Genomic DNA, 107,507 nt, shown 5'->3' with positions numbered 1-107,507 from the left:
AACGTTTTTATATATATATAGATGAATGAAAATGAACAAATATCTGAAGGGCTGTCACATGGAACTGCTAGGGTTAATGAATGATAGAAATTAATGAATGATAGAATTTAGATAATTCTTGGAGTATTGAAGGGAAGATGCCAGACCATTAACAAATATTGGTGGAGCTTCTCTTCCAGGGCAGGGCCCCACCTGGGATAGAAGTCATTGAGAATGACAAAAGGTGCTGGAAACAAGTCATAAACCCATCAAACAGGCAGGAGGCTCTGCTTGTGAGGGGCAAGGTTGCCAAGGTGATGTGGGCATGATGTCACACAGAAAAAGTGTCCTTTTGAATTTAGAGGTTGGGGAAGAAGGAGGAGGACTTCACAAGCTGCTTTGAAGGCCAGAACCATCTTAGTGGACTGGCTGAAGGAAGGCTGGGAGAGAGGCACCGAGATGTCTGGGAATCCCATGCTGGGCTGCTGTGAAGGATGGGCTGCTCCTGAGATGTAAATGCTATGAGCTCTCTCCAGAGTAGACCCAGGTGTACCGGTAAATAGGTGCACAGTAAACCATAGTTCTTAAAGATACTTGTCTCTGCTGTGCCTTGATTTCCCCGCGGAAACACAACCCTAAAATCTTGCTACTGCTTGGCAGAGATTGGGGGTGGCACACAACCTTTGTAATGCTATGAGTGGCTACTGCCACAGTAGCTGTGCTTGGCTGGAAGCTCTTGTGCTCAGGTCCTGCTTGTGAGCTTCAACTTGGGGCATCTGGTTGGCCACTGTGAGAACAGGATGCTAGGATAGAAGGGTCATTGGCTCTTCTTATGTTAGAGCTAGGAACAGGGCCGTCTTAGAGGGATCGGCCGCCGTGGTGCGGCGATCCCTCGGCGCCCCCAGTGTGCCGCCTCTCCGCCCACCTCCCTCCCACGCTGGCCACCCCTCGGGAGGGGGGGTGGGCAAGCGGGGGGTGAGGGGCGTGGCGCTGGAGCGGCGCGGGGCTTTGCGCACCCTTCTAGCGCTCCAGCTTGGGCTCCGGGAGGCGAGGGCGGCCGGCTTCCAACCTGCCCGCCCGCCCGTGGGGGCGGGGGCGGGTTGGGGAGGGGGCGCCCGGTATGCCGGCGGGCTCGCGGGGGCGCCCTTGGGGGGCCCGGCGCCCTCTATGGATGAGACGGCCCTGGCTAGGAACATGTGAACACACACAACAAACTCTCTTCCCTCTGCTTCTGCAGGTTGCTGTGGGAATGATGGTTTCCTAGGAGACGATTGCCAGAAGATGGTGGCAGGTGAGGCTTGGGCAAAGCACCAAGGGACCTCTATCTGGGGCCAAGTGGTCATTTCCCTTTACTGCCAAAGGGGTCGGCAGGTGCCTCCGAGAAGGTAAGATGAGCAAGGTTTCTCTGGGCTGTGTCAGGTGGCTCAGAAACTCAATGGCCACAGATAAGGGGGTGATTTGGGAGCTGGAGGGAAGATTGGGGGGGTGGCAGCAGGAGGCCACTTTTGCTCCAGAGGGACTTAATCTCTCTGGCCCATGATGGCCCCAGGAGATTTGGTTCAGCAATAAATCCCAACCATTTCATATTTGGCCATTTGATTTTGAATCCAGTATTTACCCCAACCCCTTCATGGATCACTGCCTTGTCGCGGCGAAGGGGCTTGAATTACTCAGGGAAGCTAGGGGCAGGTCAAGATGGACAGGTCATAGTGGAGAGTTTGGACCAAACGTGATCCACCTGGAGGAGGAACTGGCAACCCACTCCAGTATCCCTGCCAAGAAAACTCCATGGACAAAGACAACAGGCATATAAAAGATATGACGCTGGAAGATGAGCCCCTCAGGTCGGAAGGCGTCCAACATGCTACTGGGGAAGAGCGGAGGACAAGTACAAGTAGATCCAGAGCTGATGAAGCGGCTGGGCCAAAGCCGAAAGGACGCTCAGTTGCTGATATGCCTGGAAGCGAAAGGAAAGTCCAATGCTGTAAAGAAAAGTATTGCATAGGAACCTGGAATGTAAGAACCATGAACCTTGGAAAGCTGGATGTGGTAAAAAATGAGATGGCAAGAATAAACATTGACATCCTAGGCATCAGTGAACTAAAATGGACAGGAATGGGCGAATTCAGTTCGGATGACTATCATATCTACTACTGTGGGCAGGAATCGCGTAAAAGAAATGGAGTGGCCCTCATAGTCAACCAAAGAGTGGCGAAAGCTGTACTGGGATGCAATTTCAAAAATGATAGAATGATCTCGATACGAATCCAAGGCAGACCTTTTAACATCACAGTAATCCAAATTTATGCACCAACTACCAGTGCTGAAGAAACTGAAATTGATCAATTCTATGAAGACTTACAACACCTTATAGAAATGACACCAAAGAAGGATGTTCTTCTCATTATAGGGGATTGGAATGCTAAAGTAGGGAGTCAAGAGATAAAAGGAACAACTGGCAAGTTTGGCCTTGGAGTTCAAAATGAAGCAGGGCAAAGGCTAATAGAGTTCTGTCAAGAGAACAAGCTGGTCATCACAAACACTCTTTTCCAACAACACAAGAGACGACTCTACACATGGACATCACCAGATGGGCAACATCGAAATCAGATTGATTATATTCTCTGCAGCCAAAGATGGAGAAGCTCTATACACTCAGCAAAAACAAGACCTGGAGCTGACTGTGGCTCAGATCATCAGCTTCTTATAGCAAAATTCCAGCTTAAACTGAAGAAAGTAGGAAAAACCACTGGGCCAGTAAGATTCAATCTAAATCAAATTCCTTATGAATACACAGTTGAAGTGAAGAACAGGTTCAAGGATTTAGATTTGGTGGATAGAGTGCCTGAAGAACTGTGGATGGAGGCTCGTAACATTATACAGGAGACAGCAACGAAAACCATCCCAATGAAAAAGAAATGCAAGAAAGCAAAGTGGCTGTCCAATGAGGCCTTACAAATAGCGGGGGAGAGAAGACAAGCAAAATGCGAGGGAGATCGTGAAAGATACAGGAAATTGAATGCAGATTTCCAAAGAATAGCAAGGAGAGACAAGAGGGCCTTTCTAAACGAGCAATGCAAAGAAATAGAGGAAAATAACAGAATGGGGAAAACCAGAGATTTGTTCAAGAAAATTGGAGATATGAAAGGAAGATTTCGTACAAAGATTACCACAATTAAGGACAAAAGTGGAAAGGACCTAACAGAAGCAGAAGACATCAAGAAGAGGTGGCAAGAATACACAGAGGAATTATACCAGAAAGATACGGAGGTGTCATACACCCCAGGTAATGTGGTTGCTGACCTTGAGCCAGACATCCTGGAGAGTGAAGTCAAATGGGCCTTAGAAAGCCTCGCTAACAACAAGGCCAGTGGAAGTGATGATATTCCAGCTGAACTATTAAAAATTTTAAAAGATGATGCTGTTAAGGTGCTACACTCAATATGCCAGCAAATTTGGAAAACTCAGCAGTGGCCAGAGGATTGGAGAAGATCAGTCTACATCCCAATCCCAAAGAAGGGCAGTGCCAAAGAATGCTCCAACTACCGCACAATCGCACTCATTTCACACGCTAGCAAGGTTATGCTTAAAATTCTACAAGGCAGGCTTAAGCAGTATGTGGACCGAGAACTCCCAGAAGTGCAAGCTGGATTTCGAAGGGGCAGAGGAACCAGAGACCAAATTGCAAACATGCGCTGGATTATGGAGAAAGCTAGAGAGTTCCAGAAAAACATCTACTTCTGCTTCATTGACTACGCAAAAGCATTTGACTGTGTCGACCACAACAAACTATGGCAAGTTCTTAAAGAAATGGGAGTGCCGGATCACCTCATTTGTCTCCTGAGAAATCTCTATGTGGGACAAGAAGCTACAGTTAGAACTGGATATGGAACAACTGATTGGTTCAAAATTGGGAAAGGAGTACGACAAGGCTGTATATTGTCTCCCTGCTTATTTAACTTATATGCAGAATTCATCATGCGAAAGGCTGGACTGGATGAATCCCAAACCGGAATTAAGATTGCTGGAAAAAATATCAACAACCTCAGATATGCTGATGATACTACCTTGATGGCAGAAAGTGAGGAGGAATTAAAGAACCTTTTAATGAGGGTGAAAGAGGAGAGCGCAAAATATGGTCTGAAGCTCAACATCAAAAAAACTAAGATCATGGCCACTGGTCCCATCACCTCCTGGCAAATAGAAGGGGAAGAAATGGAGGCAGTGAGAGATTTCACTTTCTTGGGTTCCATGATCACTGCAGATGGTGAAAGCAGTCACGAAATTAGAAGACGCCTGCTTCTTGGGAGAAAAGCAATGACAAACCTAGACAGCATCTTAAAAAGCAGAGACATCACCTTGCCGACAAAGGTCCGTATAGTTAAAGCTATGGTTTTCCCAGTAGTAATGTACGGAAGTGAGAGCTGGACCATAAAGAAGGCTGATCGCCGAAGAATTGATGCTTTTGAATTATGGTGCTGGAGGAGACTCTTGAGAGTCCCATGGACTGCAAGAAGATCAAACCTATCCATTCTCAAAGAAATCAGGCCTGAGTGCTCACTAGAAGGACAGATCCTGAAGTTGAGGCTCCAGTACTTTGGCCACCTCATGAGAAGAGAAGACTCCCTAGAAAAGACCCTGATGTTGGGAAAGATGGAGGGCACAAGGAGAAGGGGACGACAGAGGATGAGATGGTTGGACAGTGTTCTCGAAGCTACTAACATGAGTCTGGCCAAACTGCGAGAGGCAGTGAAGGATAGGCGTGCCTGGCGTGCTCTGGTCCATGGGGTCACGAAGAGTCGGACACGACTGAACGACTGAACAACAACATTTACCCCAAGATTTCAGGGCAGCTTTCAGATTTCAGGGACCCCTGGCACACCATTTTTAAACTCTTCCTAAAACTTGTTTTATTTCCTAAAATTGTGACACCCACATGCACATACATGCACCTTCTACCGTCCAAATGGCACTCAGCTTTAAGTTTTTGAAATTGCACCCATTGCAATTACCCCTAAAGACGACTTGAAAAAAGAATTAATAGCACAAGATCAATGGCACCCCAAAACCTCTTATCCAGTGAACCATATTTTGAAACCTCATTTTCTTTGGACCAAATCTCTGCTTGGGATTGCTGCCTTCAGCACCAGGATGGGCAGAATAACACCCCAGGAAACTGAGGCAAGGCCAGCCGCTTCACGAGGTACTGCAGTTAACTGGCTTTTTTTAAAATGGCAGCAGATGGAGCTCTTGCTTAAGGTAGGTAATTCACAGGTTTGGTTTACCTTTTGCTTTCCTTTAGTTGAAGTTGAACCATAACTCATGAGAACATAAGGTGAGTTTGCTGGATCAAGCCAAAGGGGCCCATCTAGTCCAGCATCCTGTTCTCACAGAAGCCAAACAGGCCCCATGGCAGTGGCAAGCCCACAAGCAAGATTTGAGCAAAAGAGCAACTCTCCCCCTGCCCCATCCATGGTTCCCAGCCACAGCTGTGGAGGGAAGAGCATAAGCCATCATAGCTAGTGAACTGGAGAAGAGAGGTCTCAAAGACAGCGTCCAGTTTATTGGTTCAGCTTTCCTGCCATGGGCCCTAGTCCTCTTTAATCCGTTCTTCTCATTGCACATGAGGGCCTGAGGCTGAGAGAGAGCCACAGCCACATGCTCCATGTCTGAAAAGGGCTGGACTTGAACTTGAGTCTCTCCAGCCCAACTCCCTCCCCACCTTCTTCCAGGGGGTCCTGGAGGTCCTTGCCACAGAGCTGCTGGGATTTTCCTGGGATTTGGGGGAGGTTTGCCAAGGCTGTGACTCATTCCTCCTCTCAACACCTCGACATTAACGTAACAGCCCCTTTGAAGCCAATGCTGCTGCTTCCTTTCTCCCTCCAGGCCCAGAGCAGGGGTGGGGAACCGTTTTGGTTCCATGGACCAGATCCTTATCAGGATCCGGCACGTGGATCCAGCACATATTTACCAGGCTTGGGGCATGTGGCCTCCTCCTCACCACCTGCTCCTTTCGCCTTCACTGGAGTGCAACATCATTTGCCTCTTTCTCCTGGGTTCGATGGCAAGGGTGGTTTGAATGGAGAGGATTTTTATACTTGATTTGTTGGGGTTGGACTAGATGACCCCTAGGAGCCCTTCCAGCTCTACAGTTCTGTGAGGGCCGTTGACCAGAGTGCAGTTCAGGTGAAGGACTGCATTCAGAGCCATACAGGCTTTGGGGCCCTTCACTGTTGCTGTTGCTGCTGCTGTTTCAGAGTCATAGCAGAACTGGAAACCCCTTCACTGCTACACACACTCTCTCAGCCCCCACACGACCTCTGCATTCTCCATGGTCCACCCCCCTCCCTGCCCCAACATAGTTTGCCATGAGAAGCCAAGTAATTAAAGTAAATTATAAGCTATTTAGTCATAAAGTGTTAGTGTTCTGATATGCTGCTGCATGGAAGAGGTGTGAGTTGCTATGTCTCCTTGCTTTCTGATTCTTATAAAGTAGTTGAGAAGTAAAGGAATATATGAAGAGATGCCAACTTATGTGACCAACATCAGTGCATACTGCACTTGTGAAACTTATATTATGGTTCCTAGCAATTTCACTGCTTGAGTTCTCAAATTGTCAAAACCTCATAGGAAAAGCCTGTGTGAATAAATTGGCCCATAAAATCTATGTGTAAGATTGGTTTAATTATCCTAACAGGAGTTATATTTTTTTTACTGTTTAATATTTTGTTTTGAGGTGGAATGTGCTGCTGTTTGTGAGACCAAAAGTATTTTTGGGGGTGGGTAGGGGCCTTCTTTAAATAAGAGTTACCTTAAAAGGCTAACAAATTTAGTATGGTGTAAGCCAGTGGTGTCCAAACTTTTTTCAAAGAGGGCCAGATTTGATGAAGTGAAGGGCTGTGAGGGCTGACCAAAGGGCTGACCAAAGTTGTTAACCTTTTCTAGGGTTGAAGTTGTTGAGGTTTTTAAAGGATTTTACCCTAGGAAATAAACTGCCACAGGGGCCGGATTAAACCAACTGGTGGGCCGAATTAGGTCCCCGAAATGGACTTTGGACATGCCTGGCTGAAATTTCAATTCAGTGGAGCTGAATAAATAAATAAATAAATCCTCCCCTCCAGTAGTTTCAAGCACTACTACAGGCTCCACATAATATCTGTACTGCATTGTTTACTGTGACAGCACCTGCACTTTGGAACTCCCTGCCTATTGCAGCAAAGCACGTGCCTTTGCTAGACTCTTTTCGGGCACCTGCTAAAAGCATTCTTCCTTAGGCAAGCATACCTAGATGCTTAGGAAGTTGAAGTAATCTTAATATTTTTAAATCAATGATTTCAGAAGGTCTAGTCCCTAAAAAAAGCTCAACAACTAAAAATGAACCGAACCCCTAAAAAACGGAGCATTCCTCATCCCTAAAAAAGGTCAACAACTTTGAGCTGATCCCCAAAAAACGGGGTAGATCACTGCCAGATTTTAATTCTGAAAGTAGATCACAGTCTCTTGGGAGTTGGCCACCTCTGGTATAAGACATGTAACTAGAATAAAAATAAAAAAAAATCAAGCAAATAATTGTAATAACTACCGTAATAAAGCACTGCTATAATTATATATAATTTTCCTAAAATTTTGGTTTCATTTGCCTTTCCGTGCTGAAATGTCACAACCTAAACGACCATGGCTTGCCCCCCCCCCAGTTTTGATCCCGGGTACGCCCCTGCCTAGGGTTGTTCTTTGCACATAGCAAACATGCTCGTGACACTGCCTCAGCCAGCTGATGCAACCAAGCAATATAGAACTGCCTGCCTAGGTTTTCTCGCAGTGCTGTAGTTCCATAATGAGTGGATTCATGGTATTGCTTGACAACCTCTCTTCCCAAAACTTCAGGCACATAAATTCACTGGTCTGGCATTATAAACCAACCCTTTTCTGGCTGCATTCTAGTTGCTCCCTCCTGTTGTGCCCAGTCTTCCTCCCCCTTTGTATAAATGGGTATCATTTCCTCTGTATTAACGACAGTTGGGAGAAGTGAGGCAATCACTAGTTTCAGTGGGTGTTTCTCAAGAGCGGCTACTCTCGTGGCCTAGTCGGCTTTGTGGTTTCCTGAGGCTGTTTTTGTTGCTTCTCTACGATGTGCCCTGCAATGCATAACAGCAATTTCTGATGGTGCCCAAACTGCTTCTAAAAGTGCTTCTAACTTTGGACCATATCTAAGAGCTTTTCCCTTTGCTCCAAAAAGTCCCTTTTCTTTCCATAATGCTCTGTGGGCATGTAGCGTCAGGAAAGCAAATTTTGAATCAGTATAAATATTTGCATGACAACCTGCCAATAACTGTAAGGCTCTGGTAAGTGCAATCAATTCTGCCAATTGAGCTGAAGATCCTACTGGCAAAGGCCGAGCTTCCACTATTTCTTCAAGGGTCACTACTGCATACCCTGCCTTCCTTTTCCCTTCCCAGACATAACTGCTTCCATCTGTGAAATATTCAACATCTGGGTCCATTAAAGGCTCATCTTTCAAATCAGGACGGCTAGAATACACTTCATCCATTATTTGGAGGCAGTCATGTTGCTCCCAGGTCTCGTCCTCAGGAAGGGGCAATAGGGTGGCTGGATTGAGTGTTTTTACCACCCACATGTGGACCTGGGGGTTTCCACACAAAAGTCCTTGGTACTCAGCCATGCGAGCATTAGATAGCCAGTTGTTGTTGTTGTTCAGTCGTTCAGTCGTGTCCGACTCTTCGTGACCCCACGGACCAGAGCACGCCAGGCACGCCTATCCTTCACTGCCTCTCGCAGTTTGGCCAAACTCATGTTAGTAGCTTCGAGAACACTGTCCAACCATCTCATCCTCTGTCGTCCCCTTCTCCTTGTGCCCTCCATCTTTCCCAACATCAGGGTCTTTTCTAGGGAGTTGTCACGGCTCCTCTTGCCTTTGATGTTGCTGTGAGTAACGGCCGGCTCAAGCGTTGAGCTTTAAAAGCTGTTTATTAGACATTGGTAATTACAGAGTGATAAATCATGACTGCACTCCTAGCTAACAGACTTCCGGACTAGAGTCCTCGCGCCTTTTCCAGCAGAGGAAGTTTCTGGTCGCCCTGAAATGACGTCTGAACTTCCGTCTCCCCCTTTGTTCCCTCCCCTGTCTGCCACTGACATCGTGCGTGCTTTCTCTTTCTTCCTGAGACGTCTGCTGATGGGGGCTGGGGGATGAGGAAGTATCTGTAGTTATTATCGGTAATTGCTCTCTATATTTACTCTCCTCCCCCTGACTGGCTGAATTCCAACTTTCTCTCTCTGCTCTTTCATCTATGCTCTCCCCCCTCACTTCCCAAGCAATGCTTGGCTCCCTGACATCCACTCCCTCCTCAAGGCCCCCTTCCTCCCCGGAGTCCCTTGACTCAAGTGGATGGTGTATGAACGGACGAACACTCTCCTCTTCCCCCTGCCCGTGCTGCACCCGGTCACTCCACGGTGGAGTGACAAACCCCAGGAAGTCCGTATCCTCATTTTCATCCGACTCAAATACCGTCTTCCACTGTTCTCTCGTAAACGGTGCGAACGAAACAACGTCTGCATCCTCCTCCTCCAACCACTCTGGATGGGGTTCCTCTGCCTCCTCCGTTCCCCTTGACCCATGGTTCCCCACCCCCTCCTCCTGAGATCCCTGCCAACATTCATACCCTGGAGGGGCCGACTTTTGTGGGTATAGCGCATGGAATTCCGCCTTGAGGTACTCCTCCTGAATGATATCATGGCGCATCCATGTGTTGTTCTCCGGGGCCTCCCCTTCCCATGCAACCAAGTACTCCACCTGCCCTTCCCTCCACCTCGAGTCAAGAATCTCAGTGACCTCATTGCCGGCCCCCACTTCCTCCACCGATGGCCCAGGTGTCACCCCCCCTTCCCTGTGATATGGGTGCCCTTCCCTGTACGGTGTTAACAGCGCTCTGTGAAACACGGGGTGAATTCTCATGTCCTCTGGCAGCTTCAGCTTGAAGGCTACAGGATTGACCTGGCCCACTACCTCGAAAGGTCCCAAGCGCCTGTGCTCTAACTTCCTGCACCTACTCCTGGTGGGCAGCCCCCTAGATGACAACCACACCCTGTCCCCCACCCTGATGACCTCCCCCTCCCTCCGATGCTGATCCGAAGCCCTCTTGTAGGCCTCCTTGGCCCTGTCCAGCGTGCTCTTGAGTTGCTCGTGCAGCTGGACCATCTCCTCTGCAAAATTCTCTGCCGCTGGCACGCTCGGGCCCCGATCCTGTCCTCTCGGGAACGCCTTCGGATGTCCTCCATAGTTCGCAAGAAAGGGTGTCATCCCTGTGGAAACATTAACTGAGTTATTATAGGCAAATTCCGCCAAGGCTAAGAACTTTGGCCAGTCCGTTTGCCTTTGGCTGACGTAACAACATAGGTACTGCTGCAGAATGGCATTGACTCTCTCCGCCTGTCCATTCGTCTGTGGGTGTCTAGCTGTCGACAAGTTGAGTTCAACTCCCAGGAGTTCCATGAGCTTGCGCCAGAACCGTGACGTGAATTGTCGCCCTCTGTCGCTCACAACCCTCGATGGTACTCCATGCAGCTTGAAAACGTGATCCACAAACAGCCTGGCCGTCTCCTCTGCTGACACCGCCCTAGGACAAGCCACGAAATGGCACATCTTGGTGAGCATGTCCACTATGATCAGCACCGCCGTCTTGCCTCTGGAAGCCGGCAGATCTGTGAGGAAGTCAATAGACACAATCTCCCATGGCCTCCCCGGAGTGGGCATGGGCTGCAACAGTCCAGCAGGGGGTCTATTGTCACTTTTGACCCGTTGACACAAGTCGCAAGCTTGCACGTAGCTTTTGACATCCTCCTGCACTCCTGGCCACCAGAAATCCCTAGTGACCAACTGCAAGGTCTTGTGCTGTCCCGGATGCCCTGCCGAAGGGCTGTCATGCAGTTGCTTGAGAACCCTTGCCCTCAAGTGGTCCCCCGGGACATATAGCGCTCCCTTGTAGAACAACAGTTCATCTTTGGCTATGAAGCCGTCTTCAACCCCATGCCTTGTTGAAGGTCTTTGAATTTATGCTGCGCAAACGCATCTTCCCTAGTGAGGCGTCGTATGAGAGACTCTTGATCCCTGGCTCCCTGGCTCCAGCGCACTGCCATTGGCCGGGTGGCACCACATGTCTCTCTTCCGGCAATCCCTCGTCCTCTAGGTACTGCGGCTTGCGAGACAAGGCATCTGCGCGTGCGTTCTTGTCACCAGGGACGTAATGAATCCTGAAATCGAAGTCGGCGAAGAATTCCGCCCATCTGAGTTGTCTCTGGTTGAACACTCTGGCTGTTCTCCAGTATTCCAGATTCTTGTGATCGGTATAGATCTGGATCTGGTGCCTGGCTCCAATAAGGAAATGCCTCCACTTCTTCAGCACCGCTACAATGGCCAACAGCTCCTTGTCCCAGATGGTGTAGTTGCATTCTGATTTACTGAGCTTTCTCGAGAAGAACGCACAGGGTCGCCAGTCTCCTTCTGCATCTTGTTGCAACAGTACTGCTCCTACCGCCCTGTCCGACGCATCTGTCTCAAGGCATATGGGCCGTGCCGTGTCCAGGTGCAGCAACTGTTCCTCAGAAGCGAATACCCGGCGTAACTGCTCAAAGGCCGCCTGAGCCTCTGTAGTCCACAGAAATTTCTTCTTAGTACTCAGCGTGTCGGTTATCGGGCTAGTGAGCTGCGCAAAATTCCTGATGAATTTGCGGTAGAAATTGCTGAAACCAATGAAGCGTTGTACATCCTTTCTGGTTTTGGGCGTCTTCCAATCTAGCACTGCCTTTACCTTCTCCCCATCCATGGCCAGGCCCTTGTCAGACACACGGTACCCCAGAAAGTCAACTTGCTTGACGTGGAATTGGCATTTCTCCAGCTTCGCATACAGGTGATGTTGCTGCAATTTCTTCAACACCTGTCTGACATGCTGCTCATGCTGCTTCTCATTGTCAGAATAAATCAATATATCATCCAAAAAACATACACAGTTCTGGTACAACAAGGGGCCCAGTACATGATGCATAAAGGCTTGAAAGGTGTGGGAGCCCGCTTGTAATCCAAATGGCATGACTCGGTATTCGTAGGTGCCCAACGGGGTAAACATGGCCGTTTTCCATTCGTCTCCTTCTCTGATCCTTATGAGGTTGTATGCCCCTCGTAAATCCAACTTCGTGAAAATCTTTCCCTTTCGCACTGCCGCCAACAAGTCATCGATTCGTGGCATCGGGAAGGCTGTAGGTTTCGTTCGTGAGTTTAAAATCCTGAAATCAACCACCAGGCGTTTCTGGGCTGTGCCTTTCTTGTCCACGAAAAACACCAGACTTCCTCCGACTGCCTGGGATTCTCTTATGAAACCCCTTTGCAGGTTCTTGTCTATGAACTCCTTCAACTCCTGCAGCTCTTGCTCCGACATGGAGTACAACTTGCCTGCTGGCAACTTCGCCCCCGGTAGGAGCTCAATCTGACAGTCATAAGGTCTATGGGGTGGTAGTCGGTCAGCCTCCTTCTCACTGAACACCTCCTTGAAGTCTTCATACTGCGGTGGAATTCCCCTGGAATCTTCCAACCGCACTGTGGCGATCCTCCCCTCCGTCTCCGGTGTTCCCACCTCCATCAGGCAATTCTCCGTACAATGTGAGGATCCGAAGGTGAGTGACCTCTGGTGCCAAGCAACGACCGGATCGTGGAGATCTAGCCAACTCATGCCCAGTATGATCGGTGCCCCTGACAGGTGTGTGACATTGTAGGCAATCACTTCCTGATGCCTCGAGACGCTCATCCTCATGGGCGGTGTCTGATGCCTCACTTGGCCACCCAGCAGCTCTCTCCCATTGATCGTGGTCACCACCAGGGGAAAGTCCAAAGGCAATAAATGGATCTGGTGAGCCTTGGCAGAGCTGTCGGACATGAAATTGGCTCAGCTGCCAGAATCTAGGAGCGCTTCTACGTCCAGGGGGTACCCATTTGGCAATTCTAGCCGTACCATAAGCACAATTCCAGGTCTGGGAGGACGTGGAACCACTGCACTCTGCTGTTTTGGGGGGTTCACTTGCGTTCCGCCTGGTTGGTCTTCCCCTCTCTTGGTTCCAACCAGACGTTGGCGTTTCCCTGTTCCTGTTCTCCCTCTCTTCCCTCCTGCACTGAAGCCGCTGCCATTCCTTGCCACACGCGTTTCTGTGAGCAATTTTTGGCTATGTGTCCTGGCTTGTCACATACAAAGCACTTGTGGGCTTCCTTCTCCCCCCTCCTCAGCAACTCCCTGCGGGGTGCTTCTTTGGGAACCCCCCTCGTGTCCAAGCGACTGATCTCCATCGGTTCTTCGGTAGTTAGGTTCTGCCTGTTGCTCTGGCCGGGCTGAGCGTTGGGAAAAGACCTCCTGTAGGTGTTGGGAGGTTGTCTGCTGGCAGCGTTGCGCCTTTCCCATGCCCTTTGTTCACATCGAAGCCCCACCTGCAAGGCGGCTTTTATGTATTGATCAGTGTCTTTTGGGCATGGCCCCCTGCTTATTTCATCCAAAACTTCGGGGTTCAATCCTTGCTGGAACATCGCTTCCGTTTGTGGGGCTAAAATTTCCCACCCCAACTTATGGCACAACAGAGTAAATTTTGCCACATAGTCTCTCACAGTCCCCTCTCCTTGTCTGAGGCTCAGGATTTCCTGCTTGGTTATCTCATTTTCAATATCACTGGTATAATGCGCAGCCATAGCATCCAGGAAGTCCTGGAGATTCCCCAGTGCGGGGTTATCACTTGCCAAAAGCGGCCTCACCCATTCTCTGGCTGGCCCCGACAGGTGGGAAATAATAACTGCCACCTTCTCAGCATCAGTCTGAAAATCCTTCCCACGTATTTTAAGGGCATAATCAATTTCTGTTCTGAACCCCATATATTCCCTGGGGTCTCCATAGAACTTACTCACTGATGCAATCTGTTGCCTCTGTGTCACGATCGCTGTTGCTCCTCCTCCACTGAGCTTCCGCGCCTCATCCAATCTTATCTCAAGATGTCGCAAATCTTCCTCCAGTTTCGCATTCCGAAGCTCAGACCGCTTATTTCTTTCCTCCAAATCCCCAATCGTGGCTGCAGATTCCTCCCGAACCTTCAAAACAGCCTCTTTCGCCTGCTGCTGCCAGCTTGCCCTTTCGGCCTCAAGCCGTTTCTCAAGCTCCGACATCCTGCAGCTTCCAAAAGCCTCACAAGCAACGCGGTAGAGTCTGGAAGTACTTTCACGGCTCCTCTTGCCTTTGATGTTGCTGTGAGTAACGGCCGGCTCAAGCGTTGAGCTTTAAAAGCTGTTTATTAGACATTGGTAATTACAGAGTGATAAATCATGACTGCCCTGGTCGCAATGCCCTTTGCTGATGGGAAATATCAAAGCCTAGATATCTCACTGTCTCTTGACAAATTTGAGCCTTTTTCCGTGACACCTTGTATCCAGCCTCCCAGAGCAGGTGTAATAGCTCTTCTGTGGCCCCTTTGCAGGTCTGATAGTCACAACAAGCTAAAATCAAGTCATCTGCAAATTGAAGCAGAACGTTCTTCCTAGGTTCTGAAGGAAACCTGGCCAAGTCCTGGGCTAAAGCAGTTGCAAAAAGCGTAGGTGCATTTTAAAAACCCTGCGGAAGCCTGGTCCAGGTTAACTGACCCCTTGTTCCTGTGTGTGGATGTTCCCATTGGAAGGCAAATATTTCCTGACTCTGAGGTGCTAGCCGACAGCAAAAGAAAGCGTCCTTTAAATCTAGTACTGTGAATGTGGTTGCTTCAGCTGGTATTAGGCCTAATATATTATAGGGATTAGGAACATTTGCATGTAGGGTCTCCACCCTGTCATTCACCTCTGAGATCTTCCACTGGACGAAAATCTTGGGAATTTGGTTTACGGACAGGGAAAAAAGAGGCGAATTCCAAACCGATTGGCACCTTATTAATAGTCCGTATTTCAACAATCTGTCCAAATGTACTTGAATACCCTCAGCTGCTTGCCTGGGTCAGGGGCGTCGCTGGGGAGGGGCGGTGGGGGCGGTACGCCCCCAGTGACAGGGTGACGAGCGGCGGGTGGGGGTGACAAGCGGCGGCCCCTCCCGCCACTCCCACGCGCCGCTGCTCCCTCCGTCACCCCGGGAGCAGCAGCGCTGCACGGACGGGGTGCTCGCTCGGCCGAGCAAGCACCCCGTCCGTGCAGCGCTGCTCCTCCCAGGGTGACCGGTGGTGCATGGGGAGTGGTGGGAGGGGCCGCCGCTTGTCACCCCACGTGCCGCCGTTCGTTCCGTCGCCCCGGGAGCAGCAGCGCCGGGAGCAGCAGCGCCCCCAGCAGCCCAGCGGCTAGCTACGCGCCTGGCCTGGGTATTGGATACTGTCGAACTGGCACTGGTTGTGCTCCTGGTTTTAATGCTACTATTATTGGAGCAATATTTTTTGCCATACCTGGAGGATTGCCTTCTGCCCAGACTCCTGGTGGGGCACGTAAAGTTTTAGGTATGGGCAGTGATTCTGGCTGATGAGAGTTCAGTTCTGATAAAGCCATCATCATCTGCCATGCCTGTTCTCTGGGTACAGTCACTGTGACAATCCAGGTTGCCTCTTGTGGCAAGCTCAGCTCTGCCCCTTTTGGTGTGAAGCTCACTTGGGCTTGTATTTTTGATAGAAAATCACGTCCCAAAAGAGGAATAGGGCATTCTGGCATATAGAGAAACTGGTGGTTTAATGTTCTTCCTCCAATCTGACATTCTTGGGGTTGTAGAAAGGGTTTAACAATTCGAGTGCCTGTTGCCCCCACTATTGAAATTGTCTGTTTACTTTTTGCCTTCAGGGGTTTGGTTAAAACTGAAAATTGCGCCCCTGTGTCCACCATAAAATTCACTAAGCGGTTCCCTACTTTTACTGAGACCATGGGCTCTTGGGAACCAAGAGGAAAAATGGGAATATTCGAGGGTTTGGGAATATTCGAGCCCGGTCCATCCTATTCATTTTGATACTCATTCTCATACTCTCCAATGGCTGCCAATCCAATTACATCTGCACGATTTCCTCTGTTCCTGACATATCTTCCTCCCAGAATCCTCCCACTTGATCCTCTTCGCCCCCTTCCTCTACCCCTCTCACAATTCTCTCTCTCGCCATTCTCTGCTTGGTATGCTTTTGGACACTCATGTTTCTAGTGGTCAATTTCTCGACAGATGGCACACTGATTTCTTCCTAGTGGCTGTCCTCTTCCTCTTTCCCGTTGAGATTCTCCCCCTGGGAATTTCCCTTCCATCACAGGCCCTTGGCTAATGGCTGCTGCCAAAAATGCTGCCTTTTTCTTCATCTCCCTTTCTCTCTCCCTTTTAGATTCAGCTATTTGATTGAAATAAACTTTAGTTGCAATAGACATCAGCTGCGACGTATTCATACCCTCAAATCCTTCCTGCTTCTGCAACTTTTTCCTAATATTGGGAGCACTATGTTCACCATCTGGCGGTTGGCCTGTGCTTCGGGGTCAAAGGGAGTGTAAACTCAATATGCCTCCATTAGGCGTTCAGGAAACTCAGCTGGTGATTCCTCTGCCTTTTGGATAACTTCTGACACCTTGGCCATGTTAGTGGGTTTTCGAGCTGCCCCCTTAATGCCCTGTAGCACTATCTTCCTGTATTCATTCAAGGCATTTCTCTGTCCTTCAGTGTTAGGGTCCCACCCAGGGTCTGTGAGAGGGTACTGTCCCTGCACCCATGCTTCCACGTCAGCATTTGGTGGCACATTTTCCCTCAAATATTTCTGGGCAGAGTCATCTATTCTCCTTCTTTCTTCAGTAGTAAAGAAGGTCATCATAAGTTGCCTGCAAACTTGCCATGTAGGCAGGTGTGTTACCATAATTGAAGCCATTAAGTCCTGCAAAGCCTGTGGTTTTTCTGAGAAAACAGGAGTGTGGGTTTTCCAGTTTAGCAGATCAGTAGTGGTGAATGGTACGTACTGCATAACAGCTGGACGTTGAGGTGCGGGTACTGGGTTACCCTGGGCATCTACCACTGCGTTAACTTGATTGTCTACTGGGGCGGCTGACTCCTGGTGTCCCTGTACTGCCCGGAGTGGCATCATTAAATTGGAATCTTCTCCTTTCCTTTCATAGGAGCGTAATAGAGAGCCAGTGTGGTGTAGTGGTTAAGAGCGGTAGACTCGTAATCTGGGGAACCGGGTTCGCGTCTCCACTCCTCCACATGCAGCTGCTGGGTGACCTTGGGCTAGTCACACTCCTCTGAAGTCTCTCAGCCCCACTCACCTCACAGAGTGTTTGTTGTGAGGGAGGAAGGGAAAGGAGAATGTTAGCCGCTTTGAGACTCCTTCGGGTAGTGAAAAGCGGGATATCAAATCCAAACTCTTCTTCTTCTTCTTCTTCTAATTTTGATCTATACTCCCCACGTTCTTCCATTCCTAACTGCTGCTTAATTGGTGTGAGGTTTTCCTTGATTTTTTGTGCTTTCCTTAAGACTCTTTTCAAAGTTTCATCGTAATCTTGTCTCTGTAGACTGGTGGTGGACCTTGCAGGGGTAGCCACTATGCTTGGTGGTGGGGTAGGGCATAGTATTGCGGGGTCTACTCCCCCTGTAGCACCCAGTGCCTCAAAATTGTCCAATTCTGTTATGAAATCTATAAGAGTCTGCTCTTTATCTCCATCCTGGGGTGGTAATTTTGTCAATAAGAAGTGTATTAACATTTTCCTGAAACAGATGTTACTAGCCTGTAATTTTCTGGATATCCTCTGGATCCAGTTTTAAAACCTGGCATTCCATTCGCAACTTTGCAGTTCTTAAGTACAGAGGCTGATCTAGGGACAAGGTACATGTTATCGTTAGATGATTATTTTCAGCTTGCGCAGCGGAATGTCCCACTGGATTGGCCCTCTGTATTTTCATTCCTTATACAAGAAGGATCTTCCTGAGACCTTTGGAGTCAGTGTTTCAAACCAACAGGAGCCCTGAGTTAAAATCCAACAGAGGTGACTGGTCTTCTTGCGCAGGAGGTCACTGGTTTTTGGCTGCAAAGGACTTTTTGTGGGGTGCAGATTTCTTAGGAATTTGCAGAAGTGGGTTGGTTGTTGGCTCACCTTCCCTTCTACTTTTTTCTTTTTAAAAGCCCTGTCATGTATACACCCCAAGGCTTTCCACATGGTCCAGAGAATGGCTGGAAACATGATGCCAAGTGAGAGCAGAGTGTGTGCCCTGCACCCCCTTCAGCCAGCCCTCAGGCACAGCGCAGGATGCTGCCCCACCAATGAGGATGAAGAAGTCAAGATTCCATTTGCCAGCCCAGCTATCTAGTCACAGGGTGCACCTCTTGCCCTCCTCCCCAGGGTCGGCGTTGCCAACAGGGCTCTTCTGTTCTTAATTAATAAGTCAGCGGGTACAGAAGCTGATCCAAGGAAACTTGGTGGTCAAAGGAAGATGCTGAGTGGCCAGAAGGCACACCAGGATTCTGGCATCCACAACCTGGCCCTAAAGCATGTTGACCAAGCAAGGTGGATGCCGCACATTCAACATGGAGGCAACTGTGTTACCTTAGTCACCGTAATTGAGGAAGATGTTAAATAATTACCATTCATTAGTAGAGTCAATCATGAAGGGAAAGACATTCCAATGCAGGTAACCAAGAGTGCATGTCAGGTGATATTTACCCTTTTAAAAATGAATCTTGGGAACCTGGACTTCATAGAAATTGCTTCTAACATCCTCCTAGCCCTTCATGCTGTCTAGACAGCATCTTAAAAAGCAGAGACATCACCTTGCCGACAAAGGTCCGTATAGTTAAAGCTATGGTTTTCCCAGTAGTAATGTATGGAAGTGAGAGCTGGACCATAAAGAAGACTGATCACTGAAGAATTGATGCTTTTGAATTATGGTGCTGGAGGAGACTCTTGAGAGTCCCATGGACTGCAAAAAGATCAAACTTGTTGTGGTTCAGTCGTTCAGTCGTGTCCGACTCTTCGTGACCCCATGGACCAGAGCACGCCAGGCACGCCTATCCTTCACTGCCTCTCGCAGTTTGGCCAAACTCATGTTAGTAGCTTCGAGAACACTGTCCAACCATCTCATCCTCTGTCGTCCCATTCTCCTTGTGCCCTCCATCTTTCCCAACATCAGGGTCTTTTCTAGGGAGTCTTCTCTTCTCATGAGGTGGCCAAAGTACTGGAGCCTCAACTTCAGGATCTGTCCTTCTAGTGAGCACTCAGGGCTGATTTCTTTGAGAATGGATAGGTTTGATCTTCTTGCAGTCCATGGGACTCTCAAGAGTCTCCTCCAGCACCATAATTCAAAAGCATCAATTTTTCGGCGACCAGCCTTCTTTATGGTCCAGCTCTCACTTCCGTACATTACTACTGGGAAAACCATAGCTTTAACAATACGGACCTTTGTCGGCAAGGTGATGTCTTTGCTTTTTAAGATGCTGTCTAGGATTGTCATTGCTTTCCTCCCAAGAAGCAGGCGTCTTCTAATTTCGTGACTGCTGTCACCATCTGCAGTGATCATGGAACCCAAGAAAGTGAAATCTCTCACTGCCTCCATTTCTTCCCCTTCTATTTGCCAGGAGGTGATGGGACCAGTGGCCATGATCTTAGTTTTTTTTATGTTGAGCTTTAGACCATATTTTGCGCTCTCCTCTTTCACCCTCATTAAAAGGTTCTTTAATTCCTCCTCACTTTCTGCCATCAAGGTAGTATCATCAGCATATCTGAGATTGTTGATATTTTTTCCGGCAATCTTAATTCCGGTTTGGGCTTCATCCAGCCCAGCCTTTCGCATGATGAATTCTGCATATAAGTTAAATAAGCAGGGAGACAATATACAGCCTTGTCGTACTCCTTTCCCAATTTTGAACCAATCAGTTGTTCCATATCCAGTTCTAACTGTAGCTTCTTGTCCCACATAGAGATTTCTCAGGAGACAAATGAGGTGATCCGGCACTCCCATTTCTTTAAGAACTTGTTCATCCTTAAATAAATCAGCCCTGAGTGCTCACTGGAAGGGCAGATCCTGAAGTTGAGACTCCAGTACTCTGGCCACCTCATGAGAAGAGAAGACTCCCTGGAAAAGACCCTGATGTTGGGAAAGATGGAGGGAACAAGGAGAAGGGGACAACAGAGAATGAGATGGTTGGACAGTGTTCTCGAAGCAACTGACATGAGTTTGGCCAAACTGCAGGAGGCAGTGAAAGATAGGGGTGCTTGGCGTGCTCTGGTCCATGGGGTCACGAAGAGTCGGACACGACTGAATGACTGAACAACAACAACACATGGAGCTGTGCCTGGGGGTCAGCAACCCACCCAGTGCCCACATTGGCAAAGAAGACTGGATTCCCAGAACCACATCCAAGCAGACCCCGCTGGCTCAGCAGAAAAGGGCCCTGGGCCAAACCCTGTTTCATAACTCCCCATTAAATACCAGGTGCAGGGGCATTCTTAGCCCCTTGGCTGCCAGGGGCGGAAAGCCAAGAGGCACCCCTGGGGGCGGGGCATTGCGGTGCGTGCGTGCGTGCGTCATGACGTCATGACGCACGTGACGCCCCGCCCCCGGGGGTGCCGGGCGGTGGATTCGGGAGTCTTTGCGGGCTGCAAAGACTCCCGAAGAAGCCGCCACCCGGCGGTAGCACCCCTTCTTGCCGCGGCTGCTCGTGCCTGCGTGAACAGCCGCTGCAAGAAGGGGTGCTGGGCGGCGGATTCGGGAGTCTTTGCGGGCTGCAAAGACTCCCGAAGAAGCCGCCGCCCAGCAGCAGCACCCCTTCTTGCCGCGGCTGCTCGTGCCTGCGTGAACAGCCGCTGCAAGAAGGGGTGCTGGGCGGCGGATTCGGGAGTCTTTGCGGGCTGCAAAGACTCCCGAAGAAGCCGCCGCCCAGCAGCAGCACCCCTTCTTGCCGCGGCTGCTCGTGCCTGCGTGAACAGCCGCTGCAAGAAGGGGTGCTGGGCGGCGGATTCGGGAGTCTTTGCGGGCTGCAAAGACTCCCGAAGAAGCCGCCCAGGCTCCCTTGGCGGAGCGCAAGTCGGGGCAGGGAGAGGGACGGGCCACCTCGCTGGCCCGCCCCTTGCCTTCATGCCGAGCTGCGCCGCTGGAAGGGGGGGCTATTTTCGGCGCTGCTGGGGCGGAGTCGCAGGGGCGGCCAACGAGGGGGAGTGACACCCCTCCTCGCTGACCGCCCCTGCGGCTCTACCCCGGCAGTGCCGAAAATAACCTAAAAAGAATTTTTTTAAAAAAAAAAAATTTAAACAAATTAAAGAAAGCCCAGTGGGCAGGGCCGCCCTGGGATGTGTCACCCCCAACAGGGGCGCTGCCCGGGGGCCCCAGCCCCCTCCACCCCCCCTGCGACGCCGCTGACCAGGTGTGAAATAAAAATGACAAGAACAGGTAGAGTGCCTGAAAATAACCTCAGCTCATATCTCATCAATCTTTTTTTGGCAGCAAGTAACTTGGGAGATGAATTCCTCATCCACAAATCAATAAAACCACCTACACACTCTTCTGGAATGGGAGATTACCTGGCAGAGAAAGGGGCTGGAAGTCTTGCTAGAAAAGGGTGAGGGTGAGAGTAGGTGCTGGGCATGATCCACTGTCCAAGTGACACTAAAAAGAATGGGAGTTGGATGGAAGGTGGATGCAGAACCCCAGACCCAAAGTTCATGGACACCTGAAGCCCACCTGGAGCTCCTGGGGAAGCAGGGGCTTGTTTGCTCTGTACACCCTCTCTGTGCTGATGCCATTCTCCTCAGAGCTGGAGTGAGGCTCGAGCATTATAGCACCTATGTGCACACTAGGGACTGGCTGTGGAGTCATCATCTTGCTTTGAGGGAGGGGTGCTTCTGAGCAGCCTGCATGGCCCCTCAGCTGTTGAACCCCACTGCCTATCAGTGATGCACAACAATATCATCTCAGAAACACAGGGAGATGAGATCTCCTGAAAGCGTTTGCAGCAAGAGGCACTTGTGCAACATCTGGGCAGATGCAATAAACACCTGCATTTATATTGCCACATTTAGGAAAACGTGCTGCTCCTGGAACCATCCCAACTCTCAGGTGAGCAGGTGAGGGCCTGCCTCTCCTCAGCCTTGGGGGCAGCATGGCAGACAGCCAAGTCCTTGGTTGTGTGTGTGTGTGTGTGTGTGTGTGTGTGTGTGTGTGTGTGACTGCGATGCAGCTTGTACTTGCAAGGGCCTATGGAAGGCTGGGGGGATATTTGCAGGCCTTTTTGCTTATGCCTTCATAACACCAAAGAGAGCAGATGCAACCACCCAGTCAACTCAGGCTTCACCAGGAATGGGGAAAAGGTGGTGGTAGCTCTAGGTTGAACAAGTCACACGACTGCTGATTTTCTAACAAAAATATGTAACATATAAGCTTCTATACCCAAGGACTGGAAAGTAGCCAATGTAACACCAATTTTTAAAAGGATGCAGGGTGGATTCTGGAAATTGCAGGCCAGTTAGCTTAATGTCTGCCCCTGGAAAACTAGTGGAAAGCATGGTTAAAGATAAGCTAACCAAGCATATAGAAGAACCATTAGCTGGCTGCAGCCACACACAGAACGTACAACATCTGGAAGATGTCACCTCATCATGGGAGTAATCCTGAGCAGCCTGTTTCTCCTTCCACCTTCAGCTCCTAATATGAAGCTTCACAAATTTGAAGCATCTTTTTGGCAAACTCTAAAATGCTGCCCACCCCAGAAGCAGAGTCTTATTGGCAACATTTCAGCTCCAGTTTGGTGCTTTGAATTCAGTCTAGAAAATGCTGAAAGGTCCCAAAGACAGTAAGCAAAACATGGCATGTAAGAAATACTTTCAGGGCCTGAATGCTGCATCACCCGGCCGATGGAGGTGTGTCAGCTATTGTGCCAGCTACAAACACCTAACATGGCATCAGGAGTGGAGTGTGTTGGCAAGGAGATCTGCTAACATACGTTTGATGCTGATGACTTTCTCAGTGCCATGCCAGGAAAGAAGAAGAGGAACATCTGCTCCCAGGCAAATGTGTTTATGACTGGGATGTGCTCCCTCCTAAATAATCTGCATCTCATTATCTGAAGCTTGGCAGAACACTGGTTTGCCTGGAGAGAACGCCCTCTTTCCCTGGAGTGTAAAACCCTTCCCTGCACTCGCCTGCCACTGCACTCCGGCTGCAGCACATGAGCTGCCTTATCACCACTGCCATCATCTCCTCCTCACGTGAGACCATAATTAGACCTTTTACCTCTGGGCAGGCTCATGCGAATTTGTAGCTCTGCGGCATTTATTCTGCAATCAAACCAGGAAGCTGAAGGAAGTCCGGGTGCAAGACCTGTTAGTCAGCCACTGGGTCTGAGCTGGATTGCCCAAAGCGCCTGCCCTTCAGGAGCTCTCTGGCGAAGCAGCTGGATCACAATGAGGCATGACTGAGTGCCTGGCTATTTAGAACACATGACAAGACACCTAGAGTGGCTGGCTAGATAGATCCCAGCTGTGCCTCACTTCCCCACCAGGTCTTCTCCTCTCAGGTGCTCTTGGGGAGGATCTCAGCTGGACACAACCAGCAGCCAGCCGGTTACCCCGGACCGTTTTGGACAAGCACCCAGATAGGTGAGTGCTTTGGGTTGGGGCTGTTCCCTTTGCCCTTGCACTGTAGTTGGGCAGAGGAAGTCTGTCCATGCCCAGGAGGGCACAGGGGGGAAAGGCTCATTCCTCCAGCTTCTTCCGAACCTCCTCCTGGGGCACCTTCTGGCTTCAGATCCCTAAGGAACTTGCTCTCATAGAATTGTGGAGTTGGAAAGGACCGCCAAGGGTCATCTAGTCCAACCCCCTGAAATGCGGGAATCACAGCTGGAGAGTTCCTGGCAAATCGCCACCCAACCTGTGTTTAAAATCCTCCCATGAAGAAGAGTCCACTGCTTCTCAAAACATGGCTCAAAACCAGAGGGGTTTGGTCATAGCTTGCAGGTGGAGGTATTGTGTAATGTGACTCCTCCTCCGTTCAGCCCTTGGCCCTTGCTGGTGCTAGTTTACTGCTAAGCAGCCCCTGCAGCAGGAGGGGGCTAAGTGGCTCTCCCTGCACTGATTCTCTGTGAAGCCCAGGGATGGGGGAGGCTGGCCGCTGGGGCTGCTGGGAGTCCCATGGTCGCATCTTGGTGGGACATCTGTCAATGGCCTTGAGCAGTGCTTTTTTCTGGGGGGACGCAGGGGGACACATACCCCTAAACATTTTGTGAATCTAAGTTTGGCCTCATTGAGGGGCAGTATTTCAATATGAGTAGGAAATTGAGAGTACCCCTAAACATTTTTTAAGAAAAAAAGCACTGGCCTTGAGACATATGTAAAAAGCAGTTTTCAAATAATTATAAACACGCACACACAGTGTTCACTCCCAAGTGTGGCCCACCTCGTGACCTGTTAATTCTGTTAATCCTCTAGCAACCACGTCCTCTTCCTTGAATACAAAAACAGTTCAGTGTACTCTTTGTATCTTTATATCTCATCTTCTCTGCTGATAAACAGACCTGATTATTATTCTCTTCCTTTTGACACACTAGGAAGACATTCTGTTGATTTATCTTGTTTGTTGCTTTACTTCAATGGTGCCTTTGCATTCTTACTTCCATGAGCAACGTTTTCTTTGGAGCCCTTAGCTGGGATTCCTGCATTGCAGGGGGTTGTACTAGGTGGCCTGTTGGGTCCCTCCCAATGATACCATTCTGTGGTCGCCATGTGCTTCCTCTCTTTCATAGAATCATAGGATTCTGAGGGTCATCTATTCAAACTCCTGCAATGGTGGCTTCCCTCAATGGGGTGTCTGGTTGGCCATTGTGGAAAACAGGATGTGCTGAACTAGGTGGGTCACCCCCTTCCTTTGATCCGATCCAGCTGCAACCAGCCTCTTCTTATGAGGAGGCTCTTAGCATGGGAGAAGGGTGGCCTGCGCTGCTCACCTGACCTCTCTCCAGCTGAGCCGCTGCTGCATCTTGGGATGGAGGGACGAGGATGGCTCAGTGCAAATGCTTCAGCAAGATTGGCTCTGCTGGCACATTTGCACCTCGCCCCTCCCCTTGTCCATTCCAGAATTCAACAGCCACTCAGCTGGCAGCTCCACCAGTGAGGTATGCCAACAAAAAAGTGCTGCTGTTTCACCACAAGTGAAAAAAGAGCGGATGTTCTGGCCTCCGCCCACCAGCACAAGCTCAGGTGTGCTTGCTCTCAAAGGCACTCAGCAGGCCTGTCTGTGCCTTGGAATTGTGGTAATTAGGATGATTAGGATAATTCTTATGACAAGGATGTTGACGTTGTTGTCCTCATAGTGTCCAAATTGCTTTGCTCACTCAAACCCACAACCTTGTCAAACGGCTCCCTGTTATTTCTGCGGCACAGCACAGAAGGGACCTGAACCCAGGTCCGCCAGCATTGCCCACTCTCTTAGGGGGGCCCTGCATGAGGCTTATATGGGGGGAGGGGGAAAGAGACACCTAGAGGGAGGTAGCGTTTCACCCTATATTAAACCCCTCCCCCGGCAACTGACCTAACTAGCCCTCAAAAACTCCTGGCAGCTGGTGCGTCAGTGGCAGAGGTGGTGAGGGCTCCTGAGGAGCAGGGTGGTCCCAGGGCAGATTTGCTGCACAGCCTCCAAGTAGTGGCCTTAGATCCAGGCTGTTGGTCCCTCTAGCTCAACACTGTCCACTTTTCTCTTATTTGCTGCGTCTCTGTGCCACCTCTTTCTCCAAGGTGGCGTGCGTGCTTCTCCCCTTCCACTGTTAATCCCCCACAACAACCCTATGAAGCAGGTTAGGCTGCGAGCAGCATTGGACTTGGGGCTCTCAAATTTCAGCGGCGTCGTTCGTGATGCCAACATTTGGCACTCCTCCACCTCTTGCCTTCCATTTTGCCCCATAGTTGTGGTGCCCCTGAGGCTCCGCACCCACTGCAGCCGAAGCGACACACACTCCCCTAAATCTGCCTCTGCTGAAAGGTAGCTGCATGGCCGAGTGGGGACTAGAACCCCAGAAAGGGAAAGGTAAGTTGTTAATAATAATAATAATAATAATAATAATAATAATATTCCACTTCAATCAGGCCTTCAGTTTAAGGACTTTTAAATGTTATACAGTGTTCTCCCACTGCGGGAGGCAGTGGAGGATAGGGGTGCCTGGCGTGCTCTGGTCCATGGGGTCACGAAGAGTCGGACACGACTGAACAACAACAACAAATGCTATACTGTTAATATGATAAATAGAATATAATTAATACAATGAAACATTAATAGGAGGGGAGGTGGGTGCAAAGGGATGTCCAGTGGAACTGAGGCAGAACGGGTAGATTGGGGGGGGGGGAGTGGCAGTGGTCCCTGGAGAGGGGAAACGTCCTCTCCTGAAAAAGACATTTAGGCTGCTTTGTTCAGAGCAGGTTGGTTATGAAGAGCAGAGGGGGTTATAGGAACTGCCCCGGTGTGGGGCAAGTGGGGGTGGCGGCAGGCCTGCTTCCCCCTCTCTGCTGAGCGCAGGCCCTTTGCACATGGGCCGGGGAGGCGGCTGACCGGAGGCTTCTTGGGGGCCGAGCCCCCTCCCTTCCCTGCCACGCTCTTCCGTTCTCTCTCCCGCCCGCGGCGACGGGAAGGAGGCAGGCGGGCCGGGCGGGCGGGCGCCTCCGCCCGGGGTGGCGCCCGCAGAGCTGAGGCAGTAAGCTTAGTGGGAGTTTCCCTGGGGGCTCCTCTTCCCCACCTGGATCGTGGGGGCGGCCACGATAATGATCCCGGGGGGCGGGCACAGGATCCCCCTTCCTTTCCCTTGGGCCGGGGTCTCTGCCAGTCCTCGTCGTGCGGTGGTGGTCGCCCGTCCTCGCGCTCTGCTGGGCTCGCCCTCAACCGTTACGAACTGCCGGGGATGCTTGAGCTGCGCGCCCTGCATTGCCCGGGGTTGGACTGGACGAGCCGGAGTGTCCCTTCCAAGCCCTAACCGGGAGAAGCAGCAGCTCGCCGGCTGCCCGAGGGAGGCTGGCTAACCATTAACTCGCCCGCCAGGTGCGAGGGCGCGACTGCCAGCCAGCCAGCGCCGCCCCCAGTCGCCGGGCGAGCAGGGAGGCCGGGCGGCGGGGCGGGTCTTGGAGGGGGCGGGCGGCTTGCCCTGGCTCCTCTGCCCAGGTTCTCCTCACCTGCCGGGGCTAGAGGCGAGGCGCGCCCAGAGGGAGGTGGCCGGCCGGCCGGCGGGGCGCGCTGACTACTCCGCTTCTAGACGCGGAGCGAGCGAGCCGCCCGAGGTGGCTGGGTGGAGAGGCGGGTGAGGCATCTGCGGAGCGGCCGCGGGAAGGAGCAGGGTGGGTGACCCTCTTTCCGGGGAGGGGGAAGCTATTCCTCACAGCTCTGGGAGGACCCGTCTGCCCGAGGTGGGTGTGAGTGTGGAGGCTGTACAGCAGCAGCTTCAGCCCAGCCCCCCCCCCCACGTGGGCACCTTCTCTCCCTGGGACGCCCCCTCTTTGCATCTGCTTAAAAGAGCATTTAGCCCCATAAACTGGAGAGCCTTCTCTGCAAGGCGCACCTGAAGAGCGACCCCAGGAACGAGATCAGGCCCTTGGGGCTTGACGTGCTCTTCACCCTTCTGGCATTTTATCTATTTTGAGATTTCCCCCTCAATGTTCGTTGTATTCCAACTGCCCAAAAAGAGCTGATGTTGAGAAGGCATTTTTCAAATGTAGGGTTGAAAAAAAAAACGGTGACTGAGCACGAACAGGAGAGCCAGTTTGGCTTGCTCACTCCAGCACATCTCCAATTCTGCGCTGCCCTGGCAGCAGAGGCAAAGAGTCCTAGTTGGACCCTCCCTCCCTCCCCCCCCCCCCAAAAAAACTACTCCATCCTCACTCTACTCCCTTTAGAGTTCAGGGAGGAGGCAGAATCTAACGGCCAGACCACATCACTGAGCCCAAGACCCACTCCCTTAACCAGAGTGGCCTCTCACTTTTTCCGCTTCTCTTCCACAGGATCCGGCCCCCCAGAGCCAAGAGGCCTGGTGACCAAGAGGCCAGCCACCCAGGATCCATTTGGGGCCCAGAACAGCCCCCCTCGGAAGGCCCAGTTGCTGCTGCAGCAGCCCTAGGATGGGTCTGCGAGAGTCGCCCTTCTCCAACCGTGTCCTGGGGGCCATGGACTCTGCGCTGCGGCACATCCTCTTCCCCAGCTATTGGCTGTTGAACCAGTTGCTGGCCTTGCAGCTGACCACCCAGGAAAAGCAAGAACACCAGCACGGGCTGCCCTACGCCCTGCAGGCGGCGGGCAAGGGGATCGTCTTGGTGCCCCTGCTGCTCCTTTCTGCCCCTTTCTCGCTGCTGGCCTTCCTGCTGTGGCTGCCCCTGCAGGCCGCCCGCCGCCCCTTTGCCTACCAACACACACCGAACCAGGCCCCGCCAGACGAGTGGGTGCTCCCTGGCCCGGCAAAGACCTTCAATGTGGTCAGTGGCAACGTCTGCTTGCTTCCCGTTGGCTTGGCCAAGTTCAGCAACCTGTCACGGACGCAGTGGCGTGCCAAGCACATTGGCCAGGCATTGGCGCAGGCAGCCTCCGGCTCCCCACTGTCTCACGAGCCAGGCCCCCGGGGGGACTTCCAGAACAGCTTCAGCCCCTCGGGCGTGAGGAAGTATGGGGCCATGGAGGCCAGCCCCCCACGGTCCGGCCAGGGCTCCCCTCAGCTCAGCGGGGATGTGATACTTGAGATGCCCCTGGAAGAGGAAGGAGCAGCTGCCGGGTCACCCTCGGAGATCACAACCCATTTCCCCCCCTATGCAGACATCGTGTGCCTGCAGGAGGTCTTTGACCAGCAGGCCTCGAGGCAGGTGCGCCATTTCCTCGCCCCCTGCTATGAGCACATCATCTATGACGTGGGCACCTTCGGGCTGGTGGGCTGCTCCTTGAAGCTCCTGAACAGCGGGCTCTTCCTGGCCAGCCGCTACCCAGTCCTGGCTGTGCAGTACCACTGCTACCCCAACGGCACTGGCGAAGACGCCTTCTCCGCCAAAGGACTGCTCTGTGTGCAGGTGAGAGGGGAGGGGAGCTCCTTGGCTTGCTTGCTTGCTTGTTTATTTACAACAACAGTTCCATACCACTATGTCATAGAAATATATCATAAACATAAAAACAATTTGAAAGCAAAAGAATTAAAAACAAACATCAGTAGACCATTGTGGGGGATGTTCTCTCAACTGCCTACATCGGCCTGGCGGAATAGAAAAAATTTCAGCAGGTATTTAAAAGTTGAAACAGAAGGTGCCTGCTCAATCTCTAGTGGCAGGGAGTTCCACAGGACTGGGCCCATGACATTAAAGGCTCGGTATCTTGTTGTCAAACAAGCCTTGCCAACTCCCCCAACGACGCTGCAGATGATCTCAGTAACCAAGATAGGATATGGGGGTTCAGACAGGACCCTAGTTGTTCAGGGATTTGTAAATTAATACAATAAGCTTGGTTTCTGGGGTTGGACTAGATGACCCCTGGGGGTTCCTTCCCACTCTACACTGAGCTAGACAGACCTACATTTGGCTTGTGATAAGGCAGCCCCCCATGTTGCTCTCTTGTGGCGTGTTTCTGTGACCGAAGGAGGGAAGCCCTCCTGCTGCCTGCCTGCCTACTTCTTCTCCCCTCCCTCCTAAAAGCAGGACTCCTGCTTCTTGTTTATGGGACCCACAGCTAATGCTGAACCCCAGCAATGTCCCCCTCAAAGTCGCTGGCACAGAAGGAAATGACATGGGAGGTGCCATTTTACTCCCGGAGGGCTGAACTGGGTGCTGAAGGGCTGCTGCTGCTGCTGCGCCTGCTGCTCTCCAGGGAGGACCGGGCAGCCTTGATGGTGCTGTTGCGTTGGCAGGAGTCTTTGCTAAGGAAGGTTGGCAGTGCTGCTCCTGTACTTCCTGTGCCAGCAGGGACGTGGCTGGGTTAGGTGCAGCCACCTCCAAAGAGAGTGTGTCACTTTGCTGCCATTTTCTGATTAGCATGGGAACCCAGAACCGGGAAGGGGGGCAAGGAAGTAAAGAGATTGCCTGGGGAGCGGCCTTCCTTCCCTCCCTCCCTCCCATGCTCCCTTGGATCCGCTGCAGGGCTTCTCTTGACCACGGTGCATTTAAAGCACATGGCTTCCCGCAGAGAATTCTGGGAACTGTGGTTTACCCCCTCGCAGAGCTTCAGTTCTCGGCACGCTTAACAGATTGCGGTTGTGAAGCCATATGCTTCAACCATACGGTGTGCATGCAGCCAAAGATTAGAGAGTCCTTGAGTGTGGGTGGAGGGTGCTTTCTCTTGCAGCTGGGCAACCACAATGAGGTCTCCTGATTTCGTGGCAATCCTCCTCCCTGCCTGGAAATGGATCTCTGTGCTCAGCAGGTGCCCTTGGGAGGCGCAGAGCCAGCACCGCTGGGGCCCAGCAGCAGATTGGGTCTCCTAGCCGAGCGCCAAGAACTGGTATCATCCCACACCCCACCTCACACCCTAAAGACCCATTCCAGAAAACAATTTCTCCACTGGTCTGAGGATTTCCTGGCCCTGCCCTCCACATCCCTCCCTGCCCAAAATCAAAACCACTCTGTTTGTCCAAGATTTGCAGTTTCTCCAGCCCTTGGCAAACATTAACTGGAAGACCAAGCTGAACCTGATCAGAGAGTTGCTCCAGTGTGCGGGTGCAAGTTTGCGGGTGTACGCTTGCAGGTGTGGAAGCTGCAAAAGAAAAAGCGGTTCTATTTCCTGACTTTGGGTATATTTGGGGTTCCCTTACAGCAGCCCAGGGTTAGCAAAAGGCGCATTTGAGTGAGGGTCCTCAGAAGCATGGGGGTGTGGACTGCCTGTGCCTTCTGCAGATTCTGCCCTCATTTAGAGGAGGCAGTTGTTCTCCAGGAGGTCTGTAAGGAGTGAGGCTGGGTGGGGGGGGGTCTCCTGAGGGCTGGAGCATGGACCAAGATGGTGTTGGGGCTGCTTGCTGGAATTTGTATTCTCCCTGGAGTGTCTTCCCTTAGATTGTTTCCCTTGGTGATGCTTGGCCTGCCATTTTTCCTATGTGTCTCAGGTGCAACTGGGAGCTTCTCAAGGGCAAAGGATTGTGGGGTACCTGAACTGCACCCACATGCATGCTCCAGAAGGTAAGTGTAGGATGGGGAGAGGGTGTCTTCTTCTCCCTCTCTCATATTACGCTATATGTAACATAACTTGAGGACGTCCAATGAAGCTGCCTGTTGGAAGACGGTTTGAGGATCTCACATTGATCCTGGTCTGACTGCACTGGCTATCCATTAGTTTCCAGGCCCAATTCAAAGTGCTGGTTTTGACCTATAAAGCCTTACAGCTCAGGACCACAATAATTCAAAGACCCAGACCTTGAGATCATCTTCTGAAGAAGTTTGGAGGGTGGCAACACAAGAACAGGGCCTTCTCTGCAGTGGTTCCCCATCTGTGGAATGCTCTTCCTAGAGAAGTTTGCCTGGTACCTTCATTATACACCTTCAGGCACCAGGCAAAAACATTCCTCTTTAACCAGGCTTTTGGTTGATTTGATTGACATCCTATACCCTTTTAAAATGTGTTGGGGGTTATTGGGTTGTTGTTTTTATTTTGATTATGTACTTTGTGGTTTTTATATTCTGGTTTTATCCTGTGAACCCCCCTGAGACCTGCGGGTGTAAATTCAATGAATAATAATAATAATAATAATAATAATAATAATAATAATAATAATATGATTCAGGATGGATAAAAGAAAGTCCTCCTTCATGCAGCGCAGAGTTCAACTATGGGACTCGCTCCCCCAGGAGGCAGGGATGGCCACCAAGATGGATGGCTTTGCAAGAGGAAGAGAAGGCAATGGATGGCTCCCAGCCAGGAAGGCTCTGCTCTGCCACCACAGTTGGAGGCAACAATACTTCTCCTTACCAGTTGCTGGAAACTGCAGGAGGGGAGAGTTGCTCTTGTGCTCGGATCCTGCTTGCTAGTTCTCCACGGGGGCACCTGGTTGCTGGTCTGGAGGGACCATAGGCCTGATCCAGCAGGATCTTAGGGTCTTCTGTGCTTGCCCCTCCCTGTCTCTCCCCTGGCCTCCTCCTCCTCCTGCCAAGTGGAAGGTAGGCTCTGCTCTCCCAACATCCCCGGCAGGAGAGGGAGGGTCAGTCAGCCCTCTCCAGGGGAGCCCTGGACTCTCCACCTCCACCATGCCCTCTGTGCCCTCTTGGGAGGAGCAGGCCCAGGTGCTGACGCCGCCTCCTACTTTCTCCCAGCTGATGCCCAGGTCCGGTATGACCAGCTGACTTTGGGTCTGCTTTGGGCCCAGCAATTCCAGGATGCAAATGTTCAGCCCGGGGACATTGTGGCCTTCGACATCTACTGTGGGGACCTCAACTTTGACAACTGCTCGACAGGTACGCTGGGAGGCCAGGTGGGGTGGCTGGAGGCGGCAGGCAAGGGGTGTGTGTCTGAGGATTCCCCCTCACCTGCCCTCCTCCCTCCCTGCTCCTTTCTCCACAGGGGATGCGCTGGAGCAGGTGCATGAGATCTTCAACGTCTACACGGATCCGTGCCGCATCGGACCCCGGAAGGACAAGCCTTGGGCTATCGGTGGGTCTCTGCCCTCTCACAGCATGCCTGCCCCACCTTGGCCTGGTGCTGCTGCCAGACCTTCCTGTCTGTGGTGCAAGGATGGATTTTTCTTTCTGTGCTCTGCTGTTGGGCAGTGGCCAGGTGCTTCTGCGGGGGGTGGGGCAGGTAGTGGGGCATCATGGCAAGTCAGGTGGGGGTGGGCTGTGCTGCTGGCCTGACTGCAGAAAGACCGCCTCTTTTCTTCCCAACTCTCCAGTTAGCCTTGTAGGGCAGCCCCCCAAGCATGAACAGGTGGGGGGAGAGTGCAAAAGTGCCACACCTTGAACTGACAGCTGTTCCCCCCCACAGGCACCCTGATGAATTACCTGAAGATCTATAGCAAGGCTGTGTCGACCCCAAAGCGCATGCAGAGGTGAGGGGCTGAACTGGGGGGGGGGGTACTTCCGTGGCAGGATTGCTGGACTTGGCAGAGCTGGGGGTGGCAGCTGCTTTCTTCCTTTGCTGGGGTGCGGGCAGTGGCAAAATTGACAGGATAAAAATTTGGGTTTTGTGGGTGGGGGGGACTTTGCACATAGTCTTTTCCATGTTGAGCTGGGCCATCTCCCAATAAGAGCAGTGGGGGTGGGGGGAACCCTCCTCTGAAGAAGAGCAAGGTGCTGGGTGGGCTTTTCTGGGGATGTTTGCAGTGGACTATCAGCAGGAGGTGCCCCAGTGCGGGACCACGCAGGAGGGGCTGCCCTGAGCCCCACTTCCCCCCACTCCTTCCTGCTGGACACAGACACGTCTTTCCGTTGCCTCACAGAACCCTGCGGCAGCCCAAGGGGCGGCAGAAGTACCTGGCCGGCCCCATCACGGAAGATGGGACCCCCGATCCCTCGGTGACCTCGAACGAGGGGCGTCGCATTGACTACATCCTTTACCGGGAACACCTCAACCCCCTGGAGCTGAAAACGGTGAGTTGGGGGGCCCCAGGCAGAGGCTGCAAGTGTGCAGTGCCCTGGGGGTGAGGCTGAAATGCTCTCTTGCTCATGAACTGAGGAGGTGGGTGCTGCAGGGGTGGGCGGAGCCTAGCATGCCACTCCTGCCCAAGGGGCTCCTGCCTCTGGACTCGCTCTCCTCTCTGCCGCCTCCCCTGCCCTCATGGTCTCTCTTTGCCCCCCACCCCCCCCTTGCTTCCAGGCTCTGGAGAAGTTCTTCTTCATCACTCACCTGGCCACCTTCTCAGACCACCTGCCAGTGGGCCTGCAACTTCGCCTGACAACACAGCCGGAAGTGTGAATTCTTCCCACGCCAAGCCAGGGAGGCAGAAGCCAGGGGTGGGGAGGCTTCTGTGAGCAGGAAGACACACACCCTCCCCAGAGCTCGGCGGCGGCAGGATCAGGCCCTGGGCCCAGTTTGAGTGGCAAGGAGGAGCCAAGCTTCTGTATGGGGCAGGGTTTCCTGGGGCAGAGGAGGCCTCAGGCCAACCTGGAGAAGTGGGAAGGGGCTCCACTGGCAGGCCGCTTTGTGGGTAAGGCACTCCCTCTGCCTGCCAATCTGAGAACGACCTTCAGGAACCCTAGTTGCTGCCCCAAGGCCAAAGGGCATGCCTGCAATGGCCACCGCCCCCACACCCTCAGCATTCGCAAGCTTTCAAGGGTTTTACCAAACTGGGGCGTAAAAACAAATGTCCTGCGTGACGTGATTGTGACTTGTCCTCTAAGGGACGCGTGGAATTGGAGGGGTGACCCTCATTTGTCGACTCAAGGTGGCCCCACCAAGTGCGAGGAATGGTGCCTGGGGGGGGGGACCACTCAGCTTGGCGGAAATAGGGGAGCATAGCTGGGAATTCCATGCTGGCCTTTGCCTGTTTCAGGGCTGAAGTCTCCCCACCCCAGATGGTTGTGTTTTCACCCAACAGTTTCTGTTTTGTGAAATGCAGAAGGATTTCTTAGCACCTCTGTGCCGAAAGTGAGTGCCTACCTGCTCACCTTCATACCTTTCAATAAACTTCTACTCGTTTCTGTGCAAGACCCGTGGCTTTGGAGTGGCATCTGACCAGAGTCCCAGCAGCTCCTAAGAATCACCTTCTTGAGATCCGTGGAGCCTGAGGCTGGGCTGCACTCACTGCCATCCCAAAGAAGTGCAGTTCCCTTTGACATTCGCTTTGAGCACTGCAGGTTTAGCTGTTTGTAAAAAAGCAGGCAGACAATTGGGTTAAGACGGCTTCTGCTGAGATTGTTCTGACTGCCGCCAAGATGGCCAGCCTGCCCTCCGTTCCTGTCTTGAGGTCTCATGGCGTGAGCAGCTGACCCAGGCAGGGCAGGAGACCCTTGGCTGGAGGATGCCCTGCGGGGGGAGGCTCCTCTGCCTTCTCTGCCATGGACACTTTAGTTGAGATTCCTGCATTGCAGGGGGGCTAGACTAGAGGACCCTGGAGTATCAGAGTTCAGCTCTACACTGCTATCATTCTTATGAGGAAGAGGTCTGTCTGCTTCTTGACAAGTCTGGCCCTTTGGTCTTGCTGAGGGAGGGAGGGGAGCGGAGCCAGCTTCAAGTTTCTGGGAGGTCCATTTTGGGCACAGGGTACCATTGAGCCCCTTGTCCCCCCACTTTCTTCCCCAAAACCACCCTCCTCCTCCTCCTCCATGCTGGGCCCTGTCCCTTCCCCTCTGCTTCTTTTCTTTCTCAAATATTTCTATCCTTTCTTCCCCCACCCCTTTTCCACTTGCTGTCTGGCCATGCCTGCCTGGCATCACCTCCACTGCCACTTTGATACTCCTCTCTGTGCCTCTGGCCCCACTCCTGATGCCAACTTGCCCAAAATCAAAATGAACCAGGATTTCTGGAGAAGGTCTATCACCTGCAGCAGAGGCATGCCTAGGAGCTGGGTGTGGTGTCCCCCCTCCAGGAGTGCAGGTGGGGGAGGAAGGGATGCAGATATCCCACTGCTGCTTGGCACCTGGGCTGCGGGCTCCTGGAAGGCAGATTGGGGAGGGGGGGTGGGGGACGCATTTTGCCCTGCTCACAGGCATCTCTCGGGAGATGTGCATGGATCGTGGGACTGAGCACATAACATTTGGGGACGTCCTCCTCAGACCTTTCAGGTTTTCCCCATGGAATCATTGCAGAGAGAAAAACTTGTCTGGGTAGGTTTTCCTTAGACTCAAACTCCTGGTGAGAAACTGTCTTGGTTGGTGGTCTGCTTCCTTTCATATAAGAGCTCCAATAACATCCTGAGGAATCATCTGCAAAAAGGATGACTGGGGGGGGGGGTTATTCTGAGCAGACAGGTACGGGATTGCAGTGTGAGCTACCTGCCAAACAGGTAGTTGCTGAATCCCAGGAGCAGGGCATCACCCACAGACGAGAGCAGGTAGGAAAGAGAGAAAAGTTGCGTAAAGCACTTGTAAGCAAAGGGGAAAGGGGATAAAAAGGATAAACAAATAGCAGCCATGATAGTGCTGATATCATTCCTGTGGCCCAGTGGTGGCCAACCATTTTCAGAACCCCCAGGTACATTTGCAAACCAAAGCAAAATGTGGGCACCCCATGCCAGGTGGGCACTGATCTAGGGCTGGTCAGAATTCTGAGTGGCTTCAGCAAGAAACCAACAGCCTGAGCCTTGCCATGGTAGAGGCAGCAGCTGCGTCCTAACTAACTCCCGGCCCAGGCAGCCCTGACAGGTGCGGCTATGAGAAGCAGTTCCCCAGAGCAGCAGAGCGGATGGTGCAGTCACAGCTGAAAAACTTCATGCACCCTTTAAGGTGCCAGGAGGACGGAAACCGTTTGCCATCAATCAGCGTTTGCAGAAGGTGACCCATCTCCTGTGGCAACAGAGGAAACGGTTTTTTTAAAACTTTCTCTGGGTTGACTCTTATTCACTTAGAACTGAGAAGCTCCTGCCCAGGGTCTTATACAGTACTACTGTTTCTGGTTATCTTATGAATACTGCAGGATTGATTATATTCCAATTATTTCATCACTAAGTAATTAAATAATAGTTCAGTCACTGAATAATTAAAACAACAAAACTAATATTATATACAGAGTGGGCCCTTCCATTGGGCAATGTTTGAATAAACTCAGATTCTCCCACACTGAAGAAACCTATTTCCATAATGAAAAAGGTTTTTTAGTTTTCAAAGTCTTGCCATTTTACAATTAAATTTTTAAAGACCACCGAGTCATTTTCATTCCACACCAGTGCTGTGCTTACACTCCTATGCACCCTTAAGTTCCCGTCAAACAGATTGGCCTTACTTCTGAGTAGGCTTGCAAAGGATTTGTTTATTAAATTGAGTTGCGATTTAATTTAATTTAATTGAGGAGGGGATCCGCAGGCATCTTGCCATGTCTGGGCTGTTGGCAGGGACCAACCAGGAGCCCCCTAGTGCCAACCCTGGATGGGAGGCTGCCCACCCAATCTCTGGCTGGGCCACCATTTCCAAGGCACAGAGAACAGGGCCACCCACTGCACTTGGCAAGATGGGGACTGGGGACTGTCAGGAGGAGGAGTATTCTTCCGGAAGCTTCCTCTTCTTCCATGCCTTTCCCGTTCTCCTCTTTATCAGCTGCTGCCCCTCTCCTCCTCCCGCACAGCCAGTCCTGCTCCAGGTTTGCAGCCAGGGAGCTGGATCTTTGGGATGGGCAGGAGGACCCTGGAGCAAGGGCCAACTCTGTGCCCCAGACACACTGATTCCCACCCAGGAGCACCTCCCTGACAAAGGTGCCATCCTTAGGGGCTAAAACTGAGCTGATCCCGGCAGAAGGACCACTGCAGTCAACCCCCAACAATGGGGCGGGGAGCCTCCATGGGAGCAGAGCCAGCCCCCACCTACCAGCCAGTCATAAGAACATCAGAAGAGCCTTGCTGGATGAGGCCGAAGGAGGGCTCATCTAGTCTGGCATCCTGTTCTCAGTGTCGCCAAGCAGGTGCCCCAAGGGGAAGCCAGCAGGCAGGATCCGAGCACAAGAGCAGCACTCTCCCCTCCATTGTTTTCCAGCAGCATCGCTGACTCCCAACTGTGGAGGGCAGGGCAGACCCGTTGTGGCTGGCAGCCATCAATAGCCCTCTTCTCCAGGAGTCCCAGCTTGGTCCTGTGACCATGGTTGCCTGGGGCCATGGGTGCCACGCTGTGAAATTTGTGGGTGACCGGCCCCTTCATGGGGAATTTTGTGGGTGCTTGGGCACCCAGGGAGTTGGCACCTATGTTCTCCATGCCTATTGGCGTGCTTCACCTTAGACCACCCAAGCAGTTCCTCTCTGGCATCTTGCAGGGCAAGTTTCTGCCTCTGGGGTGCACCCATCCCAGTTGATTTATTGTGCGTCGGAGATTTTGCAAACTTTCTTGCTGACAAAGCATCTGCAGCTCTAGATACACCTTTGCCCTGGAGGCTGATGCCACCTTCACTGCCGCTGGCTAAAGGCAGGAGTGAACCTGCCTCATTGGAGTTGATTTAGGTGTTGGCAATGCCCATGGGAGCCTCCTTGGCCTCAACCAGGGGCAGGGGCCCCATCCAGCTCAGGGAGGCCTGTGCCACCAGTTCCCACTTGGAAACTGCGGAGGGTCCAGGCAAGCCACACAATGGTTTGTCTGCCTGTTGTGGCCATCGGAATGTGACATGCGAGGCACTTCAACCCAGTGATTCCCAAACTTGGAGGGGGCCATTGCTCCCTTGCTCACCCCCAGTGCCCACGCACCCTATAAAAAGCAGTATTCAGAATAGGGGTTTGCACAGACCACTAAGGAAGATAGTAACACAATAGAATTCAAAACAGTAACAACTAATCGCACATTTATTCGAAATGAAATGAAAACTAGTTAGTTTAATCAATTCAAGAAAACTGATGAAGTTGATCCAGTGGCATCAGCTTTTCAAAGTCTGATAGGCAATCCCATTTTTTTACCACCCACTTTGGGAACCAATCATCATCATCATCATCATCATCATCATCATATTCTTAATACCACACCCATCTGGCTGGGTTTCCCCAGCCACTCTGGGTGACTTACAGCACATATAAAAACATAGTAAAACCTCAAACATGAAAAACCTCCTGATACAAGGATTCCTTCAGTTATGTAGTTCTTTATCTCCTTGATGGGAGGGTGTTCCACAGGGAGGGAGCCATTAGAGAGAAGGCCCTCTGCCTGGTTCCCTGTAACTTCACTTATTGCAGTGAGGGAACCAGCAGAAGACCCTCGGAGGTGGACCTCAGTGTCTGGGCTGAATAATGGGGGTGGAGATGCTCCTTCAAGTATACTGCTTTAAACCACTGCTTTAAACAGTATTATGAGAGAAATACCATGGACCACCTGAATGAAACTAGTGGAGCAATGGTGGTCCTGAGACCACTGCTTGGTGTTCTGGACTCCAGCAGCCTCAGCTGGAGGAAGGCTGGTCTTTGCTGACTGCTGGTAGCTCTCAGGTGCTCCCCGGTCTTGCCTGGCAATCCTGGGGGGTGACCTTTCACATGCAGAGCATCTGCCCCGCCCTGAGCGGTGGCCCTTCCCCAAAGCAAGGAAAGGATTGAGGAGCCCACAGGAGAGGCTGGAGGTGACCACCCTTGCTGAGCATTGTGAGGGTCCTCCCAGCTTCATAGACTCGCTCCAGGCAAGGCCAAGTCAGGCTCTCACTTTTGCAAAGCGGGAAATTAATTTGCCAATGTGCAACTGCTCATGAAACGGCTACACCTGAATCCAACAGTCCATGCAAATTCCTCCCCAGGCTGCAGAACCTGTTCCAATGAAGTGAGGCACGTCTTGTTCCCTTATCACCGAGTAACGAGATAGTCAAGGCCCAGTCGGCTGCAGAGGTCAGCGTGTCCAGGCAGACTTCATTCCTGTCAGGAAGCCTGGAACGCAGCCTCCTCTGCACGGCCGGGTGCACCACGGAGACTTGACGCTTGCAGGCAGGGAGAGAGCCAGGGCTTGCAGCTCAAGAGCTGCCATCAGGCGCCCCTGAAATGCAGGTCCTTTGCAGGATCCTTCCAGCTGGCAGCCACCAAGAGCCCTCTTTTCCACGGAAAGGAGAAAGACCTATTAGTCCAAATGCCTGTTGCTCTGAATCACAGGTGGGAAGAGCTCTGCCATGCTCCGAGGCTTTCCATGAGCATGTGAGAACAGGATGCTGTGCTATGATGAGTCCCCCCTGGCCTGATCCAGCTGCAGCAGACTCTTCTCACGCTCCTCCAGCAGCAGCATCCGTGATCAAGCAGAGCTCTTGGCAAGCAGCAGGACATACTATCCCACCAACGCAGAAGGAAGTCTGTTGAAGCACATTGCAGCCACCATGACAAAGCCACCTGACTGCCTCCTCGCAAACCCCATCATTACCTCCCCACACGCTGCCTGCCAGGCTCCGGAAGCAGCCTGGGGAGGCAGCCCTCGTGCTCTCCAGGCCCCATGAAATGACCCATAGAAAAATGGCAGAGCCTCTCAGCCCGCCTCTCTCTCCGGGTAGATTTTTATCTCGATCATAGAACAGGTCACCTTGCATTTCACACTATAGACAGGCAGGACGCAAATCCTGACAAGCCACCGATAAACTTCCCATCTGAGGTAATAATAATAATAATAATAATAATAATAATAATAATAATAATAATAATTTATTTATACCCCACCCATCTGGCTGGGTTTCCCCAGCCACTCTGGGCGGCTTTCAACCAAGTATTAAAAACAATACAACATCAAGCATTAAAAACTTCCCTAAACAGGGCCGCCTTCAGTTGTCTTTTAAAAGTAAAATAGTTGCTTATTGCCTTGTCATCTGATGGGAGGGCATTCCACAGGGCAGGTGCCACTACCGAGGAGGCCCTCTGCCTGGTTCCCTGTAACCTCACTTCTCACAGTGAGGGAACTGCCAGAAGGCCCTCGGCGCTGGACCTCAGTGTCCGGTCTGGACGATGGGGGTGGAGACGCTCCTTCAGGGATACTGGACCGAGGCTGTTTAAGGCTTTAAAGGTCAGCTCCAACACTTTGAATTGTGCTTGGAAACATACAGGCTCCAGTCTGGTGCTGCATTCCCAGCCATGTGTGGCTGCTTCTGGAAGATGAAGATGCAGCCCTTTCCTGTGGCTTTCTGTCAGTTGGGGTGTACATTTTAGGACACACCTTATTTTTGTGACTGTATCTTGTTCTAAACTCTTCTTAATATTGTATTTTACAGTTGTAACTGTAAATGGAAAATCCCAGGTGTGGAACTGCCCAGGCACCTGGCCCTTAGGGATAGGCCCACTGGTTTCTGCGGAGTTAAATAAAAGACGTCCAGCCACTGGAGCAAGGACAAGACAGGGTTTATTGCGCAATAGGTTACAGTCAAAACTGCACACCCAGAGCAGCGTTACAAGAACTTTTAAAAACTCCAATCATATCCCAGAATACAGTTTGGAAACATCATTACTACATCATCACTACATCACAAAAGGGAAGGGTTATACATGATTAACATATAGGAAAAACAAGATTAACATATGGGGAAAACAGCAGTATCAGGAAGATAGCCCTGAGCAAATGTGAATGGGTGTTAGGTATTGGCAAGGATACCTTGAGCACTTATCTAGGAGAGAACAATGGGATTCCAGTTGAGGGAGATTAGCCCAGTGACTTCCTGAAGCACCCAGAGATTACTTTCTGAGGCATCTCCCTGTGCACGTGGTCTCTCGCCTACTGGATCATGGCAGAGAGATGGGTCCCCTTAAGGGCATCACTCCATACCCCAATGAGTTTGCTCGGGAGGAGGCTTTGCTTGGGTGACCCCCCCCTCATAATTTCCGTAACATAACCTGCCCTGGGACCTTGGAGTGAAGGGCGGGGTGTAACACATAAAATCCACAACCAAGGTTTTGGTAACAAGAATGTGGTTGTCACACAATAAAATAAAACAAAAAGTTATGCTGCAGAGACATCCAAAGGTGAAAAGAGGCGAAAGGAAGGACATGTCTTTTGAAAGTTAACTTTTCAAAGATTTGCTGGCCAGGCGTGAAAGCAAAGCCCCGGAGTGGGCCGCTCTGCTCAGAAACTGCCCTTGCAAATCCCACCTGCAAGGAAGGAATGCTGCCCCCCCGCCTTCCCCCACAGCCCCTTTGAACCTCACAAAGGAGCACGTGAGCATCTGGCAAAGGATGCCGAGAAATGACTGGTTGCTGGACACAGATCTCCTCCCGTGTGCAAGTGTCTGAAGTAAACACCCCTTGTAAAGAGAGGCCCATTTCCAAGGCAGCCGGGGAATGCAAACAAGAGGAACTGGACGGCCTCACAGCCACCTCCAGCCTCTGAATCAGCACCCCTGATTCATATGCCCACGCTGCCCAGGATGGGTGTGGGATAGCTGCTCAGGTGCCCAGAGCGGTGTGCGTGCCCTACAGTCGGGGGCGGAGCGAGCCGCCCATGGCGGACATTTGGCGCACGGCCCGCCTGTGATTCCCAAGCCTCCCCCAAGCTGTCAAAACGAAGGCAAAGTGGCGGCGCTTCCCCCCTCCCCCAACGACTTAGGGTAGGCTTGGGAGTTGTGGGTGGGCGGCACGCCAAATATCACCCCCCTCAGCAAAGACACCTGGGGCGGTCCACCCCCACCACACCCCTTCCTCCGCCCCCACCCCTGGGTGGTGGTGGGGGGGCTGGGAGGGCCATGCACAGGCCTGCTCCGGATGCTGCTCTTAAGATCCAGCCCACAGCCTGGGGGGGCGCAGTTTTAAGGAGTCTGCATGTCCTTGAGGATGTGTCTATGGAGACAAGGGAGTCTGGAAAGGTTGGGGAGCTTTGCATTTTCAGCAGGAAACTGTTGGAGAGCCCCTGCTTCTCCTTCAAAATAAATGTGGTCAGTTCCAAGCGTGGTGGTCGAAAGCACAGATGATGCCTCATGCAGGAAAGCCACAGAGACCCCAGAGTCCCCAGGTGAGTCTCTCTCCACACACACACACACACACACACACACACACACACACACACACGTCTTGAGTTGCCCCCATGAGGGAGCAATCCAGCAGCTGCTCCCGATGGAGCTTCAGTTCCAACCAGGACCCCTAAACCCTCAAATTGTAAGCTGGCCAGGTAAGTCTCAGCAGCAGCACAAAAGGATGAGCTGGGATGCAAGAGCTTCCACTAAGTGAGGGGGGGTCCTCCAGGCCAATGGGTGGGCTTTTCCTCCCCTGCCCCTCGCTGCTAGGTAGGAGAACAAGAGCCAGAGTAAGTGAGAGAGAGCGCTGAGCTGGAAGCTGGAGACCCTGAGCTCTGTTGGCTCTGTGCTAGATCCAAGTGACTCATGAAGAAGCAAGGTCAACTGGGGTGTTAATGCTGGGAGCCCCTCTGTCACCAGGCTCAGGCTGGGTAGATGAGTAAATACACCATATATCCGTGGGCCTCCAATGAAGCTGAGTCCTTTGTAAGCAGCTGGAACCCCTGGCATCTCTCATCGCCTGGAGACTTGGGGTGGTGTGCAACCGGATTGTCTGATGCAACCAGCTCCTCTCTGTCTGGGAGGAAAGTGCTCATCGGAAGAGCGGAGATTGGAAGACTTCTTCCTGCAGGAGTCTGGCCACAAGGAGAGCCGTTTGGGGCAGAAGGGGCCCAGATCCTCCTCTGGTGCTGCTTCCATGCTGGGCCTGAGGCCAGAAGGCAGGGCAGCTCCAGGCCATTCGGGTCCCTTTTTATGGAGAGAGCAATGCTAGCCCTGACCCACTCCCCTCCTTCCAAGGGTGAAGCCCCTGGAAGAGCCTGGCACCCATCTGGGGGTGTCAAGAGCAGGAACCAAAGACCCTCCCAGCACAACACGTGGGAAGAGGCTGAGGATCCTTCTGCAGCAACCCCCCCACAACCCAACAATTGGTCTGCCCCAGCTGCAAAAACGACACGAACAGGGGAACTTGCTGGTCGCAGCTTTATTCAGCCCACAAACTTGGAAGCGAAGCTCGGAATCATCCCAGCCAGAAAACCCTCCTTCCCAGGGAGAGGAGAGGAGAAGGCATCCCAGGGGAGATCCAAGGGGCTCCAACTGCAGGACCAGGGCCATCTGCCCACTCTGCCCCGAGGCCTTGGGGGGGGGGCCACTGGAGTGGTTTCAGGGGCGGGGGGGGGGGTGAGAGAGGAGCCCGGCTGGGGACCAGGTAGAGAGTGGAGGGTCTCCAAGAAGCCTAGAGGGCATATAAAGGCCTTGGCCAGGGAAAGATTGCTGGGACCCCCAGACAAAGTGGGGCTGGCCCTCCTGGTGCAGCTGCTCAAAGCAGCCAGCGAGGCTGGAGGAGGAAAGGCCGAGCAGTGAGCAAGCCCAGCCCAGCCAGAACCCCCCAGACCACCTCTTTCCAAAGCCGGAAGAGAGGAATTTGGGGGGGGGGGGGAACTGCAGCGTTCTTCCCCCCTTCATCCCAGCCCAAGGCGCCCAGCAGCAAACCTCAGGCCCTGCTGCCCCCTGGTGGGAAGAAGGGGAGCGGCAGGTGCAGCTATTCTCCCCTCACACGGGGAGTGGGGGGCTTCCAACACTTGAAGCAGCCCCTCTGAAGCGCATGGCATGGCTAACCTAGGCTCATTCAGTTCACTGGGTCTACCCTGAGCAGGACGAGTGCTGAATACCGTTTGCAGGCAACATCTGCTCCCCATGGAGGGCCCCTTTCAACTCCCACTTTTGCCCCACGGCTGACAAGAGACTGCCCCCCTGCAGACCCACTGGTGAGGAAGGGGGGACTGGTGGCGGTGGGAGGAGGAGGAGGAGGGGGGGACCCATCACGCTCTCTCCTGGGCCAGGCGGTAGTCATAGAGGCTCCCTCGCTCCAGGAAGGGCCAGCCTCTGGGGGGCGCCCCCTGCCCTTTGGGGGATCCCACGGGCGCCGCAGGTGCTCCGAAGCCCCCTCCACCCGGGGTCTGCAGGCGGAAGACGTCCTGAAGGGAAGGAGAAGGGAGATGTTTGGGGTGGGGAACAGGAGCTCCGTGCAAGGGTCAAAGTCCCCTTGGAGGGCAACAGTGGAGAAGCAGGGGGAAGGCAGACAAGAAAAAAGAGATGGGTCTGGGGGTCCAGAGCCAGGAGCGGGGGGCGGGGTGCATGCATGGACCGGATCCTTACCCCTGGCCCCACTTTCACAGACGTCTTGCCTCCCAGGTTGATGGTGTGGCCATCCTGTCGAATCAGCAGGTTGAGGCCTGGGGAGCCAGACTCACCCCCTGGAATCAATGGTGTGGGGGAATAAAGTCATTACAGTCGGGGGGGGGGGGCTCCCAAAGAGCCAAACTGAGAGGGCAGGGAGAGTTGGGGCGGGATGGTGCCTCTGCTCTCTGCCCATGGCACAACCCTCCCCCCAGATTCAGCCAAGACTCCCCCTCCCAGCCTTCAAGGGTCCCCATACCCACAAAGTACCCCTCTCTGCCCCCCACCCACAAAGGTGTGCAGCCAGCCTCTTGCGAAGTGGGAGGGGGCGGGCGATGGGAGCCCCCTCACCTTGCAGGCCGTAGGGGCGGAAGGCCCGCCTCTCGCTCAGCACCGACAGCACCATCTCCTCCCGGAACTGCAGTTCCCGACGCACCCCGTCCCCACCTCGGAAGCGCCCGGCCCCCCCGGTGCCTGGGGCCAGCTCAAAACACCTCAGGATCACTGGATACCTTACGGGAGGGAGGGAAAGCGGTGGGGAGGTGGAGGTCATTCAGGAAATACCACAAAATCTCCCCCCCCCAAAAAAACGGGTGAGGGCCTGCAGAGACCGGGGCGGAGAGGGACACACACCGCACCCTACAAAGGTTTCGAACTATAATTCCCACAGCTCACAGGAATTGAAGCCCAAAAACTTATGGAGGGGGCCTGGTTGGTGAAAGCGGCTGCGGAGCCACTCAGACTCAACCTGTGGGATTGGGGTTGTCTAACGGGACCCCAAAAGGGGCACAGCAACAGCCCAGGTCTTTGCTGTGGCTCTTGCATTGCAGGGGGTCAGACTAGAGGACCCTTGGGGGTCCCTTCCAACTCTGCAGTTCTATGATTCCGCACTGCAGGTCATCCCAGAGTGAGTCGCACAAGGCCCAGCCCCGTCTCCTCCCAGGGGGCTCAGCTAGATGCTTGGAAAAGGAGAGGGAGCCCACCCTGGTCCCCCCCTCCCTGGGTCCCTGGAGGCCCCCACCCTCCTAGAAAGCACCCACCGCTTCTCCAAGATCTCGGGGTCCGTGATGCGGGTGTTGGTCATGTGACTGTGCACCCCACTGCGGCCGTGCCAGTGGGGCCCTGCCCCACACCCGCCAGCCACCGTCTCGTAGTAGCCGATGCTCTCGTTGCCAAAGGTGACGTTGTTCATGCAGCCCTGGGGGGGGGAGGGAGGGAGGGGCCGTGAGGAAGCCGCCCCCCAGCCTCCGAGGGGCCAAGGCCCCCGGCAGCCTCCTCCCAGGGGATGATGGGTAACGGGAGCCCCCCTCGGCCTCCCCCTCCCCACCCACATCAGCTGGGGGGAGGCTCTGGGGAGCAGGCAGGGCAAGGACCCCTTCATGTGGGGCAGGGAAGGTGAAGAAAGTGGAGGCTTTTCCTTTAACTGCGATGTTTAGTTTATTTTTCAGTTGTTGCTTTCTCAACAATGGTTTTGCCAATGACTTCTTAATGATTCTGTATGATTTACGTTGTTTGTGTGGTGTTCTATTACGTTCTATATATTTTTAAATTATTTGCAAGCCGCCGTGGCGTTCATTTCAATGGGAAGCGGCCTGGAAAAATAATCCATCAAGCAAACCAAATCCAAGAGACGCTGCTGGGGGCGGCCTCAACCCATTCCTGCACCCAGAGCCACGTCGGGGTGAGGAAACAACCCCCCCAACCTCCCCCAGCCACAACAGGAGGAGCCCTGCAGAGCGAAGGGCCCCAGAAGTCTCGAGGCATCCAGCCCAGCTGCATGCTCGGGGGGGGGGGGGAGAAAAGCCCATTGTTGCAACTCCCTGCTGCCTCTGACAGGGGTTGGACAGGATGACCCTTGGGGTCCCTTCTATGATCCCCCCCCCCGACCATCAGCCAGGCTGGCTGCAGGAGCTGCTGGGAGACAGAGTCCGACCCCATTGGCATAGAGGCCACAGGTTCCCGGCTGAAGACTGGGCCAGCCCATGGCGGTGAGCCCCCACCTGGCCCTCTTAGGACCAGCCTGGCTCAGCCCCCCCCCCTCACCTGAGAAGCTGCGCAGGCCTCAAAGGCCCGGAAGATGACGTCCACCACCCTCTGCGAGGTCAGCACATTGCCCCCGACCACGGCTGCGTCTGGGGAGGGGTCCAGGAGGGAGCCTTGGGGGATGAGGATCTGCACAGGGGCCAGGCAGCCCTGCAGGGAGGGAGGGATGGCAAGGACCAAACCCCAGTGAGACGGGGGACGGACGGACTATGGGGGCCCCAGGCAGGGGTGGACTCCAACTCCCAGCAGCCAGCAGGGCCAGTGGGCAGGGAGGGGGAGCTCCTCACCACCTGCCCGTTGGCCCTAGTCCAGCCCTCTGACCACTATGCCACACTGCCTCCCCCCAAGGGGCTCAGGATCCCTGTCTGTCCCGGGGCTGGAAGGCTCCTCTGAGGGCAGGGGTCCTCCCCATTCCTTTCCGCTGGCGGGAGGCAGGACCCCCCCCCCTGGCCCCTGGCCTGCCTCCCTAGGGGCCGCTCTCCTCCCCGCGCCCTACCTGGTTGAGGGGGATCTCCTGGCCCACCATGCAGCGCAGGCAGTAGATGAGGGCCGAGAGGGTGATGGCTCGAGGGGCGTTGCAGTTGCCGTAGACCTCGTGGCCGGATCCTTGGAAGTCAAAGACAGCCGTGCCCTGGGGGGGGGGGAGAAGAGAGGAGGATGGGGAAGGAACGGGGGAGAGGCAGGGGTCCCAGCCACCCGCCCCACTGCCTCCTGTGGCAGGGAGTTCCACAGCTGAACTCTGTGCTACCTGAATTTCCCAACAGTCATCTGCCCGGGATGCGCACAAGTCTGAGCGTTACGAGAGAGTGAGAAAAGCTTTCCTCTCTCCGTCATTTGACAAACGTTTTCCCTGCCTCCTGTTTCTCCCCTTCTCTCTAAACTGCAAGGTCCCCAAGGCTGCCCCCTTTCTTCCATCCATCCACCCACCCACCCCCTGCTTGATCCTTTTGGCTGCCCTTTCCCAACTCGGCCACCTCCTTCTGGAGGTGAGGAGACGCAGCACCCCCCGAGCCACCTGTGCTCACCTGCTGGGGATCCACGGTCACCTTCAGGTGAATGGGGGAGCCATCGTCCATGAAGTCCTCCGCCTCCACCTGCAGGGGGCGCCCCGGCTCCCCCAGGCGGGCGGCAAAGTCCTTCAGCATGTCTTGCACAGCCACTTCTGCGTTGCTCTGAAGGGGGAGGGCAGGGGCATTGCGGGGAGGGAGGGGGACAAAGGACAGCAGACACTTGGGGGGGTGGCCTAGGTACAGGAGCTCCAGGCATCCTCGGCTGCAGGTCTCTCTCCCCCTGCCCACCCGAGTCCAGCAGGCTCCCCCGCCAACCACGCTCCCCAACCTGTGCCCACGTCGGAACTGGGGAGGCGTTTGGGTGTCCTGTGACACCATCTAGTGGCATCTGTAACATTGCTCTTGCTTTCCATTTTATACAGAGGGCTGTTCTGGAAAGTTTTGGGTTGAAATACGTGAAATTATATACAGTGGTGCCCCACTAGACGAAAATAATTCGTTCTGCGAAAATTTTCGTCTAGCGGGTTTTTCGTCTTGCGGAGCGGCAATGACAGCCGCGCTCCGCAAAACGGAAAAAAAAAAAAGACGAAAATTTTTCGTCTTGCGAGGCAGCCCCATAGACTTTTTCGTCTTGCGGGGCAGCCTTCCGCTAGACGAATGCCTTCGTCTAGCGAGTTTTTCGTCTTGCGAGGCATTCGTCTAGCGGGGTACCACTGTACACATCTATCTCCATGGATTATGGAAGGCCTTGAGGGTGTTATTGCAGACTTCTAATAGGATTCTAAGGTGGAGGTTTGGGGTGCAGACCAATATGCAAGACATCTACAGAGGAGGACCATTTTTTGGGGGGGGGGGAGAGACAGACCCCGGCTGGCCCAGGGCGGCAGCAACTGCCGCTTCCAGCCCTGGATCTGCAAAGGAAAAGGCTGGCTCCGTACCTCCACTTTACAATTATATCTCCATACAAAAACACACTGCAGAATCTCGGAAGGAGGTTGTTCAGCAGAGGGCTGGGCTGGATGACCCTTGGGGTCCCTTCCGACACCGATCGGAGGCTATCAACTCCTACAAGCCTTTCTCATTTTCAAGGGGTGATTTAAAGCCCCCCCCCGCCCTCCGCGGTCTTCCTGCTCACCTGGATGTGAGCCATGTAGGCCTGCACCACTTCTAAGCCGTACTGACCAATCAGCTCGTTCACCAGCTGGATCCCCTTCTGATTGGCTGCCACCTGAGCGCGAAGGTCAGAGAGGTTGTCCTGCAGGTTGCGTGTGCCGCTGCTGCCGGGGAAGCGGGCGGGAGCCATCAGGGCCTCCGTGACGGCTGCGGGGGGAGCAGGGGGAGGCAGGTGAGCCCCCCAGCAAAGCTGGCAGGGCAGGGAAGGCCAAAGGCCACCGGTGGGCACAGAGACCCCTTAATTCTCTCCCTCCTTGGCTCCTCCACATACCCTCCTCCTGGAAGACACCGTCCTTGACCAGCTTGAAGGAAATGAAGACGGCCCCCTCCTCCTGGAGGGAGCGGGAGTGGGGGGGCATGGAGCCCGGCGTGATGCCCCCAATGTCCGCATGGTGCCCCCGGCTGGCCACAAAGAACACCGGCCGGGCCTCTCCTGGCCAGAAGACCTGCAAGGGGGCAGGAGAACGGAGCAGGCAAGGTCCACGGAGAGCGGGCATAAGCCAGGGCCGGGGGCAGGGATGGCAGGAGCCAGGCCCACAGGGCAATGGGGGGAGCTCCTGGGACTGCCACCCCCCCCAGCTCCAAGGGCACCCCAACCCTCCCCAGTCCTGAAGGGGCCCAAGCCCCACACCCAGGCACGGCTGTCGGTCTCCCAGGGCAGAGATGCCAGCCCCGGTGCACCCCTGGGACAAAGACCCCTGCCCACCGGGAGACCCCAACTCACAGGGGTGATGACGGTCAGGTCCGGCAGGTGGCTGCCCCCTGCGCACGGGTGGTTGCTCAGGAGAACGTCCCCCTCATGGAGGTCGGAGCCCAGGTTCCGGATCTGGAAGGGCAGCAGGAAAGAGAAAGGCCAGGGGGAGGGAGCCCCTGGAGTCAGGAGGGGTCCCAGGGGCAGTTCCTCCGGCCCCCCAGTCCTGAAGCCCCAAGACAGCTGACCTGGAGGAGGGAGCTCTGGCACTCTGGACAGAGCCTGGCTGCCAGCAAAGTTCACCTGCTCCATCCAGGCAGTGTGGCCTAGTGGTCAGGGTGCTGGGCTAGGGACTGGGTTCGAATCCTCACCCAGCCGTTGTGAAGCTCACAGGGTGGCCTTGGGGAACCAGCTGCTCCACACTGTGCTCCTTGGAGGAACGGGGGGATTCAAAGGGGATAAGGAATAAGAGAGAGAATGCCATTTTCCATTCTTGGAAAAACGGAAAGAAGATGGAGTCCCAGCAAAGGAAGAACGGAATATGCAGAAATGGCAAAACTTACCGGAAGAATAAGAAATCAAGATAACAAACATTTTATAAAAGAATGGAAATGGTTTATTGAATATATACAGATAAATTATAAACAGATAAAAACACTGGCAGGATTATTGTAAAAATCTGCAGCTATATAAGAATATATATATAAAAAGAAGATTAATAAATGAGCAAGTTAATTTGTATATGCAGAACATATTAAATCTCAGGAACCACAGAAAGAGGGAGAAGGAAGTCAAGTATTAAAATTTCAAAATGAATGTAAAATAAGTGAAATGTATATATTTGAAAAGTGTGTGTGTGTGTGTGTTATACACACACACACATAAAGACTAAGAGAGGCTGCACTGGGGCCCAAAGCCCATGGCAACTCAAGACCATATGAAAATACATATAGGGTTACGGGTAGGAAGTGGGGAGCCGGTCACCTTGGCCCCCTCCCTGGTTTGGGCGCAGCTTCGCAGAGTCACATTGTGGAAGTTTGGGGGGGCAATGGGGGTGAGGCCTACCTGAAACTGCACCGTCTCCTGCATGGCGCCCAAGTGGACAGGGATGTGGGGCGCGTTGGAGACCAGCCCCCCATCGGGGCCAAAGAGGGCGCAGGAGAAATCCAGCCTCTCCTTGATGTTGGTGGAGATGGCCGTGCGCTGCAGGATGCGTCCCATCTGCTCTGTTGGGGGGGGGGGTCAGGGTTTTTAATATTCTTATGGGAGCCACCCAGAATGGCTGGGGAAACCCAGCCAGATGGGCAGGGTATAAATAATAATTTTTATTTTTATTATTATTATCATCATCATCATCCTCTCTCCACCTCCTCTGTAGCCCCCCCTTGTGCCCCCCCACTCACCTGCAATGCTCATGAAGCGATGGGAGAAGATGGAGAGCTGGATGGGGTCAATCTGGGGGCCAACGGGGCGCTCCACCCCGGACCCCACAGCGATGCAGATGTCTCCGAGTCGGGTCACAGACGCCGTGCAGGCAGGCTCCACGAGGATGGTGCTGGGCGGGGGGCACAGAAGTTGCAGCTCGGCTCCTTCTTCCCGAACCCCCCACCCCTGCCGCCTCTTTGCCCTCCATGGAAACAGCCCCCCCCCGGGCGCCCCACAGCCAGCCAGGCCAAAGGCTGGACTCATCGCAGGGCAGGGATGAAGCCCCCCCTCACCTGTTCTTGTCAATGATGATGCTGGGACCAGGGATGGAGTGGCCCCAGGTGAGCTCCTCCAGCAGGTAGACGCTGGTGTCCAGGTAGCCGCCCTCAAAATAGCAGCGGGACACCTGGGGGGCAGACAGTGGGGCTGGATGGTTAAAATCAAATGACTGTTGGTTTAACTGTTGTAGTTGAGCTTCCTGCATTGCAGGGGGTTGGACAGAGGACCCTCAGGATCCGTCCCAACTCTGCAACTCTATTGTGCTAATTTATTGCCCCCCTCCCTCCACCCCGGGTCCCAGAGTGAGCTGCACTCCGAAAAGCAACTTTCAGCCATGGAAACGAGGGGTAAGGAAGCCTAGGAATTTAAGCTGCTTTCCCGAAGCCAAGAGTGTGTGGGGGGGGGGGTGGCAGAAAACATTCCTTTTCTGTTTCTGACCCACCCAGAGAGAGCAGCTGGCTCCCAGCACAGCCAGCCTGTCTGGGGGAGCAGGCCCCTCTCCAAAAGCCCCAGCACAGGCTCTAGGGGTCCCTGCTTGCTCCCCCTTTTGTGTTTGCAAACAATTGGATACAGTCGTACCTCGGCTCCCGAACACCTTGGGAGTCGAATGTTCCAGCTCCCAAACCATCGGAAACTGGAAGTGAGTGTTCCAGAATGTTTTTTGGGAAACCGAACATCCTCCGCGGCCACCGCTATTGTTTCCGGCGCACCTGTGCAATCAGGAACCTATCGGAAGCCGCACCTTGGTTTCCTAACTTTCCGGAGGTCGAACAGACTTCCGGAACGGATTCTGTTCGACTTTTGCCGTCTGTATTGCAAAAAGGTCACCCGTGTCTCCAAGACCTTCAACTGCCAGAGAAACGGCGCCTTGCACTCCCCCTTTTCCTGCCCCACAGCTCTATGATGGTCCGCTGGGATATATATTGTATCAGGAAATGCGTCACCTTGAAAATAAAAGTGTCCCCTTCCGACAAAAGAGAGCATTTGAAATCGGGGGGGGGGGGCGCTGATCAGACTGCAGGTTCAAAAGCACCTGAACACCCAGCTCCCTCCCCCAACTCAGTGCCCCCCCCGGATGCTTTGGACTCCAGCTCCCATCAGCCCCTGGGCCAGCTGATGCTGGGGCTGACGGGAGGGGAGGAGCCACAGCGCAGAGTTAAACTGTGGAACCCTCTCCCACAGGAGGCAGGGACGGCCCCCAACTGGGATGGCTTCCAGGAGGATTGCACAAGTGCATGGAAGAGGAGAGGGCCAGGATGGGGCAGGAGCTGGGGAAGAGGCGCAGGGGGGTCCTCACCCTTTCCCGGCGGGGGGGCTGCTCGCTGGCCGGCACCGGCTCTTCCTGGCCCAGCCCGGAGCTGGCCGTGCCCCTCACGCGCACGTCGTCCACCAGGACGGCTCGGCCGGGGATGGTGAAGCCAAACTCCTGCTGGTACCTGAGGGGGCCAAGCGTAGGCTCAGGGGGGCCACTGCAAAGCATCCAAACGCCTGCATCTCCCGGCCCCCCATGCAGAAAAGGGGCAGCCGGGCGCCTCCACTGACCTGGTGGCAAAGGCAGCGCCAAAGTCCCCGCTGCGGCAGGACTGGGCGGTGGCCGGGTAGCCCTTGGCAGAGCACATGAGGGCACAGTCCGTGCGCTCGTAGCGAAGGTGCAGGAAGGGCTCCGTGCTGATCTGGGATCTGGGGAGGGGGGGAAGGCAAGGGGAGGGCAGTCAGCAAGCGGCTGGGGGCTGTTTTGCCCAGCTCCCCCACCCACCCACATGCAGCGCCCAGGACTCTGCCTTCCCACAGCAGCCTGCAGGGCCTTCCCCGGCCTTCTCCCCCCAGCCGCCTGTCCCGCCCTGCAGGGGCGGCGCTCACCTGGCGAAGCCCTGGGCCTCCAGAGCCTGCACGCACTTGGCCTCCAGGGCGGCGACTCTCTCGTCCAGCTGGGCGTAAGCCTCGGGGCCGTAGGCCAGGGAGCAGGGCTGCTGCGTCTCGTGCACCACGTCCGCCAGCGCCAGGCCAAAGGCGGACAGGATCCCGCTGTGCCTGCCGGGAGGAGGAAGGGAGCGAGGGAGCGGAGGGTGGGTCTTCCTTTGCCAGGTCAGGCGAGGGGCCCTGGGGCTGGAGACCCCCCTCCCCTCCCTCCCCGGGGCACCTACTTGTGGATGAAGACCTTGCTCATGCCCAAGGCCCGGGCGATGGCACAGGCGTGCTGCCCCCCAGCTCCCCCAAAACAGGCCAGGGTGTGGCGGGACGTGTCGTGGCCCCGAGCCTGGCAGGACAGAGGAAGGACAGAGTTGGAGCCCAGAGAGAGAGAGATGGCACTCTCCCCACACCCCACCTCCCACAGGGGGCCCAGGGAAAGGGTCCCGTGCAGCAGGATTTGGGAAAGGGAAGCTCTGACCCCCTTCTTCAAATATCTCAAGGGCTGTCCCATGGAAGGTGCGGCAAGCCGGTTATCTACTGGAGGGTAGGACTCGAACCCATGCCTTCAAGTGACAAGGAAGGAGATTCCGACTAAATGTCAGGGAGAGATTTCTGGTAGTAAAGGACTCCTTTGGACGGTGATGGGCTCCTCCTTCGTTGGAGGTTTTTAAGCAGAAATTGAATCAGATTCTTTTGCGGCAATTCCTGCATTGCAGGACTAGATGAGCCCTGAGGGTCCCTTCCAACTTTACAATTCTGTGATTCTATGAGGCTGATGCTGTTTGTGTGTCGGATTGCTCCCCCCAAAGGGCCTGGCCCCGTGGCTCACCCCCTCCTCCCTCCCTCAGAGCCCCCCATGGCAGCCCCTGCCCTCCCTTCCCCCTTGCAGCCAAGAAGGTTGCAGCCCCAGAGAGAAGCAGCTCAGAGGCGCCTCCCCAGCCAAACCCCACAAGCAGCATTTGAATCCGAGAGCTGCAGAGTTGGCTGGGACACCAAGAGCCATCTAGTCCAACCCCCTGCAGTGCAGTGCCCAACATGGGGCTCAAACCCACGACCCTGAGATTAAGGGTCTTGATATATTATTATTATTATTATTATTATTATTATTATTATTATATCAAGGGACTGGCCTCTTGAAATAATAATAATAATAATAATAATAATAATAATAATAATAATAATAATATATTATTATTATTTATACCCTGCCCATCTGGTTGGGTTTCTCCAGCCACTCTGGGCAGCTTCCAACCGAATATTAAAAATCAGACTCTGCCCACCCCCGGGTCTCCCCCCACCCTCCTTACTAGGGGATATCAGCCATCCTTAAGGAGCTGCGTCTGAAACCACTGAACCTTCCTTCCCTGGAAGCTGGCCAAGGCTGCTGCTCCGATCCGCAAGTGGCCTGCTCTCCCGCCTTCCCCCCGGCCTCTGGGGCCCCTCTGCTCCCCCTTCAGGGGCTCCCTGAGCCGGTCAGGAGAAAGCCCATCTTTACCCCTGGTGCAGAGGAGGACAAGAGCGGGAGCCAGGAGTCTGGGCGCAAGGCCTTACCTGCGTCAGGGCGCGGATGGGTCTGCACATGGCCTCGTTGGCCACGCGGATGAAGCCCATGGCCACTTCCTCGACGCTGAGTTGGGGGCCGGCCCCCCGGAAGGCGTTGACCCTGGCGGCCAGCTCCTCAAAGGCCTGCAGGGTGGCCTCCGGCGAGAGGGGAAGGTTCTCTGTGGGTCCAAAGATGTGGGGGAAGTAGCTGGGCAGGAGGCGGCCCAGGCACAGGTTGGCATCCGTCACCGTCAGGGGACCCCCTGTGGGGCACAGAGGGAGAGGCGCAGTCAGGCACCCACCGCCAGCACCCCGTTCCCCCCCCCCCGCCACCACCACCCCTTGCCCCACGCGGCCACCTCACCCTTCCGGTAGCAAGCGGGGCCAGGATGCGCCCCGGCAGACTCCGGGCCGACGACAAAGAGCCCGGACCTGAAGGGGAGGAAAAAGGAAAAGATTGAGGAGATGAACTGACCACTATGGCAAACAGGGGGTGGGGGCGCAAGGAGCTGCCGGCAAGAGAGAAGCAGCCCAGGCCAGAAGGGGAGAAGAGCCTGCTGGATCAGGCCAAAGGGGCCCATCCAGTCCAGCAGCCTGCTCTCACCGTCACCCCAAGGGGAAACCTGCAAGCAGGATTGGAGCCAAGGAGCTATCTGTGGCCCCCTCCTCTTCCTCTTCCATGAAATTGTCCAATCCGCTTTCATCCTGGTTGGTAGCCTTCCTGGCCTCCTGTGGCAGGGAGTTCCACAGTTTAACCCGAAGCCCTGAACTCAAGGCAGGGACAGCGGGAGAGAAAGCCCGGCAGCAGGAACAAGTGAGGCAGGGCGTGGGACCCGAGGAAGTGGCCCTCAAAGGAGGCGGGGGCTGCGGGGGCACAAGGACGCCCACCCCATCGATGAAAGACAGGACGGAGGCAACTGGATAGGCAGAGTGCCAGGAGGCCCTCCCAGCAGCCAGAAGAGGGGCCAGCACCCCACAGATCCCGGGGTGGGGGGCCGTGAGCCCGACCTGAAGAAGAGCCGTGAGCCCCCTCCGGCCGCCACGGTGTTGATGTCCAGCTGCGGGGCCTGGATGCTGACCCCGGCCGTCATGGCCTCAAAGACGTGCTCGTACTCCCCGGCGTAGCGGCTCACGTCGGTGGAGGTGCCTGGGCGAGAGACCCCAGGTGAGGGACCCGCCAGAACAGCCCCCCACACACACTATTTTGTATTTTATTTATTTATTGAATTTATATACAGTACCACCCTATACCTGGAGGTCTCAGGTCTCACAGAAAAGACTGCAATATAGGATGTCCTCCCCTCGCCCCACGGTCCCCCTTACCTCCCATGTCAAAGCCAATGACGGGCTGTCCGTCTGCCAGGCGGTAGGTGGTGGCGGCATAGCCCACAACGCCCCCTGCTGGGCCGGAGAGGATGGCGCGGGAGCCGCTGAAGGCCTCCATGGGGGTCAGGCCCCCGTCAGAGCGCATGAACAGGACCGGCACACCCTGCGGAGAGAGGCCAGGCCGATGGGGGTCTGAGCTCAAGCTCCCGTCTGGTGGTGCCCTTGCAGGGTGTCCCCCTCAGCCCCTCTGCTGCGATGCCCCCAAGGAGACCAGAGAGAGAGAGGGAGGGAGGGAGCCTGCCAGAGGCGGGACTCGAACCCAGGTCTCCCCGGACAACTCCTTCCCCGTTTCCCACCTGGAGCTGCTGAGTGAAGCCGTCCCGGAAGCTGCTCAGGTAGCGGTGGATGCAGGGCGTGAGGTAGGCGTCTGCGCAGGCCGTGTAGCCCCGGGGCACTGCCCGCACCATGGGCATCACCTGGGAGGAGAGGGAGACCTGCTGGAAGCCCAGCTCCTTCGCCAGGCGCCCCACCTGCCGCTCGTGCTCCGGCCACCTGCGGGAGGCACAGATGCTCAGCGCTGCTCACCCTCCACCCTGGGCACCAACGCATTTGTGACGGAGCGGGCCCTGCTCTTCTTCTGAAGCTGCCTAGCTGGCTTGGGGGCTCTGGTCCGGATCAGGCCAGAGGGGGCCCATCCAGCCCAGCCTCCTCCTCCTCTCCCAGTGGCCAACCAGATGCCCCACCAGGGAAACCAGCAAGCAGGATCCGAGCCCAAGAGCAACTCTCTGCTCCTTGGTTTGCAGAAACTGGGATTCAGAAGTGTGGCAGCCTCCGACCAGAGGCAGACCAGAACCATCCCGGCTGGGAGCTCTGCAAAGCCTCCTCCTCCTCCATGGATCTGGCTCATCCTCCTCTCAACCCGCCCAGGGTGGAGGTCATCCCTCCCGCGGGACCAAGTTCCAGAGTTTGCGCTCTTTTCTCTGCCCTGAACCTTCCAACATTCAGCTTTCCCGCTCTTTGCCAATGTAAACACAGCTCAGCACAAGACTCTTAATCTCAGGGTTATGGGTTTGAGCCCCACGTAAAAGATTCCTGCCTTGCAGGGGGTCGGGTGATCCTTGGGATCCCTTCCAGCTCTGCAGTTCCACACCACCACTCCCTTTTCCGCTGAGGATGCATGGCTGGCTTGCCTGCCGGTTTCTGCTGGCAAAGGACTGGGTGTGGGTTGGGGAGGATCTAGGCTGTGTCCAGGGCAGCTGTCTCCCAGCTCCGTCTGGTACGCAGGATGAGACCCTCCCTGCCTGCAGACTGACTCGCCAGAGTGGTGCATGCTCTGGTTATCTCCTGCTTGGACTACTGCAATGCGCTCTACGTGGGGCTACCTCTGAAGGTCACCTGCAAACGACAACTAATCCAGAATGCGGCAGCTAGACTGGGGACTGGGAGCGGCTGCCGAGACCATATAACACCGGTCCTGAAAAACCCACATTGGCTCCCCATACGTTTCTGAGCACAAGTGTTGGTGCTGACCTTGAAAGCCCTAAATGTCCTTGGCCCAGTAGACCTGAAGGAGCGTCTCCACCCCCATCACTCGGTCCAGACACTGAGGTCCAGCGCCAAGGGCCTTCTGTGGATTCCCTCCCTGTGAGAATTGAGGTTACAGGGATCCAGGCAGAGGGCCTTCCTGGTGGTGGTGCCTGCCCTGTGGAAAGCCCTCCCATCAGATGTCAAGGAAATAAACAACTCTCTGACTTTTAGAAGACACCTGAAGGCAGCCCTGTTTAGGGAAGTTTTTAATGTCTGATGTTTTATTCTGTTTTTAATCTGTTGGGAGCCGTGCAGAGTGGCTGGGGAATTATTATTATAGGTTGCCCCCAGGCTCAGGTGAGCAACAGCACACTGCCCTCCCCTCCATGCCTGGGGGCAGCCCCACACCCTCAACCCACAGCGCAAGACTTCCTCCCCCCTCAGGAGCAGAACTCACATGTAGGAGTGCAGAAGGATCACTGCCAGGCTGCGGATGCCCTGCGCCAACAACCCCTCCAGCTGCCCTCGCAGGGCGTCCAGGTCCAACGGCCGGTGCACCACAAGGGACTCCCCTGTCAAACCTGGGGGGGGGGGAGACGAAGAGAACCACCAGGTGAACCCCCATCTGTGAGATCCTCCCTGCATCATCCTCACAGAGCCCCACAGAGCCAGAGCCAGCCCTCGGGGGCAGAGGGAGGCAGCAGTGCCCCTGCCCGGGTGGGAGCTCCCACCTGTGACTTTGGGGGCTGAGCCGTAGAGCTGGCATCCCTCGCGATGGAGGACCAGGCGTTCGTCCACCTCCAGCACGGCCTCGTACAGCAGATCTGGCATGGAAACTGCCTGGGGAGAAGGAGGGGGTGGGTCACAGGCAGATCAGGGGACGGACATCCTCACTCGCAGGCCGGGAGAGGGATCTGCATCCCTTTCATAGAACTACAGAAATGCAGATTCAGAAGGGGCCCCATCTGCTGGCGGGGGGGGGGGCGGCGACGACTCCACCATCATAAACGGGTTGGGTTTGGTGCCACAGACGGATGCCGCTGCTCCCTGCAACATGTTCCTGCTCAGCCTCCTGCCTGGAGCCACATTGGGTGGTGTTGGCAGGAGGCCTGGTTCCCCAGGGCAAAGCTGCCAGGTGGGCAAGGCAGCCCCCCAAGCAGGCTGGCCCCAAGCGCAGAATGGCCTCGTAAATTAAAAGTGAAACCTTGAACTTGACTCAGGAGCAAATCAGCAGCCAGAGCAGATCTTTGAGCAGAGCTTTCATGCGCTGGCAGGCTCACCCTCTGAGGAAACTCGGTCAGGCTGTTGGCCCATCTAGTTCAGTGTTGCCTACTCTGGCCGGCAGCCCCTCTCCAGAGGTCTCTCCCGCCCCCACCTGGAGATGCCAGGGATCAATGCAGGGCAGATGCTCTGCTACTGAACTATGGCCCTCCCCCTATGGCTATGGCCGTCCGTCAGAGAATCTTCCTGCATCGCAGGGGATTGGACTAGATGACCCTTGGGGGTCCCTTCCAACTCTGCAATTCTATGATTCTATCCTGTTTCCTGCCCCCCCCCCAACGGGGCACAAGAAGAATTTAGGGCATTTGAGGGCAAGCCTAGCTGTGAAAAATGTTCTGCTCCACCGAGAATCAAGCAGAACTTGCCGGCCAGGGAGGGAAGGCAGCAGGGATTGGGGTGGCAGGAAGGGAGGGAGATGCTCAAGGCACCCAGGGGTGGGGGCACCAGCACATGGCAGCCACTGCTGCCTCCCCCCCCCGCCTGCCGGGAAAGCACCTTCTCCAGCCTCCAGGGAAACCAGGAGCAAAGCCCCCCCCCTTCCCAGTTGGCTGGCTGCCCAGTCAGCTCTGCAGAGGGACCTCTAGGCTGTTCCCACACACCCCCTCCAAGCCCAGCCAGCAGGAACGCTCCGGCGCTGCCAGCCAATCCCGAGAGTGGCACAGCACCCGCCCACCCCTCCAGGCAGCCCAGGAAGGTGCCACAGGCTGGCACCGGCTGGAGTGCAAGCCACCTCTCCCGTTGGGCACAGAGGAAGGAGAGGGAGACGGGAGGGGGAGGGGGAGGGTCCCGGCACTGACCAGGTCAAAGATGTGCGGCCGCGCCTGGTTGCCGATGTGCAGCAGGTCCCTGAAGCCCTTGGTGATGAGCAGCGCCAGGCGCTCCCCCTTGCGCTCCAGGAGAGCGTTGGTGGCCACCGTGGTGCCCATGCGGATCCACTCAATGCGCGAGGTGTCCAGGGGCTGGTCTTTGGGGAAGGGGACGCCGCATTCCTGGGGGGAAACAATGCATCCGTCATGGCCTGCCAGGCTGAACACACATGCGCGCGCACACACACACACACACAGGACAAGAGGACAGGAAAAGCTCCCTTGCGCATAATGATTTGGAAGGTGCTCCTGTCTGGGCACCACAGTTCAAGAAGGATACTGACAAGCTGGAACATTTCCAGAGGAGGGCAACCAAAATGGTCCCAGGCCTGGAAACGATGCCTTATGAGGAACGGCTTAGGGAGCTGGGTATGTTTAGCCCGGAGAAGAGAAGGTTAAGGGGTGATATGATAGCCATGTTCAAAGATATCAAAGGATGTCATATAGAGGAGGGTGAAAGGTTGTTTTCTGCTGCTCCGGAGAAGCGGACACAGGGCAGTGGATTCAAACTACAAGAAAGAAGATTCCACCTAAACATGAGGAAGAACTTCCTGACAGTGAGAGCTGTTCGGCAGTGGAATTTGCTGCCAAGGAATGTGGTGGAGTCTCCTTCTTTGGAGGTCTTTAAGCGGAGGCTTGACAGCCATCTGTCAGGAATGCTTTGATGGTGTTTCCTGCTTGGCAGGGGGTTGAACTGGGTGGCCCTTGGGGTCTCTTCCAACTCTATGATTCTATGATTCTATCTTTTGGACGAAGCTCCTAAGGGACACTCCTGCTCTCCGAAGCAAAGAAGCAGCCCCCTCCAGCCCCAGGGCAGCGCAGCAAGCGCCCCAGCCCCCCAAGAGGACCATAGCAACCAGGGGAGGACACCCACCCGCCCACAAAGCTCTGCCACCAGGGTGCTGCTGTCCAGACCCATGGCTCTGACTCCCCACACAGGGAACACACAGCTGGGACACCAATGCCTTACACTGACTGGCAGCAGGTGGCTCTCCAGGGTGCCTGGCAAGGGACACTCCCAGCCCCCCCCCCCCGAGATGGCAGCAGAGACCGAACAGGGGGCATGCACGTGGCCCCATTCTCCAGCTCCATCCAAGGGTTGCCTTTAAAACCCCTCTTTAAGACCCCCGTCCAGCAGCTGAGATGGTCTTCAGGGGCTTCCTCCGGGTGCCCTCAGGTGGGCAGGGAGCAGGACCTTTTCTGGGATGGCACCCCAACTGCTGGAAGAGCTGCTGGGCGTCCTTGTCACCCTCTGCCAAGCCCCTCCCTTTTGCCTGGGGCTGGGGGGCTTCAACTAGCCTCACAGTAAGGCTGGGGGCCTCTCAAGGGCCGCCTCTCCTTGCATAAGGCTTCGGCGGCTGCTTGCAGGAGCTCCTGCTTCCTCCCGGCCAGAATCCTTTCCTCCTGCTGCCGCTTTCTTGGCAGAGGCAACCCGGAGGGAGGCGCGTCCTTGCCAGGCGCCAGGGCGGCTCTTTGCCCCGCGCCCCGAGGGCTTTCCCGGCCCTTCGCCCTGCGCGGCCGCCTCACCTCCTCCAGGACGCGCCGGATGCCCTCGGTGGGGGCGTCGCGGTAGTTGGCCGGGTCCTCCGAGAGCAGCTTCAGCACGCGCGCCTTCCCTCCGGGGCAGCGGGCGAAGACGTCCGTGAAGGTGCCGCCGCGGTCGATGGCGAACTGGAACTTGCCGGCGCCGGGCGCAGCCATGGCCCAACGGGACACCCGTCGGAACGGTAGCGGGGTGCGGGTGGCGGCGAGAAGGTGCGGGTGGGAGCGACGCCGACGGGGATCGAAGGGCTCAACGGCGGCCGAGGGAGGGGTGCAGAAACCCCGGAGTCCCCGCAGCCAGGCTTTAGCGCCTCACAGGGACCCCGGCAGAGCCCAGAGCAGGAGGAGACTCGGTCGGCAGCGGACCGGGAAGATTGGCTCGACGGAGCGCCCCTCGCGGAGACCTCCGCTCTGCAAGCTCCTCCTCCTCGGCGCCCCGCCTGACTTGTTGGACGGGTTCGGGAAGGGAAGGGAAGGGGGCGCTGCCGAGGCAAGGGGCGCCTTGCCCCCCCCCCCGTCGAACAGCGCAAACAGGCGGTCGTGTGACTGCTGTCCCGGGACGAGGGCTCATCAGAATCGCGGCCCCCTCCTCGCCTCGGGGACCCCCGTTCCCTCCTGCTCCAGGCGCCCCTTCAATGTTCCCCTCCGACGGGCCAAGAGAGTTGCTTCTCTGAAAGACGGCTCGTGTCCCCCGCCCTGACGGTGGGCGCCGGCAGAAACTTCAGGCGCCGGCGGCGACCCCCGTCTCAGCCCCCGCCCCCTCCGCGGCTCCCTAGCCGTTTCCTGGCCGGGTCAATTCCTGATCCCCACTTCCCGGCTTGGCTGGGGGGGGGGGGCGCAACACTCGGGAGCCGTTTGGCGCGCCGGTTGCGACGTGCAGAGCGCCCCGCGTGGCGGCGGCTGGAGGAAGGCGGCGAAGGGGGCGAGGCCGGCGCCGAAGGGGCGGAGCGGGGCCCGGCTTCCTCCTCCTCCTCCTGCTGCCTCCTCGGGGCGGCGCGGTGCCGGGCATGGCGGGGCTGGAGCTGCTGTCGGAGCAGGGCTACCGCGTGGACGGGCGGCGCGCCGGGGAGCTGCGCCAGATCCGCGCCCGCCTGGGCGTCTTCGCGCAGGCCGACGGCTCCGCGTACCTGGAGCAGGGCAACACCAAGGCGCTGGCCGTCGTCTACGGGCCCCACGAGGTAGGCCGGGCGGAGGGTCGGGGGGGGGGCGGGCCGCCTGTCCATGGGCTCGGCGGCGGCCGGGGATGGATGAAGGGTCCCGGCGACCGCAGGGCTCCCTCTCCTCGCTGGAGGCTCGTGGGCCCCGTCCCGCCTGGGGGGCTGCTGCCCTCGCCCACTTGCCTCGTCTTCTCTCCTGCCTCCCTCCCTCCCTGTGGCAGATGCGCGGCTCCCGCAGCAAAGCGCTGCCCGACCAGGCGCTGCTCAACTGCCAGTTCAGCCTGGCCACCTTCAGCACCGGCGAGCGCAAGCGGCGGCCCCACGGCGACCGGCAGGCGGGCGAGATGAGCCTGCAGCTCAAGCAGACCTTCGACGCCGCCATCCTCACGCAGCTCTACCCGCGCTCGCAGATCGACATCTACGTGCAGGTGGGACGCCAGTCGGGCGGGGGCGAGGGCGGGAAGGCCCACCGGGGGAGACTGGACGGGGGGGGGGTCACAAGAGAAGGGGGCAGTGCAGCCCCCCCAAATCCAGACCAGTGCCCCCCACCCTAATGAATTAGGACTCATCCTTCCCATTTCTTGGAAGCCGCCCAGAGTGGCTGGGGCAACCCAGGCAGATGAGTGGCATATACAAGTGAAACTCGAAAAATTAGAATATCGAGGAAAAGTCCATTTCTGTAAGCAATTGTTTTCATTAGCTACTGGAGTTTAATATATGAGATAGGCTCATGACATGCAAAGTGAGATATGTCAAGCCTTTATTGGTTATAATTGTGATGATTTTGATGTTCAGCTGATGAAAACCCCAAAGTTGAGATTGTGAATTTGGCCATAATAATCACAATTATAAATAAAGGCTTGACATATCTCACTTTGCATGTCATGAGCCTATCTCATATATTAGTTTCACCTTTTAAGTTGAATTACTGAAAGAAATGAACCTTTCCTCGATATTCTAATTTTTTGAGTTTCACCTATAATAGAATAATAATAATAATAACAACAGTATAATAATATAATATCAGCCCAGTCAGATGGGTGGCATATAAGTAATAAATAAATTATTATCATCACCATCACTATAAAAAGCATAATTCAGAATAGCAGTTTACACAACCTGCTAAGGAAAATAAAATAATAAAATTCAAAACAGTAACGATTAATTGCACTTTTATTCAAAATCCAATTAAAATTATTCGGTTTAATTAATTCAACAAGAGGGGCGATCTTGATGCAGTGATCCCAGCTTTGCAAAATCCAATAGCCCTTGACGGCTCCAGCCCCCCTGCCACCCCTTTGCCTCTTTGCCCGCTCTCCCCGCAAGACATAGCCGTGCAAAGTGGGTGCCCTTGCCCCGGGTGTGCTGGGTGCTTGAGGGTCTGGCTCTGGCCAGGTGCCTTGGGTGGGGAGGGGCTCCTTCCGCTGGGTCCTGAGGAAGCCTTTCCTGCGCCTTCCAGATCCTGCAGGCGGACGGCGGGAACTACTGTGCCTCCGTGAACGCGGCCACCCTGGCGGTCATTGACGCCGGCATCCCCATGCGGGACTACGTCTGCGCCATCTCGGCCGGCTTCCTCGAGGACACGCCCCTGGCCGACCTGAACTACGTGGAGGAGGCGGCCGGCGGCCCCCAGATGGCCCTGGCGCTGCTGCCCAAGTCGGAGCAGATCGCGCTGCTGGAGATGAACGCCCGGCTGCACGAGGACCACCTGGAGCGCATCATGGAAGCCGCCAGCAAGGCCTGCAAGGACGTCTACGCCGTGCTGGACCAGGTGGTGCGGGAGCATCTGCGCGAGGTCACTGCTCTGCTGGGCAAGTGAGCCCCGTCCCGGCTGCACTGCGGTGGAAGTCGCCTCCTCCTCTGCCATTCGCTCAGGTGGCCCCAGCTGGATGCGGCCAAGAATCTCCCCCTTCCTCCCTGAACTGAGCCGCTCTCTGTGGGAGAGGAATGCGCAGCTAGGTGCAGGGGGTCTTGCATTGCCTGCGGTGCTTTGCACTAAGCCTTTTTGTACAGGATCGCTTCTTTTTTACATGTCAGAGAATTAAATATTCTTCCAAAGAAAGTACGGAGCGTGGATCACTTGGGCACACGTCATGTGGTTTCCCTTTCTGGCTTCAGCTCAGGACTTAAGAGATTTAAGATTTAAGAGCGGGTGAGCTTTGCCCCCTCCTGACCTGGGTTTCTGTGCAAGTGTCTTCAGTAAACACACCGTTGTGACGCTTGACTTGGCCAGAACAACTCTGGCCACTGGGGGAGCCACAAAAGTGGGCTCCAAAGGCCACACTTGATCTTAGCCAAAAGGCCGAGAAGCGATGGATATGACAGTGTTTTTGAACCACTGTTCCGCGGCACACTAGTGTGCCGCGAGATGTTGCCTGGTGTGCCGTGGGAAAAATTGAAAAATTACTTTATATATAGTCAATATAGGCACAGAGTTAAAAATTTTAACATTTTCTAATGGTGGTGTGCCTCCTGATTTTTTTCATGAAACAAGTGTGCCTTTGCCCAAAAAAGGTTCAAAAACACTGGGATATGATATCAAGGTAGACTTCCTTCCAAACGATATTAAGTATAATCGAGTGATGCTGACACTCAAAGATGACGCTCCAAAGGCCTGTAACTGCACAGCTTAGATGGAGCCATTCCCTCATCTTAGCTTTACACGTGCATAGAAATTAAGTTGCACTCTCAGAGGAAAAGCATGCCTGCATTATCAGAGCTAACCGGTGTTAGAAACTCAAATATATAATCAAATTGCCCAAATGGCACCTTAAACCTAGGTTACGGTTGCCACAATGAAATACCTAGGCACTGCCCCCCCCGGTGGTATATTATTATTATTAATTTAGTTTATATACTTTATATTTTAAATAAAAAATCTCAAAGCGGTTTACAACACATTAAAAATCAAATAAAACAATCCAGAATAAAACAAATTCAAGCTTCAAGGAAAATATTTCAGATCCTTCTCTAAGTGACATTTGGCTTTCCTCATTCACCAACCCGGCATCCAGAGATCTCCACATGATCACCACAGTTGGACCTGCACCAGTTGCAAAACATGCCTGGTGCCTGGTTAGTTTCTAACACTGGAAAGCAGATCTAGCAAAGTATATACTATAACTTCCACTACAGTTCTCTCCAGAAACATCCCATCCACACTGAGTGCCCACCAAGGTTGGCAAGTGCTTATGCCATGTGCTCTTTGCACAGGATGGTGCCTGCAGCAATGACACATGCACCTGGGCTTCTCTGTGCAGTTCATTTTGGCTCTTGGCTGGCATGGCGGGTGACTGGTTCTGCCCTGGGCAGGTGGCTCACCTCTTGGGCCCTTCTAGCCTCATGCTTTGCTTGTGGCCCATATTGTGGAAGACTGCAAGTGAAGAGAGGGGGGCACTAGCCTGGGCAGGAGCTCCTTCAGTGGCCCTGGAGTCAGGTGAGGGGCACATGCCAGTCTCAAGCTTCGAGGGAAAGGGGTTAACCTCAAGGAGGGGCACCAGCACAGCCCCATCCCACGTGGTCTGAGAACTGTTGCCGTGCCACGGAGGTACCAAAGTCAGCAAATAATAAATGCAAGAGCCGTGGCCAGGCCGGAGGGAGCTGCAACATTTCCCAGCAAAGACCTTGGAGGCAACGTGTCCTTGCAGGAGCAGGTGGCAGGAGCAAAAAATGGGCATGTGCGAAACTGCCTTATACCAAAGGATCGGCCCCCCTAGCTCAGGGGATATCTGGGGTGTCAGGCAGGAGTTTTCTGAGCCCCACCTGGAGATGCCAGCAGGGACTGGGCACGGCATGCAAAGTGGAGGTTTTGGGCTCATTCCCAGGCTAGGAAAACATGGGTGTTCAGGGGATCCCTGTTGGTGGCAGAGACTCAGGAAGGGCCTGGCCCTGAGAGGCAGCCATATGGCTGGCACTGAGAGGAGCTGGTGGCAGGGAGGGGGGGCAGGCTGGCCTGGGGCTCCAGGGGGGCTTCGTGGACTCGCCCTTGAGCAAGTCACCCTCTCCGACCTGCGAGACACAGCCTGGAGACCAGGAGCCGGGAAGCAGAGGCCCCAGGGATTGAGGGGAGCACGGAGACAGCTGCCTCCAGCTCCTGGGAGGAATGTGAAATTAAATGAAATTAAAATGCCCCCGGTGGGGAGGGGCGGAGAATCAGAACCGTCAGAGTGGGAAGCGGCTCTCTGCCGTGCAGGAACCACAGCTTCCCTTGGCGAGAGAGGCCCCAAGTGCACTCTGCACACGCTCAGAGAATCTCATTCGACCTTGGGACCGGAAGCCCCGCGAGACCATAGACTCCGCCGTGGGCTAGAGGCGGGACTTCCGGCGGGCCCCCTCGCCGCGCTCGCTCTTCCGCTTCCCCTCCGCCAGGGCCCCGGGAGACGCTCCGGCCGGCTCCTCTCGCTGCTCCCGTGCGCTCGGCCGCCCCGGAAGGAGCCCGCGTGGACGGTTGGTGCGGGAGGCGCCCGGGGGGCGGGGCCTGCTTTTTCTCGCCCCGCCCCTTGTGGGGGGCGGTGGGGGGGTCGCCGTTCTGCCTGTTTAGCCCCACAACGGCCCTGCGAGGGAGGCCGGCTAGAGCGGGGGCGGCCGAGAGGGAGCGGGATTCGAACCCAGGTCCCTGCCAGGTCCGAGCCCAAGGGGGGGGGGACTGGGGACGATGGGGGTGATGATTCTTCTTGTTGTTATTAATGGCGGTGCTGCCCCCTTCTCTTCCCCGCAGGGCCCTGAGCGCTGTGCTTGGCCATGGGGCTGCTCTCGGACCCCTACCGCCGGAGGGCCCTCTCCCGCCTCCTGCTGCGCCTCAACACCCCGCTCTGGTGAGTAGCATCTTGGCAAGAGCTCTGGGGGCTCCCTTGGGGCAAAGCCCCCCTGCCCCTCGCAGCTGCGCAGCTTCCTGCCCCCCAACGGCCTGCCTCTCCTCCTTCTCTCCGCAGCATCATCAGCTTCCTGGCGGGCCTGGGCTGGTTCCTGGGCTTGGCCTTCCACCCTTTCACGCTGCGCATCTACATGTCGGAGAACGCCATGGGCTCCACCATGGTGGAGGAGCATTTCGTCCACGGGGAGCGCGCCCTCTCCTACGCCCGGGAGTTTGCCGGCCACAAGAAGAAGGCGGGGTGAGTGAGGGGGGGGGCTTGGGAGCCCCGTGGGGTGCAGAGGACCACCTGGGCCGCACCCCAAGTGCGTCCGGGGCTGTGCGGGGGGCTGGCACAGCCCCTGATGAACCCAGTGGCTCAGAGGGGGCATTTTGGGGTCTTGCCCATCAGGTTCAGAGAAACCCCAACACTCCCTGACTCTACAAGAAGGAAGGTTTTGCCCCAGTGCAGTCTAGGGCCTTTCTGCACCTGGTGGGTTGGGCTTGGCACACCTTGGCAACTGTCTTCTAACAATGACAATAGTTCTGCATTCTGTGCGTACTTTTCTGGTGCGCGGATAAGCCTTGCCTCCCTTTTAAACTCTTATATAGTGAAGAATATACACGAAAGCTCATACCAAGAACAAACTTAGTTGGTCTCTAAGGTGCTACTGGAAAGAATTTTTTATTTTGTTTTGACTATGGCAGACCAACACAGCTACCCACCTGAATAAATTGTCAGTGTTGAGTGTTCCCTTCCATTGGAGGTCCACCCAGATCCAAGCCTGGATTTCTTCTGGAGACAGTGCAAGATTTTTCCTTTATAAAAGCAGAAATTTCAGAGGTTGAGAACAGGGTTCTTCAAACGTGCGCATGATGTAAAATACGCATGTGCTGAAATGCAGCAGGCAGAGGGCCTTCTCTGTAGTGGCACCCTCCCTGTGGAACGCTCTCCCATCAGATGTCAAGGAAATAAACAACTATCTGACTTTTAGAAGACATCTGAAAGCAATCCTGTTTAGGGAAGTTTATAAGGAATGATGTTTGAGTATGTTCTGATATGTGCTGGGGAAGATGGGTGGGGTATAAATATAATAATAATAATAATAATAATAATAATAATAATAATAATAATAATAATGCAGGAGATCTTATTGTATCTCTCTTCATACTGTGGTGACACAGTGTAGGATAGCTCAGCCAGCCTAACTGGCCCTTCTGCCACCTGATCGAGACCCCCTCTCTTCTCAAGGGGGGCATTGCTGTAAAAGCTGGTGGAGCAGAAGAGGAGAGCTGGGTCCTGACCCGCCCCTGGTGCCCCTTCCTCTCTCCCCAGGGGCATGCCAGTGGCCTGGCTGGAGAAGACCATGTGGAACCTGGGCTTGGAGGTGTACAAGCAATCCTTCTCCCGCACGCTGCCCTTCCCCGACGAGATGCGAGAGAGATACGTAGGTGCCGGGCTTCCAGGCTCCTCCGTGGGCAGGCGGGTGGGCCGGGGTGGGGGCTGTTCCGCTGCTGGGGAGATGAACCCTCGGGGCTGCCCTTCTCTTTGCAGATGGTCAAGGGCACCAACGTCTATGGGATCCTGCGGGCTCCCCGGGCAGCCAGTACGGAGTCCTTGGTGCTGAGCGTCCCCTGCAGTGAGGGGCAGCAGAACAACCAGGCCGTGGGGCTGATGCTGGCGCTGGCCTCCCATTTCCGAGGTGAGCTGGGAGGTCTGGGGCTATGGCTGCCCTTTGCCAGGCCTTTAGAGATCCTTCAGCTGATCACGGCTAAGCTAGAGATGTGAAGGGCGGGGGGGTTGTCCCCGTTCCCCTCTATTTGTTTCCAAAAAAATGGAGTAGTGGAATCCAAGCCAGCTGGAATCCGGGTCAAATAGGCTCATTTGCATTTGTGCAAGATTAAATATGGGTTTTCCGTATCTCAACCTGCCCAGAACTGTAATGCATGAAATTTCCTAGAACGAGACGGGGGTAGGATGCAGGCCCCTCCCCGTGATGCCCCTCCCTGGTTTCCCTTCCCCTGGCTGGGAGGGAAGAACCGGCTCTGCCTGTTGCTTCCTTTGCCCGGGGGGGGGTGATGTATGCCAGTGGTGGGCCTGCCCAGGTGGTTCATGGGGGCTGCTGAGCTTCCCCTCTGTCCTAGGTCAGATCTATTGGGCCAAAGACATCATCTTCCTGGTGAATGAGCATGACCTGATTGGGATGGAGGCCTGGCTGGAGGCTTATCATGATGTCAACGTCACAGGTGAGAGGGCGCTGTGGGGGGGGGATTGCACAGCCGCACTGGGGGAGTCTACCTGGAGCACCTGCTTTGGAGCTGCTTGGGGGGGGGGGAGTCGCTTCCTCCCTCCCTCCCTCCCCTCGTTTCTCCAGAGGGGCCCCCATGTGTCTCCCTGCCAGTTATTTCGCTCTCTCCCCTGCCTGCATTCCCTAGGCCTGGCCCAGACCCCCAACGCCCCTTCACCCAGCCAGCTCTTCCAGGGTCCTGTTATCCAGCAGCAAAGGCTCATCCCCCAACCCCCCTGGGCTTCTGCCCTGCCCTGGCGCAGAACGACTGGCTCCCGTCCTCTGGGAATGAAGGGCATCGCCCCCACCCCCGTGATGCGAACGGCCATCACCCTCATCGGCTTTTATTTTAGCAACCTGGGGCCATCCTTTCTCTACCCCCCCCCACCCAGAGGTGCACTCGTCAGGGATGTTGGGCCGGGCAGGAGCCATCCAGGCTGCCATTTCCCTGGAGCTGAGCAGTGACGTCATCACCAGCTTTGACGTGGCCGTGGAGGGGCTGAACGGGCAGCTGCCCAACCTGGACCTCGTCAACCTCTTCTACTCCTTCTGCCAGAAGAACGGGCTGCTCTGCACCATTCAGGGCAAGGTGGGTGGGAATGGGTGGCCCAGGGGGGCTTGCTGGAGGGGGGCATATCCCTGGGAGACCATTTGGGCCCTGCCCAGAGCCCCCTAGACAAAGGCGGCTGCGGTGCCTGCCTCGCCTCTTTTCCTGTCCTGTCCCTGGGGTGGGTTTCTCAGCTCCTGGGTTGTGAGTGCAGGGAGCTGCTTTGGGCCGAGCCGTGGTGTCCTGAGTCCCCTCTCGGCTCCCCTCCAGCTGCAGCGCTCCGACTGGGACTCCCTGCCGGCCTTCGTCCACTCTCTGCAGACGATGCTTCTGATGGTGCTCAAGCAGGGCTCTGGCCGGCCGCAGGGGGACCACGGGCTCTTTCTGCGCTACCACATCGAGGCCATCACCCTGCGCGGCATCAACAGCTTCCGCCAGTACAAGTTTGACATGGGCATGGTTGGCACGTGAGTAGGAGGCATTGGCAGGGCGTGGGTGCGAAGGACCCAGTTTGGGGAGCAGGCGGCCTTGTGTCGAAGCTGAGAAGGGTTGGGATACGCCCACACCTGCCTCAGGAGGGGGAGGGGAACATCAGAAGTGCATGGGTACTGGATCAGGCCAAAGAATAGCCCATCTAGTCTGCCATCCTTTTCTCCCAGTGGCAGAATGCCCCTGAGAACCTAGGAATCCAGGTAGACTGCCTCTGGACTTGGAGGTTCCATGAGAGCATAAGTGGGGCCTGGTTGTTGGTTCAGGCCAAAGAAGAGCCCCTCTAGTCCAACCTCCTGTTCTCACAGTAGCCAACCAGATGCCCCAATGGGAAGAAGCCCACAAGCAGGATTCAAACCCAGGAGCTGCTCTCTCCCTTCCTGTGCTTTCCGGCAACTGGTTCTCAGAAGCCCTGCTGCCTCTGATTGTGGATGCAGAGCCCAGCATCCGTAGTCCTCTCCTCCTCCATTAATTGGTCCCGTCCTCTTTCTTTCTTTCTTTCTTTCTTTCTTTCTTTCTTTCTTTTTTAAACAGATTTTATTATTTTCTGCATTAAACAACACATAAATTCAACACTTAAACATTTAAACAAAAATAACTAACAAAGAATAAAGCAAAGAAAAAAAAGAAACATAAACACATTAAACAATATAAAAATAGCAAAGAAAAAACCCATACATACCCAAACCAACACATATAATTCATTATTATATTCTAGTTCCTCTCTTCTTTAAAGGGGACTTCCCCCGTGCTCTCAGCTGCATTCTATATCAATATACTTTGGTAACTTTGTAACTAATTTCTTAACATTTACCACAATTCTTAATAATCATAAAGATACTCACTTACCATTTATAAGTCATCACTTAAATAATATATCCTTAGATATCTCTAAACATTTTACAGCATTCATAACATTACTTCTTATGTATTATTTTCCTCTAACATCAACTAGCTAAAGCCATATAAACAAACAAATTCTGCTTCAAATATCTAACTTCTCACGATTTTTTAAATAGTCCTTAAATTTCTTCCAGTCCTGTTGCACCTTCTCCTCCCTCTGGTCTCGGAGTCTCGCGGTCAGTTCAGCGAGTTCCATAAAGTCCATTAATTTCATCTGCCATTCTTCAACTGTCGGTCCCGTCCTCTTTCAAAGCCGAGAATTCTGCCTCTCACTCCGTCGCTTGCCTTCCCCAGGACCCTGGAGGGAATGTTCCGGAAGCTGAACAACCTGCTGGAGCGCCTCCACCAGTCCTACTTCTTCTACCTGCTCCCGTCTCTCTCCCGCTTCGTCTCCATCGGGCTCTACATGCCGGCCTTCGGGTTCCTCATCCTCATGCTGGTCCTCAAGATATCCTCCTCCTCCTCCTCCTCTGTGTGGGGAGCAGGGCGGGGGGCGGAGGGGGGTGTTTCTGTCTCTTGCTGCTTCTGAGTTGGGATCCAGGGCAGGGTCAGAGGGGAAACTCCCACTCGAGGAGCCCAGCTGTGGAGCCACATAGTGGAGGACTCCCCAGGAAGCAGACTGACTGATGGTCTCAGCCGAGGCAGCGGAGTCTGTCTCCAGGAGAGGCTCCTTCTGACCACCAAGCCTTGGGGCCTTGCAGGGAGTCCCTTGGGAGCCCAACTGGCCACGGAGCGCTGAATTCGAGGGTCTCCTGGCCTGAGGGTGGCTTTCTCTGTACCTCTTGGGAGCCACAGGACAGGCTCTGGAGCTTCTGCCCTGACCAGAAGCTGATGGGGCCTGGGGCATCCGCTGTGGGGAAGGTGGCCGGAGGAGACTTCAGTGGTGGGGGCCACAGTAGTGCCAGGCTGCCAGTCCTACCCTTCAGCAGGACAGCATCATTGTGCGATGTTGTTCCTGTGCCAGAAGGAAGAATTTCAGCAAACGCAGCTTCTCCTGTCGCTGGCTGCATCCCTCTGCACTCCTCTCTTCCATGCAGCAACTGTAGCCCATAGGCCTGGCAGCCAAGCCCTTCAGGAACAGCCCTTGTTTCCCGCAGCCCCGATCAGCGGAGGGGAGGCCTCCCTTGGTTGCCCCTGTGTCTGGCTGGCCAGGCCCAGCCTTGCTCTGCCCTGTGTGTCTCCCTCTGCTTGTCATTCATCAGCGGATGCCAGAGGTGCTCTGACAAGAGGTCAAGGGGTGTTAGGTTCCCTGGCATCGCCTTAGCTGGACACTGGAAGCCCACCCCGCTTGCTGCTGCTCTGAATACTTGGGGAGGGGGTGTCTCATGGGTGTCCCCTAGGATTTGGGTGAGGGGGTGGGATGCCTTGTGCTGGAGTTCCTGGCTTGGCTCAACACATCCTCTGAGGTTCTGGCTTTCCCTTGACTCCTCCTCCCTCTTCACGCCCTGGACCTGTGGATGAAGCTGAGCCGGTATGACGTGGACCCAGATGACCGGCTCTGCGACGGAGACCAAGGTCCTAGTCCTGTTGCTCCGGAGGTGAGATGATGTGGCGGGGAGTGCCGGTGGCCCTGGGGAGGGGAGGGGAGAAGGGACTTGGTGCGCACTGCAGAGCTTTCCTGCCCTTGGGGGAAAGGACCTGCATGGGCATTTCTCGCCTCTTGCAGTCACCCTGCACAGCCCATGGGTGCTGCTTGTCTGCTTCTGGCCCGGCCAGTCCTCTCACACTGGCTGCTTCCAATGGATGGCATGGCCAACAAAGAGAGAGCACCCCAAAAAGACATGGCTGGTTGGAGAAGAGAATGGCTTGGGAATGTGATGCTCCCTGGACACATTGAGACTAAAATGCGCTTGAAGATCCTCATGTGTCTGCAGGCCCTGAAGAGCCCGGCTTGCCCTCCCCCTCCCCTCTTCTACCCTAGGCCAGGCATGCTGTGGGGGGGTCAAAGTGGTACTGCTTTTCGGTGCAGTTGCTGCACTTGTTCCAGCAGAGATCCCCAAATGCACAATGAGTTGTTCTTTGGAGGAAAGGGTGGGGTTGTTTTCGCCCCCTCCAAAAAAAGCCACACCAGCCTTAGCCGCAACGTCTGGCCTTCTCATCCTGGGAGGGGGCCCTTCTTCTGACCCCCCTCTGCCCTCCTGTCTCACCCAGGAGCCCAAGCCCAGCCTTCTGACGCTGGTGCCCCCGCTGCTGATCTGCCATGCCACGGGGCTCGCCCTCTACTTCGTGCCCATCCTGGGGCAGCAGGTGGCCACACAGCACTTCCCTGTCTCGGAGTCGGAGGCTGTGGTGCTGACGGTCATTGCCATCTACGTGGCGGGGCTGGCGTTGCCCCACAACACGCACAGGTGACGGGGAGGGAGGGGAGGAGACGGCCAGGCCAGGGGTGGACCTCCGGTGTGACTCTTGTCTGCCCCGGCACAAAGCAGGGAGAGGGCAAGACGTGTAGAGCTTCAGGGGTGCCTGATTGGCCAGCGCTCTCTGGGGCAAGGGCCAGGCTGCTGTTTGTGGTTGTGCTGTGGTTGTGCCGCCTGCAGACTGGCTCTGTCTCTCTGCCCCGCAGGGTCCTGACGGGCTCGGGAAGCGACCGTGGCTGGATGACGCTGAAGCTGGTGTCGCTCCTCTACCTGGCCATGCAGCTGGGCTGCATAGCCCTCATCAACTTCTCCCTGGGTTTCCTGCTGGCCGTCACCATGGTGCCTGTCGCTGCCCTTGTCCAGCCCACGGGGCCCAAGTACGTACGACGTGGGGCTGCTTCCTGCTTCCCTCTCTGCCCCCACCCCACAAGAACTGGGCTGCAAAGGACAGGGATCGCCAGATGGCGGGGTGTCACCTTGCCCCTCCTCCCCCTGAGCTCTGCCCTCCAGCTACAAAGGGAGACGGAGGCCTTTCAGTGTTGCTGGGAGTTCGCAGCTGCCCTCTAGCTGCAGCCAACACATCGGGGGGGGGGGTGGCAGTTGTAGCCTAACGGCATCAGTTGAGCAATTGCAGCCTCCCCATCCCTGGCCTAATGAAGTGGCTGCATCCCCCCTCTTCTGGGCCAGTTCTTCGTGGGGAAAGCCAAGGGCCTGTCCAGAGGAAGAAGCAAGAAGGCAAATGCAAATTTTGTTTCTGTATGTCGGGCTTCCTCAGGACATGCAAAGCGGAGCTGCCTGCATCAGGACGATGTGTTTGGCCTTAGTTTCAAAACGGAGATACACATAGTCCTATTTTGTCCAAAAGGTGCTTTGCAGGAGTACAATCCTCCCCATTATCCTTCTGTAGGGGCGTTGCGGAGTTTGGGGGTGCAGAGTGTGTCCCCAAAGCCAGCTTCTCCGTTTTTCATTTGTCCTGTCCTTCAAGGCGGTGGGTGTTTCAACCCTGTCCATGGCTGAGGAAGGAACAGTTGCTTTAGGAAGGTGGGGGTTATTGGTTTGTTTTTGTTCCTCAGTATCGGTATCAAACTTTATTTTGGTCACAGACTTGCATGAGATTAAAAATACTGATAAACCGAATGCATAAGACTTAAATCAGGTAAGGGATAAAAACTAGTAGTTAAAAGGTGATTATATCATACATAACTTAAAAAGATAGAAACAAGGAAAAACAGTTAAAAGTGACTATAATGGAGGGAGCGTGAAGGAGCACAGATCTTGCATTTGGGGCCTAGTTTGTGGCGCAAACCATCCTTCGACGAATGTCTGTCATGGCAGTGCAAAATCTAGCAACTGAGTACGTAACATCTGGGTTTTCATCTTGAAGTAGCAGGGAGATAGGAAGTTGTTCTGTGCGACTTGGAAATGTTTTTCTTCTGGTTTTTATTGTGTATTCTGTGTTTTTATCTTTCTTTCCCTGTTTCCTCCCCGCAGGTACCTCTACGCTGTGCTGCTGGTCCTGGTCACGCCAGCAGCCACCCTTCTCTTCTGCATCTTCCTGTACCAGGAGCTCATTGAGTACCCCATCTCCCTGCTGGAGGGCTGGCAGCGCTTCTTACAGGCAATTGCTGAAGGGCTGTTGGACCACCACCTCTACGGCTCCATCGTCTTCCCCTTCATTGCCATCTTCGTCTACCCCTGCTGGCTTCTGCTCTGGAATGTGCTTTTCTGGAAGTAGCCCCCTGACGCTGCCTCCGTGCTTGAACTGGCCTGCCCAAATCCTCTTTGGGCGGGACTTCCCTGGGGCAGCCTGGGGAGATGTCCCTTCCATCGTGCTGGGTGCCATTGTGATTTCTGAAATGTGAAACTCAGGGGCAGGGGCGTGAGGCCTCCTAAAGCCATCAGCTGGAACTCTGTAGGGGATGCCTGCTTGGGGAATATCCTGGTCTTGTGGGATTTGACGTCTGCGGCAGCTGCAGCCACTTTTCATAGTTCTGGGTGTGGGGCGGGCTGGGCAGCTGCTCAGAGCTTGCAGGAGAGGGGGAGCTTGGGCTGGGGTAACTGGATCCTGGTTCTTTTGTGGTGATAGCCAGAAGGGCCCTGCCTTACTTAAGGCATGAGTGTGACTCTTGGGGGCAGGAAGCCAGCCTAGAGTGTGGCTGGTCCTTTTCTTGGTGGCTTTGGCTTGCACGTGGACCACTTGGGGCCAAGAACCAGCTCTGATGATAGCAACGTGAGAGGGTACTGGGGGGGGGGGGGTTGGGAGAGTGGCTGTGTACAATCTTTAAATAAAAATAAAGACAAAAGGTTTTGATACAGCGCTTGCACTTATTTTCGTCCTGACTCCTCACCAGAAACACAGCTCTTGGGGCATCTACTGACAATTCAAAATATCAACCATAACCTTGCACTTAAGATGCATGAAAAAGTAAAGCAAAGCAGCAGCTGGCCCCGTTATAACTGGGGGGGGGGTGGCTGGACTGCAACTCCCATCAGCTCCAGATGACAGGGCATGCTTTTATACTGCTGCAGTTTCACTGGTTTCATGTTGTCTTTTTGTTGTAATGATACTGGGTTTTCTAATGATACTGGTTGGTTTTACGTTGTACCAAGCTTAGAGATTTTTTATTTTATTTTGTTATTTATTAATTAAAGTGGTATACTGCCCTTCATCTGTGGATTTCAGGGTGGTTCACAACAGGAAAATACAAGATTCTCTCTCTATAAAAAAGAACAAAACAAACATTTAAAAGTTATTCAGCCCAAGGCCTAGTGGAAGAACGTTTTCGCCTAGCATCTAAAGGCATATAATGAAGGTGTCAGGCGAAGCTCCCTGGCGGGAGAACATTTCACAGACAGGAAGCCAGTACACACTTTGAATTGGGCCAGGAATGAGCACCTGCTCCTGGGCAGATTTCTCCCTGTGCCTCTGCCAGCCTGAGATGCGGGAGCAGAGGGTTGGGGCTGCAAGGCAAGACTTAGAAGCAGCACATACTGACCCCACTGACCCCCTTTTCATGTACAACAAAAGGAGGCGCTGGGGAAGGTGAGAGGCTCCCGCCTGAAGCCCTGGAGAGCCATTGCTGCCGGTCAGTGTCAGCAGTACTGACCTGGATGGACCAAGGGCTGAGTCTAGAAGACAGCTGGGTAGGCTCCTTTCCGCTTTAACCCTTTAATGACGAGGGTCATTAAGGGGTTAAAGCGACGGAGCACGCCGTTCCTAGAGGGGACATAGAAAGCGCAACGAGATGACACTGTAGAGCGGCTCCTCCCCGACTGGCCTCGCCAAGAGGAGGGGCGGGAGCTGGACGAGACACAAAGCGGGCTGCACTGCAGGGCTGTCGTTGGCCGGCACCCCTCTCGTTTCCAGCCACGACGAGGAAAAGACTCAGCGGCGCTTCTCCATCTCAACGTGGAAGTGTCCCATCTGCAGGAGGAGAAGGCCCTCTCTTGACTTTTTGTAGCTCTATGGGGATACTTTCGCCTTCCCCATAGATCTACACATATGAAGAGTGACACGCAGCCTGATCTTCCGGTAACAATCAATAGAAAAGCCGGCCTGGCATAGGAACCTAGGAAGAAGAGCCCCCCAGCTGGATCAGGCCAACGGGGCCCATCGCGTCCTCCTGTCTTCTTCACAGTGGCCGACCAGGTGCCCCGATGCAGCACTCTCCTCCTCCTCCATGGCATTCCCAGCATTACTACATCCAACGGCGCAGACAAAAGATAGCCGCCCTCCATGAATTTGCCCAATCCTCTCTTAAATGCCATGGGGCTTCGTCCTGCGGGAGGGAGTTCCACAGTTTAGCTTCCTTTTATCCGCTATGGCTCTCCCAGCTCTGGCCGCCCCCCAGCTCAGAGGGCCACCAAGGCGAGGAAGGGCCTGGAAGCGCAGCCTGATGAGGAGAGCCGCCTCCCAGCCTCTCTCTCTCAAGGGCTGCCCCGCGGGAGAGGGAGCCTGCTTGGCTTCTCCTGCTCTGGAGGGCAGGACTCGAACCCGTGGCTTCAGGGGGCAAGAAAGGAGATTCCGCCTGAACATCGAGAAGAACTTCCTGCCTGCCGGCGGAACGGGCTCCGTTCCTGGGAGGCCTTGAAGCAGAGGCTGGACGCCCACCCGTCCTGGGCGCTTTGGACTAGATGCCCCCTGGGTGTCCCTTCCTTCTCCGATTCCTCCCTGCCGAGAGCCCCGCCTCTCTCTCCGCCTCTTTCCTCCAGGGGGAGGAGCCTCGGGCCGGGAAGCCCCGCCCCGGAAGTGACGACGGTCTGTTGCCTCTTCCGGCGCGCGGTGCCTTGTGGGTGGCTGGGCTGGCCGGCTCCTCTGCAAGATGGCGGCGGCGGCGGCGGCGGCGCGGAGCCTGGCGCGATCCCGGGGGGGCCTCCTGCTGCCTCCCCTGCCCGGGGGGCCCCGCCCGCGGGTAAGAGCCGCCCCCGGCCCCGCCCCTCCTCCCCGAGAGGCCCCGCCCCGCCCGGCCGGGAGGAGCCCAAGGTCACCGCGTCCCCCGAGGGGTCACCCGCCGCCCCCCGCCCGCCTCGCCTCCTTCCCGTGGCGGGGAGTTCCGCAGGTCGCGCTGAGGCGTCGGGGGGCGGGGTAGCCTCGCGACTCCCCTGCCAGGTCGGCTTTTCTCCCCGGGATGCGGGAGGGGGAGGAGGCCTCCCCCCCCCGCCGCCGCCGCGTTTCCCTCCCTGCGCGCCGTCGGGGCTCTGAAGGTCCGGGGCTCCGACAGGGAGGCCCTGCCAGGGCTGTGGCTCCCTCGTCCTGGGCGATGCCTTTCGGAGGTCGCGGGAGCGAAGGGCCTTCCTTGTTCTCAGGATCAGTGCCGGATTTACGTATAAGCTCTAGCTTAGCGCCCCACTCTCTTGTGGGGCCCCTAAAAATATTTAAAGGGGGGAAAACAAACTGGATGTACATTTCCAAAATATAAGATAAAAAAACAAATAACATAAAACCTACATCCAGCAACAGTGTTTTGTGTTGTGTAAGCTCCTGTGATGTAAGCCATGGCCCCGCCTGCTGACCTGCTCCCTCAAATACCACTGCTTTGCTCATTCCTTATATAGGGTGCCTACATTCTGCATGTGCAAATGGCTTTAGATACCTGTTAGGTCCAGAAACCTAAATCCGGCCCTGCTCAGGATGCGACTCTGTAACCCTCAGGATGTGACTGGAGAGCAGCAGGCCGAGGGAGCTGGACAGCCAGGCGTGGGGACAGGGAGCAGGCAAAGCAGGGCAGGAAGGGGGTCCCGGCCTCTGGTCTGCTGGGTCCAGAGGGCCGTAGGGAGTGGAAGCTTCTCTGGGATTCTGTTGTGCGCACCTGAAGTGCAGCTTGTGTGTTTCGGAGGTGGCGATTTGGGACACCTGCAGAGGCTGCAGGACCCGACCCCTTGCTCCAAACCAGCAAATAGAGGCCGATCCACAGCTTATTGTCATCTCAGGGTTTTGCATGAGGAATGCGTCGGTTCTGGTCGCAAAGCCTAGATGGGTGTGCTTGGGGCTCGTTTGCTGTTCTTGTTCGCGGTCTGTGCTCGATCTCTGGTGTGCTCTTCTCGAGCATCCCTCTGTGTGCGCCAGATGCAGCACAATGACTTCGCCAAGGAACCCCCCCCCCCCAAGAACATTGAGGCATCTCCTAATGGCTCATCCTCTAGTCTTATCTATTTTACTTATTTATAAAAATATATAGTGCTGTATCATAGAAATATTACAACAGTTTACAACAACGTAAAAGTATAAAACTGTAACATTTTCAGTCTGCCTTTCATGCCCCCTTTCTTCCACCCCCACAAGGCTTGTTCTTGGCTTGTTGAGGATTGCCTGCTTTCCATGCAGAATGCCCCAATTACTGGTTTTCCAGTATCTCCCAGCTAGAAGGAGCAGAGGTCTTCTACTGGGGAGCTGCTGCTACTCCATTCATTCATTAATTCATTCATTTAGGTAGTTTAGACCCTGATTAACATTTCCCCCCCTTGCAGAATAGATGAGGCTAGATGGATGGGTTGTCTGACATGGTGTTTGGGAGGCTGCTTGTTTTATTATTACAGTCATACCTCATGTTGCGAACGCTGCAGGTTATGCGTTTTTGGGTTGCGCTCTGCACCAAACCCGGAAGTACCGGAACGGGTTACTTCCGGGTTTCGTCGCATGCGCAGAAGCACTAAATTGCACTTCACGCATGCGCAGAAGCACCGGATTGTGACCCGTGTGTGCGCAGATGTGGCGCTGTGGGTTGTGAACGCGCCTCCCACACGGATCGCGTTCGCGACCCGAGCGTCCACTGTATTATTGTTACAGTCGTACCTTGGTTGCCAAACGCCTTGGAACTCGTATGTTTTGACTCCCGAACGATTGAAAGATGGAAGTGGATGTTCCAGTTTTCGAACGATTTTCAGAAGCTGAACATCCAGCGCGGCTTCCGTGGCTTCTGATTGCAGCCAATCAGAAGCTGCACTCTGGTTTCAAAATGTTTTGGAAGCCAAGTGGACTTCCGGAACTGATTCCATTCAACTTCCAAAGTACGACTGTGTTGTTGTTGTTGTTAGAATTTATATACTGTCTATACCTGGAGGTCTCAGTGCATTTCACAGAACAATAGTAGGCAAAAGTCCTCTACAGGATCCTAAGTCTTGCTTTTGTAAGGCTTCTGTGAAGCCGCTCCTGTTGTCAACGCGACTTCTGTCCAGCCAGGGTTCACTCTGTTGTCCTTTCCCCCCCAGGCCAACCTGGCCTCTTTGGCAGGTCTCTCCCGAGGCAAGAAGGTGGCGCTGACCACACTGGGGGTGCTGACGGCAGGCGGAGCAGGCCTGGCCTTGGCCCTCCACACCGCGGTGAATGCCGGCGAGCTGGAGCTGCACCCCCCCAACTACCCTTGGAGTCACAGTGGCATGCTGTCGTCTCTGGATCACAGCAGGTGCGGATGGGCAGAGGTGGCGAGGGAGGCAGAGCAGCGGGGGGGGGGGGAGAGATTTATGGGAACGGGCACATCCCTTCCCCTTTGCAGCCTGCTAGGTAGCCGTTGGAGGTGTGTGGTGTTACCTGTGTCCCTGTCTTGGTTTCTCGGTCGGATGACTCACGGCAAGCACAAGCTCCTCCCCTCCCCCGCCCCCATGCTCTGCTTCCTCTTCCCAGCCCCAGAGATGTACAGATCAGAACTAAAGCTCATCTCTGTCAGCGCCCTTACAGCAGCTGAGAGTTGCCAGGATCTGCCACCTCCTTGGCCTTCCTTGACCACCAAGGCCTGTACAGTGGAACCCTGTTTACGAACTATTTGGTTTACAAACTCTGCAAAACCAGAAGTAGTGTCCCGGTTTGTGAACTTTACCTCGGTTTATGAACAGAAGCCGAACGGTGGAAGGGACCGGTGGCAGGAGGCCTCATTAGGGAAAGCGTGCCTCAGTTTAAGAACGGTTTTGGTTTAAGAACGGATTTCCGGAACGGATTAAGTTCATAAACCGAGGTACCACTGTAGTTGCCTCTCAGTGAGGACGCTGGAGCCACTTCCCTGCCGTGTCTGCCACCCTCTCCCCAAGCAGGTAGCAAAGGCTGCTTTCTTCCCCGTCCCTGGGACCCCGTCACCTCTCTCCTCAAGTCCACGCAGTCATGCCCTGCCTTGCTTTGTGCTCTCAACCTGGGCTCTGTGGGTGCAACACTCCCCATTCCCTTGCGTAGGTGCCATTGCCTTTACTCCCAGAAGATGCTTCCTCCCTGCCTGCTGGGGGGGGGGGCTGCCCCCAGAGTGTCCCATCCGCCACCCCAATCCTCGAAGGAAGGAAGGAAAACTCTTGCCTGCGTTCATCCTCCCTGTTGGCTGCTGCTATCTTTAATTGTTTGACTTAGAAGTTTGGCTTCTTTTTAAAAAGATATTGTTTGACATATTGTATTAGTTGTAAGCTGTCACAGGAGGGTTATAACTAGACACCCGAACCTTCTCTGGCTTGTCTCCAGCGTCCGGCGTGGCTACCAGGTGTACAAGCAGGTGTGTTCCGCTTGCCACAGTATGGAATACCTGGCCTTTCGCAACCTTGTTGGTGTCAGCCACACTGAAGCGGAAGCCAAGGCCCTGGCTGAAGAGGTAGGCTTTGAGTTGGGGGGCACAGGGAAGTGGGGGGGGCTGGGGTTGCTGTGGCTGGCAAAGCGATGTCCTGGAGCCCCCTGCACAGCTGGTCCCCGACTCAGGGGCTCTCCTGGGCTGCCTGGCTTTATGGACGGCCTGGTTGGCGGTGTTGGAGGGCAGGTGGGTGAGACCAGATCATACTGGAAGGGGGGGGGGAGTCACTCTTGGGTGGGGGGGAAGCCTGGGTCCCTGGGGCGGCTTGGGACTCTCGCACTCAAGTTTGGCATGTCTTGCATTAGGCTGAGGTGCAAGATGGCCCCAACGACGATGGCGAGATGTTCACGCGGCCTGGAAAGCTCTCGGATTACTTTCCCAAGCCCTACCCGAATCCCGAAGCAGCACGAGCTGCAAACAACGGGGCGTTGCCCCCCGACCTCAGCTACATCGTCAATGCCAGGTAACGCTGCCCAAACCAGGAATGGAGCCTCTGGCACGTTGGCACGGTTTTGTGCTATTCCTGGCGGAGGAGCCAAGTCGCGTTTGGTGGTTTTGAGCCTCCCTTGCCCTTCTGTTCCAGGCACGGAGGTGAGGACTACGTGTTTTCCCTCCTCACTGGCTACTGTGATCCACCCGGTGGTGTGAGCATACGAGAGGGGCTTCATTACAACCCCTTCTTCCCTGGGGAGGCGATTGGCATGGCACCCCCGATCTACAACGAGATCCTGGAGTACGAGGATGGTAAGTGGGGCCGGGCAGGGACCCCCTTGGGCTGGTTGCGGAGCCTCACGGGAATAAAAATTAAGAAATGAAATCTCTGCCCTCTCCTGTGCAGGCACCCCGGCCACCATGTCGCAGATTGCCAAGGACGTCTGCACCTTCTTACGGTGGGCGGCAGAGCCGGAGCATGACCACCGCAAGAGGATGGGCCTGAAGGTGGGTCTGCCTCTCCTCGCGGGGTAGGGAGCCCTCCAGGCGGCAGGAGCTGGGCTGCCCCAGAGAGTGAGCCAGTGGGAGGTCTGGGAACACACAAACATGGATGCTGAAACTGCCCCCTTCTGCCTGTGTGCTGCTCTCCTGGGAATGCCGGGGGGGGGGGGGCTCCAGTGATTCCTTTCCTGGACTTCTCCTGAAGTCTTTCTGTAGAAAAGTGACTTTATTCCCCCCCACTGTCTTCCTTTCCCCCCCAGATGATGCTTATTATGGGTCTGCTGTTGCCCCTCGTCTACTACCTGAAGCGGCACAGGTGGTCCGTTCTAAAGAGCAGGAAGATTGCCTACCGGCCCCCCAAGTGACCCATGCCACCGGTGGGGCGGACCTCTCTCTGATGCCTGATCTGCACTGCCTCTCCTGCCCTGGGAATGTATGTACAGACCGGCAGGCGGACAGACAGGTGCTCTTCTCCATGCAGTTGCTGTTATTTAATGTCTCCAGCCATCCATTCAGTCACCCACAAAGCCTTGGGAAGAGGACCCTGGGTGCAGGGGTGGCAGGCACCCAATAAAACGCGTTTCTTCAACCAGAAATAAGCGGCTGGTGTCTGTGTTGAAATCCAGGTAGTACGTGGTATGGATGATCTTGAGTGGCTGTTCCACCCCCTTGGGGGAAAAAATCTCCTGCACATGCCCTGCGTTTATACTTTTCTTTTTTATTGAAGGGGTTTTTGTCCCCTCTGTGCAGCAGCATACATCCTGGCCACCTTCCCCCTTCCTTGGTGCTGATGTTGCTCCCCCAAAGCTTAGCACCCTACGCCGGGGGCTGTCAGTTGAGGCAAGGGTGCTCCCAGGAGTGGGACCCCTTTGGGGAGCCCAGCCTCCTTGGCCACGGGGTCGCGGAGGGAGATTCTGGTAGTGCAAAAGGGGTGAGGGTTGGGGTTCAAAGGCACAGTGGGGTGGAGAGCGCCTCTGAGGTCAGTGCAGGGAGGAGGGGCAGAGCATCTGCCGCAGCCATAATGGGCGGGGTGGGGGGGTCTTTCATCTGCTGCATGCTCTAAAGTTCGGGGAGGAAAGCCAAAGGAGGGAGCAGCCAGCCATGCTGAGGCCTCTCCCCAAGGCCAGCTTCCAGCAGGCTGCTTCTCATCTCCTGGTGCAGAGGCTCCTTCCTTGCCGGTGGGAGTCCTGGCAGCATCCGATGCCCCTTTGGCAGGCGCTCAGTGGCAGTTCTGGCAATTGGGGTGGCACCTTTCCCCATCCACGTTGCACCGGCAGCCTCCATTGGTGTCACCGGGACCCTGCCAGGGAGGAGGACAAAGCGCATCAGGGGGAGACCAGCGGAGGGAGCTTCCTAATGATCTGGTGCTCTGGAAGCATCCAAGCCCCCCTCCCAAGGAGCCTGTCTCCCGACGTCTGCAAGACTCTTCCAGCACACAGTCTATCTCCCTCTGAGAAAGCACTTAAAACTTCCTCTCCTCTGGCACCCCTCACCCCCTCCATTTATACCCTCTGCCCATTGCAAAGCATTCTGGGCCACGTCACCTGTTGGACGGTTTGGCTGCCCCCCTGTGAAGATTGGGAGCAGCTAACCAGCCAGCCCCCTTTTCCATCCAGGCACCCCCTTAGTCTCTTCTGGAGGCCCATCCTGGCTCTCGTCCCGCTTCCTGCCTGGTGTGCCAGACCGCGCCAGCTTCCGCCCCGAGCCCGCTCCCTTCCTCCCATGCTTACCCCAGGCCCCCAGCGCGGCCCCTTGGTCACCCAGCAGATCTCCGTCTGGCAGACGGGGCAGCGGAGCCAGTCGCAGCCCCCCTTCTTCTGCACCACGATGCGGCAGACGGGACAGTGCATGGCCTGTCCTAGCTGCACCAGCGTCTGGCGGAGACAGAGAGAGGGCGGCCATAGATTCATAGAGGGGAAGGGCTCCCATGGGTTATCTAGTCCAACCCTCTAATGCCCTATGTGGAGACCGTCAGCCAAGAGGAAAATGCACCCAGATGGCGTTGGGGGACGCAGAACAGGCCCTTTGAGCTGCTCCCCATCTTACACCCCCCCCCCTCCGGCATTGATTCCCTCGAGGTATCCCGGCTCTGCGTTCTGTGCCGGTGCCTACAGCCCAGAGCTGAATGCCATGCCAAGGAACTTGGGCTTTGAATGTTTCGTTGGGGTGGGAAGAAGTGCAGCAGCCGCCCCACCTTCCCACCCCCGCCATGAAATACAGCCCCTTCGTGGCCAGCTCACCTTCAGCATGTTGCTGGTCTCGCGGGCAGCGGCATCGTTGTGAGCCTGGAGCTGCAGCTTGTCCTGGTACTGCTTGCAGTTCATGCCTTCATGGATGGCCTGGGGGTGGAGGGGAGAGAATCAGACCCGTGGCGTCCCTGCAAAGGGTTCCTTTCTGCTGCAGCAGCCCCAGGACCCACCCTGAGGGGCTGAGGCATCTTAAGCCAAGCCGACACATACAGGCGGGCAGAACGGGCATCGCCTCACACGGGTCAGCATCATTTTTTACTGTCCCTCTGAAAGTTGAAAGCTGCCACAACCTGGAGACGGAGAGCTTGGCAGTGCCTAGTTAAACTGTGCAACTCGCACCCCCAGGAGGCAGGGACGGCCACCAAGATGGGTGGCTTTAAAGGAAGATTGAGAAAATTCATGGAGGGCAGGAGTGTTGATGGTGCCCAGCCAGGAGGGCTCTGCTCAGCCTCCACAGTCAGAGGCAGCCATGCTTCTCAAGACCAGTTTCTGGAAACGGCAGGAGGGGAGGGTTGCTCTTGTGCTCTGATCCTGCTTGCCTGTTTCCCTTTGGAGCATCTGCTTGTCCACTCTTGAGAGCAGGAGGCTGGACTAGGTGGGCCATTGACCTGATCCAGCAGATTCTCTTTTATGCTCTCACGCCTCCCTGCAGGGCCTTTTTATGTGGTGAAACATCCCAAAGGGGCCTTGCCCTTCCCCTGCAAACTGGCTCTTGGCATGTGTCGACCCAGGCTGCCCCATACCAGGGCCACCTCCTTTGCCCTCCGGTGCCCAGGAGCACCCCACCATCCTGCCACCCTCCCCCCAGGGGCTGCTGAAGCGTGGGGCCAGAACGCAAAGGAAGTCACTTGGTTCCTTCAAGGAGATTTCTACCCTCCAGTGTTTCTGAAAGACGCTAGAAAACAGTCTGGAGGCTGCTGACAGCTCAGAAGGCAGAATGGGGGAGGGAGACCTCCAAGACGCTGGAGGAGGGGGGGGCCCTGTGCTCTGGCCACCTTCAGCTCTCCTGCCCCATCAGAATCACAGAGCTGTAGTTGGAAGGGACCCCCCCCCCCAAGGATCATCTAGTCCAAGTCCCTACAATGCAGGACTGCCTGCACTTCTCATTCATTCTTCCCAATGCCCACCTCTGGACCTCCAGCCCCTAAGCCAGTCCCAGTGGAGGGGGGGAGCCGAGGGCACAGTGCTGCCCCTGCCTGGGCTCACCTTGCAGACAAGGCAGTTGAGGGCCCAGCAGATGGGGCAGCGGAACTCGTTGACGTCATCCTCGTAGATGCACCAGCCCAGGCAGTCGGCCGTCTGGCAGTGGTAGCTGTTCTGGGCCCTGCTCTCGGCCACGGCCAGCCTCCGCTCCAGGAAGCGCTCGTACTCGTCCCACGACACCAGCTGTGGAGACCAGGGAGCTGAGATAGGGAGGGCAGGGCATGGGCTGGCCTGGGGGCACCCCCGGGCCTCTGTGGTCAGAAGGGGGTGGAAATCAAAGGAGCTTCTGGCCATGGCAGCCTCCTCCACTCCCTCGTCTGCAGGAGGACTGAGCTCTGCAAAAAAAAAGACCTCCAGAGCTGGCCTGCTCAAAATGCCACTTTGCATCTCCAACCGCTCTCAAGAACCGTGGCAGGGCAGGGGGAGCTAAGCTGCCCCGCCAACCTGGCAAGGGACCCGGGCCAGAGGGATCCTTGAGCCTTGCGGACTCACCGCCCGGATCTCCCTGTCCTGGAGGTGGCTGCTGCAGGCGTAGGAGTCGTCCCGGAAGGGACAGGCCACCTGGGGCTCCTCGCTGCAGTTGATCAGCTGGCGCAGGCAGTCCCTGGAGAGGGAGAAGGAGGGGCGGCAGGGGGGTCAGGCCACAGCACCCTTCCTCCACCCCCACCCCTGCTCCCTCCTGCACCAGGCAGGCCAGGTTACCTGCAGAAGCTGTGCAGGCACTCCCGAAGCAGGACGCCCTCGCCAGGCTCCACGTTCAGGTAGCAGATGCGGCACTCGATCTCCTCCCGGTTAGGCACCAGCGCCGCCTCGTCCAGCTGCCGCAACTGCTGGAAGTTCTGCAGCCGCTCCTGCTCCAGGGCCTGGAGGGGGCAAATAGGGGCAGGTGGTGGTTGCCCAGCAGCCAGGCCGGAGTCCCCTGGCTAAAGGTTGGGGGGGGGCTCGGCCTGGGCACACTCACCACCCAGGCTCTCTTGCATGGCCTGCCTGGTGAGATTTGGAGGGGCAGCTATAACCTGTTGGAGACCTTCCTAACTCTGCAAAAAGGGGCAGAAGCCCTAATAATAATAATAATAATAATAATAATAATAATAATAATAATAATAATATACTACCTTTCCTCCAAAGATCAGAGAGTGGTTTACAACATAAAAATGCAAAATGCATAACATAATAAGAAAAAAACAAAACCCACCCACCCCCAAGCACATTTAAAAGGTCACAGATTGTTTTAACAGTGAAAGAGGAACATTTTTGCCTGGTGCCTAAAGATATTATTACGAGCCGGAGTCAGTTGAAGGTCAGCAGTTAAATACACCACCAGTATAGTTGAAGTTAACTCTTTATTCAAAGGAACCAAAACAGCTGAGGCCCAGTGATGCCAGCAAGTGTTCCCAGTAGGTCTTGCCTCAATAAGGCAGCTGCAAGGACTGAAGGCCCCCGCCTTGCCACAGCTGCCTAAGTCCCCTCCTCTCCAGGGTTTGTTTCAAGGAAGGGGAGACTGTGGCAGCTCTCCTCCTCTGCCCTTTCCATTTCTCTGCATGTTCTGGGAGACCAGCAGGGAGGGGAGCTGGTCGCAGCAGCAGGGAGAGACCGCCTGGACTCTTCAGCAGCCGGTCTCCCCTCTGTCTCCTGCCTCTGAGTCTGGACTGCCCTCTGCCACAGCCTCTTCCTGCTCACTCAACCCTGTTGCCTCTTCAGCTTCCAACGCCTCCTCCTCCTCCCAGTCTGCTCCCTCTGACCAGGCATCGTCGTCCCAACCAATCCCCGGGCTCTGAGCCTTCTTCCCCTCGCACCACTCCTCGGCATCCAGCCGGTCTATGACAGAAATGGAGTGAAGGTGCCAGTCCTCCGTCCCCCCCAAGAAAAGCCTGGTGGGAAAAGTAGGATACAAGACTCTGGAACAAACGCTCTGGGAAGAGGCATCAAAGGAAGGTGGTGATCCCAAAGAGGTGTCCCAAAGCATCATTTTCCGAAGAGCAGCGAGAATGTTGCAAGATAATGTTGGAAGATAACACCGGTGGCGCTGTGGGTTAAACCACAGAGCCTAGGGTTTGCCGATCTGAAGGTCAGTTCAAATCCCCGCAATGACGGGGTGAGCTCCCATTGTTCGGTCCCAGCTCCTGCCCACCTAGCAGTTCGAAAGTACGTCAAAGTGCAAGTAGATAAATAGGTACCGCTCCGGCGGGAAAGTAAACGGCGTTTTCGTGCGCTGCTCTGGTTTGCCAGAAGCGGCTTTGTCATGCCGGCCACATGAACCGGAAGCTGTATGCCGGCTCCCTCGGCCATTAACGAGATGAGCGTCGCAACCCCAGAGTCGTCCGCGACTGGACCTAATGGTCAGGGTCCCTTTACCTTAATGCACACTTTGGGTGCCTGATCTCAGGAGCCCTTTTGCAACACCCCCTCTAAGGCAGTCCAGCAACTGCATGCATATTTTGGGGAAGGGGCACGGCAGAGAGTGAGACTTGGTAAGGGGGGGTGACCTCACCACCTGCGTAAGACCCTCCCCTGACCAGGGCACCTGGCACCTGCAGGGTCTTTCAAAGACTCGGCCAAGACGGATCTGCTTGCTCAGGCCTCTTAAGGCCTTTCCTGTTTGACTCTCTTCTGCCCAACCCAACGGTGTGCTTTATTCTTCTGTGATTTTATTATAGGGCTTGTTTACATTCCAAGTGGCTCTCTGCTCTAGAAGCAACAGGAGGGGAAGGACAGCTTCTCCCTGCTTTCAGTCTCCAACTCTTGGGGAATCAGGACCCTGAGATGTCTGGCAAGCACATCACAGCAGTATTCACAGAATTATGGAAGTAATTGAGTTGGAACCCAGGGGTCATCTAGTCCAACCCCCTGCAATGGAAGGAGCTTTTTGCTGGCTCCCGCCTCCCCTATGCTTGTTTAATTGTGCCTCACTTTTTGTAAAATGTCTCAAAGCAATGCATAAAATATTTAACATGCAGAACTTAGCAAAGATTTAAAAGCCACAACAGAATAAAACACTGGGTGGAATTCGGTGTAGTGCTAGGTGTGGGGGTCTGCTTGCGCAACGGGACGTCTCCCCTCACGCCTCTGGGGCTGCTGAACCCATTCTGGGGTATCCCCTAAATCTCCAGAGATTTAGCGGGTGAGGGATGTGAAGGGAGGAAAAAAACTCCCATGTGCAAGCAGACCTCATTGTCCATGCAACAACTTAATTCCTGCCCCTTCCGTGTAGTGGGCCTGATTCTGTGGGACTCCCTGCTAGTTGAAATTAGGCACATGACTAAGACTTCCTTGTTCCAGCAAACGTTTTAAGGTAGTGCCCAGTTTTATGATAAGTTTTTATTCTTTTGCTGTCCCATTTTTGGTGGCTTGTTTTTATGCACCCCACTAAAGCAAGGATTGCAAACCTGCTGCAGTTCCCCAGACATGAGATGCCCATGAAATCAGCAAGGGGGGGGGGGAGGCGAGGCAGTGAGGCTGCTCCGACCCTTGAAGTGGCTGTAGCAACTCCTTCACAGGCAAAAGGGCTGCCTGGGGCAAAGAGAGCCTCACCCAAGTTCTCGAGGGGAAGCTGACAGCAGAGACCTCTCAGTCACCACTTTGTGGCTCTGAGAGGACGGTGGGGAGACTTATTTGGATCTCTCAACCCCCCACCCCACCCACATGCATACCTCCTGCACAGCCCCTGCCCCCTTTCCCCATCAATGACGCTACAGAGAAGCACCAGGATGGACTGTCAAGCCCAAATGAATCATTTAATAGAACAAAGGATTTGCTCTCCAATTCATTTTTTAAAAAAATCAAATTTACAAACACGTTATGCAGAAATCAAGCCATTTCAAAACAGGTCCCAAAACTTCTGCTGCTGAATAATCAGTGTTCAGTACAGAGAGGGAGAGAAGGGCGTTTGCTGCCCCATCAGGACCCAGGGCAGCAACCACTGCCCCACGGCGAGGGGAGCCTCCTGCTCCAAGATCTGCTGGCTGGGACGAGCAGGAGCTGGGGCAGACCCCCATGCCCAGTGAGAAACAACCACCTTCAGGGGAGGGGGTTACAGCATTTCTCTTTCAAAGTGCTATCACGGCAGAGGTCCTGGCCAAGGCAGAGGGTCTCTCTTTCTAGTCCAGCTTCAGCATAAGCAAGTCCCCAAGGCAGAGCCTGGCTTTGCGGTTCAAAGGCTGCCTGACCTTTGGGGCATTTCTGCCTCCAGCAGCGAGGCTGGGCAGGCCATGGCTTCTCCTGGTCAAAGGCACACGGGCAGAGCAGCCTCCATGGGGGGCGGAGGGGGGAGAGACCTTCAACGCAGGCCCCAGCAGAGCTAGGAGCGCAAAGCCAGCAGCCGGGAGGCTCCCGACAAGCAGCAACGACACCCTGGCTGTGCAGGCTGCCTTGGCTTCAGAGGCGGGCCTGAGCACAGAGCGGAGGAGAGCCAAAGGCAACTGAGGGAAGAAGGCACTGAGGGGCAAAAAGGAGGGGAGCTCCCGCAGGGCAACAGGCTCCGTGGGTTGGGCAGGCAGCCCACAGATCCGAGGCACAGTGTCAAACACAGCAGATCGACTGCCTCCACTGGGCAAACAGCGCACACACACATTTTCATGGCGGGGATCACAACCTATGAACAGCTCATGATATTCAGGTGGCAGCCCCACTGCAGGGGCTCTCGTGGCACAGGAGACCGACCTGGCTCCAACCTCTAAGGCTCACACAGCTCCAGTCTTCCGTGAGCGAGAGGCAGGGAGGCTCTGGGCTGCTGCCAGTTGAGCCGGGAAGTGGGCAGAGCTCTAAGACCCAGGTGGAATGGAGAGGCAAGGGGGGAGGCTAGGCAAACCCACAAGCATTGCATGGCTGCGCCCCAGAAGCTGCTCAGGTGGGACGCAGCTCTTGCTGCTGTGGCAGGGGGCTCTCAGACCACCACCCCCCCATATGGCTTCGCACCCCCCAGCTTGCTTAAAGGCTGGCCAGCCAGTGAAGCCGCCAAGGGCCAGCCAGCAGCAGGGACTGTCAGCTGCTTGTTCTCCGAAGGGGAAGGTGAGGGGCAGCCCCAGAAGCCCACCCCTGCCCTGCCCCTTGTGCTTCACTGTCCGCTTGGCTCATCTTGGCAGCCCTTGGTGCTGCTGCCGGGACTAACACGCATCCCCACTGCAAGGCTGGGAGGGGCAGTGGTGGCGATGGCGGCCCCGGCTCTGAGGATGGCTATGAGAACTCCGAGGAGAGGTGGATAAAGTCGTCCGGGGTTCCCAGGCTGTGGGCACAGGGCACAGCGGAACCGTCTTCTCTCCTTCCTTTTTCCTGCCACAAGAGAAAGAAGAAAGAAGAGAAGAGAGTCGTCAGGGGCTGCCGCCACCACTGCTGCTGCCGCCAGAGATTGCTGCACCTTCGCTGCCACCACCCATACCCACACCCACACCCACCCACACCCCCAGAATGGACTGCAGCCCTCCCCGAGAGCAGGCCAGGCCCAACCTCCTTGGAGAGCACAGAAGGAGAATGGTGGAGCCCAAGAGATTTTGAAATTCTATTCTTTTTCTGGTGCACTCTACAACAACTTTTTTTCCCTATTTACAGAAAATGTGATGAAAACAATACACTAAAAAAATACCACCGGCAAAATATTAAAAGGGTCAACCCAATCATAATTAGTATCTCATTATTTAAGAAAATGAATCAAGCAAGAACTAAACATCACCTACATGTTTTGGCCAGTATGTTAGACCCTTAGCTCCCCATCTGTCAACCAGCTGACATCACCATGACGTTGGGAGACAACTTCAGGCAGAGATTGTGCCCAAAGATGTCTAAACTCAAAGGTGTGACGTCAGCCATGACAGAGGGGAAGGGGGAACCTGACCTCGCTCTCAGGACATTCCTGGAAGTGGACTCCCACCCCATTCAGCAGCTTTATTCCTTAATTTACACTCCACTCGTACACCACAATGGCTTCTGGGCAGGCAGCAACTGAACCCAGTGCAGAACTTAAGTGATTCTGGATGAACACTTTATTAGCACATTTCTTATTATGTAAATTTATAGCACTTCTCTTGTAAATAGCTTTGGGACTCCTTTTGGTTGTGTGAAGTGATCAATAAATTTAACAAGCTGAACTTACCATCATCATCTAACTAGAAATGCCAGAATTAAGAAGAATCTGCATGAAGACCCTACAAGCAAATTTGAAACAGCAAGTGCCTCTCAAATGTGGAATAATACTTTTGAAAGCCTCCGGAACACAGTTGGGCAGCTGGCTTCCTGGACTGCTACCAGCCACAATGATAACTTTTCCTTCCCCCTTTTGTAGGCAGCAAAGGCCTCTGAATAACACCAGGTGCTGGGAGGAATCGCAAGTGGGGAGTGTGTTGCTGCCGCCACCTTCAGGTCCTGCCTGTGGGCTTCCCAGAAGAGGCAGCTGGTTGTCCACTAGGACAACAACTGGCTGGGCTGGACAGGCTCCCCTTGGCCTGATCCAGCTGCTGCAGGACACTTCTGGGGTTCTTAAGGAGAGGGAGCTAGAGAAAAGAGCCAACGAAGCTGGGAGCAGCACACAAAGCTTCAGACCCCTGCAGGGAGCTTCTCCAGAGGACTGTGGGGCACAGGAAGGGAGCTACCCGGACCTACCTTCTGGTACTGTAAGATGCCCTCCTTCTCCTGCTGCATCCGCCACAGCTCCACCTCATCCGGCCTGTAGCTCCCGGGAACCACATAGTTGGCAGGCCGGTCTGTGCTGCACATCTCGCAGCCGGGCCGGGTGGGCTTGTTGATGAAGGTGCAGGTGGGGCAAGACCAGCCAGTCTGCAATGGGAGGAGGAAGAGGCCGCTGGACGTGGCACCTGAAAGGATGGCCCCTGTCCCAGAGGCCGTGGGCACCCCTCCCTCTTGTGCTTCCTGCTGGGCGATGAGGCCCACCCCAGAAGGCACTCTGGCCGCTTTCTGGAGCAGACTACCGGGTGAGGAGAGACATGGCCACAGGGAGCCCAGGGGAATGGGAAAGAGAGAGGGGGCATATATATGGGGAGAGTTTCGCCCCTTAGCAGAGGGAGTACATACCGGCAAAGGAGAGGGAGGAGGGGCAGCAGCAGCAGCAGCCGGGGGCGGAGGGGCTCGCGAGTGGCCAGGGAGGAATTTCCCCAGGAAGTGGCTGCTCTCACCAACATCCCTCTTCCTGTTAGAATTTTTCACACCTGCAGCAGAAGAAGAAGGCTTAGAAGAAGAAGGTCTAAGAACGTCGCAATTGCAAAGTTTCTCTTAAACAAAAGCTAGGTTAATATTGATCAGTCTGAATATAAGCATGTTAACTAGTTGAGAGATTTTAATGATTGTTCACAAGCTTTGTTTAAATAAAGTTAAACAAACAAATGTTGTCCCTATGATTAAACTCTAAACTCTTCCAGATACATTAAAGGAGGCTTTTCTACATGAAAAACTGGTTGGATCATTTCTCAGGTATGCAGATTTGCACTCTAACAAAAATCAGATAAGTTTCCTTTTCAGGAAATGAAGTCCTCCCAATTCCCAGAAGCCATCAGGCCTGACTGCCACCTACTGGTCATGGGCAGGTCATTTCTGTTGCTGTTGGTTTCCTCTTTTGGGGGTGAGGGGAGTGGGCCAAGGCAGAGCAAAGCAAGAAGGAGCACCAGGGACAAGAGGGAGGAGCTAAGAGTGCTCAGCATACAAGTTCCTATGTGCCTCCCTCCTTCACTCAGCCAAGCCTAAGCCCTGCCCCCAAGCACAAAAGGACAGGTTCCTATTAGCATCATTTATGAATTTATACCCTGTTTTAGGATTGGACCGTTAACCACACACTGTCATGAGCTGTGTATCCAGATGTAACAAAGAGATGCAAAGCTTGGCTGTAAGGATGAAAGGTTAACAATATGCCATTTAGTTGTAAATTAGTGGTCAGATTTGCACCACAGAGTAGGAAAGGTATGAATAAATGAGAAACGGGACTTTAGTAACTGATTACAGGTAGGTAGCCGTGTTGGTCTGCCATAGTCAAAACAAAATAAAAAATAAAAAATTCCTTCCAGTAGATATTTTGGTATCTGAAGAAGTGTGCACGCACTCAAAAGCTCATACCGAGAACAAACTTAGTTGGTCTCTAAGGTGCTCCTGGAAGAAATTGTTTTATTTTATTTTATTTTTTGTTTTCAGTAACTGAATTTGGCCTTTTGTCTTCCTGATTTAAATTGCCTTGACTTGCAGGCAGAAAAGCTGTTGGGGAGAGGTGCAACCTCCTTCAAGGGAATTTCTGAGGGTTCCGAAATGAACCCCCTGCTTCTAGCCAGATGCAACCTCTTCCCCTTTCCCCCTGACTAAGGAGCCCCCGCCATCGCCAAAAGGGCTCCCTGCCTGCTCACTTTTCTTGGGCAGACAGGTGGGCAAGGTGCTGAATTTGTGCCTGGCGTCTGTGTTGTCCGCGAGGGGCGAGGGAGGCGGCTGCAGCACCACCCAGTCCCTGTCCTCCTTGAAGCGCTGCTCAGAGAGGTGGGCGCCCTTTGCCGAGAGCAGGTAGAGGAAGGCCGTGTCGCCGTCCTTCCGGATCCCGTAAGAGCCAACGGTTCGGTCATCCACACAGAGACACTGGCCAATAATCCAGCGCTGGACGCTGGGGTGGAATCCGTAATCCTGAAAGACCTGGGGGAAGCAGAGACGGGGTCAGTGGGAGTTAGCTCTGAAGGCCTCTGCAGCAGGCCAAGCAGCCAGGCAGTTATTGGCACTTTTCCCTAGAAGCTGCCCCAGTGAGGGAGCCAGGAGACGGCATCCCTGCCCCTGAAAAGCTGTGCCCGGGTTACCTTCTGCCTGAGCCCTGCAATGGTGGTGTACGTGTGGACCCGGGTGGTGATGCTCGTCGAGCAAGTGGCGTCTTCCACCTGCACCTTCATGCTAAAAGGAAGGGAATCGGCCGGTGAGACAAGCACAGCGTGTCCCACAATTGGCCATCTTCAGAAGGAGGCGGCGTGCAGGGAGCCGGCCCCAAATCACCCAGCCTAACCCGCCCAGCCTCCTCCAGAGACACCTGCTCCCTGCCCAGCCCTCCGCTCCCACCTGATCTCGCTTGTGGGGTAGCAGGACTCCTTCAGCAGGATCCGCAGAGCAGCGTGTTGCTGGGCAAGCAGCGTGGCACAGCGCATGGCCTCCGCCTCGTCCCCGAGCTCGATGGCAGTGGACAGGTGGAGCGCCAGGTCCTCTGAGGAGGAGACAAAGCCAGGCATGAGCTAGCCAGGTCAAGTTGCGTGGCCCCTGTCTCAGGCAAGCCTCCCCCCCTCCAATCTCCAAGGTCTGCAATGGAAAACTCCTAGGGAGCCACCTACTGCTGAGCAAGAGCTCTCAAGAGCAGCCCCACCCCCTGCCCCCAACTTGGCTTGCTGCTGCAGGTGGTCGGATGCAAGACTTCCTTTCAAGTGAATTGTAAAAGCTTTCTTATCTTATTCTGATTTGGGCATTTGTACCCTGCTCTCTTCTTAGTCACACAGAGGCCTCGTGCAGCTATTGGATTGGTTTTAGTTGTCCTCAGTAGACAGGTAGTAGACAGGCACTCAGGGAAGAGGTCAACATAAAAGGAAATAAAACCAACCAAGTGCTTTTAATGTAATCAATAAATTAATACTTGCATGGGCACCAAATGAAACCCCCATCCCAGTGGATTAGTGTCAATGGGAAGGAAAGGTTCAACAGGAAGTGTAAACATAGCTTTTTAAAAATAGATATTATTTATTCATGTTTACCTCTTGCTTGCCAAAATGGCTTCTAAGCCTTAGAAATATGGGGGAGATTTTGGGCAATTACTGAAACCAAGTTTTCTCTCAATTCACCTTCTCAACAATACTTCACGGAATGCACACACTCCTCATTACCATTGTGCAACAAAACCAGCTGCCTAACCTGATACAGGCAGAAGGAAATTTCAAATATGCAAACATCACATTTCCTGGCAGCTGAGTAGCATTTATGATGTGTCTTCAAGGGCACACTGCCAGTGGACAATTGTCCTGTGCCATTAAGCCACCCACCTTTCCTGGCAAGCTCCAAGGGCAGAGAGACATGGATGTCTGACAGAGAGTTGAAAAGTGCCAAGGGAAGGGGAGAAGGCCGTCCTGTCAGCAAACCGCTTCCCTCAGCAGCTGGGGAGAGAAAAGACTTTAGAAGAAGTGCTCTAGCAGGCAGACACAGAACATAAGAAGATAAGACTATCCTGCTGGATCCATCTAGTCCAGCATCCTGTTATCACAGTGGCCAATCAAATGCCTGTGGGAAACCAGAGCCTATTCAGAGACTACTCCATTAACACAGGAAATGATTATGCTTCAGAATAATTAGCAGGAGGGTTTACCAAAGAATAAAGATGCAGAATCAACCAGTTTCCCTCAGGGGTTTTCTGGAGGGCACAGCACCGTCTGTCTCCACCCTCCTGCCCCACCAGGTTTCATCACTGCTGGCTCTTAGTCAGCATTGCAAATGCACCTGACATGCAGCCAGACATCAGGTGGCTACAGCACAGCTTACTACCTGCAGAGCCTCCTGAGCTTAGGAACAGAAGCAGCCCTGGAAAAGGAGTCTATGGTACAGCTCAGTTGTGTAGCTGGGTGTGAGAGCCTGGGGGCGGGGCAGAGGTACATTGTTTCCCCCACTCCAGAGCGGTTCAGCCACAACAACCCATTTTCTCCACCTTCTTGCTATACTAACTGCCCTACAGATCAAGGCAGGTGCATCTGATTGCATCAAGAGTGCCGGCCTCTCCTCCGCTGACCACCTCTTCAGAAGTGACAAACCATGGCTTGTGTAAGAGCCATGCCCTCTCTCGCTACCAGAAGCCGCAAGCTGGACCCTGGCATTGGAAGTGCCTTCTGGGGCAGGAGCTGACCTTTCTGGAGCTCCTGAAGGGAGCTGTTGACGACTGTCCACCACCTCTGTGCCTCATGCTCATCCTCAAAGTGGAAAACAAGGGGGTCGTCTGGGCGGGCTAAGAACTTCAGCTCATGGCACGTGGCAGTCTTCACCTCATAGGAAATGTCTCTGAGGTTGTACTCAACAAGGCCCTGGGGGCAGAAAAGCATTAGTGGGAGAGTGCAAAGTCATTTAGCCCCAACCAGCTCTTGTTGAGGCCTCTTTACCTCAAGCAACACAGGGGTCAAAGCACCCATTCCTTTCTTCAGCCAAGTCTCATCAGGCTCACCCTCATCAGTGCTCATGCTGAAAAGCTGTTCCCACTGCTAAAGAGCTCAAAGGATGTACCTCTCCTTGAACAACAGGACTCCCCCCTTCCTCTGTGCAAAACTGCTTGAGAGGTTCTCCCATCCCTCCAGAGCTGATTTTGAGGGTGTATGGTGGACTGCAGGGGAGAGAGAGAGGAGGGAAAAGTTCCATTCTGCAAGTGGAACTCCTAAGGAACAGAAGGAGAACCTGCTGAATCAGGCCAATGGCCCCTCTAGTCCAGAATCCTGTTCTTACAGTGGCCAACTAGATGCCTGCAGGAAAGCCACAAGCAGGATCTGAGCAGAAGAGCCCTCTCCCCTCCTGTGGTTTCCAGCATTGCTATTTAGAAGCATTACTGCCTCTGACTGCAAAGGCAGAGCTTAGCCATTATGACTAGTAGCCATCAAGAGCCCTCTCCTTTGTGAATTAGTCCTCTTTCAAAAACACCCAGTTCTCTTGCAGGTACATTGGATACTGCCTCGGGTGGGGATGTCTTTAGAACTCCACTGGCAGAAGCAAGAGGAGCCTGCATGTTCTGCCCTATTTGTTTACGTCCCCTCATGATGAGTGTGAGGTCTGTGTATGGTCGGCAGGGTGTTACAGGGGTAACAAGAAGGAAGAAGAAGAAGAAGAAGAAGAAGAAGAGTTTGGATTTGATATCCCACTTTATCACTACCCAAAGGAGTCTCAAAGCAGCTAACATTCTCCTTTCCCTTCCTACCCCACAACAAACACTCTGTGAGGTGAGTGGGGCTGAGAGACTTCAGAAGTGTGACTAGCCCAAGGTCACCCAGCAGCTGCATATGGAGGAGTGGGGAAGCAAACCCAGTTCAGATTACGATACTGCCGCTCTTAACCACTACACCACACTGGCACAATCCACAAACGCCACTAACCAAAGCAGTTTCAGTGCTACGCCCAGGCCTGAAGCTGGCCTTAAATGGGTCCTGATAATCAGTTTCCTCCAAGCATGTCTTGAGCTGGACCACCAATACCGTCTCAAGGACTCTTAAACTGTAGTTAAACATGCTGACTGAAAGCCATTTTGGGTACTGCTGTATGAGATGAAAAGGTGGGCAGGAATACTTGAAGCACACAATGGATCAAGGCATGTTGAGGAATGGACCTGGCCTTTCTACTTGATCCAAGAAATCGGTGCATTTAACAAAATGGAAGTGCAAGGGAAACGGAAACAGGCTGCTACCATGATCCTTGTTGTTGTTGTTAATTAATAAACACTTAAAAGGTAAAGGGAGCCCTGACCATTGGGTCCAGTCGCAGACGACTCTGGGGTTGCAGCGCTCATCTCACTTTACTGGCTGAGGGAGCCGGCGTACAGCTTCTGGGTCATGTGGCCAGCATGACTAAGCCACTTCTGGCGAACCAGAGCAGCGCACGGAAACGCTGTTTACCTTCCCACTGGAGTGGTACCTATTTATCTATTTGCACTTTTTGATGTGCTTTCGAACTGCTAGGTGGGCAGGAGCTGGGACCGAGCCATCGCGGGGATTCTTACTGCTGACCTTCTGATTGGCAAGCCCTAGGCTCAGTGGTTTAACCCACAGTGCCACCCACATCCCAAGCGCCACCAGTGTCCACTTAGGAAGCACCTAATTCTTTTTCTAAGCATTGTTCATACATTGAGACATCCTGTAAAATGCGGGGTGGGTGGGGAGAAACAAATCCTGTAAAGGAAGGGTTGACTTTGCCGGCCTCTTGGGCACCTCTTGTGAAAGAGGCAAGCATTCAGCGCCACTCAGAGAAGAGGGACATTTTTCAGCAAAGGCCAACAGCGGCCAGAAGGCCCCAAGCAGCCTGGACTCCACCCCTAGCGTTGCTTCCCCACGGCTGGGCAGCCCCCTCCAGCAGCTGAAATGCACCCACTCCTGTCTGACGGGTTGGGGCAGCTGCCAGTCCAAGACCTTCAACGACCTGTGAGGAAGAAAGGCAGGGAGGAGGAGAAGGAGGCAGCCGCCTGTCGGAAGCTGGCGAGACAAGCCTGTGTGGCAGGGCCAGAGGGTCGGACCAGGACCTGGGTTCAAATTCCCGTTGGTGCCACGGAGCTCAGTGGGCGTGACCTTGGGGGCCAGTCAGCTTCGCCCTACCTCGCCCGACTGTTGTGGGGGGATGAGATGATGAGGAGGAGGAGGAGGAGCATATGCCCCCGTTGAGCTCCTTGGAGAAGGAAGGCGCGACGCAAAGCCAAGGGCGGCCCAGCCTCCCCGAAGGGGTCCTGCTGCCTCCGCCCGAGGCCTGGAGTCCCCTCCCCTCCCCTCCCCTTCCCCTCTCACCGCTTCGCCTCCCGACTCCGCCGCGCTCCTCAAGCCGAATCGGAAGCGCTCGGGGCCGGGCGCCGCGCTCAGCTGGAGCCGGAAGAGGCGCTGCGCTTCCCGGCCGCCCGGCGAGGCCGCGGACGAGGCCGACGTCGGCGGAGAGGGTGCCTCCGGCGAGCGCGGCACCCAGGCCTTCGCCGAGGCCAGGAGCACCAGGCCCGACGGGGACGGCGAGCTGCCCGGCGCCGCCGCCATCGAGTCGCCGCCCGGAACCGGAAGCCGAGCGCGGCTCCCCGCGGGGCGCTTCCGGCTCGTTTACGTCCACTTCCCCACCGCCGCCGGAGGGAAACTGCCGCCCGACTCCGAGGTTCCGGCCCAGGAGGGGACCCCTCTCAGCCGAAGCGCGGGGAGCCCTCCTATAGATATATTTGGACGGCATGTTCGATGCGGCCAGTGCCGGATTTACGTAAAAACTAAACAAGCTATAGCTTAGGGTCCCACTCTCTTGGGCCCCCCAAAAAATATTAAAGAAAAAGAAAACCTGGATGTACATTCCAAAATATAATAAAAAAACGAATAAAATAAAACCTACATACAACTGTTGCAGGAATTTCCCCTTCACAAGTCGCACAAGCACTACACACGCACACACACACACATAATGGATACATAGTGATGTACTTTGGGGGTGTAACTTGGGGGGTTAGTAACAAATAAAAGTTGGGGTCTCTTCCTGTTCGGGGCCTTCCATCTTACTTCATCTTGTGGTGGGTGGAGGTCCTGTCACGCAGTTTATTTCTTAAATAAAGACCAAGCCTACTGGCTGCTGTTTTGCTCCAACGCTTTGGCTGAAGTCTCTGTTTTTGTCCAAGTGAGCCCTCAGATTTCTCCTTTAACACAGCAACAGTGTTTTGTGTTGTGTATGGACCTATGAGGTCCATAAATTACCATATAGCACATATTCAACACAAAAAAGCAACAATTTGTTGCTGACAAAGGACATATAAAGGGCCCTATTACCTTCAGGAGCTTAGGGCCTCACCAAACCTAAATCCGGCCCTGGCCCTCCTACATATAAACATATATATTTGGACAACATGTTCAATGCGGCACTTGGGCTTCTTAAAAGATGGTTGTGGCCACCCCCTGGAGTTGCTGTAGCCTGGAAAGAACTCGCCTGCCTTCCACATTTCAACGCCCAGCCCTCCTGGCCCCACTGGCTGGGGCTGATGGGAGTTGTAGTCCAAGGCTACCTACCTGCATCACAGGGGGTTGGACTAGATGACCCTTGGGGTCCCTTCCAACTCTAGAATTCTACGATGCTATGATGGCACCTTGTGAGCGAAGTCTGCTGCCCGTTTGGAGCTTGGCGGGAAGGGCAGGCCTTGTGCCAGCTCTCAGGCTGGTGTGGAGCCTGGGCTGTGCCCCCTCTGCGCTACAGTGGGCTCCTTCCACCAGCACGTTTTTTTTGCCCATTGGCAAAGGAGCGTGTTTGGGGAGTTACACCAAAGGAGAGTTCTGTCACCTCCGAGAACCCCTCTGCTGCTGGGCTTTTTGCTCATGGCAGCCCTCTGAAAGAACTTAACATCTGCATTTGTTTGCAATTCAAATTGCCACAGGAGATCTAGTGTCCTGTCATGTTTATTAATAATAATTAGTGACTGACTGCTATTCTTCTATGAAAGAGGGCAACCAAAAGTGATTGCAATATGTTTGCCCACAATAGACACATCTCTCTCACAGGCTTGAAGGATGGCCTTCTACCAGGGGAGCCAACTTCCATGCCAATTTTGTAGAACTTCCTTCTGAGGGACGTGCGAACCTAATGTTCCTTCCCTGGTATTCCAATACAGAAATAGGCTAGGGCTGTGTCACTCTATAATGCTTTTGGACTAGTGAGCCATCTGGAGCAGAATTGTGCTTTATTATTCCTTTTGATGAATTTGTGCTGGTTTTGCTGTGGAGCTATTCTAGGTTGGTTTTAAATTATTATCAACTTTCTTGTGGCTGCTTCATATGGACAAAAGCAACGATCAGTTTTTAAAATGAAATGAAATGAATAATCCTGATCATTTAAAAGACTGCCTGAAATGCCTGGCATTCCCAAAAGGAAAAGAATTGCGGCTGCATTGGATAAGCTGCTAAGCAGGTCCAGATTCCGCTGCTAGACACGCGCGAAATCTCTCAGACGGCGCCCTCCCCCGCCCTTAGGGAAAGGGGGCGTGGTCCTCTCCCCGTTGAGTGACAGCTGCCCCGCCCCTTCTTTGTTCCCCACTCGGCTCAACAGCGCCTTGAGGCGGCCGCCAATGAGAGCCCGGCTCTATCCCAACGGGTGGGGCTGGACACATGCCGTTGATTAGCGTGCAGGTGAGCCACTGGGATACGTCAGCCCGAGTGATGGGCACCCGTTTCCTCCAATAGAGACGGCGGATCTGGCTGGCGCCCAATCGCTGCCCGCGCGGGGCGGAACCGCTCGCTCTTGTTGTCGTCCTCTGCTCGAAGCCCGAAGAGTCAAGTCGGTCGCTTCGCTTGGCAGGAAAGAAGGAAGGAAGGAAGGAAAGAAAGAAAGAAAGAAAGAAAGAAGGGAGGCCGGAAGGGCGACTCCGAGTCGGGCCTCGTCGTGCCGAGCAAGCGGGGCCATGGCAGGGTTGGCGGGGCCCCTGAGGGCCGCCTGGCGGAGACGGGCCGAGGCGGCGGCTGAGGCGACGGTGGCTGAGGCGGCGACGCCCGGTTCGAGTTCCCCCCGCGGCCTGCGCTGCTCGACGGCGCGCAGCCCCTGAAGGACAGAGGCCCCCCGGGAGGCGGCGGCAGGTGGGTAACGGGCCCCGGGGTCTGCCAGGGCCTCGGGGGGCGGGACTGCGCTTCCCGGCATGCCCCGCGCGAGGGCCGCCTCGGCGGGCGCCGTCCTTGGTGCCGCGGGGCGTCATGGGAAGCCGAGTCTCGGAGGCCCGGCTTGGGGAAGGAAGGGCGGGGCAGGGCGGGAAGGGGAGATTGCTTCCCGTCTCCTTCGCGGGGGGGAGGGTGGGCGATGGACAGCTCCCGGGCCCTCCCTGGGGCGGCTGGGAGTTGGAGTCCCCCCCGATCTCGGGGGCGGGGCGGGCGCCGCTCTGGGTCTTTGACGTCCATTCTCTGCCATTCCGCGGAGCCGATCCGCGTTCCGCCCCCGAGGTTGAAGCAACCGAAGCTCATCGGGGGGGCCTGGCCGGTCCTCTGATTCCTGCACCGCGGGGGGTTGGACTAGATGACTCTGGGGGTCCCTCCCAACTCCCCCGTTCTTCTGTGTATCTTCTTTCCCATCCCAGCCAGAGGTGACTTTAGGACTAGTGTTCGCCTCTCACCCAGGCTATGCATGAGCGTCCACGGGAATTTTTCCGAAGGTGGGGGAGCTCAAAGTAAATGCTCGCTAGCCCCGGAGAACGTTTCTCATAAACCACATTTCCTTTAGAAAATAAAAACAGCAAGGACCCCACAAAATCTCAAGGAGGATTCTTTGGACACATTTCTAGGATCACCATTTGATCATGTAACATTTCTCTCTCCTCTTAATGCTGTCACATCCACCTGCACCACATCCTCTTTCTTCTTAACCTCATGGAACTCCTCAGATAATTTTCCAGCTGCCTCCTCCACACAGATTGTTATTTTACTTAACTTAGATCTAGAGGCCAAGTGCAACTGAGTGCATGGAATTATGGCGAGCTCTGAGTTGGGTAGCATTTTGGGAGTTGATGACAAGATGGGAAATGTCAGGGCTTGGGTATCACAAAACTCTCACCTTTTCCACTGAAGTATTTCACAGGTGCTGACTAGAGCTTTGGGGGGGTCGTGTCAGCTGCATCCCTGTATGAGTCACTGCCTTGCTGGTCTTCCAGAGCCAGTGCTGTCTGGTTTTTTTTTATTATAAACTGTCTGTTTTTTTATTATTATTATAGTGTCCCCTTGTGGGTGGGCAGCCCAGAGCCCAACGTCTTCTGTTCCTCAGAGGTGTCTTAACAGGCCCTTCTCTCTCTCTCACTGCCAGGAAGTTCCAACCCTGAAGCGGTAATACTGAGAATTTAGCCCAGCGCCAGGAGGTACAAAAAATGAAGCTGTTGGAAAACTCAAGTTTTGAAGCCCTAAACTCCCAGTTGACGGTGGAAACGGGAGATGCACACATCATTGGCAGGTGAGTGGCAAGGCAGCTCCTGAACTGGGTCATCTTGCCATGTGGCCCCAAAGGTGCTTTTCTGCAGCTCAGAGGCCTCTCCAAATTGAGAGGCACCCCCACCTCCCCTCCAGCTGAGTCTTGCCTGTCTTCCCTCAGGATTGAGAGCTACTCTTGCAAGATGGCCGGTGACGACAAACACCTCTTCAAGCAGTTCTGCCAGGAAGGGCAGCCCCACGTGCTTGAGGCCCTGTCCCCACCTCAAACCACCGGGATCAGCCCCAGCAGGTATGTGCTGTCCCTGCCCCACCCCACACAGAGGAGGCAGAACTGGCTCATCATCAGTGGGCTGGATCAGAGTTCTGTTGGCTAGGAGGGTTTCACCCTATAATAATTATAATTATTATAATAATTTATTATTTATATCCCCCCCAATCTGGCTGGTTTTCTCCTGCCACTGGGCAGAGAAAATATTAAATATTTAAAATATAGCCAGGGGGAACACAGAACTTCCTGTTCCCAGCTTGCTGGGTCCGATGGGAGTTGGGAGTCCAGTAACACTGGAGTCGCCCATTCTTGGTTTAATGCTACCTGGAATGCTGCTTCTGTTCTCTATGGAGCATCCCAGGCCCTGCCCTTTCTCAGATGGTGCTTTGAGGCAGTTGTGTCAAGATCGTTCCGCACCACCCAGATCTTCCTTCATCTTAGCAGTGGGAAAAGGGCATGGCAGATTCCAAGGCCACGGCCTGATGCCTACGGCTTCCTCCAGGAGGAGGTAACAGACTGCATCCTGTCCCTTGTGTGCTAGGCTCAGCAAGAGCCAAAGTGGCGACGAGGAGGGCCCCCTCAGCGACAAATGCAGTCGCAAGACCCTCTTCTACCTGATAGCCACCCTCAACGAGTCCTTCCGTCCTGACTACGACTTCAGTGCTGCCAAGAGCCACGAATTCAGCCGGGAGCCGAGTCTCAACTGGGTAAGCCCCCACCTCACTACGATAATCTGGCCTGCAGGCCCCACGCAAGTCAGCAGATCTCTTGGCCCTCCTTGTCATCCTGGGGTCTCGTAGCCCCACATGTGATAGCAGTTCTCCAGCACTGCTTATTGCATGGATGCCCGCTAATTCTTCTCCCCCTTCTGCCCCCCCCCACTGCATTGAGAAGTGCCAGGGTCCCAGGGAGTGGCTTCTAGAGAAGGTGGGGCAGGATTTCCTTCACGTTGACCCAAAGGCTCCTCACCGGGCCCTCACCAAGCTCCCCTCTGGGTCTGTTTCAGGTGGTGAACGCTGTGAACTGCAGCCTCTTTTCTGCTGTGCGGGAAGATTTCAGCGCCCTGAAGCCCCACCTGTGGGATGCTGTGGACCAGGAGATCTGCCTCTCGGAGTGTGACATCTACAGGTAGGCTCCCAGTGCTCCTCTCGGACACCAAGGGGTGGGTGGGTGCTGCTTTCCTAGCAGCCCGCCCTGTGGAACACCCTCACATCAGATGTCAAGGAAATAAACAACTATCTGACTTTTAAAAGGCATCTGAATGCAGCCCTGTTTAGTGAAGTTTTTAAGGATTGGTGTTTTATTGCATTTTTAATATTCTGTTGGGAGCTGCCCAGGGTGGCTAGGGAAACCCTGCCACATGGGCAGGGTATAAATAAATAAATAAATAAATTATTATTATTATTATTATTATTATTCCACTTTTTCTTCCACTGTAGCTACAACCCGGACCTGGACTCTGACCCATTCGGAGAAGAGGGCAGCCTCTGGTCCTTCAACTACTTCTTCTACAACAAGCGGTTGAAGCGGATTGTCTTTTTCACCTGCCGTTCCATCAGGTCAGGGCCCCTGCCAAAGTGGCAGGCCTTCAGGAGTCTGCATCCCTCCGCACCCCCATGGCTCCCTGGGTCCCCTTCCTGGTCCAAAGGGCAGCTTGAGGCGTTGGGAGACATAATGTGGTGGGCTTCTCTTTCTGCAGTGGCTCCACATACCCTCACCCTGAAGCGGGGAATGAGCTGAACATGGATCTGAGCGAGGATGATGCAGAGGAGGAGGAGGCAGCCGGCCCCTGCGACGAGGACGGGGCCAGCATTGAGGAGGATAGGTGAGGGGGCTTGGTGTAAGAAGCCCTTGTATGCCCGCTGCCCCCGCTGGAGTTTGCCAGAGCTTGAAAAGGCCTAGGGATCCCAGCTGGGGACAGCCGCAACCTCTTTGTGGCCTGCAGCTCAGGTGGTGGCCTCTCCTGGGAGCGAGGTGCCGGGTGGGCTTTGCTTCTCCCTGTGGCTGGAGACAAAGGCTGTGGGGTGCTCAGGCTCTCCTTTCCTGTCTTGCAGGAGACAAGTGATCTGCATGTGACTTCTTGGGCTCCTTTGCGCCCCCTCTGAAGACAGCTCCTCCAGCGTGTTCCCCCAGACTAGCCCAGCGTCGTGTTGCCCTGCCTATTGGCCCTGTGGATGCTGCCTGACCAGCTGGTGCCTCCAGACTCCCAAGGATGCTGCCAGCCAGTCCCTTTGCCCACCTGCAGGCTTTGGCACCCCTGCAGCACTGGAAACTTTGTCCAGCCCCCGAGAAGCACTTTTCTGTTCTAAGTGGCGTCAGAGCAAATGCCCTCCGTTCATCTGCAGCAGCAGCAGCAGCAGCAGCAGCCGCCATGGTGGGGAGGCTGCCCCTGTCTGGGTTTGGGGCTGTGCCTCTCTTTCCTCAGGACGCTGGACCCTCTCAGACTGACCCTCCCTGGAGATTTGTCCATCAGTTTCAAGTGTCTGCTGACTTCCATATGCTACAACCTGCTAAAGACTGCACAACACGCAGAAGCTGGATTTCCCTTGTTTTTGACCGCAAAAGACATTGGTGCCGAGTGTCCTGGATTGGCAGAAGGCGGGGTTTGGGCACCTTGGTGGTTTGGCTGCTTTGCTTTTCCCCAAGGGCTCATAGAGTTTTATTTTTGTATTCCGGCCCAAACCTCTGTGCTCGTGTCTCCCCCGTCCACCCTCCCTGCACCCTTTCCGATGCCAGCCTCCTTCCACCGGATGCCCACCTTTTAGGCTCCACTCCGTAGCCCAACGGACTCATTTCTGGGTTGATAGGAGGGAGCATTTGGTACCTCCCCTGCTCAAGAGCTGAAGGAACATTGGTGCTGGCAGAGCAGAAGGGGGCTGCTCTTGTGCCCTTGCCATCCTACTATGGGGCTGTGAAAGTGCCCCCCTTTCTCCCTCCCCCCTTTCTCTTGCACTGACTTGGATTCCCTCCGGGGGGGGGGGGTCTTGCCGCCTTTTCTGCAGTCTTGTGATCTGATTCCAGAGGGCTGTGGCTGTAGGGGCATCTATCCCTTGGCTTCTCATCTGGGCAAAATCACTCCAGGCCCACCATTTGGAGCAACCTGCCAAGAACAACAGGCCTGGTCCCTTGTTTGCCGCCCTCACAAAAAAGGTTGGATTGAGAAGTAGCCTGCCTTTGGTCCCCTTGAGGCTTCCCTGCTGCTGTTTCCCACTGCTTCCCTTGCCCCTGTGCTAGGCAGCAAGTGATTTTGGAGCACCCCTTTGCCTCTTTCCCTTTAGATCCACTGGCTTGTTTGCCACCTCCTGTTGAATTCTGTTGCCTAGCAATTTTATTGTTGCAGTTATAAATGTTTTTCTCTCTGCGACTTGACATCGTTCTGTTTCCTCGAAGGAGCATCTGGATGGGGAAAGGGTGCCAG

The 107,507-nt window shown here is 54.9% G+C and overlaps 7 protein-coding genes across 7 annotated transcripts; 5 read left to right on the top strand and 2 right to left on the bottom strand.

Annotated features, from left to right (window-relative positions):
- Positions 1 to 23,123: 23,123 nt before the first annotated feature.
- LOC117050385 (sphingomyelin phosphodiesterase 5-like) lies at positions 23,124 to 34,558 on the top strand. Its single transcript, XM_033156033.1, has 8 exons — positions 23,124 to 23,587; positions 27,962 to 29,011; positions 31,027 to 31,099; positions 32,228 to 32,368; positions 32,475 to 32,564; positions 32,895 to 32,958; positions 33,349 to 33,499; positions 33,726 to 34,558. The coding sequence occupies exons 2-8, from the start codon at positions 28,079 to 28,081 to the stop codon at positions 33,822 to 33,824; spliced, it is 1,551 nt and encodes a 516-aa protein (XP_033011924.1). The 5' UTR covers positions 23,124 to 23,587; positions 27,962 to 28,078; the 3' UTR covers positions 33,825 to 34,558.
- A 9,319-nt stretch (positions 34,559 to 43,877) lies between these two features.
- On the bottom strand, positions 43,878 to 61,526 carry OPLAH (5-oxoprolinase, ATP-hydrolysing). Its single transcript, XM_033156059.1, has 26 exons — positions 61,208 to 61,526; positions 59,612 to 59,803; positions 58,265 to 58,373; positions 57,991 to 58,114; positions 56,363 to 56,558; positions 56,004 to 56,169; positions 55,689 to 55,827; positions 55,045 to 55,112; positions 54,690 to 54,943; positions 53,372 to 53,484; positions 53,088 to 53,258; positions 52,770 to 52,907; positions 52,525 to 52,663; positions 51,242 to 51,354; positions 50,927 to 51,078; positions 50,589 to 50,749; positions 49,557 to 49,658; positions 49,104 to 49,278; positions 48,795 to 48,979; positions 47,675 to 47,821; positions 47,146 to 47,280; positions 46,650 to 46,799; positions 45,647 to 45,804; positions 44,958 to 45,118; positions 44,586 to 44,683; positions 43,878 to 44,404 (listed from the first exon to the last, which is right to left on the bottom strand). Exons 1-26 carry the CDS (start codon positions 61,379 to 61,381, stop codon positions 44,249 to 44,251), a joined length of 3,876 nt encoding a protein of 1,291 aa, XP_033011950.1. The 5' UTR covers positions 61,382 to 61,526; the 3' UTR covers positions 43,878 to 44,248.
- A 667-nt stretch (positions 61,527 to 62,193) lies between these two features.
- Positions 62,194 to 64,441, top strand: EXOSC4 (exosome component 4). Its single transcript, XM_033156048.1, has 3 exons — positions 62,194 to 62,400; positions 62,601 to 62,807; positions 63,839 to 64,441. Exons 1-3 carry the CDS (start codon positions 62,230 to 62,232, stop codon positions 64,196 to 64,198), a joined length of 738 nt encoding a protein of 245 aa, XP_033011939.1. The 5' UTR covers positions 62,194 to 62,229; the 3' UTR covers positions 64,199 to 64,441.
- Positions 64,442 to 67,096: 2,655 nt separating this feature from the next.
- On the top strand, positions 67,097 to 76,063 carry GPAA1 (glycosylphosphatidylinositol anchor attachment 1). The gene is made up of 12 exons (XM_033156024.1): positions 67,097 to 67,193; positions 67,311 to 67,490; positions 68,565 to 68,676; positions 68,784 to 68,931; positions 69,374 to 69,475; positions 69,909 to 70,105; positions 70,334 to 70,530; positions 71,750 to 71,903; positions 72,898 to 72,993; positions 73,607 to 73,803; positions 74,019 to 74,189; positions 75,304 to 76,063. The coding sequence occupies exons 1-12, from the start codon at positions 67,120 to 67,122 to the stop codon at positions 75,545 to 75,547; spliced, it is 1,872 nt and encodes a 623-aa protein (XP_033011915.1). The 5' UTR covers positions 67,097 to 67,119; the 3' UTR covers positions 75,548 to 76,063.
- A 2,039-nt stretch (positions 76,064 to 78,102) lies between these two features.
- Positions 78,103 to 83,380, top strand: LOC117050395 (cytochrome c1, heme protein, mitochondrial). Its single transcript, XM_033156045.1, has 7 exons — positions 78,103 to 78,224; positions 80,521 to 80,714; positions 81,749 to 81,875; positions 82,157 to 82,314; positions 82,435 to 82,595; positions 82,690 to 82,790; positions 83,045 to 83,380. Exons 1-7 carry the CDS (start codon positions 78,135 to 78,137, stop codon positions 83,147 to 83,149), a joined length of 936 nt encoding a protein of 311 aa, XP_033011936.1. The 5' UTR covers positions 78,103 to 78,134; the 3' UTR covers positions 83,150 to 83,380.
- Positions 83,381 to 83,482: 102 nt separating this feature from the next.
- On the bottom strand, positions 83,483 to 99,971 carry SHARPIN (SHANK associated RH domain interactor). Its single transcript, XM_033156023.1, has 14 exons — positions 99,697 to 99,971; positions 97,074 to 97,248; positions 96,223 to 96,333; positions 95,258 to 95,399; positions 95,005 to 95,095; positions 94,570 to 94,846; positions 93,257 to 93,390; positions 92,828 to 93,001; positions 86,939 to 87,099; positions 86,729 to 86,840; positions 86,240 to 86,419; positions 85,025 to 85,123; positions 84,515 to 84,658; positions 83,483 to 84,084 (listed from the first exon to the last, which is right to left on the bottom strand). The coding sequence occupies exons 1-14, from the start codon at positions 99,931 to 99,933 to the stop codon at positions 84,004 to 84,006; spliced, it is 2,118 nt and encodes a 705-aa protein (XP_033011914.1). The 5' UTR covers positions 99,934 to 99,971; the 3' UTR covers positions 83,483 to 84,003.
- A 2,412-nt stretch (positions 99,972 to 102,383) lies between these two features.
- On the top strand, positions 102,384 to 106,848 carry MAF1 (MAF1 homolog, negative regulator of RNA polymerase III). Its single transcript, XM_033156047.1, has 8 exons — positions 102,384 to 102,489; positions 103,700 to 103,843; positions 103,982 to 104,110; positions 104,631 to 104,796; positions 105,096 to 105,217; positions 105,529 to 105,648; positions 105,789 to 105,914; positions 106,144 to 106,848. The coding sequence occupies exons 2-8, from the start codon at positions 103,761 to 103,763 to the stop codon at positions 106,163 to 106,165; spliced, it is 768 nt and encodes a 255-aa protein (XP_033011938.1). The 5' UTR covers positions 102,384 to 102,489; positions 103,700 to 103,760; the 3' UTR covers positions 106,166 to 106,848.
- The last annotated feature ends 659 nt before the right edge of the window (positions 106,849 to 107,507 follow it).

Source organism: Lacerta agilis, chromosome 7 (assembly GCF_009819535.1).
Source record: "Lacerta agilis isolate rLacAgi1 chromosome 7, rLacAgi1.pri, whole genome shotgun sequence".
Lineage (NCBI taxonomy): Eukaryota > Metazoa > Chordata > Lepidosauria > Squamata > Lacertidae > Lacerta > Lacerta agilis.
This window is presented reverse-complemented; position numbering and strand designations above follow the sequence as displayed.

Excerpts from the sequence above, each read along its gene's own strand:
- LOC117050385 (XM_033156033.1), top strand. The coding sequence starts at position 28,079 with ATGGGTCTGCGAGAGTCGCCCTTCTCCAACCGTGTCCTGGGGGCCATG. Across the intron at positions 31,100-32,227 it reads CCACATGCATGCTCCAGAAG|CTGATGCCCAGGTCCGGTAT; the intron begins GTAAGTGTAGGA and ends ACTTTCTCCCAG. Across the intron at positions 32,369-32,474 it reads CTTTGACAACTGCTCGACAG|GGGATGCGCTGGAGCAGGTG; the intron begins GTACGCTGGGAG and ends CTTTCTCCACAG.
- OPLAH (XM_033156059.1), bottom strand. The coding sequence starts at position 61,381 with ATGGCTGCGCCCGGCGCCGGCAAGTTCCAGTTCGCCATCGACCGCGGC. Across the intron at positions 47,822-48,794 it reads CCTACATGGCTCACATCCAG|AGCAACGCAGAAGTGGCTGT; the intron begins GTGAGCAGGAAG and ends CTCCCCCTTCAG. Across the intron at positions 44,684-44,957 it reads CCGCCCCTACGGCCTGCAAG|GGGGTGAGTCTGGCTCCCCA; the intron begins GTGAGGGGGCTC and ends CATTGATTCCAG.
- EXOSC4 (XM_033156048.1), top strand. The coding sequence starts at position 62,230 with ATGGCGGGGCTGGAGCTGCTGTCGGAGCAGGGCTACCGCGTGGACGGG. Across the intron at positions 62,401-62,600 it reads TCGTCTACGGGCCCCACGAG|ATGCGCGGCTCCCGCAGCAA; the intron begins GTAGGCCGGGCG and ends TCCCTGTGGCAG. Across the intron at positions 62,808-63,838 it reads AGATCGACATCTACGTGCAG|ATCCTGCAGGCGGACGGCGG; the intron begins GTGGGACGCCAG and ends TGCGCCTTCCAG.
- GPAA1 (XM_033156024.1), top strand. The coding sequence starts at position 67,120 with ATGGGGCTGCTCTCGGACCCCTACCGCCGGAGGGCCCTCTCCCGCCTC. Across the intron at positions 67,194-67,310 it reads CGCCTCAACACCCCGCTCTG|CATCATCAGCTTCCTGGCGG; the intron begins GTGAGTAGCATC and ends TTCTCTCCGCAG. Across the intron at positions 67,491-68,564 it reads GGCCACAAGAAGAAGGCGGG|GGGCATGCCAGTGGCCTGGC; the intron begins GTGAGTGAGGGG and ends CTCTCTCCCCAG.
- LOC117050395 (XM_033156045.1), top strand. The coding sequence starts at position 78,135 with ATGGCGGCGGCGGCGGCGGCGGCGCGGAGCCTGGCGCGATCCCGGGGG. Across the intron at positions 78,225-80,520 it reads CCGGGGGGCCCCGCCCGCGG|GCCAACCTGGCCTCTTTGGC; the intron begins GTAAGAGCCGCC and ends TTTCCCCCCCAG. Across the intron at positions 82,596-82,689 it reads GATCCTGGAGTACGAGGATG|GCACCCCGGCCACCATGTCG; the intron begins GTAAGTGGGGCC and ends TCTCCTGTGCAG.
- SHARPIN (XM_033156023.1), bottom strand. The coding sequence starts at position 99,933 with ATGGCGGCGGCGCCGGGCAGCTCGCCGTCCCCGTCGGGCCTGGTGCTC. Across the intron at positions 94,847-95,004 it reads TTGCAGGGCTCAGGCAGAAG|GTCTTTCAGGATTACGGATT; the intron begins GTAACCCGGGCA and ends TGCTTCCCCCAG. Across the intron at positions 84,659-85,024 it reads AGACCAGCAACATGCTGAAG|ACGCTGGTGCAGCTAGGACA; the intron begins GTGAGCTGGCCA and ends TGTCTCCGCCAG.
- MAF1 (XM_033156047.1), top strand. The coding sequence starts at position 103,761 with ATGAAGCTGTTGGAAAACTCAAGTTTTGAAGCCCTAAACTCCCAGTTG. Across the intron at positions 105,218-105,528 it reads TCGGAGTGTGACATCTACAG|CTACAACCCGGACCTGGACT; the intron begins GTAGGCTCCCAG and ends CTTCCACTGTAG. Across the intron at positions 105,915-106,143 it reads GCCAGCATTGAGGAGGATAG|GAGACAAGTGATCTGCATGT; the intron begins GTGAGGGGGCTT and ends CCTGTCTTGCAG.